Raw genomic sequence first — 133,156 nt, 5'->3', positions numbered from 1 at the left:
GTGTGCTATGTTTTGGTGTGCTATGTATTACAGTCCATTGGTATGCTATGTATTACAGTCCATTGGTGTGCTATGTTTTGGTGTGCTATGAATTACAGTGTATTGGTGTGCTATGTATTACAGTCCATTGGTGTGCTATTTATTACAGTGTATTGGTATGCTATGTATTACAGTCCATTGGTATGCTATGTATTGGTGTGCTATGTATTACAGTGTATTGATATGCTATGAATTACAGTCCATTGGTGTGCTATGTATTGGTGTGTTATGAATTATAGTGTATTGGTGTGCTATGTGTTACAGTCCATTAGTGTGCTATGTATTACAGTCCATTGGTGTGCTATGTATTACAGTCCATTGGTGTGCTATGTTTTGGTGTGCTATGAATTACAGTGTATTGGTGTGCTATGTGTTACAGTCCATTGGTGTGCTATGTATTACAGTCCATTGGTGTGCTATGTTTTGGTGTGCTATGAATTACAGTGTATTGGTGTGCTATGTATTGGTGTGCTATGTATTGCAGCCTGACCTGCTGTGCTTCTCCAGCACCACACTCTCGACTCTGTATCTCCAACATCTGCAGTCCTCACTTTCTCCCATTATAGTCCATTGGTGTACTATGTATAACAATGTATTGGTGTGCTATATATTACAGTCCATTGGTATACTATGTATAACAATGTATTGGTGTGCTATATATTACAGTCCATTGGTATACTATGTATAACAATGTATTGGTGTGCTATATATTACAGTCCATTGGTATACTATGTATAACAATGTATTGGTGTGCTATATATTACAGTCCATTGGTATACTATGTATAACAATGTATTGGTGTGCTATATATTAAAGTCCATTGGTATACTATGTATAACAATGTATTGGTGTGCTATATATTAAAGTCCATTGGTGTACTATGTATAACAATGTATTGGTGTGCTATATATTAAAGTCCATTGGTATACTATGTATAACAATGTATTGGTGTGCTATATATTAAAGTCCATTGGTATACTATGTATAACAATGTATTGGTGTGCTATATATTAAAGTCCATTGGTATACTATGTATAACAATGTATTGGTGTGCTATATATTAAAGTCCATTGGTATACTATGTATAACAATGTATTGGTGTGCTATATATTACAGTCCATTGGTATACTATGTATAACAATGTATTGGTGTGCTATATATTAAAGTCCATTGGTATACTATGTATAACAATGTATTGGTGTGCTATATATTAAAGTCCATTGGTATACTATGTATAACAATGTATTGGTGTGCTATATATTACAGTCCATTGGTGTACTATGTATAACAATGTATTGGTGTGCTATATATTAAAGTCCATTGGTATACTATGTATAACAATGTATTGGTGTGCTATATATTAAAGTCCATTGGTATACTATGTATAACAATGTATTGGTGTGCTATATATTACAGTCCATTGGTATACTATGTATAACAATGTATTGGTGTGCTATATATTAAAGTCCATTGGTATACTATGTATAACAATGTATTGGTGTGCTATATATTAAAGTCCATTGGTATACTATGTATAACAATGTATTGGTGTGCTATATATTAAAGTCCATTGGTGTGCTATGTTCAAAGTTTGTGTGAAGATTTGTAGCTCGGGTGCTCGTTGTTGTGGTTCTGTTCGCCGAGCTGGAAGCTTTTGTTGCAAACGTTTCGTCCCCTGCCTAGGCGACATCATCAGTGCTTGGGAGCCTCCTGCGAAGCGCTTCTTTGATGTTTCCTCCGGTGTTTATAGTGGTCTGTCCCTGCCGCTTCCGGTTGTCAGTTTCAGCGGTCCGCTGTAGTGGTTGGTATATTGGGTCCAGGTCGATGTGTTTGTTGATGGAGTTTGTGGATGAATGCCATGCCTCTAGGAATTCCCTGGCTGTTCTCTGTCTGGCTTGCCCTATGATAGTAGTGTTGTCCCAGTCGATGTATTACAGCCCATTGGTGTGCTATGTAATACAGTGTATGAGTGTGCTATGTATTACTGTCCATTGGTGTGCTATGTATTACAGCATATTGGTGTGCTATGTATTACGGTCCATTGGTATGCTATGTAATACAGTCAATTGGTATGCTATGTAATACAGCCCATTGGTGTGCTCTGTATTACAGTGTATTGGTGCACTATGTAATACAATCCATTGGTGCACTATGTAATGCAATCCATTGGTGCACTATGTATTACAGTGTATTGGTGTGCTATTTATTACAGCCCATCGGTGTGCTATGAATTACAGTGTATTTGTTGTCTATGTAATATAATCCATTGGTGTGCTATGTATTACAGTTTATTAGTGTGCTATGTAATACAGTGTATTGGTATGCTATGTATTACAGTCCATTGGTGTGCTATGTATTACAGTCCATTGGTGTGCTATGTTTTGGTGTGCTATGAATTACAGTGTATTGGTGTGCTATGTATTGGTGTGCTATGTATTGCAGCCTGACCTGCTGTGCTTCTCCAGCACCACACTCTCGACTCTGTATCTCCAACATCTGCAGTCCTCACTTTCTCCCATTATAGTCCATTGGTGTACTATGTATAACAATGTATTGGTGTGCTATATATTACAGTCCATTGGTATACTATGTATAACAATGTATTGGTGTGCTACATATTACAGTCCATTGGTATACTATGTATAACAATGTATTGGTGTGCTATATATTACAGTCCATTGGTATACTATGTATAACAATGTATTGGTGTGCTATATATTACAGTCCATTGGTATACTATGTATAACAATGTATTGGTGTGCTATATATTAAAGTCCATTGGTATACTATGTATAACAATGTATTGGTGTGCTATATATTAAAGTCCATTGGTGTACTATGTATAACAATGTATTGGTGTGCTATATATTAAAGTCCATTGGTATACTATGTATAACAATGTATTGGTGTGCTATATATTAAAGTCCATTGGTGTACTATGTATAACAATGTATTGGTGTGCTATATATTAAAGTCCATTGGTATACTATGTATAACAATGTATTGGTGTGCTATATATTACAGTCCATTGGTATACTATGTATAACAATGTATTGGTGTGCTATATATTAAAGTCCATTGGTATACTATGTATAACAATGTATTGGTGTGCTATATATTAAAGTCCATTGGTATACTATGTATAACAATGTATTGGTGTGCTATATATTAAAGTCCATTGGTATACTATGTATAACAATGTATTGGTGTGCTATATATTAAAGTCCATTGGTGTGCTATGTTCAAAGTTTGTGTGAAGATTTGTAGCTCGGGTGCTCGTTGCTGTGGTTCTGTTCGCCGAGCTGGAAGTTTTTGTTGCAAACGTTTCGTCCCCTGCCTAGGCGACATCATCAGTGCTTGGGAGCCTCCTGCGAAGCGCTTCTTTGATGTTTCCTCCGGTGTTTATAGTGGTCTGTCCCTGCCGCTTCCGGTTGTCAGTTTCAGCGGTCCGCTGTAGTGGTTGGTATATTGGGTCCAGGTCGATGTGTTTGTTGATGGAGTTTGTGGATGAATGCCATGCCTCTAGGAATTCCCTGGCTGTTCTCTGTCTGGCTTGCCCTATGATAGTAGTGTTGTCCCAGTCGATGTATTACAGCCCATTGGTGTGCTATGTAATACAGTGTATTAGTGTGCTATGTATTACAGTCCATTGGTGTGCTATGTATTACAGCATATTGGTGTGCTATGTATTACGGTCCATTGGTATGCTATGTAATACAGTCAATTGGTATGCTATGTAATACAGCCCATTGGTGTGCTCTGTATTACAGTGTATTGGTGCACTATGTAATACAATCCATTGGTGCACTATGTAATGCAATCCATTGGTGCACTATGTATTACAGTGTATTGGTGTGCTATTTATTACAGCCCATCGGTGTGCTATGAATTACAGTGTATTTGTTGTCTATGTAATATAATCCATTGGTGTGCTATGTATTACAGTTTATTAGTGTGCTATGTAATACAGTGGATTGGTATGCTATGTATTACAGTCCATTGGTGTGCTATGTGTTACAGTCCATTTGTGTGTTATGTATCACCATGTATTGGTGTTCTATGTAATACAGTGTATTGGTGTGCTTATGTATTACAGCCCATTGGTGGGTGATGTATTAGAGTCCATTGGTATGCTATGTAATACAGTGCATTGGTGTGCCATGTATTACAGTCATAGAGTCATAGAATCATCGAGATGTACAGCATTGGTGTGCTATATAATACAATGCATTAGTGTAATACAGTGTATTAATGAGCTATGTATTACAATCCATTGGCGTATTACAGGGCAAAAGTGAGGACTGCAGATGCTGGAAACCAGAGTTTAGATTAGAGTGGTGCTGGAAAAACACAGCAGGTCAGGCAGCATCCGAGGAGCAGGAAAATTGCGTTTTGGGCAAAAGCCCTTCATCAGTATTACAGTATTACTACGTATTACAGCCCATTGGTGTGCTATGTATTACAGCCCATTGGTGTGCTATGTAATACAGTGTATTAGTGTGCGATGTATTACAGTCCATTGGTGAGCTTTGTATTACAATGTATTGGTGTGCGATGTATTACAGCCCATTGTGGGCTATGTATTACAATGTATTCGTGTGCTATGTATTACAGTCTATTGGTGTGCTATGTAATACAGTGTATTAGGGTGATATGTATTACAGCCTATTTGGGTGCTATGTATTATAGTGTATTGGTGTGCTATGTATTACAGTCCATTGATGTGCTATGTATTACAATGTATTGATGTGCGATGTATTACAGTCCATTAGTGTGCTATGTATCACAATGTATTGGTGTGTTATGTATTACAGTGTATTGGTGTGCTATGTATTACAGTCCATTGGTGTGCTACATAATACAGTCCATTAGTGTGCTATGTATTACAATATATTAGTGTGCTATGTATTACAGCCCATTGGTGGGCTATGTATTACAATGTATTAGTGTGCTATGTATTACAGTCTATTGATATGATATGTATTACAGCCCATTGGTGTACTACATAATACAGTCCATTAGTGTGCTATGTATCACAATGTATTGGTGTGTTATGTATTACAGTGTATTGGTGTGCTATGTATTACAGTCCATTGGCGTGCTACATAATACAGTCCATTAGTGTGCTATGTATTACAATATATTAGTGTGCTATGTAATGTAGTCTATTGGTGTGCTATGTATTACAGGTATCCTGATTCCTCATGAAGGGCTTCTGCCCGAAATGTTGATTCTCCTGCTCCTCGGATTACAACCCATTGGTGGGCTATTTATTACAGTCCATTGGTGTACTATGTATTACAGTCCATTGGTGTGCAATGTATTGGTGTGCTATGTATTACAGCTTGACCTGCTGTGCTTCTCCAGCACCACACTCTCGACTCTGTATCTCCAACATCTGCAGTCCTCACTTTCTCCCATTACAGTTCATTGGTGTACTATGTATTACAGTCCATTGTTGTACTATGTATTGCAGTGTATTGGTGTACTATGTATTACAGTGTATTGGTATATATTACATGGCCATTAGTGCTATGTCCAACTCCAACTTCAAATCTCTTATCAACCTAAGCTTGGATATTGGCCAGATTTTGTTGCAATTAAACATGGACAGCTTCAGTATCTAAGGAATCGCAAATAATGCCGAACATCATGCAATCATCAGCAAACATCTGACCTTATGAACAAATGAATGATTTTATTATCATGTGTATTTTATGGTGAGATAAACTACAGTGCAATGCTTTTCTATTGAATTGAATTGAATTGAATTTATTGTCACGTGTACCGAGACACAGTGAAAAGCTTTGTCTTGCGAGCAATACAGGCAGATCATAGAGTTAAGTAAATAATAGGTAAACAGCGGCAAAAACAAAAACACAGGTACAGGCAAATGCTAAGAGTTTGTGTGTCCATTCAGTATTCTAACAACAGCACGGTAGAAACTGTCTCGAAACCGGCTGGTGCGTGTGTTCAGGCTTCTGTACCTTCTCCCTGATGGTAGAGGTTGTAGAAAAACATTGCCAGGGTGGGATGGATCTTTGAGAATGCTGGCGGCCTTTCCTTGACAGCGGGCCTGGTAGATGGATTCCATAGATGGGTGGTTGGCCTTTGTGATTGTCCAGGTCGAGTTCACCACTCTCTGTAACCATCTCCGGCCAAATTAAAATGTTTGAATGTTATATTCGGATTGAATTCAGTTTACCTGTATGCAGCAGGACGATGGGATTCTTGCCAATATTGATCCAAATAATACTGTCCACCTGGAATCTTCCTTCAGCTAATTGCTGAAAATTGTGGCCATTGCAAAGGAACTGCTCTGCACTGATTAGAAAACATAATTAAACATGACACAATAACACCCTGAAATCTCCAAGTATTCTTGGAATTAACGTTTTCATTAAAAACAATCAATTGATTGACTTGGTGCTGTGGGAGAGGATCAGTTCCTGTATTGAGCTAAATGGTGGAGTTTTGTGCTGGTTGGGTTTACAATTTGCAAGCTGAATGAACAGGGACCTAAAGCATTGCACCAGTGGGGATATTTGCACTTGGATAGTGTAAAATCCGATAAAGTTACAGGGTAGGAGTTCCACAATTGTCTCAGTGAGTTTACCCAGGCAGCATTCAAACACATGAAACTAGGACAGTCCCATTTTCACACCTTGTTAGTTCTTAAATCGCAATTGCTTGGACATCTGTTGGAGTGGCTTTGAATTTGCCTGCAGGACCTTTGGGATGGATAGAGGAGAACTGGTTAGACTCCACAACATCTGTTGATAGCAAAACCTTTTGGATAAGGAGGTAAAGGCAATAACAGGCTCCCCCAAACTACCGAGAGCTGTAGTATCTTCTGGTTGTCATGAGGAAGTGAAAAGGTTGACTTACTGCAAGTCAAAAAACTAACGGGGATGAAGAATCTTCATTGTCATTGAAGAATGTTGTCTAGTGGATTAGCTTCGGATTGGCTCCAGCAGTGAAAATGTGTGTATGTTAATTGAGGGGAACACAATCAAAAGGTGAAAGGGTTAGGGAGAATAGATAGACTTAAAATGAACAGAAGCTAGCTCAAGCTGCAATATTCCAACGTTAGTGTGTCTGACATATAAATGGATACTGGATTTGTGCAAATGATTCTCATTTATAAGGTCTGCAGAGTGAAATCTGACTAATTTCTCAGGAGGAGTTATTAGCCCCAGTGATTATTATACATACTTATTTAATGACTGATTTGGAGATGCCGGTGTTGGACTGGGGTGTACAAAGTTAAAAAATCACACAACACCAGGTTATAGTCCAACAGGTTTAATTGGAAGCACACTAGCTTTCGGAGCGACACTCCTGATGAAGGAGCATCGCTCCGAAAGCTAGTGTGCTTCCAATTAAACCTGTTGGACTATAACCTGGTGATGTGTGATTTTTAACTATTTAATGACTGATTGTTTCGAAAATGTATTTGCATTTGTGCAAAGTCCATTGTTCCAATGTCACAGAGATGATGGAACTTCTGTTGGTGGTACCTTTTTATTAGCTGGAAGCTGGCTGGTTGCAGAGTCATGGTTGTATAGTGTACTCTAGGGAGTGAACTGACTCCTTTTACACAAAAATTATTATTATTCTCAGATTGATGTCATAGCAATCGCATCCAAAGGTTTATGTTGATATGATGGCAAGCCAGGAGCAGGTTAGCTTTAAGGAAGCATTTTCTCATTCTCCATTGCTGAGTCAGTCTCACAACCAACACGTCTTCATGGAAAATCATGTGCACATGTGATGTGTCCTGGATTAGAATGGCTTCTCAGTCCCTTCCCTCCAACACCATTCTCATTCCCCCTCCCATTTCACAAGCACTTCTCATACTCCCACCCCATTCCCACTTCCCCTATTCCACTACCTACCTGCTTCCCAGTTCTTCTCAACCCATCCAACAGCCTTCTTGCTAACCCCAAACTTCATCCATAATCTGTTTCCACTCCCGCTTCCCAATCCGCAATCTCCACCTGTAATGGACCAGATGAAACCCCTCAAAATATATTAAGATAGTCTAGACCCTAACCTTTTCTTATTTTAAAGATAAGTGTGAGGCTTTGTCTTCCGGGTGAAATTCAATTAGTCCAACAACCAGACTTGAAACAAAATGCACTTTATTCATACACTGTAATTAAAATACAGACAAAACAAAAATAAAACAAAAGAGCTGGCTTAGCTGTGTCTCTAGTGAAAGACTTAACAAAATATATATCTACAAATTATTACTAATTAACTGTTCCAATATAGTAACATCCCATAAACACACCCTTGGCAAAGGCAAAGTCGGTAAAATAGATTGTCTCACATGCAACTCTAGCAGCAGGAAGAGAACCCCAGTGTTTAGCTGTAACAGAGAGAGGAATAAGAGCCTCTACATGCAGCTTCAAGACCCCAGCAACTGCTGAAAGCTAAAACTAAAAATCCTGGTTCTTTGGGAGTTTGGCCCCACTCAGCCAGGCTGCTTCTATTGTTACAATTTTGAAAAACAAAACAAGGCCTCACAGGCTGATTATGTTATTGGCTTTGGAGAAGACTGCTCGCCATCTCCGTCTCAACCTTTCTTCATATCAAAACCAGGACAAAATATAAACCTCTTACAGCCATAGTGTCATCATCATCCTACCCTAAACCCATTCCACACCTACTTCCTACGCCAACTTCCCATGCCCTCGCCCACACACTCACACTTCCCACAGAACTACCCAACTCCTGCCTTCCATGCTCCCCCTTCAATGCATATTTGATCCCCTTATTCCTGCTCTTGTCTTTGTATCAACGATCACCTGAATTCCTAACATGAGAAGAAGATCTTTAACCTCTGGTGTAATAGACATTCTGAACTTTGCATTTTTGTTACCAATTCACTACCCAGGGAGCATGGTATTGGTCAGCACAGAAGACCATTCCATCCATCACATCTGTGCTAGCTCTCTGAAAGAATTGTTCACTGAAGTCTCAATACACTGCCAGTTCCAATAACTTGAAAAAAATCTTTGCTTTCGTATATGTATCAATCTGTGCTGGTTAACCTATCATGTTTTTGCATCCATAACTGTTTAGCATTGGGTTTAGATTGTTGTGATCCCAGTTGATGTTATTACTGGATAAGTCAGACAGCAGAATTAAATCTGGCTTAATATTTTATTCATTTTCATAATTTTGCATCACGATCTTTCACTGAAATATTAGCACGTCAGCTAAGGATTTGGTTTTAATAATAAAGTTTAAGTTTAATATGCAAATAAAGAAAATAAACCAAACCCTCTACATATAATGCAGTTTAAAAAATTTCAAAAACCTGACCAACAAAACCCCATCTACTTTCCAACACTATCACCTTACAGTTCATCTAATCTCCAGACAAATTTCCTTCCTTAGCATATCTGTAGGTTGGCTTCAATGCTTCTTTTCAATGCTGATCCTAAGGGCAGTAAATTGTTGAGGTCTCAGATCTCAGATATGAATAGCCAAAACAGATTTCTAACCAAATATTCCTGGTCTCGCGCTCTCCATGAATTGAACTGTTTACATTGAACAAACTTATTTCTTTAACTGTTCTGAACAAACTCTTTATTTGGGAGAAACTATTCTTACTTCCGTCAGTCTTTCTTGAAGTAAATTCAAAACCTTTAAATAATTCTGAAAAACCTACCCCATTCTACCTTCTGCAAAGCTAATGGTGTTTTTTTTTGTCTTCTGTCATAAAATTCCACAATGTACATAAACATCCATTAACACTCCAGGAGGCCTCCAGTTATCTGATGTCTGATGCATACTGACTTAAAACCATGGTTTTGCAAAGACAGGTCTAGTTAATTATTAAACACCTTCAAATAAAAGATCAATACACCAATGCCACTCATTTGAAAACCAACCTCTAAAACTAAATTATACCTTTCATCACAATATGCCTTACAAATTCTGTATATGTATCAATCTGTGCTGGTTAACCTATCATGGTTAACCTATCATGTTTGCCAAAAGGGGTTTTTCTCATTCAGGTGAAGAGAGTGAATGAGAAAAACCCCTTTTGGCAAACAGTTGTTGGAATATGAGATGTTTTGCCAGAAGGAGCAGTTGTGTCACCTTCTATTAATCAGGTTTAGGATCATGAAAGGTTAGAGCTATGGGGATAGACCAGGTCAATGAGGTTCATCTTTCATGACTGACCAAATAGCTCACAGGGGCACCATAGACTAATAGGCTTCTTTCAGAATGGCAACTCTGTCTGTTTTATAATTCTATCTGTGGTGGATCAATAACATGAAGTAAAAACTTACATGTTACTAATTAACATTAGAAAATTATACCTTATAATTTTGACTACACATGAATCTTAGTAATTAATCCCACTGATTGTAAGAAATAGTGTTTGGTATGTTTCTTGTCTTTCTAAGTGTTAGCAGTTGTGAGAGGGCTCTTGACTCCCAGTGGTCTGATTCCATTTTTTACTGTCATTGTAACCAGTGATCTAAGCACAAATTGTCCCCAAAATTGCGCCTGTTCCAAAAGAAGCCTTTTCTTTCATTAAAACTCATGGCCGAGTGGCACTAAAAATTGACACCTCTTCCTATCATCAAGCCTGTCAGTTCACACATACAAAAATACACATGCACACATATATATGTATTTATACAAACATTCTAGTGTACACATATACATCTACACACAAAAGCACACACACACACTCACATGTTCACATACAAGCATATGCGTATATATAGTCAACATGTGCATGCTCACGATCGCGTTCACACAAACTTGCATTTGCACACAAGCATGCCCTCATACAAAACATGGCACACACACATGCTCACACATGTTCGCACATCCATAGATATTATGAAAACAAGTGTGTAATTTATGTATATTAATAACATTTTTAGAGTGTCAATCATGGCATATGGGTGGACTATTTTTGTGAAGGTTTTTTTAAAAATCAACTTGGTCAGACAGTCCTTCTGGAACAGTGACCTAATTCATTGTGAGTCAGGGACCCCCTGGAGTGTTAATGGAAAATTGTCTTCATTCTGCTGGTTTGCAACAGGTGGGAGAAACATGGAAGGCCACTAGTTTGTTTTTGATTCAGAACAATCAAGGATTGATTTTAGTTTGGGAAAACCAGAGATTGAAAGCTTTTAGGGCCATTTGGTGGAGACCTGACCAAAGTCAGGAGGAAATATAATTTTGCAACTGGAAAGGAGTTCAGATTAGTTCAGGAAGAGTGCAGTCTAAAAGTTTAGTTTGTGAAATTTTCAAACCAGGGAATATTTGGTCAGAAATCTACCAGTTAATAAAAGCTGAGAATTTCTAAATTCTCAATTTTGTTAGTATACATTTAAGAAACCTTCACAGTTCACAGGAAAGGACCGGGAAGAATCATTAAATTGAACAAAAAAAATTGGTGTAGAGGGGTGATCTCTCTGGACTTGAATCTCTGTAATGGATAATGTCCGAAAATGAGATGAGATTTTGTTCGTCTATATGTCTTTCAAACTGTATTCTATATTTAAGTGCTTTATTTTTACCTTTTTATAGAACTCTGTTGTAAAACAAACTCTTCAGCATATATGACTATTTTTCAGTGAATGAACACCACATTAACAGAAATTATAAGAAAGCTCTCTCAAGTCAGATTTTATTCTCGGATCTAACGTTTTCTGTAGTATCATCAGTTGCAATCATAGCAGCATGCATATTCAAATTCACAAATATATGCACACACATCCATTTGCTAACAAATGCACAAATTCCCTCAGATGTGTATCTTTAAGAGATACCCTATTCTTCTCTACACTCAGACTATTTCAAGAGCTAGTACAGGTAAGATGGACCGAATGACCTCTTTCTGCACCACAAGGCTTTGGTGATAATTCAAAACATTTTATTATAATGTGATTTGAATTGATTTATTTTGGTACAGTGAAAAGTGTTGTCATGGGTGCTTTACAGGCAGATCGTACTATACAAGTGCATCAAAGTAACAGAATAGAGAGTGCAGGATACAACATTACAGCTGGAGGAGAAAGTGAGGTCTGCAGATGCTGGAGATCAGAGCTGAAAATGTGTTGCTGGAAAAGCGCAGCAGGTCAGGCAGCATCCAGGGAACAGGAGAATCGACGTTTCGGGCATAAGCCCTTCTTCAGGAATCCTGAAGAAGGGCTCATGCCCGAAACGTCGATTCTCCTGTTCCCTGGATGCTGCCTGACCTGCTGCGCTTTTCCAGCAACACATTTTCAGCCACAATATTACAGCTGCCAAGAAGGGGCAGAGAAAGGGATCAACATTAACGCTAAAGAGGTCCATTCGAAAGTCTGATAACAGTGGGGAAGAAGCAGTTCCTGAATCTGTTTGTATGGGAATATGGGAAATCAAAGTGCCATTGTGTAGTGAGTGCTGTTCTGAAGTTGGAGTTGGGGAGGATAAGCTGTAACCATCCGCAATCTGCCTAATGTGGTTACATACCGTCATCTTGCATTTTGTTGAACAAAGCCGATGGTGGAAGGAGAAGGTGGACCTGATCCCTTGATTTCAGTATTTTCTCAGTTCAGTGATGTCAAGATATGACTGCAAGTATGTTGAAACATTGTGAAATTCATGTTATTGCCAAAAAAAGGAAATGAGGATTCAAAACAAACATTTCTCCCAGATGGGAAAGGCCACAGTCAAAAGGCATTTTTGATGTGCAAATGACTTGAGTGGTCACAAAGCCTGCAGTGTAACAGGAGAGATCCTCCCCAGTGTGGAATCCCCACTGGAATGTGCAATAAACAAGTCTTCTGCAGCAAAATGGATGCTCTTGTGTTTGGCAACGTCTTGGCAAATCTTCCTGGATGTCAACATTCGCTTAGCATGAACAGGGCGGCATTGACTTGAGGGACCAGATCCTGTTGACCAGTGTTTGGAAATGTCCCTATTTAATTCACTAAGTTTAATTGCCGAGCCTTTAACCAGCAGAAATCTTTCAGAGGATTTCTTTTCTCTCTCAGTTCCTCTGCATGCTGTGCAGCCTAATCAGTCACTGCAGAGTGACAGTGTGATTGGATTGCTGATGTAATGCCTCCTGCCATTCTTTATAAGTAGAAGAAGGGACACCTAAGAGGGAGTCACAGGGCTTCACAACAAAGGAAGAACGTGCATTCGTATAGCACCTCCGGACATCCTATAGTGTTGTGCAGCTAATGAAGCCTTTTTGAAGTATCCTGCCATCAATTTTGTGCACTGCAACTAGATAAATACTCGGCTCATCTGTATTGACGATGACAGTGAATACACTTCGAAAGTTGCTTGTTAACCCTCTGAAATGTTGCAAAGCTTTCGTTCTTTAAATAGTAGTGAGGGAAACTCCTCCGCTGCTCAGACAATGCCAAGTTTGGATAATGTCCATTGGACAGGTCCTCAGTTTAGTGTCTCACCTGAAAGAGGGCACTCCTGAGAGTGTAGCAGTCCCTCAGTCCTACCCTGAGCTGTAGGTGTGCATGCTGTGTTTTAATATCCGGACTGGAGCTGACCCAGATGCAAGAGGCTGAAACATGGACCAAGGTGAACTGGAGAGGTCCTCTTTATGAATGCTAAGTGAACACTGAGCTGAAGGTACAGCTTTCTATTGCATTCCGAGTTACAGTTTGCTGAGATTAGTAACGTATGCAACAATAAGCAAAGGAAAATTCTGACACCACATCATGCTGGTTCTCGTTCCTGGTTGGTGTGATTCCCAAATTATGTCACAAATGGAATAGTGTGACTGGCCATTCTGGCTTAACACTGAAGACCTGAGTCACAGACTGTTAGAATTGGAGCTCCACATCTATTACATTGATGGCAGCAGTAACCCACTTGTAAGCGGGTAGTGCCAGGCTGAGGACTGTTCATAGAATCCCTACGGTATAGAAACATGCCCCTTGGCCCAACAAGTCCACACCGACATCCTCCGCAGAGTAGCCTACCCAGACCCATTTCCCTACCATATTACTCTACATTTACCCCTAACCTACACATCCCTGAACACTATGGGTAATTTAGCCAAGTCACCTGACCTGCACACCTTTGGACTGTGGGAGCAAACCCACGCAGACACGGGGAGAATGTGCAAACTCCGCACAGACAGTCGCCTGAGGCTGGGATTGAACCCGGGCCCCTGGCGCTGTGAGGCAGCAGTGCTAACCACTGAGCCACCGTGCCGCCCCGTTACTGAGTGTTGGTCGCCCCTTCGTGTCTTGCCAAAGGCACATTCTTCATTCCTGTATTCCGGCAGTGAGTCTTTAGCGGCTGTTTAACTATGTGAGGCATCATAGTGCTGCCCTCATCTCACGTCGACAGAAAGCAAGGTTTAACTTCAATGGAAATAGATAGATTGAAAGAAAGAAAGAAAGAAAATAAGAAGAAAATAAGGAAGGACAAAAGAAAGAGTGTATTAAAAGATCACAATCGTGACAGGTGCCATTAGTTCTAAATAGATGAGGGGACATCTGGGAGGGAGTCCCAAGGCTCCATCATAAAGAAACCACATGCATTGTTATAGCACCTCTGGACATCCCAAAATGATTTTACGCCCAATGACTAATTGAGAAGCATCATCAGTATTGTGCAATTGTAATTGTGCCAATTTGTGCACTGTAAGATCCCATATCTATAAAAAGACAAATGGTTGGCTCATCTTTATATCCTCTTTGGTCACAGGAGAGATCCCAGAGGACTGGACTATAGTCAATGCTGTTCCTTGGTTCAGAAGGACAACAGGAATACTCTGGGAAATTACAGGCCAGTGAGCCTTACGTTATAGGGAAATTATTGGGGAAAATGCTTAGGGGCAGGACTTACCCACATCTGGAAAAATATGGACCTATTAGCAATAGGTGGCATGGCCTTGTGCAGGGGAGGTATTGTCTCCCAAACTTCACTGAGTTTATAGAGGAAATGTCAAAGATGGTTGGTGAGGGCAAGGCAGTGGATGTTGCCTACATGAACCTCAGCACGGATCTTTGACAAGATCCCTCATGGCCAGCTGATACAGAAGGTGAAGTCACATGGGATCCATGCTGAGCTGGTAAGATGGTTGCAGAACTGACTTGGTCAGAGAAGACAGAGCGGCGATGGAAGGGTGTTTTTCAGATTGGAGATCTGTGACCTGTGGCATTCCATAAGTGCTGGGAATCTTGTTGTTTGTAATATTTATAAATGAGTTAGAGGAGGGTCTAGATGGTCTGATGAGTAAGTTTCTGGATGACATAAAGGTTGGGGGAGCTGCAGATAGTGCGGAGGATTGCCAGAGGATACAGCAGGATATATATCGGCTGGAGACTGGAAGGAGGAAATGTAGATGGAATTTACTCCAAACAAATGCAAGATGATGCATTTGGGAAGGTCCAGTGTAGAAGAGAAATATACAGTAAATGGCAGAACCCTTAGAAGCATTAACATACAGAGGGATCTAGACGTACACATCCTCAGTTTCCTGACAGTGGCAACTCAAGTAGATAAGGTGATCACGAAGGCAAAGGCATGTTTGCCTTCGTCAATCAGGGGTATTGAGTATAGAGATTGGCTAGTCATGTTGCAGCTGAACAGAACTTCAGTTAAGCCACATTTGCAACATTGTCTTCAATTCTGGTCGCCATATTACCAGAGGATGTGGAGGCTTTGGCAAGGGTACAGAAACCGGTTACCAGGATTTTGTGTGGTTTGGAGGGTATTAGTTATGAGGAGAGGTTGGACAAACTTGGTTTGTTTTCACTTGAACATCGACGAATGAGGGGTGACCTGATACAAGTTTGCAAAATTACGAGAAGCAAAAAATAGAATGTATAAGCAAAGGCTTTTCCCAGGATAAAAATGTCAATTACGAGGGAATTAATAGGTAAAAGGAGGAAAGTTTATAGGAAATATGAGAGGCTAGTTTTTTTACACAGAGGGTGATAAGTGCCTGGAATGCAGTGCGATAAGAGGTGTGGAGGTAGATACGACAACACCGTGTCAGCGATATTTTGGCAGATACATGAACTGACATGGAATAGAAAGATAGGGACCACATAGAGATAACAGGTTTTTAGTTTAGAAAGGGGTCATATGACAGCTTAGTGGGCCGAAGGGCCTGTTCCTATGCTACACTGTTGTTTGTTCTGTATCAATTGTAATAATAATACACTTCAAAAGAATTTCATTGGCTGTAAGGACCTTCGGAACTGAATTGAGATGCTGAACAATCACCACAGTGACAGCTGCTAAATTGCACTGATGACACAAATGAAACAAGTAATCCTGATTGATAATATCGGACTGAAGTTTCCCTTTTTGTTGTTTGTTGCTTGCAGCAGACAGTCTGCTCTGGCTCATGTCTACTTTTCCCATATAACAGTCCACTCTTCAACTAGCGATCACCGTGCTGGCTCACACAGTCGATCGGCAGGAGAGATGCAAGTGCTGGTCACTGCCGGGACCTTGTGATGCTCTCGGATCACCGGGGCTGTGTTTAAGTCAAGGCCCAGTTGGTTGGTTGGATGGTTGCTTTGCTGCAGGCTGACGCCGACAGCGCGGGTTCACTTCCTACACTGTCTGAGGTTACTTCAAAGGTCCCACCTTCTCAACCTCAGCCCTTACCTGTGGTGTGATGACCCTCTGGTTAAACCCACCAGCAGTCATCTCTCTCTAGTGAGTGGTCCTCTGAGACAATGGTAACTTTACCTATATCGTACCTACTACATTCTCATGCAAGCCCGTGTTATAAGAAAACCGTGAACCATTTAAACTAATAGGGCCGAAATCGCCACCCCAACACATGCTTTAAAAGTTCATGCTTTAGAAACAGTGTCCCCAATTTGTCAATCCCGTTATAGTGAATTCACATTAACTAAATGCGCCTTATACCAGAACGACCTGTATAGCGTTGCCAGCACACAGGGGCAATCGAAATAGTTGTCATTGAGATGACAGTGATACTAATACCAAATAATTACAAATGTTTCCCTTTCTATCACAGACTCGGTGCCAGATAGACAAAGTCATAGAGTTATATAGCACGGAAATGGACCCTTCACTCTAACTCGCCTGCTACAACTAGATATCCTAAACAGATCTCGTCCTATCTGCCAGCATTTGGCCCATATCCCTGTAAACCTTTCCAATTCATGTACCCAGCCTTTTAAAGGTTGACACCGTCCATCACTTCACTGATGATCAACTGTAGACTGATGGGATGGACCGTACGGGAAAGGCATTGTTGAGCCCACAAACTCTCATTTCTCACGGTCGTGCTCTCTAATCTAGCCTCTTGCACGTGTTAACTGCATCATCAGTGTATAAAGGAATATTTGCTGGAGTTTTTCACCAGCTACAAGCATTGGATCTCTCTCACTGTCTCAGCTACCAGCTCAGTAAGAAGCCATCTGCATTGGCATTGAGTCTAGCTTTTATAAAATTAATGGAGATGTTGTGAATTGCTGGTTTCAAATTACATCCGTGCCAAGTCACAGCTTTTATTGAGCATGAAGCAGACAGTGAACTAAGAGCATGAGGAGAGAGATTCGGAGAGAAAAGGACTCAAATAAAGAGCTGAGAGGCTTAGAGTCTCCATTTCATTGCATCCATTTTCTCCAGCCTGATCCGAGCGGTGGCCTACACAAGGTCAAGAAACCTTCAGGACAAATTATATTCCATGCAAATTCAACTTTCAGATTGCCTTACATTTGGGCGAGACGTAATCCCAGCCCACAGAACTGGGCACATTCTGGCAGCTTGATTGAAAACATTGCTGGGAGAAAGTGAGGTCTGCAGATGCTGGAGATCGGAGCTGAAAATGTGTTGCTGGAAAAGCGCAGCAGGTCAGGCAGCATCCAAGGAACAGGAGAATCGCCCTTTTGAGCATAAGCCCTTCTTCAGGAATGTTTCTGAAGAACGGCTCATGCCCGAAACGTCGATTCTCCTGCTCCTTGGATGCTGCCTGACCTGCTGCGCTTTTCCAGCAACACATTTTCAGCTCTGAAAACATTGCTGCCCAATATTGGGGTAGCATGGTGGTTGAGTGGTTAGCATTGCTGCCTTATCGTATCAGGGGCCTGGGTTCAATCCCAGCCTCAGGTGACTGTCTGTGTGCAATTTGCACATTCATCCTGAGTTTGCTCTGGATTATTTTTCCCACAATGCAAAGATGTGCGGGCCAGATGAATTGTCCACGCTAAATTGCCCATAGTGCTAGGTGCAATAGTCAGAGGGAAATGGGTCTGGGTAGGATACTCTTCGGAGGGCCGGTGTGGACTTGTTGGGCAGAAGGGCCTGTTTCCACACTGTAGGGAATCTAATGGGCAGCATGGTGGCACAGTAGTTAGCACTGCTGCCTCTCAGCGCCAGAGACCCGGGTTCAATTCCCGCCTCAGGCGACTAACTGTGTGGAGTTTGCACGTTCTCCCCGTGTCTGCGTGGGTTTCCTCCGGGTGCTCCGGTTTCCTCCCACCATCCAAAGATGTGCAGGTCAGGTGAATTGGCCATGCTAAATTGCCCGTAGTGTTAGGTAAGGGGTAAATGTAGGGTTATGGGTGGGTTGCGCTTCGGCGGGGCGGTGTGGACTTGTTGGGCCGAAGGGCCTGTTTCCACACTGTAAGTAATCTAATATAATCTAATCCAACCTAGATTAATGTCGTAATTGACAAGTAGTGAGATTATATTGCGTGACTAGCCATTTTATTGTTACGCACAATTCCTTTAATCTGAAAAGAAGGAACTTGGTTTTCCTAAAGCCCTGTGTAATGTTTTTTTTTAAAAACCAGAAAGTGGAGATTCTAAACTGAGATACCGATCAGCAATTTCAATAAAACTATTCCATCCTAACCAGGTTTCTATTTTCTTCAGACAGATCTGTTGTCTCCAATCTTAGAGTGTTTGTAATCCTGGAACTATCACCAGGCACAATGTGTAGTTATTTACTTCAGAATGGCACAGAAAGCATTGTGAAAATCATGTTTTCCCAACATAATGAACACTGAGAAGGCTACGTTTGCAGGAACTATCACCTCAGATTTCATTCAATCGCTCCTGGTTTCCTCAAATCAGTTTCTTTAATTTGTTCCTGATTGTCTTTAGAATTAGATTCCAGGGTCTGAATTCGAGACTTCCCCTGATGAAGGGGCAGCGCTCAGAAAGCTTGTGATTCCAAATAAACCTGTCGGGTTATAACCTGGTGTCTTGTGACTTCTGACTAAATCCTAGATAGGTATTAAGACGTCTTCACAGGGTTAGGATGTTGGCCAGGAGAACACCATCTCAAAGCAATGAGAGTACAAGACTAATTCAGTACCTGCTGACGAACGTTCCAACTACCCTGGAGGCCAGCATGATAAACAAGATAGAAGCGCTGGAAAAGTTGGGAGGAAAATTGAAAATGACAGCGCCTACATCCTAATCTGGGATTAGAAGCAGTGGAAAAACCTGGAACATTGAGGGTTTGCATTGAGTCTAAATAGAACTCTGATGCGATCTCTTAACACCGTGCCAACCATTGAAGCAATTTTACCAACATGAGAGGCAAGAGTCTTCACCATTCTAAATGCAAAAGAAGCTCTATTTAGCTGTCATTACATGGAGTTAACAGGGAGAGAATTAATTACAAACTGATTGGAATCGCCTAGGCGTTATCTCAAACTGTGAACATAATGGAGAAAAGACAGCAGTCTGGGTGAGAGACATGCTTTACATCTTCCTCTTTTAGGAATATACAAGAGCAGGGTTCAACCCTCATGGAGAGGGTGTGCTAGTGGGTTGGGGGATTCATACACAGTGGTCTGGTTTGAGGAGGTAAAAACAATGACTGCAGATGCTGGAAACCAGATTCTGGATCAGTGGTGCTGGAAGAGCACAGCAATTCAGGCAGCATCCGAGGACAGGCAAAATCGACGTTTCGGGCAAAAGCCCTTCATCAGGAATAAATCAGGTTTGAGGACCACTGTGGTCTCAAGCTCACAGTCAAAGAACCATCCACTGGTCACCCACGTATTGCACGTAAGCATGCATTGCAATCTCACTCTCTGAGTGACAAATACCAGCCATCAAGAGGAGATGGGCTGTGAAGGAGGCCTCTCTCACTCCAAGTACTGTCAGCTAACCACCGTCAGAAGGAACTAAGAGAAAAGCATTTTTAATTAACAAGAATCCCAAAATAAATTGCTTATGTATCAATGTTCCACCACCAATACATCATACATGACTTGTAAAATTAACTTCTGTCTTATTTTCCTGGCTTGCTGTTTCTAATTTGTGCTTTTGATTGTCACATTTAGTAAGAATAAACTCAAGGAAGCCTAGTTAAATGGACTCTTTTAAAGTAACCCAAATTCAATTGGTCTGGGAAATAGATCATTGATGCCCTTTCAGGAAGGAAACTGCCCATCCTTACCTGCTCTGGCCTACATGTGACTCCTGACCCACAGCAATGTGGTTGACTCTTAGCTGCCCTCTGGGCAATTAGGGATGGGCAATAAATGCTGCCTGGCCAGCGATGCCCTCATCACGTGAATTAATAAAAACAAAATTTAAAAAGATGTATCCACAAGAGAGGAGATCATTTCTAAAGTAACCTTGCTGCGGCCAATAAAGGGGATGGGTGACCAAAGAGGAATTTGACAAGTTGAAGTATCCCAAATGGAGCTGTAATAGTTTGAGGAACCGCATTCAGTGTTTTGAAGAACAACCTTCCGTTATTCTCTCCTGAAGACACCTTGTAACTCAGTGTTATAGTTGACAGCTGCCAGGTCCCTTTGGAGCCTCAACTAAATTACTATCCTTCATATGGGACAGAACAGTAAGTGTCAGAAAGATATTTCACAATCCTGGTGAATGCCACTTGTCTCAGCCATCAGTCAGAATAAACCCCCTTTATGCACATTCTCTCTCTTCTCCCTTTCAACCAATTTGCATCTAATGTCACTATTGATATGTTCTTGCAGAGATTCCAGATGAGAGTTCCTTGAGACAGTTATGTAATATCATGGCCAAACCTTTACTTCACCTTTAGCCATTTTCCCAGTGCAATGGAGTTAGTGTAATGTATTTACTTAGTCAATTATATATATGTAATGTATAGTAACGCTCAGGTATTATGCAGGTTTGTGGAACTAGTGTTGTTAATAAACTTGAAGACATTTGACTCAGTGAAAATCCATTCTTTGTGGTATGGAAGCTAACATATGTGATAATGCTCAGATTATTACATATTGGCAGTGGTATTTGACCTAAACTTCAACCATGGTGCTTCTAATTCAGTTAACTTTCATTTTTGTATAGAATCCCTATGATACAGGTCATTTGGTCCATCAAGTCTGCACTGTCTCTCCAAAGAGCGATCCACCCACCATCCTGTCCCCACACCCTGCATTTATCATGAATAATCCACCCGGCCTACTTATCCTTGAAGGCTACAGAGTATGTTAGCATGGCCAATCCACCTAATCTGCACATTGTTGAACTGCTTTATTACATAGCTGTTAATATTGTAATAAAGCACCTCTTATTTAAGAATCCAAAAAGTGCAGGAAGAGTCCATTTGGCCCAACAAATCTGCACCAACCCTCTGAAGTACATCCCTCTCAGATCCATACCTTCCCAGCCCCTATCCCCGCATTTCCCATGGCTAACACACCCAGCAGACCACAGGGCATGCTAATCCACCTAACCTGCACATCTATGGACTGTGGGAGGAAACCAGAGCACGCAGTAGAAACACACACCGTCAGCCAAAGCTGGAATTGAACCCGAGTCTCTGACGCTGTAAGGCAGCAGTGCTAACCACTGAGCCACCATGGGTGTGCAAATCTGTTGACGCTCTTTTACCCACTATATTAGTGTTTGCCTCTAAAACTGAAACACAGGATGGAAATTGAGAGGACATTTCCCCTGGAGGGAGACTGAAGCCAACGCATGTAGTTTAAAATTAAGAAGTCTCTCAGTTAAGACGCAGAAGAGGAGTAAAATTTCCATTCACAGGGTCTTTAGTCTGTGGCTCCCTCTTCCCCTGAGGCCAGTGGAGGCTGAATAGTTGAATAGTTTCGAATTCAATGGATTCTTGATCGACAAGGGAGTCAAAGGGAATCGTGGGTAGACAAGGAGGCAGAGGCCACTGGCAGATCAGACATGGTTTTATCAAATTGCAGAGCAGGTGCGAGGGGCCGAATGGTCTACTAACTTATACTTTAATGTGTAAACACTCAGTCAGGTTCACATCTTTTCATTCATCCTTTGCGTTCATAAAGGTCCACAGTTTATTATTTTCTCTACCCTTCGAGGTGTTTTTCTATATTAGTGCGAGCTACCCAAAAAGAAGTTGTCCCTTTCATTTCAGAGTGAGGCGCTGGAATAGCGCAGCAGGTTGGCTAGCATCTGAGGATCAGGAGAATTGACATTTCGGGTATAAACCCTTCCTAATTGAAGGGCTTACGCCCGAAATGTCGATTTTCCTGCTCCTCGGATGCTGCCTGACCTGCTGTGCTTTCCCAGCACCCCACTCTAATCTAGACTCTGATGTGCGGCATCTGCAGTCGCCACTTTCTCCTATGACTCTCAGTAGCATGTGAGTGACTGGGCTGGGACGAATTGGAGGCTAAATAGTTACGACCTATCCCAACAGTTGAGTTTTTAAAACTTCCAATTGAACAATTCGTCGTGAAACTAAATGAAGTACTTACTGAAATTTGCATTGTTCAAAACCGTTGGAAAACATTCTTATAAATCAAAGTTGAATTTCATTTTAATTGAATAGACTCTCCCTGAGTCTAATTTCTCTTGGGAACTGCTGCTTGAAAGATATTTTAATGATTATTCTACTTTGAAGTAATTCCCTTATTCCATCCTTTCTCTGTCCAAGAAATTGGGAATACAGTAGTAATGTGAAATCTGGATTAAAGCTCAGAATTAAAATGTTGACCCGGCTGAAATTCCTTTGCATTAATTTGATGCAAAATGTTTGAATTCTTCTGAAGCAAGTGATGCTCCATAACAAGAACATTAATATTGGTGCTTTTATTAAGATCTTTGACTCTTTTAAATGATCTTTGATCAATATTATGGTCACACTGTTGATTGTAAATGCAGTTCCTGAGTTCATTTTAACCACAACATGTGATATTAGTATGCGCAAGAGGTTTTTACAGGGACTGGTTTTAAATAAAGGGAATGCACAATTTTAGTGGCAATTCTAGTAACAAAACACTATTGTTCAGTACAACCAGTGATGTAATACTCTATCTGTATATACAGCATTAATAGAGAAGCTACAAAAATGTCTATAATGTTACTCATTGCCTAATATATCCCTTTTCCGACTGTCAAAGGTAGCAATAACAGACTGTGTCTAGTGTACTCTGCAAATCTGTTCCTTCATTGAGTTAAAATTGATGCAAATTTTCTTCCTCCTCCAAATGTAATTCATTTGACACTAATTAAAACATAAATGCCCACTGTCTGGCAAGCTGGGAACTAAGGACTGGGAAAGAGGTGCCAAATATAAGTCGACACTGCTGACATTTGGTTGGCTGCAGCATTTCAAAGGCACCCAAAACAAAGCTGCCATCTTCACTGTGCAGTCCCAGATGTCTTGACAGCTTGCAAAGGGAACTGATACACTCAGCTACTGGGTTTGCTGGCAGGAAGAATGCTGAGAGCAGTTCAAGACAGCGAGGCTGATCTTGTTTCAAGTGGATTTTCCGCATAAGGGAGTGTGTGCATGTATTTTAAGTGGCAAAACCTGTGACCTGATCGGTTTGTGTGTGTACATTATGTATCCCTTGCCATGGTAGGTAGCACTAGCAAAGAGGAATTAAGACAGTGCAGTCATATCATAACAATGACTCTATTACTGTAGTGAGCCCTTGGTTTCCATTGCTTTTGCGGCTAATGAGGACAAAACAAGAATGTGACTAATAAAACTACAATTACTGGAGCAGCCATGCATGTATTTGTGATTAGACATGATAATTTGCAAGGCTGGGCATTTCACTTAGGTTTGCAAACAGTTTAAGGATTGTGCCTGTCCTTATCCCACTAATCTAATTTTAATGACTGCAGTCCAGACAAAAGAGGAAACATATTTATTGTCATCTTCTTCATTTTTTGTTGTTAACACAGCTATTATCAAAGGAAGGCTATAATTTTGCAATATTAGGAACATAAATCTGCTGTTGCGTGCAATAATGGGCTAACATTTTCAGCTTCAGCTTCATTTGTTTATCAATGGCTTTTCTGGTGTTGTAAATCAGTTCCATAAATATACAATTTGTCAGCCATCAATCTTGGCGTACTTGGGCTGATTTAGAAGCAAAGCAATCACTAACCTGATTGATTAGCGTGCAATCTTTCTGCAAGGAGCAGAAACACACCAGGATGAGCTGAATACACACACACACACACACACACACACACAGCGGCGCAGAGAACAATGGCCCTTGTGTTATGACCACCGCAGCAACATGACCAATGTGATGGCAGCACGAAACAATGTGCCAATTTTATTTTTAAAATTCATTCATGAGATGTTGGTGTCCTGGGCAAACTCACATTTAATGTTGGCCTTTAAAGTTGTAGTCATCAGCCACCTTCACATGCGGTGTTCTCGTATCTAGGTCAGAGGATTCCATGTTCAAATTCCCACTCTCCATATGTTGGGAGAATGTCGCCCACCTACTTCCCCCACTCCAGCTGGTTCCAATGCTGGCCATTTTTTGCCAAGGTGGGTTTGATGACACCAGGGCTGCCCACTCCCAGGATCAGCTAAGCTTGGGGTGGCACAATGGCTCAGTGGTTAGCACTGCTGCCTCACAGCATCAGGGACCCTGATTTGATCCCAGCCTTGGGTGACTGTCTGTGTGGAGTTTGCATGTTCTCCCTGTCACTGCATGGGTGTGCTCCAGTTTCCTCCCACAATCCAAAGATGTGCAGGTTAGGTGAATTGGCTGTGTTAAATTGCCCACAGTGTTCAGGGATGTATAAGTTAGGTGCATTAGTCAGGGGTAAATACAAGGTAGGGGAATGGGTATGGGTGGGTTACTCTTTGGAGGGATGGTGTGGACTTGTTGGGCTGAAGAGGCTGGACCTATTGTGTCAGCCTCCAGCTTCTCCAATACAATGCAGGGTGTTTGACTGCCTGGAGGCAGGTACCTAGCAACAGACCAGGCCAGGGTCAGAGCTATGGGCAAGCCAGGGCCCTCCATGTGGAGATAGCCAAGAAGACATCCATTAGACAGACTTCCCATAATACCCTGCGTCGTGCCCCCCCCCCCCACCCTCCCCCACCATCGCCTATCAACCCACCACAAGATTTTTTATTTAATGTTTCCAACAGGTTGCCGAGGAAGGCAACTCCATGTTGAATTGTCCTCTTGGTCACTTGGCATCCATTGGAGTTTAGGCCTCTGGTTTGAGAGCCAGCCCTCTGCTCTTGATTAGACAGGGACCCCCTCTCCACGCACCAACAATTAAAACCCTAAAGATTGACTATTTCAGTTGATGGCCAGCTCAGGAGCCAGGCACAGTCTCGGGTTCCTGGCCGCGGTGCAAAGTCCACCCCAGCTGGACTTTCAGCGGGATGAGGGAATGCTGCATGTGTCAATTCAACAGGCCTCCCTCCCCCGACAGCCTCCCTCCCCTGTCAGCCTCCCTCCCCCGTCAGCCTCCCTTCCCCCATCGCCCCCCCTTCCTCCATCATCTTCCTTTCCCTATCAGCCTCCCTTCCCCATCAACCTCCCTTCCCCCATCAGCCTCCCTTTCCCATCAACTCCCTTCCCCATCAACTCCCTTCCCTAGTATCCTCCTTCCCCCATCAGCATCCCTTCCTCATCATCCTCCCTTCCCCCATCAACTCCCTTCCCCCATCAGCCTCCCTTCCCCCATCATCCTCCCTTCCCCATCAACTCCCTTCCCCCATCATCCTCCCTTCCCCATCAACTCCCTTCCCCATCAACCTCTCTTTCCCCATCGTCCTCCTTTCCCATCAGCCTCCCTTCCCCCATCAGCCTCTCTTCCTCATCATCCTCCCTTCCCCATCAACTCCCTTCCCTAGCATCCTCGTCCCCCATCGTCCTCCTTCCCCACCAACTACCTTCCCCCATTGTCCTCCCTTCCCCCATCGTCCTCCCTTCCCCCATCAGCCTCCCTTCCCCATCAACTCCCTTCCCCCATCAACTCCCTTCCCCCATCAGCCTCGCTTCCCCATCAACCTCTCTTCCCCCATCAGCCTCCCTTCCCCATCAACTCCCTTCCCTAGCATCATCCCTTCCCCATCAACTCCCTTCCCCATCAACGTCTCTTCCCTAGCATCCTCCCTTCCCCCATTGCCCTCCCTTCCCCATCAACTTCTCTTCCCTAGCATCCTCCCTTCCCCCATTGCCCTCCCTCCCCATCAACTTCTCTTCCCTAGCATCCTCCCTTCCCCCATTGCCCTCCCTTCCCCATCAACTTCTCTTCCCTAGCATCCTCCCTTCCCCCATTGCCCTCCCTTCCCCATCAACTCCCTTCCCCCATCAGCCTCCCTTCCCCCATCGTCCTCCCTTCCCCATCAACTCCCTTCCCCCATCAGCCTCCCTTCCCCATCAAACACCCTTCTCCATCAACTCCCTTCCCCCATCAGCCTCCCTTCCCCCATCGTCCTCCCTTCCCCATCAACTCCCTTCCCCCATCAGCCTCCCTTCCCCCATCAGCCTCCCTTCCCCATCAACTCCCTTCCCTAGCATCCTCCTTCCCCCATCAGCCTCCCTTCCCCATCAACCTCTCTTCCCCCATCGTCCTCCCTTCCCTAGCATCCTCCCTTCACCCAACATCCTCCCTTCACCCCACAGCCTTCCTCCCTTCCTATTATGGGATATGGGTAAAGCAGTGTTACTTCTGCAATCATAATTACTTATGCAAGGTAAATGAACTCACAGCAGTGTACAATTGTTTCAGTCAAGAGCTGAGTTAACAAGAATGAAAACTATGTGAAGGAAATATATAATTGTTTTTGTATTAGCTAAAATATGCATACAAGAATGAAATGTGCCTCCAAACAATGGCAGATATTACAGACAAATAGATAAGGTGCTATAAGGGGAGGGGGTGTAGGTTAAGCTAGATACGCTTGTACAAACAGGAGTTATAAGCATCTGTTTCCCGCTTCTGCAAAAACAAAAAAGACCACAATCAAGACGTCATAAGGCTCAGTATGGGCAAAGAATGGAAGGAAATATTGCTTTAGCAAGCAAGGAAGCAGATGGCAGTGGAGGAGGATATATAACAATGGACCACAGCAGGATGTGGTGAAATGGCCAAGCAGGACATACATTTTGTTATGCACAAGGCCGGATGAGGCCAGAGATAAACAGCCGGGTTTAGAGTAGTGGGCAATGTAAACAGGGGAGGAGCAATAGGAGGAGGGAAAGAGAAATGAATTGTATATAAGATATGTACTTGCTAAACTCTGCGTGTCTATTTTAGACACCACGCTTGCAAGTGTATAATAAGTGATATTGCTGCTTCAGACCTTGTCTCGGACTGAAATTATTGAAGTCAGTGGGTTCTATTTCTCACACTATCTTTGTCAGCCCTTGCCCACTCTAAGCCAGGCAGCCTTTGAGCCTTGGCCAATCTGTTTGACCTGTGCCACTTAAACCTCAGCCTCCCTCCTGCCCTCGGACATGGTCTGTGCCCCATGCCAATAAGACCATCATCAGTTGATGCCAGCCATTGAATGGTTGAGATGAACCACGTCTGGAACCTGCAACCCATCCCTCCATGACCAATGAGCACCTCACTTGCTGCGTGCCTATCTAAATGTTCAGGAATCCAAAGACACATATTGCTCACTCGTAGAGAATGGCATTGGGATGGTGTGCTTAACCCTGGTGAGCTCGCACGTTAATGAGTACTCCGTAGCTGCTAAAGGACTTCCCGATGTTTTTCTGAGAACTCAATCGCTGAAGTTCATCCTCCCATTAGAATTCGGAATCCTGGCCCCTCCAGTACCACTACGTTCTGCTGCCCAGCTCTCACCTTGCTCCTGGGAGTAACAGAAAAGTCATAAAAAACATTGAAACAGAAAATAGGAATTGTAGTAGGCCACCCAGCCCTTCAAGCCTATACTACCACTCAATCTGACCATACTTGATGCTTTCTGCCTGCTTTCCCCACTAGGGGAAGCTGTGACCTAGTGGTATTGTTACTAGACTATTCACTCGGCTAGGGATCCTGGGTTCAAGGCCTGTTAGGGTGATTGGTGGAATTTGAATTCAACAAAAAAATCTGGATTGAAGAGCCTAACAATGACTGTAAATTAATTGTTGGGGAAAAGCCCATCTGGTTCATTCATGTCTTCCAGGGAAGGAAACCACCAGCGTTGAAGAAGGGCTGCACCTGAAATGTTGAGTTCTCTATCCCCTGATGCTTTCTGTGTTCTTGCTTCTTATAAAACACAAGTTTCTGTCTTAGCAGGACTTTGGGTGGTTGGAGATGGTTTGGTAGTTCCTTTGACATTTTTCTTTCCCCACACAAATTACATTGAAAGGGACTTTAGGATTTTATGGGAGCTGCCACTGAAAAAAGAATTGAACTGTTAGGAACAAAAAGGGAATGCACTGAAACTACTCTCGGGACATAACAATTTGTAAAATCATGCACATTGGCATATTTCTTCCAGTCCAATAACATTAGATATAAAAAAATGATGAAAAGTTTGTGAACTGGATAAGTGCTAGATAAGGCAATGGACTATGAACATTCTCTAAGCAGGGACAGTGTCATCATTGCACTGTCATGCAGCCTTTAAGAGGGCAAACACTAAGACTTTAGGTTCCCTGAATTTTAAACTTCATATTGATATCTGAAAGAAGTGAGCAGATTGAGGCCGATCCCATGGTTGGGATGTACAGTACAGGCCCTTTGGCTATCGATGTTCTGCTGACCTTTTATCCTACTCTAAGATCAGACTAACCAACATGCCCTTCATTCTACTATCATCCATGTGCCTATCCAAGAGTCGCTTAAATGTCCCTAATGCATCAGACTCTACTACCATCGCTGGCAGTGCATTATTTAATTGTTTCTTCGTTCATGGGATGTGGATGTCACTGACAAGGCAAACATTTGATGCCCATCCCTAAATGCTCTTAAACTGAGTGGCTCTTTCATCAGCTCAGAGTCAACGCCATTTCTGTGGGTCATGTAGATAAGGGTAAGGATGGAAGATCTGAGGCAGAGGTTGCTGGAAAGGCTCAGCAGGTTTCGCAGCATCTGTGAAGAGAAAACAGAGTTAGCATTTCGGGTCTGGTGACCCTTCCTCAGAACGGTTAGCACTGTTTTCTCTTCACAGATACTGCCAGACCTGCTGAGCTTTTCCAGCAACTTTAATTTTGTTCCTGATTTACAGCCACAGCAGTTCTTTCGGGTTTTTATTAAGGATGGAAGATCGCTCCCTCAAAGGGCTTTCCTGAACTCACTGACTCATTAAGCAACAATCAATGACAGTTCCACGCTCACAGATACTCAGACTAGTTCTCAACTCCAAATTTTACAGATTAAAGTTAAATTCCTACAGTTGTTGTGGTGAGATCTGAACCCATGACCCCACAGCATCAGTCTGGGCCTCAGTTTAACTACAGCTCCACGAAGCCACCATCTTCCTTAATGAACGAGGAGAATATAGAGGGAGGCTTGAGGAGATTTTGTCAAAAGGAACAAGAACTTGACTAGTACCAGAAGCTACAGCACTGATGATTTCTGTTGAAGCATTTAGCTCTGAGGATGGCACGGTGGCTCAGTGGTTAGCACTGCTGCCTCACAGAGGCAGGGACTCAACTTCATTCCACCCTCGGGGTGACTGTCTGGGTGGAGTTTGCACATTCTCCCCGTGTCTGCGTTGGTTCCCTCTGGTTTCCTCCCACAGTCCAAACATGTGCACGTCAGGTGGGCTGGCCATGATAAATCACCCCACAGTGTCCAGCTGGAGGGGGGAGGGGTGGGGTTAATCATGGTAAATGTGCCCTTATGCGGATAGAGTAGGGGATGGTTCTGGAGGGTTGGCACAGACTCAATGGACTGGAGGGATTCTATGATAGTGCTGGGGTTTAGCAAGCAGCAGTTTTCCAGTAGTGCACCTGATTTAGCCAGTTTTCACATCCCAGTTTGAGAGAGTGCACTAATGGTCTCTATGAGGAATATCTGCCAGCATTCACGCTTTGCTGTGTTTCAATCCAGTTGCTGAATAATGATCGCAAGTGTGGAGCCTCAGTGATCTTGTTTCCCCTTCACCGGCCTGGAAAATTGAGGCCATTTCTCTACACCTTCCCCCCCAATCCCCCCTCCCCCCCATCCTGTCTGAAACCAGCCAATAGAGAACAGACCGGTCATCAAGCTTGGGTTGTTCCTCGAATGGATGGCCCATTTGTGCGTTCCAACATGGCAGCTCTCACAGTCTATTCACTTACTTTTAAATCAGGCTGTTGTCATTCCCTTCTCTTTTAGGATGCTCTGAATCACCCCATGACCTTTGAGTCTACGAGTTGGGACGTCATGTTGAGGGTGTACAGGATATTGGTGAGGCCTCTTCTGGAGATCAATGCCCAGCTCTGGTCACCCTGTTCTAGAAAGGATATTATTAAACTGGAGAGGGTTCAAAGAGATTTGCCACAATGTTGCTGGAAGTGGAGGGTTTGGGTTAGAAGGAGAGGCTGGGTTGGCTGGAACGTTTTTTCATTAGAGCGTGGGAGGTTGAGAGGTGACCTTTTCGAGATTCATAAAATAATGAGGGGTATAGATAAGGTGAACGTCAAGTGTCTTTTCCCTAGGATGGAGCGTTTTCAGACCAGGGGACACATTTTTAAGGTGAGAGGAGAAAGATTTAAAAAAGATATGAGGGGTAATTGTTTTACACAGAGGGGTCATTCGTGTGTGGAATGAATATTCAGAGGAAGTGGTGGATGCAGGTACAGTTGCAACATTTAAAAAGTTTACAACATGTCTGATCCTATGACTCCATGACTCTATAGAGTCATCGTCATGGAGTCCTAGAGTATTACAGGACGAAAACAGACCATACCAACCATGTTCCCAAACTAAACTAGTCCCAGCTGCCTGCGCTTGGCCCATATCCCTCCAAACATTTCTTATTCATGTTTCTATGCAAATGTCTTTTAAACATTGTAATTATCCCACATCCATCACGATCTCATGAAGTTCATTCTACCCTCTGTGTAAAATATTTGCTTCTTATGGCTTTTTTTAAAATCTGTCTCCTCTCACCTTAAAACATGTGTCCCCTAGTCTTGACATTCCCCCATCCTAGGGAAAAGGTAACTCTATCTATACCCCTCATGATGTTATAAACTTCTACCAGGTCGCCTCTCAACCTCCTATGCTCCAGAAAAGAAATGTCCCAGCCTTTCTTTATAACTCAAACCTTCTATACCCGGCAACATCCTGGTAAATCTCTTCTGAATCCTCTCCAGCATGACAATATCCTTCCTATAACTGGGCGGCCAGAACTGGAAGCAATATTCCAGAAGAGCCCTCACCAAAGTCCTGTACAACCTCAATCCGACTTCCCAATTCCTTTACTCAAAGGACTGAGTGATGAAGGCAAGCATTCCAAATGCCTTTTCAACCACCATCCATATGTCTTGCAAATTTCAAAGAATTATGTCGCTGAGCTCCTAGGTCCCTTCACTAATTGTATATGCCCTATCCTTGTTTGTTAGACCAAAATGCAATACCTCGCATTCATTCAGATTGAACTCCATTCCATATAGACTCATAGAGCCATAGAGATGTACAGCATGGAAACAGACCCTTTGGTCCAACCCGTCCACGCCGACCAGAAATCCCAACCCAATCTAGTCTCACCTGCCAGCACCTGGCCCATATCCCTCCAAATCCTTCCTATTCATATACCCATCCAAATGCCTCTTAAATGTTGCAATTGTACCAGCCTCCACCACATCCTCTGGCAGCTCATTCCATATACGTACCACCCTCTGCGTGAAAAGATTGCCCCTTAAGTCTCTTATACCTTTCCCCTCTCACCCTAAACCTATGATCTCTAGTTCTGGACTCCCCGACCCTAGGGAAAAGACTTGCCTATTTATCCTATCCATGTCCCTCATAATTTTGTAAACCTCTATAAGGTCACCCCTCTGTCTCCAACGCTCCAGGGAAAACAGCCCCAGCCTGTTCAGCCTCTCCATTTAGCTCAAATCCTCCAACTCTGGCAACATCCTTGTAAATCTTTTCCGAACCCTTTCAAGTTTCCCAATATCTTTGCGATAGGAAGGAGACCAGAATTGCACGCAGTATTCCAACAGTGGCCAACCAATGTCCTGTACAGCCACAACATGACCTCCCATGACCAACTGAATTGCCATTTGAAGGGTTTACAGCAGCAAGTTGTAGTGATACACTGCTTTGTCAATGTAGCATTATGTCCCAAGAGCATGATCAAAAAGATGTTTGACATCAAGGCCTGACAAAGAGATATTATGACAGATGGCCAAAAGTATGGCCAAAGAGGTCGTGTTCAGGGAACATCTTAAAGGAGGAGAGATAGATGAAGAGAAGTAGGAAGGGTATTCAGAGAGCAGAGATTCAGCAACTGAAAATACAGAAATGAAGACCACAGAGGCTGAAGAGCTTTGGAGAGATCTGGATGGGAAGAATGCAAAAGATCTAAAGTTGAATGTAAAATCTGTACATGCTTTAAATTGAACTATAAACTGCTGCTCCATTCTTCTGGATTACTTGATGCAAAATAATTAACTTATATGTACCTATTAATATTACATTTCGAATTTGTATTTCAAACTTTGGCATATGGGAATTGGTTATTTTTTGTGAAGAATTTTTGTTTTAGAAATGTCAGCGTGTCCTTCCGGAAACTTCCGGATATCAATCGCCTCAGTATCTGAGAGCAGGAGACTGTGAACATCTGGTGTGTTAATGGAATAAGATGTTCAAACTGTGGGGTTTACAATAGGTAGAGTCAACATGTACTCAGTTTGGAAGTGAGTTTTCTTTTAATTCTGTTCAGCAGACTCCAGTAAGAAATAGAGAATGCTGGAAAAACTCAGCTGGTCTGGAGGCATCTGTGGAGTTAATATTTCGAGTCTGGTATAACTCATCATCAGAACAGAGATAGGATTGTTGAGGTCACAATTACATCAAAGCATACCTCAGGACCATTGCTATCTAGTGACCCCTGCTGGACAACACCAGTGTGCCTGGTTATCACATGCTTTGCCTTGAAGGTAGCCAAGGTAGTTACAACAATGATCATGGCTGTAACGCGCCATCTGCTCCTGGAGATACCATCCTGTAAGATAAACAGCGCAGTCTCTACAATATCTCATTAATAGCCAGTTCCGGGGTTGGGCACACCCAATCTGGTAAATTCACCACCCTCACATTCCCAGCAGGGAACCTCAGGAAAGGCCAGCTTCTGGGCTACAACAACACAGCATGCATTTCTCTGACCTGCTATCCTTTTGGGAACAGCTCCCCAAATAGTCAAGTCCAGAGAAATATTGCTTCTATCTCAACCCTTTACATTCTTGCTTCATTGTTCCTGCCTAGTTTCTTTGCCCTGAGCTGCTGAGGCACTTGTGCAATTCATTTCCAAGTCTGTTAACATAAAATTTATACAGATCTGATGGTCTAAACTTTCTTCAGTTCTAACAGCTTGAAGACTTCAGTACGAACTCCCCTGGCTTGGAACTAAAAACACGTGGACGATTACGACTGGTCCCTGTAAAGAGAAAACGTGATTCTCTATCAGTGAGAAAACTATTCTCTCTTTTGAACTGACCTCTTGACTCTTCTGAATAGAACAGAAGTGAAATGCTAAACTAAATGCTTTTCCTATTTGTAAACAGTTGTAGAAACATGAAGTCCATTAGCATCATAAACCCTTCATTGAAGTCATAGATTCCTGACAGTGCAGAAGAAGGTCAATTGGCCCATTGAGTCTGTACTGACTATCCAAACAGCAGACCACCCACACCCATAAGCCCACATTTCCCAATGGTTGACCCACCTAACCTACATATCTCTGGACACTATGGGCAATGTAGCATAGCCCAATCCATGGATGGTCTTCACCTGAAATAGAGGGGTACCAATATCCTTGGGGGGGATATTTTTCTAATGCTCTTCAGCTGGGTTTAAACTAATTCGGCAGGGGGGTGGGAACCTAAATTGTAGTTCGGGTGTAGAGGAGGTTGAGAGTAGAAAGGCCCGAAATAAGATTTCTGGGTCGCAAGAGCCCACCAGAAAGCAAAGGTTGGTTTGAAATGTGTCTACTTCGACGCCAGGAGCATCTGGAATAAGGTGGGTGAACTTGCAGCATGGGTTGGTACCTGTGATTTTGATACTGTGGCAAGTTTGGAGACATGGATAGAGCAGGGACAGGAATGGTTGTTGCAGGTTCTGGGATTTAGATGTTTCAGTAAGAGCAGAGAAGATGGTAAAAGAGGGGGAGGTGTGGCATTGTTAGTCAAGGCCAGTGGCAGAAAGGACGTTTGAGGACCCATCTACTCAGATAGTATGGGTTGAGATTAGAAACAGGAAAGGAGAGGTCACCCTGTTGGGAGCTTTCTATAGACCTCCAAGTAGTCCCAAAGATGTAGAGGAAAGGATAGCAAAGATGATCCTCAATAGGAGGGAGAGTGACAGGGTAGTTGTTATGGGGGACTTCGTCTTTTCAAATATTGAACTAGGAATACTATAGTTCAAGTAGTTTGGTCAGTTTTTGTCCAATGTGTGCAGGAGGGCTTTCTAACACAGTATATAGACAGGTCAACAAGGGGCGAGGCCACATTAGATTTGGTACTGGGTAGTGAACCCGGCCAGGTGTTAGATTTAGAGATAGGTGAGCACTTTGGTGATAGTGACCATAATTCAATTATGTTTACTTTAGTGATAGAAAGGAATAGATATACACTGGAAAGCAAAAGTTACAGCTGGGCGAAAGGCAATGATGAGGCAATTAGACCAGATTAAGGATTCATTGGATGGGGAAGGAAACTGCAGTGGATGGGCCCAATAGAAATGTAGAGCTTATTCAAGGAACTGCTAGGGTGTGTTTTTGATAAGTATGTGCCTGTCAGGCAGGGAGGAAGTTGTCAAGCGCAGGAGCCGTGGTTTACTAAGGAAGTTGAGTCTCTTGCCAATTGGAAGAAGAAGGCTCATGTTAGGATGAGACCCGAAGGCTCAGTTAGGGGACTTGAGAGTTACAAGTTAGCCAGGAAAGACCTAAAGAAAGAGCAAAGACGAGCCAGGAGGGGACATGAGAAGCTGTTAGGGGATCGGATCAAGGAAAACCCTAAAGCTTTCCATAGGTATACTGCATAAGGAGTAAAAGAATGACGAGAGTAAGATTAGGGCCAGTCAAGGATAGTCGTGGGAAGTTGTGTGTGGAGTCCGAGGAGATAAGGGAAGAGCTAAATGAATATTTTTCATCAGTATTCACACAGGAAAAAGACAATGTTGTCGAGGAGAATACTGAGATACAGGCTACTAGACTAGACGGGCTTGAGGTTCACAAGGAGGAGGTGTCAGCAATGCTGGAAAGTGTGAAAATAGGTAAGTCCCCTGGGCCAGATGGGATTTATCCTAGGATTCTGTGGGAAACCAGGGAGGAAATTGCTGTGCCTTTGGCTTTGATTTTTATGTTGTCATTGTCTACAGGAATAGTACCAGAAGACTGGAGGATAGCAAATGTTGTTCCCTTGATCAAGAAGGGGAGTAGAGACAATGCTGGTGAAAATAGACCAGTGAGCCTTACCTCGGTTGTGGGTAAGATGTTGGAAAAGATGATAAGAGGTAGGATTTATAATCATCTAGAAAGGAATAAGTTGATTAGGGTTAGTCAACACTGTTTTGTGAAGAGTAGGTTGTGCCTCACAAAGTTTATTGAGTTCTTTGAGATGGTGACCAAACAGGTGGATGAGGGTAAAGTGGTTGATGTGGTGCATATGGATTTCAGTAAGGCATTTGATAAGGTTCCCCATGGTAGTCTACTGCATAAAATACAGAGGCATGAGGTTGAGGAATATTTAGCGGTTTGGATCAGAAATTGGCTAGCTGAAAGAAGACAGAGGGTGGTGGTTGATGGGAAAGATTCATCTGGAGTTCAGTTACTAGTGGTGTAGCGCAAGGATCTGTTTTGGGTCCACTGCTGTTCGTCATTTTTATAAATGACTGAAATGAGAAGGGTGTAGAAGGGTGGGTTAGTAAATTTGCGGACGGTAGAGTTGTGGATAGTGACGAAGGATGTTGTAGGTTACAGAGAGACATAGATAAGCTGCAGAGCTGGGCTGAGGTGGCAAATGGAGTTTAATGTGGACAAGTGTGAGATGATTCACTTTGGTCAGAGTAATAGGAATGCAGAGTACTGGGCTAATAATAGGATTCTTGGGAGTGCAGATGAGCAGAGAGATCCCGATGTCCATGTCCACAGATCCCTGAATGTTGCTACCCAGGTTTATAGGGTTGTTAAGAAAACATACAGTGTGTTAGCTTTTATTGGTAGAGGGATCGAGTTTTGGAACCATGAGGTCATGCTGCAGCTGTACCAAACTCTGGTGCGGTCACACTTGGAGTATTGCGTGCAGTTCTGGTCACCACATTATAGGAAGGATGTGGAAGCTTGGGAAGGGTTCAGAGGAGGTTTACTAGGATGTTGCCTGGTATGGAGGGAAGGTCTTAGGAGGAAAGGCTGAGGGATTTGAGGCTGTCTTTATTAGAGAGAAGGAGGTTGAGAGGTGACTTAATTGAGACATATAAGATAATCAGAGGGTTAGATAGGGTGAACAGGGAGATCCTTTTTCCTCAGACAGTGATGGCGAGCACGAGGGGACATAGCTTTAAATTGAGGGGTGACAGATATAGGACAGATGTCAGAGGTAGTTTCTTTACTCAGAGAGTAGTCGGGGCGTGGAATGCCCTGCCTACAGTAGTCACTAACTTTAAGGGCATTTAAATGGCCATTGGATAAACATGTGGATGAAAATGGAATAGTGTAGGATAAAGATTGGTTCCACAGGTAGGTGCAACAGCAAAGGCCGAAGGGCCTGTACTGCGCTTTAATGTTCTATGTTCTAATCCAGCACATCTTTGGACTGTGGGAGGAAACCAGAGCACCCAAAGGAAATTCACACAGACACAGGGAGAATGTCCAAGCTCCACACAATTTTGAACCTGGGTCCCTGGTGCTGCAAGGCAGCAGTGCCAACCACTGTGCCACCATGTAAGCCTCTGCTTTCTTGGAAATGATGTGTTGACATTATTGTTCCAAATGACTTTCTGACCTTTCTAAAGAAACACTCCCTTCACAGAACTGACCAAAGTCTATTTGCATCAATTTGAAAGGCAACTGTAATAATGGTAAGGAAACAATAGTTCACGAAGGAAACAATACTAGATAGCTCTGTTCATTAGAGAAAGTGAATTGGTTCTGTTTAGTTGGAGCTAACTGCTCCACAAGCATGGGGTGAGGCAAGGAACTGGCTTTCTTTGATAACAACACTCTGATCACGCAACAGGCTGGCCGAACCAACCTCCTGACACAATATTAATCCGAACATCACACAACTTTTACAGCATTACATTATACTTCGGATAACTCGATGCCGAATATTGTGGTGTGGAAAAGACTTATAAGAAGGTCTTCTTTTGGATGAGCTGCTAAACTGTTTTGCCAGTGGTTAACTATGCAATGGGCTGCTCAGACAAGAGCATGCCTGTAGTTCCCTGCACAACACTGACTTGATGTGAAAAGTAAATTCCTGGTTTGAATGTGCTTTAACATTCAGAACAAACTGCTATACAAATACAATTTTGCATGCCACTTTGCTTCAGGTAGCATTAGCACCATCGCTGTCTCCAAAAAGAACGGATGTTTATAGAGTTTTGCTGAAGAAAGACACTTATTTTCCCAAAGTTATTCACCCAGCGCTCCCCAACTCAAGGGGAAAACTAACGTTTTCACTGCATGGGAGGTGAGTGCTGATTGGCTGTTCATGGAATCATGCAGTGCAGAAGAGGCCCTTCAGCCAGTCAAGTCTGTACTGCCAAACATATACTATGACCCACACTTATCCCACTTTCCTAGGCTAGGCCCAGAGCCTTGAATGTCATGACTTTTCAAGTGCTCGTCCAAGTTCTTCTTAAAGGTTTTGAGGTTTCCTCCTCAACTACTGTAAGGATTGGAACCAGGTGGACTTTGTTGACGATGGGGTGGTTGATTGGGATCATTAACCTGAGCCAGTCAGAAAAGCCCTGCCTGACCAATTTTACCAGCAGATACCAACACCATTGAGGTGTTCAGGGAGAGCTGGGCACTACAGGGAGCAGAGTGTATTACTTCCCCCTCCAACCCTTCACTGTTTGATCACACAGCATTGCCCTTTGATGTGAAGGGCACTGCTTGTCACTGGACACTTGGGTGTTTCCTTTCTTCCTGGTGATGGGAATTGAATAAAGATTCGTGTACCTTGTGTCTTTCACTGTGTCTCTCACACCTGCACACACACAACATGGGTGCTGGGGAAAATATAAGCACTACCGCTGTTATGCAGTAGCGTAGGGGAAATTTTTTTAAAACCCAGGAGATTTAGAGAAACATTTTTTCAAAAAATTAACCAGCAGAATACCAATGCCATCAAGCTGTTCAGGGAGAGGTGGGCACCCCAGGGAGTGGAGGGTTTTATTTCACCCTCCGAGTCTGTTTTGATTGAATCCCTCCCCTCCCCTTCACTTTGATCACTTAGTCTTTGCCCTTCGATGAGCAGGGCACTGCTGGTCACTGGTCACTCGGGTATTTTTATCTTCCTGGTGGTGGAATACAAATAAAGATTTGTGCACTCCATGCCTCTTCACTGTGTCCTGCACCTACACACACACACGACATGGGTGCTGGGGAGAAATAAGCATTACTGCTGTTTGGAGTAGTGGGAAAAAGATAAGGGAAAAAGTATAACCAGGAGATGAGAATCTCCTCAGTTGAGGACTGACTTGGAGCTGACAATAGTCTGAAAAAAAGATTTAAAACAAAATAACCCAGAGATTGATCCCTACCCTCCCCTTCACTTTTTCCTTCACGTGAGCATTACCCCCTCTCAGGGCTGTGCCTGACACTGCTTCCCTAGCTTCCCTGTTTTCCCTGCTGGTGGTATATTGAATAAAATTATTTGCACAGCAGGCGTTTTCATTCAGTCCCTGAACAACACACACAACACAGCTGCTGCAGTATGGGGGAAGTAAGCACTAGTGTTGTATGGCAGGAGTGTGGGGATGGGAAAGATAGATATAACCAGGAGATACATCTCAACAGCACCCACTCCCAATGGCACCCACTCTCAATGGCACCCACTCTCAACAGCACCCACTCCCAATGGCACCCACTCTCGACAGCATCTACTCACAACAGCTCAGTCTCAACAAAACCCATTCCGGACAGCACCCACTCATGACCGCACCCACTCATGACCTCACCCACTCCCGACAGCACCCATTCAGGAGTTGCTGGTCATTGCTAAAAGGACACTTGGGATCATAAAGTGACCAGGACACACGTGATAAGCAGTACTTCAGGGGTGGGGGTGTCATGGAGAAGTAGGGTTGAGGTCAAAGGCAAGAGACAAAGGGCTTGCTTTAATTGGAAACAACCCCCCCCCCCCCCCCCCCTTGCCTTATGTCCAATTCCTCAACCCTGCACAGAGTGCCTTGGATTGAGGGATCTCTCCTAATGTGACTGGCTGACTCCAAGGCTGATGTGTTGTGCACATCTCGTGGCAATATGCAGCTGGGTTAATCACCACTGCTGGTGGAGTGAGACCTTTAATTGGTCAATTACAGCCTGAAATGTTGGCAGGCCAAGAGATGAGCTTTACTGTCCCAAACTTAATTCCAGCCAAGGTGGGAAGGTGATGGAATTTGAGTACCTCCCCACCTAAGTATTTGTCCTTCCCACCAGACCAACCACCTTCAGGAGCAAAGAACCCTTCGTTTCTGTTTCACATAGCTCAATGCTGAAATAATTACAGAAAGTGGCCTTCATGCTTCAATTAGTAATGTGATCGTGTTCCCAGGAATAGAGTGGTCATTTATGACATCTTGTGATCCATAACTCTATAGCTGGCAACAATTGTAAGCACTAGCCTGTTTATATAGATTTTTCATTTATCCCCTTGTATTTTTAATTATGTGCTCGCAGATTACATTCAACACCTTGTCAGTAGGGCTGGGTTTACACAGTCACCACAGGCTACATACAAAGCAACCTCAAACAGCAGATAACAAAATGTCAACAGCAAGATTTAATTAAAACTCAGTGAACATTTGGCATTTGGTGCTGGAGGAGGAGACTTTGCACAGAGGCTGAGAATACAGAGCATCAGTCTGGCTGCTGTACAGTATTCTATCTGTTACAATTTAATGGATGACAGGCCCCCAGATTTATCACTGCCTCTCTCATTCAAAACTTCATGTGAAGCTGTGATTCAGAGCATTGATCTACATCCACTTTTTCTTCTGCTGTAACAGTTCCGTTCCGTCCCTCTGTTCGTCAAATGTGGGTCTAATTGCCACTTTGATAACAATGGTCAGAAGACAGATTTAATACAAGGGTCTTGGCCAAAAACAAAGTGAATCATTGAAAGTACAGATCACAATGAAGACAATTTTCTAAATGTTACTCAGATGATACCTGTTGACTGCTGTCCTAGAATGTGCCCAGGGTAATTATACAAACACATGGCGGCTCAGTGGTTAGCACTGCTGTCTCACAGCGCTAGGGACCCAGGTTCGATTCTGTCTGTGTGGAGTTTGCACATTCTCCCCGTGTCTGTGTGGGTTTCCTCTGGATGCTCCAGTTTCCTCCCACAATCCACAGATGTGCAGGTTAGGGTAAATTGGCCGTGCTAATTGCCCGGAGGTTAGATTACTTACAGTGTGGAAACAGGCCCTTCGGCCCAACAAGTCCACACCGACCCGCCGAAGCGCAACCCACCCAGACCCATTCCCCTACACCGAGCACTGCGGGCAATTTAGCATGGCCAATTCACCTGACCTGCGCATTTTTGGACTGTGGGAGGAAACCGGAGCACCCGGAGGAAACCCACGCAGACACGGGGAGAATGTGCAAACTCCACACGGACAGTTACCTGAGGCGGGAATTGAACCCGGGTCTCTGGCGCTGTGAGGCAGCAGTGCTAACCACTGTGCCACCGTGCCAGGCTAGCCATGGGAAATGCACTGCTACCATAGTGGGGGGGGGTGTCTGGGTAGGATGCTCTTCATGAGGAGTGGCATGGGCTGAATGGCCTGCTTCCGCATTGTAGGGGTGCTCTTCTATGAAACAGGAACGTGTCAAAAGAATTCCTACTTTGTGTACAAAGTCAGAAATTTTTCCTGAGTCCGGTGATCCTGCTGATTTTTCCAGCAATTTCTGATTTGGGGTCAGATTCCCAGCATCTGCAGCTCTTTGCTTTTCTTGTTTCCTTCATTGTGTCACTGATTTGAGCAGGTGGTCTATAAAATGCAAGTTTCTTCATTGCTTTCATTTGTAAATAGACAGGAACAGCAATTCTCACTAAATACATCGTCAGCACTCTACCAGTGATGATCGAACTATCTTATGACACTTAATGGATCTACTACTCACTATAAGGTGGAGAGAACCACGTGTTACAATGGATGGGACTTGAATGAAAACAGGAAGTGCTGGAGAGACACGACATGTCTAGCAGCATCTATGGAGAGAGAAACAGGATTAACGTTTAATTCAGATCGCCAGCGTTCATCCGCAGATTTGATTGGATTATTAGGGCTTATTCTGCTGGCAAGATCAAATTTCAGGTCTTGTCCCTTTAAGGCCACAAAGGACTATGTGGTCAGTCTGAAGTTAAATACTGTTGGGCTTAAGGAGGTTGGCAACTTAGAGGTGCCTGTCGAATTCAGAAGGAACATAAAGTCTGTTCTTTCAGGTTCTTATTGGAGTTGTGCCCGACAAAGGGCAGCTACTTTGATCAACCATTGATAAGGTCACATGTCAAGTATGTACTTGACAAGTGGATTTTCTTTGATGAGTTTAATTTCCTTTCATTATTTCCTGCAAATATTGACAGTGTGGACAGAGGCTGCAGGCAAGTATAGCCCTGGTTTAAGGCATGAACTTCAAATGTGACCACAAGTGTGCTATTTAACTGGGGTGCAGCATCACATTACTGTCTTCACTTGGCTTTGGATACTGGACAACAATATACTCAGGTTCTCTTGCTCCAAAGACTGATGTGATAAGCCTTTTGTTGTGACTGCAGTGAAATGAACAGAGATCAGGCTCGTACGTTGACCAATCCCTGATCAGCACCGATTGTCCAATTCCGCAGTAAGCTACCAAAGTGAGATGGAGGGTGAAAGGGGGATGATCACTGATGCCCTGATGTGCAGTCTGCCTGGCAGAGTCCCTGTGTATGGACTGTCTGCTATATCACCTCAGTGACTGAAAAGTTCAGAGCCCAGGTCACAGTCTAAGGAGGATTGGCCATTCAGGACTGAGAGGAGGAGAAATTTCTTCACCCAGAGAGTAGTGAGCCTGTGGAATTCTCTGGAACAGAGAATGGTCAAGGCCCATACATTAAATGTTTTCCAAAAGGGGTTAAGTGTAGTTGCTAGTGCTAAAAGGTATAGGGAGAGCATGGTCTGGAGTTGGTTGATCTGTCATGATCATAATGAATTGTATAGCAGACCCAATGGGCCCCTTTATTTATTCACTCACAGGATGTGGACATCACCGTGCCAGGCTATATTTTCTTTTAAAGCTATTTTTCCTAAACACACCTCTGGAGTTGAACCTGAGTCTCTCAGTCGAGGGGTAGGGACATTGCAACTGTACCACAAGAGGGCCCCAGTAGGCTACTGTTTAGTGACCATCCCAAATTTGCCCAGAGGGCTGTTAAGAGTCACCCACATTAGTGTGGGTCTGGAGCCACATGTAGGTCAGACCACGTAAGGCTGGTTGATTTTCTTCACTAAATGACATTAGTGAACCAGATGGGTTTTCCTGACAATTGACAACGGGTTCATGGTCATTATTAGACCCTAAATTCCAAACTTTTTACATTTAAAATTCAAAGTCGCCCAAATTCAGGTCCCCAGAACATTCCTTGGGTCTCTGGATTAATAGTGTAGTAATGATACCACTGGGCCACCACCTGCTGTTTTGTCTATATAGGCTTGTGATGCATCTTAAAAGCAATTCATTAAATGTGTTGCACTTTGGACTCAGAGAATTATCCTTTCCAACCCGACACTAATCATGTAACATTTGATGACATTTTTGTTACTGAAAGCAATAGGGCAGACATGGATGACATAGACTGTGGTGTGTATATGGGATTCAGTGGATTTTGCTAGCTGCAAGAAACAACAGGAAATAATTAAAACAGCAGGATGCAACTTTGTACCCAGACTGCTGGGTGAACTATTATGGCTTTGAATATTCCAGAACCTTCTCCCCTGGAGACAAAAAGGGGTTTGAGACTGATTTGGAAATTCTCCCAGTCCTAAATGCAGAATTATGAGATTGTCACAGAGTTGAATAAGAAACAAATCAAGTTAATAATTGCAAATGATAGAGCTCGTGATTTTTTAAGAATGAGAATGAGTAAGTTTGGTGAAATACCTTTGACGTCGTTTTTATAATTTAAGGTGTAGAGCAGCAAACATTTTACAGACTGGCTGGAGCACAATGCAACTTCCAAAGAGAAGGGAATGGTCTGATAGAGTCATAGAGATGTACAGCACAGAAACAGACCCTTCGGTCCAACCCGTCCATGCCAACCCGATATCCCAACCCAATCTAGTCCCACCTACCAGCACCCGGCCCATATCCCTCTAAACCCTTCCTATTCATATACCCATCCAGATGCCTTTTAAATGTTGTAATTGTACCAGCCTCCACCACTTCCTCTGGCAGCTCATTCCATACATGCACCACCCTCTGTGTGAAAAAATTGCCCCTTCGGTCTCTTTTTTATCTTTCTCCTCTCACCCTAAACCTATGCCCTCTAGTTCTGGACTCCCCGACCCCAGGGAACAGACTTTGTCTAATCTTTCCTATCCATGCCCCTTATGTTTTTCTAAACCTCTATACCATTCCAATATGACTGATTGCTGCAAAATTGTCCTGACCTGCAAAACCAGTCATGCATTGACTTGAATCAAATTTGTCCCATGTGTGAGGAGTTTGTACAAATTCAATGAAGTTTATGCTCTGGCTGTGAGGAAGGCTGCAAGGCCTGGTCAGCTGATGAAGGACCAAAGTGAGCCCCCCCCCCCCCCTCTGTTATTTTGACTTTGGCCTTGCCAGAGCACCATCACCTCTGAGTCGTGAGGTCAAGTGTTCCCTCTCCATCCCAGTGAGCATAAAATACACTGACGTGGCGGTGTGTGACCAAGGGGGGAGCTGCACAGTCAGAGATGCAAGGCTTTGGGTCAAACCTCAAACCAAAACTCTGTCTCTTCTCAGAGGGAAAAGATCCCACAAGAGGCAGGCAAAGGGGACAGTCATCCCTGGTCTCCTGGTCCACAGTGATCCTTTAATTGACCAGTCATGATTTGGAGATGCCGCTGTTGGACTGGGGTGTACAAAGTTAAAAATCACACAACACCAGGTTATAGTCCAACAGGTGTATTTGGAAGCACTAGCTGCTCCTTCATTAGGTGGTTGCTTCCAAATAAACCTGTTGGACTATACCCTGGCGTTGTGAGATTTTTAACTTAATTGACCAGATAATGTAGGAAATTGCTTTGCTGGTTGTTGATATTTTGTGAGATCTTGCTGTGCACAAACTGGAGTCTGCCATTCTTTACATTAGTGCCAATCATATCACTGGGAGGTGTGAGGTTGTCTTGCCCCTCTGAACTTGTGAAATTAGGTGATATATAAATGAAAGTTCTTTCTTACTTCTGTTTGGTGAAATGTTGTTGCTGGCCTGTATTCATCCAGGCTTATGGGGATGACACACACTGTCTTCGAAAGGATCCTTTCCTCAGCCTCTACTACGAAATGATCCATGTGTTTCTAAATGATCCATGCAGAGAGCCAGACACAATGAAACAGAGGGTAGACAGTACCTTCCACTTGAGGGGATTCACTGGCTGATACAGGTAGCCCCCACTATCTGAAACTAGACATTCCCAGGAAATCTTTCATAAGCCGGAAATGGTGTAAAGCGAGGTGGATGGTTTCTATGGGGAAAACGTATCGCCATTTTTCGTGAAAGCGAAAATCCTCTTCGAAAACAGATACTAGTGAAGGTCTTTCGTAAAAGCCAAGTTGTGTAAAGCAAACTTTCGAAAAGCACAGGCTACCTGTCTTGTCAGCTATGAGGTCCAGCTGATGACAATGACTCCAGGCAGTTAGATTGGGCGGAAAGGTCAGTACCTCATCTCCTCCCTCCCCCCCCCCCCCCCACTTGGAATTCCACAACTCAACAGGAACTACCACCAACAGGGCTTCACTGAAGCCCCATTCCCCCACATCACAGCGAGACAACAATCCAGCAGGAGCTGCTCACTTGGCTGATTAGATTAGATTAGATTACTTACAGTGTGGAAACAGGCCCTTCGGCCCAACAAGTCCACACCGACCCGCCGAAGCGCAACCCACCCATACCCCTACATTTACCCCTTTGACCTAACACTACGGGCAATTTAGCATGGCCAATTCACCTGACCCGCACATTTTTGGATTGTGGGAGGAAACCGGAGCACCCGGAGGAAACCCACGCAGACACGGGGAGAACGTGCAAACTCCACACAGTCAGTCGCCTGAGTCGGGAATTGAACCCGGGTCTCTGGCGCTGTGAGGTAGCAGTGCTAACCACTGTCCCACCGTGCCACCCACTGGATGGCCAGTTCCTGATACAGAGTGATGCCAACAGCGTGGGTTCAATTCCCACACTGGAAGGACTCCCCTTCTCAAACTCTCCCTTCACCTGAGGCATGGTGACCCTCAGGTTAACCACCACCAGTCAGAGACATATACAGCACGGAAACAGACCCTTCAGTTCATGCCAACTAGATATCCTAAATTAATTCAGTCCCACCTGCCAACAGTTGGCCCATATCCCTTTAAACCCTTCCTATTCATATACCCATCCAGATGCCTTTTACATGTTATAACTGTACCAGCCTCCACCACTTCCTCTGGCAGCTCATTCCATACATGCACCACCCTCTGCGTGAAAAAGTTGCCCTCTAGGTCCCATTTAAAGTTTTTCCCCCCTCACCTAAAACGTATGCCCTCTAGTTCTGGACTCGCCCACCCTAGGGAGAAGACTTTGTCCTATTCATGCCCCTCATGATCTTATCAACCTTTATAAAGTCTCCCCTCAGTCTCCGACACTCCAGGGAAAACAGTCCCAGCCTATTCAACCTCTCCCTATAGCTCAAACCCTCTAACCCTGGCAACATTGTTGTAAATCTTTTCTGAACCCTTTTAAGTTTCACAGCATTCTTCCGATAGGAGGGAGACCGTCTCTCTAATGAGTAACTTTACCTTTAATCAACTTTCAGGGTCCAAGTAGTCATATCAGACTCAAGACATAAGGGTTTCCCCTTATGGGATATGAAATAACTGCTGAGAGGCCAGCCTCCCATCACCATTTATCCTTTATCTACAATAGCCTTGGACAATAGCACTGCCTCTCATTAGGTCAGACTTCAGGAGATCAATATCCCTGACATTCACCTGTCTATGTCAGCCAGGGCTCCCTGATTGACCCAGATTAACAGCCCCAATCAGGGAGTTTATATTCTATGAGGTCCAGCTGATGACAATGACTCCAGGCAGTTAGATTGGGCGGGAAGGTCAGTACCACATCTCCCCCACCTCCCCGCCACTTGGAATTCCACAACTCAACAGCAACAACAAATTCCTGATGAAGGGCTTTTGCCCGAAGTGTCGATTTTCCTGCTCCTCGGATGCTGCCTGACCTGCTGTGCTTTTCCAGCACCACTCTAATCTTGACTCTGATTTCCAGCATCTGCAGTCCTCACTTTTTGCCGAGCTTCAACAAAGTTATACTTCCGTAGCACCCTTTAATGATTGCAAGACACATTGTAGGTGCACAATCAAATAATTCGAGTCACAATAGGGGACTTTGAGACTGGCAACCAAATGCTTAGAAAGTAAAAGGAAACATCTTAAAAGAGACAGGGAGGCAGTGAGGTTGAAGGAGGGAATTTTGGAACTTAAGGCCCATACCAACCAAAAGCATGGCAGATAATGAAGCGATGGGAGACAGTGGTCTGATGGTGATGCCACATGACTAGTAATCCAGAAACATCCCCCCCTCCCCCCCCACCCCCCCACCAGGCTAATGTTCTGGGAATGTGGGTTCAAATCCTGCCACAGTAGATGACGAAATTAAAATTCAATAAACAATTTTGAATCAAATCATGATGGGTATAAAAATCCATCTGATTCATTAAATACCAGCAAGGAAATCTCCAGACCCACAGCAATGTGCTTTACACTTAACAATCCTTTTGGTAATGAGGGAGGTGCAATAAACACGGGCCTAGCCAGCGATCCTGACATCCCACAAATGATTCTGCTTTAAATATAGACAGGGAAGGTGCAAGTTGCCAGAACTGGAGGAATGCAGAAGGTCATTGAGCAGTTGCATGTCAGAGAGACAGGGAGGCGTGAGTGAGACCAGTGAGAGGCTTGTAAACAAGGAGGGGAAATGTAATATCAAGACCACTTTCTAATGTTGTTAGGGTTTTAATGTTTGTTCCCAGCTGTGTCACTTTGTGGTACAATATATTCCAAACAGCAATATGCCATTTTCTTGTCACTCCAGTGTTTGCGTCAAGAACGGCAGTATTAGCTGCCAAAGTGGTGCTCACACCTCTTACGTTTTCATTGGAACCTCATTCCCCTTTGTCTAAGGGACACTACAGCTTACTGCGGCAAAAAACGGTGTTGTCAATTCATGATTTAAATTGATAGCATGTGGAGACTCCAGTTCATGTCATTGTCTTCATGTTCAGTCCACTCAGCTCTCACACTGCCACAGGAAAGAAGGTTCCTCCTGCAAAATGCTCTCCCGGTTACCTTTTCCTTACACTTAATATTTATAGGTTTTTTTTTTCTTTTGCGGCTGGGTTACAGAGACCCAGCAGTGGCGTTTAGTATTCCCGCATTGTTCACTAAACTCTACTGATCAGCAGATTGCATCCTTGAAGAGAACAGAAGGAGATGTCATTAGTCATGAGTGGTGAGGGTGCCACTGTGTACTCCCATTGATTTAATTTCTAAGTGTGTTAAGATCTCCCAACAGCTTACAGGAGCAAAAATGAATACGTGGCATTTATGGAGCGCCATTTCACAATCTCGGGACATCGCAAAGCACTTTGCAGCCAATTAAATACTATTTTGTGATGCAGTCACCAGTGCAATGTGACAAACATTGGAGCCATTTGTATTCAATACGATCCCAAAACCAGCAAAGTGCTAATGAGCAGGGAATACGTTTTGATGACGTCACGTTTGGGAAAAATATCGGCCTAAACAATATGGAGAGATCCCCTGTTCTTCTTCGAAACGCTGCTATGGGAATGTTTATAGCCACCTGAGAGGGTACACAGGCCTCAGTATAACGTCTTGCCTATAGGTCAGCTGTGCAAATCCCGATTCGGAGATGCCCCCGTGTTGGACTGGGGTGTACAAAGTTAAAAATCACACAACACCAGGTTACAGTCCAACAGGTTTAATTGGAAGCACTAGCTTTCGGAGCGCTGCTCCTTCATCAGGTGGTTGTAGAGAACAAGATTGTAAGACACAGAATTTATAGCAAAAGTTTACAGTGATGTAACTGAAATTATATATTGAAAAAGACCTGGATTGTTTGTTAAGTCTCTCATCTTTTGGAATGACTATGTTGATTTCAGTTCTTTCATATGTAAATCGCAAAACGTTTTTTAGAAGTTACATTACATTAGATTAGATTACTTACAGTGTGGAAACAGGCCCTTCGGCCCAACAAGTCCACACCGATCCTCCGAAGAGCAACCCACCCAGACCCATTCCCCTACACCTAACACTCGGGGCAATTTAGCATGGCCAATTCACCTAACCTGCACATCTTTTGGACTTTAACTTTAAGTGAACTTTAACAATAGGTGTCATGTCCACCCAGATAATGTATTGAAGGTGTTAGTTCCCTGTGTGAGGCTGACTGTGCCACAACGGTCAGACTGATTCTAATCTAAAAAATGGATTTACAGAATCTCACATGGATTCATGCAGTTTTTGAGCAAAGTAAAATGTGATTCTGCAAGCCCCCTCAGTACCGCATTGAGGTGTCCATCTGGATTGTGCACTCTCAAATCACTGGTGTGGATCTTGAACAAATACATCTTGACCTCATACATGCCCATGCCACCACCCAGCCATGGCACATATTCAACATGGAGGTCAGGGATTCCACATTACAGTACAGGAGGGGTGTGACAACACTGGAGGGAGTGCAGAGGAGATCTACCAGGATCTAGTGAGTTTCAGCTATGAAGAGAGATGGACTGACTGAGGTTATTTTCCTTAGAGCAGGGATGACACGATTAAGATGGCATAGAGTCACAGAGATTTAAAGCATGGAAACAGGCTCTTTGGCCCAACCTGTCCATGTCACCCAGTTTTCACAATTAATCTAGTCCCGTTTGCCTGCATTCAGTCTACAATCCTCCATACCTATCCCATCCATGTTCCTGGTGGCATAGATTTAAAGCAAGGAGCAGGAGGATTAGACGGATGTTAGGGAAACCTTTTTCACCCAGAGGGTGGTAGGAGCCAGCAACTCCGCTGCGTGCAAGGGTGGTAGAGGCAGAAACTATCATAACATTTAAAAACAATTTAGATGGACATTTGCAATGCCAAGGTATTGAAGGCTATGAGACAAGTGGTGGACAATGGGACTGGAATAGTTAGGTATTGGTTTTGACTGTATAGACTCAATGGGCCAAAGGGCCTGTTTCTGTGCTCTGGGGCTATGTGACTATTTGGAGTTTGTGGTGATCTCAGAAATTAGCCCCAATCGTACTAACGCTGAGTGAAAATGCTGGAACTCCCTCCCTGACAGCACTGTGGGTGCAACTCCACACAAAGGACTATCACAGTTCAAGACAGCAATTAGGGATAGGCAGTAAAGGTTGGCTTTGCCATCAATGCTCACATCCCGTGTACTAATAAAACACAACATTGCCAAGGGTCAAGATTCCAAACGTGGAGAAAGAACCCTTCTGAGTGGGTGTTAGAGAAAGACCACAGAAGATTTGAAGACACCGTCAACATTCAGGGTGACTTGGACTGGGGTGGACAAAGTTAAAAATCACAACAACACCAGGTTATCGTCCAACTGGTTTATTTGGAAGCACTAGGTTTTGGAGTGTCGCTCCATCATCACCTGATGAACCACCTGACGAAGGAGCGGCGCTCCGAAAGCTAGTGTGCTTCCAATTAAACCTGCTGGACTATAACCTGATGTTGTGTGGTTTTCAACATTCAGAGTGTGGGAGCGGGGCCTTTGTTGTGACCTGTCCGCCCTTGGCCTGCTGCAGTGTCCCAGTAATTCCAAGTATGAAGGAGAGGAACAGCCCCTCCCCTTCCCAATGAGCCCTGCTGCCTGTTCCTCAGCTCCCTCCTTTCCCTCTTATTGAGTTTACCTTGTGTTTAGATGATAACTCTTCAGGACCCTGCCATTCACACTTCCTCAGGACACATTGTTTGTTTTGCTAATTATCCCAATCCCACTCCCTTTAGTTTTGCAACCTTTTGTAATTTAATCTCTCGCATTCTCCACACTATCCTTTCCTTATACTCCCCACTCTCCCACTTGCTTAATTCTAATTGATCCTGGTTCTGATCAATGATAATAAAGCCACAATATTAACTCTCAGAGGAACTTACTGCCATCTTCTGTAGCAGGGGAGGGTACATAATTAAGTGAGAGTGTTGTGAGTGGTGACTACACTAGCTTCTTATCTTTACCCAACTGAGGTGAGCTGAGAGTGACTGCGCTTGATATCAAGGCCATATTTGACCAAGTGTGGCATCATAGACCCCTGGCTAAACTGGGCAGAATGGGAATCGGGGGACAACTAGTTGGAATCATACTTGGCACATAGGGAGATGATGGTGGTTGTTGGAGATCAATCATCTCTGCCCCAGAACATCCCTGCAGGGTTCCTCACAGTAATGTCCCAGGGCCAGCCATCTTCAGCCTCTTCATCAATGACCTTCCCTTCATCATAATGTTCGCTGATGATTGTGCAATGTCCAGCACCTCACAATAACACAGATCCTACAACAATCCATGTCGAAATGCAGCGAGACCCGGATTATATTCAGGCTTTGGCTGATCAGTGGCAAGTAGCATTCATGCTCCGCAACCAAACTTGCAGGTGTAGTGGACAGCAAAGAAGGTCCCCTCCGATTACAACGGGATCTTGATCAGATGGGCCAACGGGCTGAGGTGTGGCAGATGGAGTTTAATGCAGATAAATGTGAGGTGCTGCATTTTGGAAAGGCAAATGAGAGCCAGACTTATACACTTAATGGTAAGGTCCTGGGGAGTATTGCTGAACAAAGAGACCTTGGAGTGCAGGTTCATAGCTCCTTGAAAGTGGAGTCGCAGGTAGATGGGATAGTGAAGAAGGCATTTGGTCTGCTTTCCTTTATTGGTCAGAGTATTGAGTACAGGAGTTGGGAGGTCATGTTGCGGCTGTACAGGACATTGGTTAGGCCACTGTTGGAATATTGCGTGCAATTCTGGTCTCCTTCCTATCGGAAAGATGTTGTGAAATTTGAAAGGGTTCAGAAAAGATTTATCAGGATGTTGCCAGGGTTGGAGGATTTGAGCTTTTGGGTGAAGCTGAATAAGCTGAGGCAGTTTTCCCTGGAGGTCGGAGGCTGAGGGGTGACCTTATAGAGGTTTATAAAATCATAAGGGGCATGGATAGGATAAATAGATAAGATCTTTTCCTTTTGGTGGGGGAGTCCAGAGCTAGAGGGCATAGGTTTAGGATGAGAGGGGAAAGATATAAAACGTACCTAAGGGGCAACTTTTTCACACAGAGGGTGGTACGGGTATGGAATGAGTTACCACAGGAAGTGGTGGAGGCTGGTACAATTATAGCATTTAAAAGGCATCTGGGCATATGAATAGAAAGGGTTTAGAGGGATATGGGCCAACTGCTGGCAAATGAGACTAGATTAGGTTAGGATATCTGGTCAGTATGGATGAGTTGGACCGAAGGGCCTGTGTCCATGCTGTACATCGCAATTACTCTATAACACTATAAGTGCCAGGAAAAGGACATCTCCAACAGGAGATAATCTATCAATTACTCCTTTACATCACTGACCTTTCACTATCAATATCTTGGCAGTTATCTTTGACCAAAAACTGAACTGGACTAGCTATGTAATGCTGTAGCCATGAAAGCAAGTCAGAGGCTAGGAATCCTTCAGCAAGTTACTCACCTTTTGACTCCCAAAAGTCTATCACCTCGAAGGCACAAGTCAGTGATGGAACACTACTTGCCAGGGCACATGCAGCTCCAAAAATTCTGAAAAAAGCTCAGCACCATCCAGGATGCTTGATTGGAACCACATCCACAAACCCCACCACCAACATTCAGTAACTGTAATGTGTGCCACCCACAAGGTGCACTGCAGCAATTCACTAAGTCTCTTCACAAAATACCTTCCAAGCCCATGTCCGCCACCATCTAAAAGGCAGCAGTTGCATGGGGACACTATCACCTGAAATTTCTCCTCCAAGCCTCACATTACCTGACTTAGGGGGATTTAAGGAGAAAGTGAGGTCTGCAGATGCTGGAGATCAGAGCTGAAAATGTGTTGCTGGAAAAGCGCAGCAGGTCAGGCAGCATCCAGGAGAATCGACGTTTCGGGCATAAGCCCTTCTTAGGGGGATTTAATTCTATGCCCTCAGTTACATGGGATATACAGGACTGTGAGCCCATGGATACCAACACTACGTCGCCTAACTGTCTCCTAAACAGGAAGTGGATGTACAAGCGTTAAAGTTACAATTTCAAGCCAGACGTTACTGACCATGAGAAGGTTAAAACAATGGAGAAACATCAAAGCAAAAAGTATCAGCCACAGTACAATTTTACACAGAGTGCGGTAGGAGTGTAGAACACATTGCCAAGGTAATGCTGGAGGTAGATACAATAGGGGCATTTAAGAGACTTGTTGATAAGCACATCAATAAATGGAGAGATACGGGCAAGTGGAAGAGATTAGTTTAATTTGGCATCATGTTTGGCACAACATCATGGGCCGAAGAGCCCATTCCTGTGCTGTACTGTCAAACGTTCGACATTCTAATTGTAGACACATGGCAAGAGCTCTTTAAAAGCAGGGTAGAAAGTTTGGTGAAGAGATAGGAAGTTAGAGACTCACATCACCTGAGCTCTTACATTGTCATAACACTGAGGGGACATTCAAAAGAAACAGGAAGTATTGATCTTACTTGAGGTCACCGTGATCGAGCCGTGGGACTGAGATAGTGTACTTTAGATTAGATTAGATTCTCTACAGTGTGGAAACAGGCCTTTTGGCCCAACCAGTCCACACCGACACTCCGAAGAGTAACCCACCCAGACCCATTCCCCTACCCTATACTTTTACCCCAACTAACACACCTAACACTACGGGCAATTTAGCCTGGCCAATTCACCTAACCTGCACATCTTTGGACTGTGGGAGGAAACCGGAGCACCCGGAGGAAACCCACGCAGACACGGGGAGAATGTGCAAACTCCACACAGTCAGTCGCCCGAGGCTGGAATTGAACCCGGGTCCGTGGCGCTGTGAGGCAGCAGTGCTAACCACTGAGCCACCGTGCTGAAGAATGCAGCAATTTCAGACAGGGCATGTAAGAGAGAAAGTTGGAGAAAATGGAGCAGCATAGGACATGCAAATAATGATGAGGAAACTAATGGTGTAACTCCAAGAGATGTAGAAGGGTTTGAGAGAAAATAAAGTGTAGAAGAAGCACACAAAAGAGACAAGTTTCAGATATTACACAAGAGAGCTATGTTTAATTAACTCTTATATACGGTTATTAATAAAAGAATACATCAGGAGTGCAAGTACCTTAATCAAGGATAAGGAGTCAACAGCTTCACTGAGTGTACTGGTAGACAGACAGAACTCAGAGCACTCAATAAGTGTCCAGCTGTGATAGTAGCATTAGCCTAAAGCACAGAATAAAGCAACGTGGTCTATCCACAATTGCTGATGTGTGCTTCCAATTTCACTGTCATAAAATCTCCACTTGCTGAATGAGGTTACCAATTGTTACTACTTACATTCAACTGACTCATTTCAAACTGGTTGGGACCTTCAGTCACAGAGGAGATGTTGGATCAGATGACCAAAAGCGTGGTCAAAGAGGTCCGTCCTAGAGAGTGTCTCAAACAGGGAATGTGAAGCAGAAACGTTTAGGGAGGGTATTTCAGAGCTTGGCAACCAGGCAACAGAAAGCACAGCCACCAAGGATGGACCCACTGAAATTGTGAATGTGCAAGGCGTGAGGAGCACCGATATCTCAGAGGGCTTTGGGATTACAGGAGATTACACAAGTACAGAAGACCAAAGATTCCAAAGTATTATGTCCAAAGACACTGACCACGGAGAGGGTAAAATTGGAATTAGACTGAGATGCTAAACAGGCTGAATCACATTTGTTGATGACGACATAGCGCACTTAATTTTCAGTTGTGGTGAAGTTTATGAAAGTGAAGAATTTATTAGAGAGTCTAACAGATGACGGATGGGATTCTTTCTGTTTCCTATCATTCTGTGCCACTTCCTCTGGCAACTCATTCCATACACACACCACTTTCTGCTGAAAAAGTTGCCTCTTAGGTCCGTTTTTAATTGTCCCCCTCTCACCATAAAGCTATGTCCTCTAGTTTTGGATTCTACTAATCTGGGGAAAAGACCTTGGCTATTCACCTTATTTATGCTCCTCATGATTTACAAACTTTTGTAAGATCACCCCTCAACATCTGATGCTCCAGGGAAAACAGCCCCGGCCTATTCAGCCTCTCCCTATAGCTCAAACCCTCCAACATCAGTAATGTCCTTTTAAATCGTTTCTGAACCCTTTCAAATTGTAAGGCCTATACTCTTCAGTGAGGGAAGGGTTAAACAACATTCAAGCCTGGGATGCTAATGAAATATTTAGCAATCTGCAGACTGTTGAGGATGTAATATGGAAGAGAAAATTGGTTGCTCATTAGTGGAGAGTGACCCAAGCTCATTAAAAGCGATTTGTTAAAGAGATTATTAACATGTTTAAGATAGCTGGTCAGGAATAAATGAGGAAGATATAGCTCTCAGTTTCTAACTTTCAATTACATTCTACCACCAGTATCTGATTTCTTCACTCTTTTCTGCAGCCAGTGCAGTCTGCCTTTGATATCATTTGCTTTTGAAATCCCAAGTGCATTAATTCTAAACGGTTACTTGATATTCCAGTCTGCATAAGGCACTTGGTTCCACCTCTCCATTGCAAAAGCGACAGAAAATCCATATTGTTTCCCAGAGTAGGAATGCCATTATGTAATAAATTTGAAATCCATTTCTGTTGTGCTTCTTTTGGTTTAAAGAATTTTTTTTTTTCAAAAAAAAAATCAATTACAAAGCTTTTTCTGTACCTGTTAGAGTTATACTTAGGAAGGTGGCAGATTAAAGTACCACTGATGGATAATGTGACAGTGCCAGCACTTGGTGTCATTATTGATATGCTGGAGGATGTTAAATATGTGTCAGGTATCAAAGATGTCAGTGTGTGGGAAAAAATATCAATATTATTTGAGGTTTTCCTCTTGGTCTGGGCTTACTTAAAACATAAAATGGACTAGCCTGGTTCTGTTTAAGTACTTGCTGTCAGGTGTATCACATGTATAACATTCAGTCACACTCTGTACTAGAATTCTCGTCATTTTGGGCTGTTCCCCAGTGTATAAAGGCCAACAGTACACAAAATGGATAGAAATTGGAAGCTGGAATTAGAAAAATCTCATTTCTAGACCTGTTTACAGAGATGTGGTTCATTCAGTTTGAGTCTGAAAGAGCTGTCAGTGATCTAGTCATTTGAACTGTGAAAGTTGGACGAGAGAGAGAGCCAAGGGATGGAAGAAGCCAGATTCAACTTGTTTATTTTATATTTTCAGCTTTGTATTGTTTTTGCTGAGTCCTTTGTTTCTCGATCAGTTTTGTTGGTCATGCTGAAGAATTCATTGAATAAAATGATAGTTTTGTTAAAATGTTCATTCCCTGTGGGCCACAGCGTGTGGAGATACTTTCCAATTAACTTGTTTGGAGATGTTGCGACGCACCTCTGGAGCAGGTTGGACTTGAATCCAGACCTCCCAGCCCAGAGGGAGGGATACTGTGCCGCTAGAGTCCCTCCACAGTGTGGGGAGATGTGGGATCATCATTGCAAACAGTTGTGTTAGGAAATATTCCATTTATGAGCCCAGCAGAGTGATTCTTGAGTAACCATTAATTGGGAATGGTAGCCATGATGTGGATAAAAGGGCTGTCATCCAAGGGGCAGTTGAATCGCTTGCGCTTGTACCCTCTGGAATTCAGAAGATTGAGGGGGGAGGGGATCTGATTGAGGAATATAAAATACTAAAGAGGATTGATAAGATGGATGTTGAACAGATCTTCCCTCTTGTGGAACAGTCTCGAACTAGAGGTCATAGACATAGAGTGAGAGAAGTTAGGTTCAAAACTACGAATGAGGAGAAACTTCTCCTCCTAGATGGTTGTGAATTTGTGCAATTCACTGACCCCAGAGTGCAGTGGAGGCAGAATCAATCAACAGGTTCAAGAAAGAAAGAGATATGTTTCTAATGAAAAGCAGGAAAAGGGGGTTGGGGAACAGGCAGGAGAGTGGAGTTGAGACAAGGAATACGATCAGCCATGATCATGTTAAATGGCAGAGCAGTCTCAAAGGCCTCCCATTCCTAACTCCTATGTTCCCCTGTCTCTAATTTTACAACACAACACAATCCCCACACCAACACCAGTAGCTCATCTGCCCTTGGAGAACTGAATAACCCAACCTACAGCCAGCTGCATCAATATGGGAAATAAAAACAGAAATTGCTGGAAAAACTCAGCAGGTCTGGCAGCACCCGCGGAGAGAAGTCAGAGTTAATGTTTCAGGCCCAGTGACTCTTCCTCAGATACTCAGAACAGATGGTTCTGAGGAAGGGTCTCCAGACCCAAAACATTAACTCTGATTTCTCTCCACAGATGCTGACAAACCTACTGAGTTTTTCCAGCAATTTCTGTTTTTATTTCTGATTTCCAGCATTCACAGTTCTTTCGGTTTTTATTTTACATCAGTGTAGGAATGTATTTGCTTCTTGTAGTCTGATGTAAAATTGTTAGAAGGAGGGACAATACACATGGTTAATTCAATTGAAAAGATAAAAATAAAATATTCCATTAAATCATTGTAAGCAGGTTAAAATCATTTGTCCAAATTAATCATGCAAGTAAAATTTATACAGAGCAGGCGCATATAACTCAATACAAAAGTTAAATCTGCATTAATATCAGAAAATCACAACTGCAAATGTGGAAAATAAAAATGGGAAATGCCAAAAACATGAAAACTTGCAGGTCAGCCAAAGAATGACAGGTTGCAATGAAATGTTTCTGCATCCTTGAGGACTATATTAGCCCTAACACAGCAAAAAAAATTCAAATGCCAGTCTCAGTTCCTCAGTTTCCTTTATAGAAACTGCAGGTTTAAGAAAAAGAACAAAATGTGAATGAATCATTACCAACGTTTATTTAGTATTTGATCAATATACTTTACAGTCCTTGGTCTAACTTACATTACAACTGGCATTTCAGATATGACCACAGGAGGCAGCATGTCTTAAACAGTCCCCAGCATTAATGGTGCATTCATCTTAAAAATAAATCCTCAATATGTCTTCTGGTTTTCAGATCTGTTTAGATTTGATTAATGTTTACAGCTTTAAGCTGTTACACAATAATGTCTTACAGTTCCTCAGTGTATCACTCCACCATGTCCTTGACTGTGCGTCTCTGTTGCAAACCACTTTAATGACTCAGAGGTGACCTTTCCCTCCCACAATAGTCTAAGAAGCGAGAGTTAGAAAATCCCGCTTTCCCAGCAAGGTATGTGCGCTGTCAATATTGTGCTTGACTCTTGACCTAAATTGGGAGGGTGTGGTTCAGAATTCTGAACCTGTATTGGAAACAAGTTTTTTTTTGAGTTTTGTGCATTTATTAACACATCAGCACTGAATCTTGTCACCTTTCACCAATATTATTGCTTGTGAGTTTGAAGATAAGCTGCATAGATTGCTGGAGGGCTCCAGCCATCTCTGCCAATTCTTCCAGCACAGAAAATGTGACCAAAATAACTGATGGACCTTAACGCATTGGAGATGACTTGTACCTCAGAAATGCATTTTAAAGTTGCACAATATTGCAGCTTGATTTTGTGTGAGTTTTAGAAATTGCGTAAGCTTCCTTTCCAACTCACTTCGCTCCTCCTGTGAATTAGTTATCTCCGTTGCATTTCAAGCCGTTCTGCAGGCATTTACATGTGTTAACCCCTGGCCCTCGCCGTCCTAATTAATGCTTCAGACATCAGTCTTCTCCAAGGTGAGAACAAATGCTTTCACCCTTTCAGTGTCCTTTCCAGTCTTCACAAATGCAAGGCAATTTTGTCCTGCCCTGCGTTACACCAAAGCGTTTCTCTCTCACTGATATTACAAAACCAAACACTGGACTGAGTGGAAAGAAAGCCCAGTAAAACACTCTATGATATCGTTTGAGATGAAGTGAGTTATATGGATGATTAGATTCCCTACAGTGTGGAAACAGGCCAACCAGTCCACACCGACCCTCGAAGAGTAACCCACCCAGACCCATTCCCCTCTGACTAATGCACCTAACACTATGGGCAATTTAGCATGGCCAATTCACCTAACCTGCACATCTTTGGAGTGTGGGAGGAAACCAGAACAAACCCACGCAGAGATGGGGAAAACGTACAAACTCCACACAGACAGTCGCCCGAGGCTGGAATCGAACCTGGGACCCTGGTGCTGTGAGGCAGCAGTGCTAACCACTGAGCCACTGCGCATTCACGTCAGTTCTGAGGAAGGGTCACTGGACCCGACACATTAACTCTGATTTCTTTCCACAGATGCTGCCAGACCTGCTGAGATTTTTCCAGCAATCTCTGTTTTTGTTTCTGATCTACGTAGGCAAACCTGTCTGCGATTTTACACACCAACACTGTCCCCAGCCAGGAGTTCCATGTATGTGGTACATTTAATAACTTCAGACTGTTCTCAAGCAAAAGTTGACATTGGACCACCTAGGTAGGAAGAAGAACAGATGATCAAAGGTTTGACCAAAGATATATGTTTGAAGATTATTTTAAAGAGGTGAAGAAGGTTAGGGAGAGAATTCCAGAGCTGAAGACATAAGCATACTTTGTTTGGCAACACTCCCCAGGATCTCAGTATTAAGTGTTTAAGTCCTGCCCTGGCTTGCCTTCCCAAAATGCAGAAATTGCAACAGCAAGAGACTAGTGGTGAAAGAGTGCAAAGATCTTGGAGGGCTGTCGATGTTGAAGAGGAAAGAGAGATTGCAAGAACAAAGTCAGGGAGGGATATGAGAAATGGACGAGATTTTAAAATATAGGCAGTGGGATTATTTGAAGAAGGAATTTTCCCCAGGATATTCTGGGGAAGATGTTCTGGTTTTTATTTGGGGGGTATCCTGGGGCCGTCAACATGGGGCTGGACAGTAAGACAGGGCATGGCCTCAGTGAAAGCCCAGAGAACAGAGCTCTGACACTGAGGCACTCCATGGTCCACACTGCCTTACAGCATCAACTGAGCAACTGAGTCTCTCCGTTAATCCAAACTGCTGATGAGATCAGAAACAGAGATCGAATTATTAAAAATGATAAATGGCTACAAGGCTGGTGTTTTTGAATTTTGGAAGATTGAAAGGAACGCTGAGGAGAAAGTAAGCCTGTCACTGTCTTGAGGGGATATGTGATATGTTTGTGGAGCCAAGCACTGGCAGTGTGGGGCTGAGTGCAGTATCGCCACTAATCCTCCTTTCAAAACTGCACTGAACAGTCTGTTTGGTTAACGGTGATAGAGGATGAACCACTAACCAGTCTTAACAAGAAAAGGCACTCATCTTAACAACAAGCTTTAGTTTATAACTTCTAATAATAATTAGATATTATTATTAGAAGCAACATAGACTCATAGAGATGTACAGCATGGAAACAGACCCTTCAGTCCAACTCATCCATGTTGACCAGATATCCCAACCCAATCTAGTCCCACCTGCCAGCACACAGCCCATATCCCTCCAAACCCTTCCTATTCATATACCCATCCAGATGCCTTTTAAATGTTGCAGTTGTACCAGCCTCCACCACTTCCTCTGGCAGCTCATTCCATACACGCACCACCCTCTGCATGAAAAAGTTGCCCCTTAGGTCTCTTTTATATCTTTCCCCTCTCACCATAAACCTATGCCCTCTAGTCCTGGACTCCCCCACCCAAGGGAAAAGACCTTGTCTATTTACCCTATGATTTTATAAACCACTATAAGGTCACCCCTCAGTCTCCGACACTGCAGGGAAAACAGCCCCAGCCTTTTCAGCCTCTCTCTATAGCTCAAACCCTCCAACCCTGGCAACATCCTTGTAAATCTTTTCTGAACCAATTCTGAGTACTCCAGGAAAGATATATCTGAGCCAATTATGGTTGAGAGCTAGATTCTTTTATTAAATCCCAAGACTATGTGGACATTCAACTATAGACATGCGACACAATCTCTGACGGTATATATCTCATAACTTCATAACTTCTCGCTGTAACTCTGCTACACCATCCCGGGCTCTGGCAGATTCATTATACACCAGTGTTTACTCTAATTTATGACCTGCTGTATGATACCAGATGCTGTGTGGTATCATGTACTGTCTGGTAATCATGACTGTGTAAGTGTGAAACCAATTTCCTCAGCAGGATAGGGAGCTGAGTCTTTGTGTTTCTGTTCAGCAGTAGCTCTGAATGTGTTTCTAAGCCTCTTTCCTCTCGGCCAATCCAGAATGCAGTGAAGATTCGGCTACATTTTTGCACATCTGTAGGCCAGACTGGTTTCTTCTGCTGAGGATATCAGTGAATTAGATGAGTTTTTGCAACTACTGATGATGGTTACTTGGTCACTATTATGATAGTTTTTTTAGGCCTGAATTTTATTGGGATTCAACTTGCCAGGGTGGGATTTTTGAACCGACATCCCAGAATATTTGCCTTGAGCTCAGGATTACTATCCACTGACATTATCGGTCTGCCTTCCCTAAACCATAATGGAGTGGGCTGGACCCAACCTTTAGCAGTGCAGTGTAGACGTGGGAATTCTTTAAGAGCAACATAACCGTTCTGACTCTGTGTTTGAACCCTGTGGGGTTGTTGGTACCCATGGTGAATATCTGACATGCTCATTACCAGAGCTGGATGTAAGAGGCTGGAGCTGTCATTTGTGAATAACACCCTGCTGTCCCAAACAACCACAGCAGGGTTCCATACATTGCAAAAATCTCATTTTCTGGATTAGTGGTGCTGGAAGAGCACAGCAGTTCAGGAAGCATCCGAGGAGCAGTAAAATCGACGTTTCGGGCAAAAGCCCTTCATCAGGAATAAAGGCAGAGAGCCTGAAGCGTGGAGAGATAAGCTAGAGGAGGGTGGGGGTGGGGTGAAAGTAGCATAGAGTACAATAGGTGAGTGGGGGAGGGGATGAAGGTGATAGGTCAGGGAGGAGAGGGTGGAGTGGATAGGTGGAAAAGGAGATAGGCAGGTAGGACAAGTCCGGACAAGTCATGGGGACAGTGCTGAGCTGGAAGCAAATGTGGCTGTGGTAGCGAGTTTGTTTCACGACATGGTTGAAGAGCTTCGGGGCAGAGGAAATGACCTGGGAGTTGCAGTGGGAGAGGGACTCCCTGAGATTCTTGTAGAGAGAGGAGGAAAACCTCTTCAAGGCAGGCATCCTTGCAAGAGGATTCGCAGTCGGGTTAAAATCAACGAGGTAAAAACAATGACTGCAGCAAAAATCTCATGTCAGCCTCAAGTAACAGTTTCCATGGTAATCGTACACAAGATCTTAACCTCGATGCATCAGGAGAAATAATCAATGACCATGAAGTTAGTCATCCTGTTGAAAATGAACAAATCCATTCCTGTGTGTTCTCCAGGTATTGTGGGGAATTAGGTGGGTATTATAGGCTCTCTTTGTTCTGGTGTGTGGATGGCACATGTCTTACAATTGGCAATGAGTTGCTCAAGGTCTCTGGACATCCCAATGGCCCACCTCTGCATGACAATTCCCAAACGTCTTTGTTGCAATTTCCATTAGCTAGTCCTCTGGAAGTAAAACTGGGATGGCAGGTTATTCAGCCGACAGTAGTATGCCATCAACAATGGCAAAATTCTTCCTGTGTTCCAACTATGTTTCAGTGGCCACACTGCTGGGCTTTGGCTGCAGCCAGCCCTCAGTGTAATACCACTGAGCAGCAAGACATCCCTGGTCTCTCATCTCTTGTTCTTACATCTGGCTAAGCTGATTGTGACTTGCTGGTCGCTGTGCCACCATAGACCAGACGGATGAGCGGATTTCTTCAACAAAGTCTACATCGTGTAATCTTCTGAAATGCTTTCTCTTGATGAAGATTCACGCACCATGCTCGAGTCTTCCTGAGGAGCTATTTCATGGGCTCTGAAACGGTTACATGGTTAACAAAAAAATCTTTGAAAGAATCTGTGAACACCCTGGAGTGGAGTTGAGAATTCTGTGATGGCTTTAGTCTCCTGAAGGTCCACCATCACATCTTCACTGTTGACAAAGTGTGAGAATTTCCATTTAAATATAGTGACACTCTCTGAGCTTGTCTTCCACTCTTTCAGCATGGATCGGTACATTATCCATGTGACATACATCTCCACAAAGACTTTATAAGATGGTTAACATTGTTATGTTGCATTAGGTTTCACAGTTAGGTTGTCTTTAAGAGACAAATTTGTGATATCATCACTGTATTGGAGCATGTGACCTCCATGTTAAAGGAATTCATATTTCATCTAACCCTGGGATCACTTTAAACATGACATGGACCACAGAGATGTCAGTCAAAGAACCTGCTTCTCACCTTTCAGTGGCATCAGTTTCTGTAAGGACAGAGAGTTGTACAGGTCTTTATTGACAAGCAAGAAGGCAGTACACTTTATTTGTTAGAATGCAAATTATTTCAAGATGCAATACGAGTGCCTTGCTTAAAAAAAAGGCTTAAGTTTCAAATAAAAGCAAAACTACAGACCTATCCTGAAGCACAGTAAGTATTCTCAAATTTTGAGAAGATTTGTAGCTCATGTTGAGGCTCTGGATGTAGGTTTGCTCGCTGAGCTGGAAGGATTGTTTTCAGACGTTTCGTCACCATACTAGGTAACCTCTTCAGTGAGCCTCCAGGCGGAGTTTTCATCCAGAGGCCCACTGAAGATGTTACCTAGTATGGTGACGAAACATCTGAAAATGAACCTTCCTGCTCAGCGAGCCAACCCACATCCAGTAAGCATTCTATCTCTCCTTCCCTTTTAAATAAACAAAAACGAGACTGGTGATCTGATGTAAAAGCTGTTAAACATTCGAGAAAGCAAAGCGCAAAAGGTGCCCTAGAAAAAAATACTTCTTAAAGACCCTGCAAAAGTGATGCTATACATTAATAAAGCTTGCTTGTGTCCAGATCTGGAGTCAACAGCAATTCAGATTTGGGACCACATCCACAGACCCACCCCCTCACACTACAGGCTCTACCTTGCAGTTGAAGGGTTTTCTGTTCCTGAGCATCTTGTCCAGGTCTGAAATGCATTCTGTCTCTTTCTCTGAAGTACTCTTCGGTGTTGAATGTTGCCACAAGGCTCCTCAGGTTGGCTGGCATCAGCAATCAGCAGAATTTGATTTTTCTTGACGCCCTCTCGGTCACCAGTGCGTTTTTCCACTATCTTTTTTTTCTGGAGATGCTAAACTCGATCTTGTCTCAGTTGACAGTGTTCAAAAGGCTGTGGAGGTTCATCACTGAGCCGTTTCAACACGCAAATCAAACGATACATAAACGAGGGGCCCCCCCCGCCTCGCACCCTCAGACCCATAGTCTCGCTTCCTGACACACCGACAAATAGTGTTTAGATTAGAGGGGAGCTGGAAAAGCACAGCATCCGAGGAGCAGGAAAATCGACATTTCGGGCAAAAGCCCTTCATCAGGAACCGGCAATAGGCTATCAAAGGGATTGCAACGCGACTCAAACACCTAGGAGAAACACAACCCACTCCATCCACACAACCCAGGAATCCCTCAACATTATCAAAGACTAGAGGACAACGAGGTCATGGTTTCCTTCGATGTGATGGCCCTATCGAATAAGGGCCATCACCCTTATTCGATAGGGTGAATAAGCATCACCCTAGCCAAAGAAACACTGACCTCACTGTCAGATAGACCAAGGACACAAAACACCTGACAGCACCAACTCCATCAGCAAGGACAGCATCCTCAAACTAGTAGACCTCTGCCCCACAACACACTTCACCTTCAACGACAAGATCTACAAACAAATCAATGGGATGATATCAGGACTCTTACCAGAAGCATTTACGTCGAGGTTAGAATGAACAGCCTTTCCCACAATCCAGCCCAACCTTTGGGCCCACTATGTGGATGACACCTTTGCCATCATGAAACGCAACAAATTAGAAAACACCCGCAAACACATAAACAACATCTTTACTGGTATAAAGTTCACCAAAGAGAAAAAGACAAACAACAGCCTCCCCTTCCTAGACATCACGGCCGAGCCAATGGCGAGCTGCAGACCAGCCTTTCCAGGAAAGCCCCACACACTGACCAGATACTCAACTACAGGAGCAATTATCCCAACACCCACAACCAGAGCTGCATCAGGACATTATTTAGACGAGCCACGAAACACTGCAGTACCCAGGAACTACGAGAGGCCAAGGAAAGACACCTGCACAACGTATTCAGGAACAACGGGTGCCCGATAAGCGCAGTCTGCCTAAACAAGAAGACACAACATGCCCACAGACTCTAGCCACCCTGCCATACACTAAAAACATCCCAGAGATGATGTCCAGACTACTCCGGCCCCTAGCCCCTAGCCCACAAACCTGCCACCACACTGAAACAGCTCCTGATGAATTTAAAGGACCCCATACCAACAACCAGCTGAACAAACGACATATAGAAAATACTCTGCAAGGACTGCAACAAATATTACATTGGACAGACGGGCAGGAAGCTAGCCACCACGATACATGAGCACCAACTAGCCACCAAAAGACACGACCAACTATCACTAGTATCCTTACACACAGACAATGAGGGACACCAGTTCGACTGGGACAATACATCCATCCTGGGACAGGCTAAACAAAGACACACACGGGAATCCCTAGAGGCCTGGCATTCAAACCGGAACTCCATTAACAAACATATCGATTAGTACTCCACTTACCAACCTCTCAGAAACAGAACTGCAAGTGATATCACCCATCACAACAGACCAAGACACATAAATAGCAAGTGGGACAGAACTCCAACACTTCACCCGATGATGTTACTGAGCATGGTGATGAAACATCTGAGAACAAATCTACCAGCTCAGTGAGCAAACTTTACAACCTGACGTAAACCGAAAGGTTTCTGGAGGCTAATGATATTAAAGGATATGAAGATAATGTGGGAAATTGGCATTGATGTGATGGGGTCAGCCATAGTCTGGAAAGGTGAGGTAAACGTGACAGCTAAATAACCCATTCCGGTCCCTATGTGCCTGTTCATTGGAGGCTCCAGAGAAAATCACAAGCGAGTGCTGCTGACCACACAATTTAATGCCCCTGCCAGGGACATTAGGAAACCTCGCAGGGAAAGTCCTGCCGCAGGTCGTTCATATAGTGCAGCCATTGGGAAAAGAACTGCACGTTAGTTTTTATGTATTTTTCACTAAAATATTAGAGAGACTGGGAAAGGAGAACGCGCAACAAGATCTGCGTGTCCTTGTCCTTGTAAGCACGCGTGTGCAGCAGGCATTGAAGAAGGCAAATGGTATGTTGGCCTTCATAGTGAGAGGATTCGAGTGCAGGAGTAGGAATGTCTTGATGTAATTGTACAAGGCCGTGGTGAGACCGCACCTGGAGTATTGCATGCAGTTTCGGTCTCCTTATCTCAGGGAGGATGTTCTGGCAGTGCAGAAAGTGCAGTGAAGGTTTACCAGGCTGATGCCTGGGACAGTAGGCCCGATATAAGAAGAGAGACTGGATTAGTTAGGACCACAGTCACTGGGGTTTAGAAGAACAAGAGGGGTCTCATAGAAACCTACAAATTTCCAACAGGATTAAGGCAGGTTGTTCCCAATGACCAGGAAACCAAGGGCCAGGGGTCACAGTCTCAGGATAAAAGGGTAGGACTGAAGTGAGGAGAATGTTCTTCAACCAGACAGCAATGAGCTTGTGAAATTCCCAGCCACAGACAGGAGTTGAGGCCAAAATGCAAATTGTGTTCAAGAAGGAGGTGGAGATAGCTCTTTGAGCTAAAGGGATCATAGACTATGGGGAGAAAGCAGGAAAGTGGGCGGGTGGGGGGAATGGGGTGGCTTGAATGATCATTCTGAATGGCAGAGCAGGCTCGAAGGGCAAAACAGCCTCCTCCCATTCCTAATTTCTAAGTTTCAATTTAAACTTAGAGTCCGTCATTGCTCAATCACACACTTACCTTCTGCTGAACCATCAATAACGGGTTCTCTCCCTTTAATATGGCTGTTTCCCCCTGGGAAAAAGCAGCAGCCAGCTACTCAGTCATTGTCAGCTTCATACCCGGATATTGTCAGGTTCATACCCGGATATTGTCAGGATCATACCCGGATATTGTCAGCTTCATACCCGGATATTGTCAGGATCATACCCGGATATTGTCAGCTTCAAACCCGGATATTGTCAGGATCATACCCGGATATTGTCAGCATCATACCCGGATATTGTCAGGATCATACCCGGATATTGTCAGCATCATACCCGGATATTGTCAGCTTCATACCCGGATATTGTCAGCATCATACCCGGATATTGTCAGGTTCATACCCGGATATTGTCAGGATCATACCCGGATATTGTCAGCTTCATACCCGGATATTGTCAGGATCATACCCGGATATTGTCAGCTTCATACCCGGATATTGTCAGGATCATACCCGGATATTGTCAGCTTCATACCCGGATATTGTCAGGATCATACCCAGATATTGTCAGGATCATACCCGGATTTTGTCAGCATCATACCCGGATATTGTCAGGATCATACCCGGATTTTGTCAGGATCATACCCGGATATTGTCAGCTTCATACCCGGATATTGTCAGGATCATACCCGGATATTGTCAGCTTCATACCCGGATATTGTCAGGATCATACCCAGATATTGTCAGGATCATACCCGGATTTTGTCAGCATCATACCCGGATATTGTCAGGATCATACCCGGATTTTGTCAGGATCATACCCGGATATTGTCAGCTTCATACCCGGATATTGTCAGGATCATACCCAGATATTGTCAGGATCATACCCGGATTTTGTCAGCTTCATACCCGGATATTGTCAGGATCATACCCGGATATTGTCAGCTTCATACCCGGATATTGTCAGGATCATACCCGGATATTGTCAGCTTCATACCCGGATATTGTCAGGATCATACCCAGATATTGTCAGGATCATACCCGGATTTTGTCAGCATCATACCCAGATATTGTCAGGATCATACCCGGATTTTGTCAGCATCATACCCGGATATTGTCAGGATCATACCCGGATTTTGTCAGGATCATACCCGGATATTGTCAGCTTCATACCCGGATATTGTCAGGATCATACCAGGATATTGTCAGGTTCATACCCGGATATTGTCAGGTTCATACCCGGATATTGTCAGGATCATACCCGGATATTGTCAGCTTCATACCCGGATATTGTCAGGATCATACCCAGATATTGTCAGGATCATACCCGGATTTTGTCAGCATCATACCCGGATATTGTCAGGATCATACCCGGATTTTGTCAGGATCATACCCGGATATTGTCAGCTTCATACCCGGATATTGTCAGGATCATACCAGGATATTGTCAGGTTCATACCCGGATATTGTCAGGATCATACCCAGATATTGTCAGGATCATACCCAGATATTGTCAGGATCATACCCGGATTTTGTCAGCATCATACCCGGATATTGTCAGGTTCATACCCAGATATTGTCAGGATCATACCCGGATTTTGTCAGCATCATACCCGGATATTGTCAGGTTCATACCCAGATATTGTCAGGATCATACCCGGATTTTGTCAGCATCATACCCGGATATTGTCAGGTTCATACCCGGATATTGTCAGGTTCATACCCGGATATTGTCAGCTTCATACCCAGATATTGTCAGGTTCATACCCGGATATTGTCAGGATCATACCCGGATATTGTCAGCTTCATACACGGATATTGTCAGGATCATACCCGGATATTGTCAGCTTCATACCCGGATATTGTCAGGATCATACCCGGATATTGTCAGGTTCATACCCGGATATTGTCAGGATCATACCCGGATAATGTCAGCATCATACCCGGATATTGTCAGCATCATACCCGGATATTGTCAGGTTCATACCCGGATATTGTCAGGATCATACCCGGATATTGTCAGGTTCATACCTGGATATTGTCAGGATCATACCCGGATATTGTCAGCTTCATACCCGGATATTGTCAGATTCATACCCGGATATTGTCAGGATCATACCCGGATATTGTCAGCTTCATACACGGATATTGTCAGGATCATACCCGGATATTGTCAGCTTCATACCCGGATATTGTCAGGTTCATACCCGGATATTGTCAGGTTCATACCTGGATATTGTCAGCTTCATACACGGATATTGTCAGGATCATACCCGGATATTGTCAGCTTCATTCCCGGATATTGTCAGGTTCATACCCGGATATTGTCAGCATCATACCCGGATATTGTCAGGTTCATACCCGGATATTGTCAGGATCATTCCCGGATATTGTCAGCTTCAAACCCGGATATTGTCAGGTTCATACCCGGATATTGTCAGGTTCATACCCGGATATTGTCAGGATCATTCCCGGATATTGTCAGCTTCATACCCGGATATTGTTAGGTTCATACCCGGATATTGTCAGGATCATACCCGGATATTGTCAGCTTCATAACCGGATATTGTCAGGTTCATACCCGGATATTGTCAGGATCATACCCGGATATTGTCAGGATCATACCCGGATATTGTCAGCTTCATACCCGGATATTGTCAGGATCATACCCGGATATTGTCAGGTTCATACCCGGATATTGTCAGGATCATACCCGGATATTGTCAGCTTCATAACCGGATATTGTCAGGTTCATACCCGGATATTGTCAGGATCATACCCGGATATTGTCAGGATCATACCCGGATATTGTCAGCTTCATACCCGGATATTGTCAGGATCATACCCGGATAATGTCAGCATCATACTCGGATATTGTCAGCATCATACCCGGATATTGTCAGGTTCATACCCGGATATTGTCAGGATCATACCCGGATATTGTCAGGTTCATACCCGGATATTGTCAGGATCATACCCGGATAATGTCAGCATCATACTCGGATATTGTCAGCATCATACCCGGATATTGTCAGGTTCATACCCGGATATTGTCAGGAACATACCCGGATATTGTCAGGTTCATACCCGGATATTGTCAGGTTCATACCCGGATATTGTCAGGATCATACCCGGATAATGTCAGCATCATACTCGGATATTGTCAGCATCATACGCGGATATTGTCAGGTTCATACCCGGATATTGTCAGGAACATACCTGGATATTGTCAGGATCATACCTGGATATTGTCAGGTTCATACCCGGATATTGTCAGGAACATACCCGGATATTGTCAGGTTCATACTCGGATATTGTCAGGATCATACCCGGATATTGTCAGGGTCATACCCGGATATTGTCAGGTTCATACCTGGATATTGTCAGGTTCATACCCGGATATTGTCAGAATCATACCCGGATATTGTCAGGATCATACCCGGATATTGTCAGCTTCATTCCCGGATATTGTCAGGTTCATACCCGGATATTGTCAGGTTCATACCTGGATATTGTCAGCTTCATACACGGATATTGTCAGGATCATACCCGGATATTGTCAGCTTCATTCCCGGATATTGTCAGGTTCATACCCGGATATTGTCAGGATCATACCCAGATATTGTCAGGTTCGTACCTGATATTGTCAGGATCATACCCGGATATTGTCAGCTTCATACCCGGATATTGTCAGGATCATACCCGGATATTGTCAGCTTCATACCTGGATATTGTCAGCTTCATTCCCGGATATTGTCAGGATCATACCCGGATAATGTCAGCTTCATTCCCGGATATTGTCAGGTTCATACCCGGATATTGTCAGGATCATACCCAGATATTGTCAGGTTCATACCCGGATATTGTCAGGATCATACCCGGATATTGTCAGGTTCATACCCGGATATTGTCAGGTTCATACCCGGATAATGTCAGCTTCATTCCCGGATATTGTCAGGATCATACCCGGATATTGTCAGGATCATACCCGGATATTGTCAGGATCATTCCCGGATATTGTCAGCTTCCACCCGGATATTGTCAGGTTCATACCCGGATATTGTCAGGATCATTCCCGGATATTGTCAGCTTCATACCCGGATATTGTCAGGTTCATACCCGGATATTGTCAGGATCATACCCAGATATTGTCAGCTTCATACCCGGATATTGTCAGGTTCATACCCGGATATTGTCAGCTTCATACCCGGATATTGTCAGGTTCATACCCGGATATTGTCAGGATCATTCCCGGATATTGTCAGCTTCATACCCGGATATTGTCAGGTTCATACCCGGATATTGTCAGGATCATTCCCGGATATTGTCAGCTTCATACCCGGATATTGTCAGCTTCATACCCAGATATTGTCAGGATCATACCCGGATATTGTCAGGATCATTCCCGGATATTGTCAGCTTCATACCCGGATATTGTCAGGTTCATACCCGGATATTGTCAGGATCATTCCCGGATATTGTCAGTTTCATACCCGGATATTGTCAGGATCATTCCCGGATATTGTCAGCTTCATACCCGGATATTGTCAGGTTCATACCCAGATATTGTCAGCTTCATACCCGGATATTGTCAGGATCATTCCCGGATATTGTCAGCTTCATACCCGGATATTGTCAGGTTCATACCCGGATATTGTCAGGATCATTCCCGGATATTGTCAGCTTCATACCCGGATACTGTCAGGATCATTCCCGGATATTGTCAGCTTCATACCCGGATATTGTCAGGTTCATACCCAGATATTGTCAGCTTCATACCCGGATATTGTCAGGATCATTCCCGGATATTGTCAGCTTCATACCCGGATATTGTCAGGTTCATACCCGGATATTGTCAGGATCATACCCAGATATTGTCAGGTTCATACCCGGATATTGTCAGGTTCATACCCGGATATTGTCAGGATCATACCCGGATATTGTCAGCTTCATAACCGGATATTGTCAGGTTCATACCCGGATATTGTCAGGATCATACCCGGATATTGTCAGGATCATACCCGGATATTGTCAGGTTCATACCCGGATATTGCCAGGTTCATACCCGGATATTGTCAGGATCATACCCGGATATTGCCAGGTTCATACCCGGATATTGTCAGGTTCATACCCGGACATTGTCAGGATCATACCCGGATATTGTCAGGTTCATACCCGGATATTGTCAGGATCATTCCCGGATATTGTCAGCTTCATACCCGGATATTGTCAGGTTCATACCCGGATATTGTCAGGTTCATACCCGGATATTGTCAGGATCATACCCGGATATTGTCAGGTTCATACCCGGATATTGTCAGGATCATACCCGGATATTGTCAGGTTCATACCCGGATATTGTAAGGATCATACCCAGATATTGTCAGCTTCATACCCGGATATTGTCAGGTTCATACCCGGATATTGTCGGGATCATACCCGGATATTGTCAGGATCATACCCAGATATTGTCAGCTTCATACCCGGATATTGTCAGGTTCATACCCGGATATTGTCGGGATCATACCCGGATTTTGTCAGCTTCATACCCGGATATTGTCAGCATCATACCCGGATATTGTCAGCTTCATACCCGGATATTGTCAGGATCATACCCGGATTTTGTCAGCTTCATACCCCGGATATTGTCAGCTTCATACCCGGATATTGTCAGGGTCATACCCGGATATTGTCAGGATCATACCCCGATATTGTCAGCTTCATACCCGGATATTGTCAGGATCATACCCGGATATTGTCAGGTTCATACCCGGATGTTGTCGGGTTCATACCCGGATATTGTCAGGATCATACCCGGATATTGTCAGGTTCGTACCCGGATATTGTCAGGTTCATACCCGGATATTGTCAGGTTCGTACCCGGATATTGTCAGGTTCATACCCGGATATTGTCAGGACCATACCCGGATATTGTCAGGATCATACCCGGATATTGTCAGGATCATACCCAGATATTGTCAGGTTCATACCCGGATATTGTCAGGTTCATACCCGGATATTGTCAGGATCATACCCGGATATTGTCAGGTTCATACCCGGATATTGTCAGGATCATACCCGGATATTGTCAGCTTCATACCCGGATATTGTCAGGATCATACCCGGATATTGACAGCTTCATTCCCGGATATTGTCAGGTTCATACCCGGATATTGTCAGGATCATTCCCGGATATTGTCAGCTTCATACCCGGATATTGTCAGATTCATACCCAAATATTGTCAGGATCATACCCGGATATTGTCAGGATCATACCCGGATATTGTCAGGTTCATACCCGGATATTGTCAGCTTCATACCCGGATATTGTCAGGATCATACCCGGATATTGACAGCTTCATTCCCGGATATTGTCAGGTTCATACCCGGATATTGTCAGGATCATTCCCGGATATTGTCAGCTTCATACCCGGATATTGTCAGATTCATACCCAAATATTGTCAGGATCATACCCGGATATTGTCAGGATCATACCCGGATATTGTCAGGTTCATACCCGGATATTGTCAGCCTCATACCCGGATATTGTCAGGATCATACCCGGATATTGTCAGGTTCATACCCGGATATTGTCAGGATCATACCCAGATATTGTCAGGATCATACCCGGATATTGTCAGGTTCATACCCGGATATTGTCAGCTTCATACCCGGATATTGTCAGATTCATACCCAAATATTGTCAGGATCATACCCGGATATTGTCAGGATCATACCCAGATATTGTCAGGTTCATACCCGGATATTGTCAGGATCATACCCAGATATTGTCAGCTTCATACCCGGATATTGTCAGGATCATACCCAGATATTGTCAGCTTCATACCCGGATATTGTCAGGTTCATACCCGGATATTGTCAGGTTCATACCCGGATATTGTCAGGGTCATACCCGGATATTGTCAGGTTCATACCCGGATATTGTCAGGATCATACCCGGATATTGTCAGGTTCATACCCGGATATTGTCAGGATCATACCCAGATATTGTCAGCTTCATACCCGGATATTGTCAGGGTCATACCCGGATATTGTCAGGTTCATACCCGGATATTGTCAGGATCATACCCAGATATTGTCAGCTTCATACCCGGATATTGTCAGGTTCATACCCGGATATTGTCAGCTTCATACCCGGATATTGTCAGGTTCGTACCCGGATATTGTCAGGATCATACCTGGATATTGTCAGGACCATACCCGGATTTTTTCAGGATCATACCCGGATATTGTCAGCATCATACCTGGATATTATCAGCTTCATACCCGGATATTGTCAGGTTCATCCCCGGATATTGTCAGGATCATACCCGGATTTTGTCAGGATCATACCCAGATATTGTCAGGATTATACCTGGATATTGTCAGGATCATACCTGGATATTATCAGCTTCATACCTGGATATTGTCAGGTTCATACCCCGGATATTGTCAGGTTTATACCCGGATATTGTCAGGATCATACCCGGATTTTGTCAGGTTCATACCCGGATATTGTCAGGTTCATACCCAGATATTGTCAGCTTCATACCCGGATGTTGTCAAGATCATACCCGGAGATTGTCAGCTTCATACCCGGATATTGTCAGGTTCATACCCGGGTATTGTCAGCTTCATACCCGGATATTGTCAGGGTCATACCCGGATATTGTCAGGTTCATACCCGGATATTGTCAGGTTCATACCCAGATATTGTCAGCTTCATACCCGGATATTGTCAGGATCATACCCGGATATTGTCAGCTTCATAACCGGATATTGTCAGGTTCATACCCGGATATTGTCAAGATCATACCCGGAGATTGTCAGCTTCATACCCGGATATTGTCAGGTTCATACCCGGATATTGTCAGCTTCATACCCGGATATTGTCAGGATCATACCCAGATATTGTCAGGATCATACCCAGATATTGTCAGCTTCATACCCGGATATTGTCAGGTTCATACCCAGATATTGTCAGCTTCATACCCGGATATTGTCAGGTTCATACCCGGATATTGTCAGGATCATACCCGGATATTCTCAGGATCGTACCCCGATATTGTCTGCTTCATACCCGGATATTGTCAGGTTCATACCCGGATATTGTCAGCTTCATACCCGGATATTGTCAGGTTCATACCCGGATATTGTCAGCTTCATACCCGGATATTGTCAGGTTCGTACCCGGATATTGTCAGGTTCATACCCGGATATTGTCAGCTTCATACCCGGATATTGTCAGGTTCGTACCCGGATATTGTCAGGATCATACCCGGATATTGTCAGGTTCGTACCCGGGTATTGTCAGGACCATACCCGGATTCTTTCAGGTTCATACCCGGATATTGTCAGGTTCATACCTGGATATTGTCAGGATCATACCCGGATATTGTCAGGACCATACCGGGATTTTTTCAGGTTCATACCCGGATATTGTCAGGTTCATACCCGGATATTGTCAGGATCATACCCGGATATTGTCAGGATCATACCCAGATATTGTCAGGTTCATACCCGGATATTGTCAGGTTCATACCCGGATATTGTCAGGATCATACCCGGATATTGTCAGCTTCATAACCGGATATTGTCAGGTTCATACCCGGATATTGTCAGGATCATACCCGGATATTGTCAGCTTCATACCCGGATATTGTCAGCTTCATACCCGGATATTGTCAGGATCATACCCGGATATTGTCAGCTTCATAACCGGATATTGTCAGCTTCATACCCGGATATTGTCAGGATTATACCCGGATATTGACAGCTTCATTCCCGGATATTGTCAGGTTCATACCCGGATATTGTCAGGATCATTCCCGGATATTGTCAGCTTCATACCCGGATATTGTCAGATTCATACCCAAATATTGTCAGGATCATACCCGGATATTGTCAGGATCATTCCCGGATATTGTCAGCTTCATACCCGGATATTGTCAGATTCATACCCAAATATTGTCAGGATCATACCCGGATATTGTCAGGATCATACCCGGATATTGTCAGCTTCATACCCGGATATTGTCAGATTCATACCCAAATATTGTCAGGTTCTTACCCGGATATTGTCAGGTTCATACCCGGATATTGTCAGGATCATACCCGGATATTGTCAGGTTCATACCCGGATATTGTCAGGATCATACCCAGATATTGTCAGGATCATACCCAGATATTGTCAGCTTCATACCCGGATATTGTCGGGTTCATACCCGGGTATTGTCAGGTTCGTACCCGGATATTGTCAGGATCATACCCGGATATTGTCAGGATCATACCCAGATATTGTCAGGTTCATACCCGGATATTGTCAGGATCATACCCAGATATTGTCAGGATCATACCCAGATATTGTCAGGATCATACCCGGATATTGTCAGGTTCATACCCGGATATTGTCAGGATCATACCCGGATATTGTCAGGTTCATACCCGGATATTGTCAGGTTCGTACCCGGATATTGTCAGGTTCATACCCCGATATTGTCAGGTTCGTACCCGGATATTGTCAGGTCCATACCCGGATATTGTCAGGTTCGTACCCGGATATTGTCAGGTTCGTACCCGGATATTGTCAGGACCATACCCGGATATTGTCAGGATCATACCCAGATATTGTCAGCTTCATACCCGGATATTGTCAGGTTCGTACCCGGATATTGTCAGGTTCGTACCCGGATATTGTCAGGACCATACCCGGATATTGTCAGGATCATACCCAGATATTGTCAGCTTCATACCCGGATATTGTCAGGTTCGTACCCGGATATTGTCAGGATCATACCCGGATATTGTCAGGATCATACCCAGATATTGTCAGGTTCATACCCGGATATTGTCAGGATCATACCCAGATATTGTCAGGATCATACCCAGATATTGTCAGGATCATACCCGGATATTGTCAGGTTCATACCCGGATATTGTCAGGATCATACCCGGATATTGTCAGGTTCATACCCGGATATTGTCAGGTTCGTACCCGGATATTGTCAGGTTCATACCCGGATATTGTCAGGACCATACCCGGATTTTTTCAGGATCATACCCGGATATTGTCAGGATCATACCCAGATATTGTCAGGTTCATACCCGGATATTGTCAGGATCATACCCAGATATTGTCAGGTTCATACCCGGATATTGTCAGGATCATTCCCGGATATTGTCAGCTTCATACCCGGATATTGTCAGATTCATACCCAAATATTGTCAGGATCATACCCGGATATTGTCAGGGTCATACCTGGATATTGTCAGGATCATACCCGGATATTGTCAGGATCATACCCAGATATTGTCAGGATCATACCCGGATATTGTCAGGGTCATACCTGGATATTGTCAGGATCATACCCGGATATTGTCAGATTCATACCCGGATATTGTCAGGTTCATACCTGGATATTGTCAGGTTCATAACCGGATATTGTCAGGATCATACCCGGATATTGTCAGGATCATACCCAGATATTGTCAGCTTCATACCCGGATATTGTCAGGTTCATACCCGGATATTGTCAGGTTCATACCCGGATATTGTCAGGATCATACCCGGATATTGTCAGGTTCATACCCGGATATTGTCAGGATCATACCCAGATATTGTCAGCTTCATACCCGGATATTGTCAGGTTCATACCCGGATATTGTCAGGTTCATACCCGGATATTGTCAGGATCATACCCGGATATTGTCAGGTTCATAACCGGATATTGTCAGCTTCATACCCGGATATTGTCAGGGTCATACCCGGATATTGTCAGGTTCATACCCGGATATTGTCGGGATCATACCCAGATATTGTCAGCTTCATACCCGGATATTGTCAGGATCATACCCAGATATTGTCAGGTTCGTACCCGGATATTGTCAGGATCATACCTGGATATTGTCAGGACCATACCCGGATTTTTTCAGGATCATACCCGGATATTGTCAGCATCATACCTGGATATTATCAGCTTCATACCCGGATATTGTCAGGTTCATCCCCGGATATTGTCAGGAACCTACCCGGATTTTGTCAGGATCATACCCAGATATTGTCAGGATTATACCCGGATATTGTCAGGATCATACCTGGATATTATCAGCTTCATACCTGGATATTGTCAGGTTCATACCCCGGATATTGTCAGGTTTATACCCGGATATTGTCAGGATCATACCCGGATTTTGTCACCTTCATACCCGGATATTGTCAGGTTCATACCCGGATATTGTCAGCTTCATACCCGGATGTTGTCAAGATCATACCCGGAGATTGTCAGCTTCATACCTGGATATTGTCAGGTTCATACCCGGATATTGTCAGGATCATACCCGGATATTGTCAGCTTCATACCCCGGATATTGTCAAGATCATACCCCGGATATTGTCAGGTTCATACCCGGATATTGTCAGGTTCATACCCGGATATTGTCAGCTTCATACCTGGATATTGTCAGGATCATCCCCGGATATTGTCAGGTTCATACCCGGATATTGTCAGGATCATACCCGGATTTCTCAGGATCATACCCGGATATTGTCAGGTTCATACCCGGATATTGTCAGGATCATACCCGGATATTGTCAGGATCATACCCGGATATTGTCAAGATCATACCCGGATATTGTCAGGATCATATCCGGATATTGTCAGGATCATACCCGGATATTGACAGCTTCATTCCCGGATATTGTCAGGTAAATACCCGGATATTGTCAGGATCATACCCAGATATTGTCAGGTTCATACCCGGATATTGTCAGCATCATACCCGGATATTGTCAGGATCATACCCGGATATTGTCAGGATCATACCCGGATATTGACAGCTTCATTCCCGGATATTGTCAGGATCATACCCGGATATTGTCAGGATCATACCCGGATATTGTCAGCTTCATACACGGATATTGTCAGGATCATACCCGGATATTGTCAGGATCATACCCGGATATTGACAGCTTCATTCCCGGATATTGTCAGGATCATACCCGGATATTGTCAGGATCATACCCGGATATTGACAGCTTCATTCCCGGATATTGTCAGGTAAATACCCGGATATTGTCAGGATCATACCCAGATATTGTCAGGTTCATACCCGGATATTGTCAGGATCATAACCGGATATTGTCAGGATCATACCCAGATATTGTCAGGATCATACCCGGATATTGTCAGCTTCATAACCGGACATTGTCAGGTTCGTACCCGGATATTGTCAGGATCATACCCGGATATTGTCAGGTTCATACCCCGGATATTGTCAGCTTCATACCCGGATATTGTCAGCTTCATACCCGGATATTGTCAGGTTCATACCCGGATATTGTCAGCTTCATACCTGGATATTGTCAGGATCATACCCGGATATTGTCAGGACCATACCCGGATTTTTTCAGGATCATACCCGGATATTGTCAGGATCATACCCAGATATTGTCAGGTTCATACCCGGATATTGTCAGGATCATACCCAGATATTGTCAGGTTCATACCCGGATATTGTCAGGATCATTCCCGGATATTGTCAGCTTCATACCCGGATATTGTCAGATTCATACCCAAATATTGTCAGGATCATACCCGGATATTGTCAGGGTCATACCTGGATATTGTCAGGATCATACCCGGATATTGTCAGGATCATACCCAGATATTGTCAGGATCATACCCGGATATTGTCAGGGTCACACCTGGATATTGTCAGGATCATACCCGGATATTGTCAGATTCATACCCGGATATTGTCAGGTTCATACCTGGATATTGTCAGGTTCATAACCGGATATTGTCAGGATCATACCCAGATATTGTCAGGATCATACCCAGATATTGTCAGCTTCATACCCGGATATTGTCAGGTTCATACCCGGATATTGTCAGGTTCATACCCGGATATTGTCAGGATCATACCCGGATATTGTCAGGTTCATACCCGGATATTGTCAGGATCATACCCAGATATTGTCAGCTTCATACCCGGATATTGTCAGGTTCATACCCGGATATTGTCAGGTTCATACCCGGATATTGTCAGGATCATACCCGGATATTGTCAGGTTCATAACCGGATATTGTCAGCTTCATACCCGGATATTGTCAGGGTCATACCCGGATATTGTCAGGTTCATACCCGGATATTGTCGGGATCATACCCAGATATTGTCAGCTTCATACCCGGATATTGTCAGGATCATACCCAGATATTGTCAGGTTCGTACCCGGATATTGTCAGGATCATACCTGGATATTGTCAGGACCATACCCGGATTTTTTCAGGATCATACCCGGATATTGTCAGCATCATACCTGGATATTATCAGCTTCATACCCGGATATTGTCAGGTTCATCCCCGGATATTGTCAGGAACCTACCCGGATTTTGTCAGGATCATACCCAGATATTGTCAGGATTATACCCGGATATTGTCAGGATCATACCTGGATATTATCAGCTTCATACCTGGATATTGTCAGGTTCATACCCCGGATATTGTCAGGTTTATACCCGGATATTGTCAGGATCATACCCGGATTTTGTCACCTTCATACCCGGATATTGTCAGGTTCATACCCGGATATTGTCAGCTTCATACCCGGATGTTGTCAAGATCATACCCGGAGATTGTCAGCTTCATACCCGGATATTGTCAGCTTCATACCCGGATGTTGTGAGGATCATACCTGGATATTGTCAGGATCATACCCGGATATTGTCAGGTTCATACCCGGATATTGTCAGGATCATACCCGGATATTGTCAGCTTCATACCCCGGATATTGTCAAGATCATACCCCGAATATTGTCAGGATCTTACCCGGATATTGTCAGGTTCATACCCGGATATTGTCAGGTTCATACCCGGATATTGTCAGCTTCATACCTGGATATTGTCAGGATCATCCCCGGATATTGTCAGGTTCATACCCGGATATTGTCAGGATCATACCCGGATTTCTCAGGATCATACCCGGATATTGTCAGGTTCATACCCGGATATTGTCAGGATCATACCCGGATATTGTCAGGATCATACCCGGATATTGTCAAGATCATACCCGGATATTGTCAGGATCATACCCGGATATTGACAGCTTCATTCCCGGATATTGTCAGGTAAATACCCGGATATTGTCAGGATCATACCCAGATATTGTCAGGTTCATACCCGGATATTGTCAGCATCATACCCGGATATTGTCAGGATCATACCCGGATATTGACAGCTTCATTCCCGGATATTGTCAGGATCATACCCGGATATTGTCAGGATCATACCCGGATATTGTCAGCTTCATACACGGATATTGTCAGGATCATACCCGGATATTGTCAGGATCATACCCGGATATTGACAGCTTCATTCCCGGATATTGTCAGGATCATACCCGGATATTGTCAGGATCATACCCGGATATTGACAGCTTCATTCCCGGATATTGTCAGGTAAATACCCGGATATTGTCAGGATCATACCCAGATATTGTCAGGTTCATACCCGGATATTGTCAGGATCATACCCGGGTATTGTCAGGATCATACCCAGATATTGTCAGCTTCATAACCGGACATTGTCAGGTTCGTACCCGGATATTGTCAGGATCATACCCGGATATTGCCGGGTTCGTTCCCGGATATTGTCAGCTTCATACCCGGATATTGTCAGCTTCATACCCGGATATTGTCAGGTTCATACCCGGATATTGTCAGCTTCATACCTGGATATTGTCAGGATCATACCCGGATATTGTCAGGATCATACCCGGATATTCTCAGGATCATACCCGAATATTGTCAGCTTCATACCCGGATATTGTCAGCTTCATACCCGGATATTGTCAGGTTCATACCCGGATATTGTCAGGATCATACCCGGATATTGACAGCTTCATTCCCGGATATTGTCAGGTAAATACCCGGATATTGTCGGGATCATACCCAGATATTGTCAGGTTCATACCCGGATATTGTCAGGTTCATACCCAGATATTGTCAGCTTCATACCCGGATATTGTCAGGTTCATACCCGGATATTGTCAGGATCATACCCGGATATTGACAGCTTCATTCCCGGATATTGTCAGGTAAATACCCGGATATTGTCAGGATCATACCCAGATATTGTCAGGTTCATACCCGGATATTGTCAGGATCATACCCGGGTATTGTCAGGATCATACCCAGATATTGTCAGCTTCATAACCGGACATTGTCAGGTTCGTACCCGGATATTGTCAGGATCATACCCGGATATTGCCGGGTTCGTTCCCGGATATTGTCAGCTTCATACCCGGATATTGTCAGCTTCATACCCGGATATTGTCAGGTTCATACCCGGATATTGTCAGCTTCATACCTGGATATTGTCAGGATCATACCCGGATATTGTCAGGATCATACCCGGATATTCTCAGGATCATACCCGAATATTGTCAGCTTCATACCCGGATATTGTCAGCTTCATACCCGGATATTGTCAGGTTCATACCCGGATATTGTCAGGATCATACCCGGATATTGACAGCTTCATTCCCGGATATTGTCAGGTAAATACCCGGATATTGTCGGGATCATACCCAGATATTGTCAGGTTCATACCCGGATATTGTCAGGTTCATACCCAGATATTGTCAGGTTCATACCCGGATATTGTCAGGTTCGTACCCGGATATTGTCAGGATCATACCCGGATATCTCCGGGTTCGTTCCCGGATATTGTCAGCTTCATACCCGGATATTGTCAGCTTCATACCCGGATATTGTCAGGTTCATACCCGGATATTGTCAGGATCATTCCCGGATATTGTCCGCTTCATACCCGGATATTGTCAGGTTCATACCCGGATATTGTCAGGATCATTCCCGGATATTGTCAGCTTCATACCCGGATATTGTCAGGTTCATACCCGGATATTGTCAGGATCATACCCGGATATTGTCAGCTTCATACCCGGATATTGTCAGGTTCATACCCGGATATTGTCAGGATCATTCCCGGATATTGTCAGCTTCATACCCGGATATTGTCAGGTTCATACCCGGATATTGTCAGGATCATACCCGGATATTGTCAGGTTCATACCCGGATATTCTCAGGATCCTACCCGGATATTGTCAGGTTCATACCCGGATATTGTCAGGATCATACCCGGATATTGTCAGGTTCATACCCAGATATTGTCATGTTCATACCCGGATATTGTCAGGTTCATACCCGGATATTGTCAGGATCATACCCGGATATTGTCAGGATCATACCTGGATATTGTCAGCTTCATACCCGGATATTGTCAGGTTCATACCCGGATATTGTCAGGTTCGTACCCGGATATTGTCAGGTTCATACCCGGATATTGTCAGGATCATACCCGGATATTGTCAGGTTCATACCCGGATATTGTCAGGTTCGTACCCGGATATTGTCAGGATCATACCCGGATATTGCCGGGTTCGTTCCCGGATATTGTCAGCTTCATACCCGGATATTGTCAGCTTCATACCCGGATATTGTCAGGTTCATACCCGGATATTGTCAGAATCAATCCCAGATATTGTCAGAATCATTCCGGGATATTGTCCGCTTCATACCCGGATATTGTCAGGTTCATACCCAGATATTGTCAGGATCATTCCCGGATATTGTCAGCTTCATACCCGGATATTGTCAGGTTCATACCCGGATATTGTCAGGATCATACCCGGATATTGTCAGCTTCATACCCCGGATATTGTCAGCTTCATACCCGGATATTGTCAGGTTCATACCCGGATATTGTCAGCTGCATACCCGGATATTGTTAGGATCATTCCCGGATATTGTCCGCTTCATACCCGGATATTGTCAGGTTCATACCCGGATATTGTCAGGATCATACCCCGATATTGTCAGGATCATACCCGGATATTGTCAGGTTCATACCCGGATATTGTCAGGATCATACCCGGATATTGTCAGCTTCATACCCGGATATTGTCATGATCATACCCGGATATTGTCAGGATCATACCCGGATATTGTCAGCTTCATACCCGGATATTGTCATGATCATACCCGGATATTGTCAGGATCATACCCGGATATTGTCAGGTTCACACCCGGATATTGTCAGGATCATACCCCGATATTGTCAGGTTCATACCCGGATATTGTCAGCATCATACCCGGATATTGTCAGGATCATACCCGGATATTGTCAGCTTCATACCCGGATATTGTCAGGTTCATACCCGGATATTGTCAGCATCATACCCGGATATTGTCAGGTTCATACCCGGATATTGTCAGGACCATACCCGGATATTGTCAGGATCATTCCCGGATATTGTCCGCTTCATACCCGGATATTGTCAGGATCATACCCGGATATTGTCAGGTTCATACCCGGATATTGTCAGGATCATACCCGGATATTGTCAGCTTCATACCGGGATATTGTCAGGATTATACCCGGATATTAACACGTTCGTACCCGGATATTGTCAGCTTCATACACCGGATATTGTCAGGATCATACCCGGATATTCTCAGGATCCTACCCGGACATTGTCAGCTTCATACCCGGATATTGTCAGGATCAGACCCGGATTTTGTCAGGATTATACCCGGATATTGTCAGGTTCATACCCCGGATATTGTCAGGATCATACCCGGATATTGTCAGGATCATACCCGGATATTGTCAGCTTCATACCCGGATATTGTCACGATCATACCCGGATATTGTCAGGTTCATACCTGGATATTGTCAGGATCATACCTGGATATTGTCAGCTTCATACCCCGGATATTGTCAGGATCATACCCGATATTGTCAGCTTCATACCCGGATGTTGTCAGCTTCATACGCGGATATGGTCAGCTTCATACGCGGATAATATCAGGATCATACCCGGATATTGTCAGGATTATACCCGGATATTGTCAGCTTCATACCCGGATATAGTCGGGTTCGTGCCCGGATATTGTCAGGATCATACCCGGATATTGTCAGGTTCATACCCGGATATTGTCGGGTTCGTACCCGGATATTGTCAGGATCAGACCCGGATATTGTCAGCTTCATACCCGGATATTGTCAGCTTCATACCCGGATATTGTTGGGTTTGTACCCGGATATTGTCAGGATCATTCCTGGGTATTGTCAGGATGATTCCCAGATATTGTCAGGTTCATACCAGGATATTGTCAGCTTCATACCCGGATATTGTCAGGATCTTACCCGGATATTGTCAGGATGATTCCCGGATATTGTCAGGATCTTACCCGGATATTGTCAGCTTCATAACCGGATATTGTCAGGTTCATTCTCGGATATTGTCAGGATCATACCCGGATATTGTCAGCATCATACCCGGATATTGTCAGGTTCATACCCGGATATTGTCAGGATCGTTCCCGGATATTGTCAGCTTCGTACCTGGATATTGTCAGGATCATACCCGGATATTGTCAGGATCATTCCCGGACATTGTCAGGTTCATACCCGGATATTGTCAGCTTCGTACCTGGATATTGTCAGGATCATACCCGGATATTGTCAGGATCGTTCCCGGATATTGTCAGCTTCATACCCGGATATTGTCAGGTTCATACCCGGATATTGTCAGGATCGTTCCCGGATATTGTCAGCTTCGTACCCGGATATTGTCAGGATCATTCCCGGACATTGTCAGGTTCATACCCGGATATTGTCAGGTTCATACCCGGATATTGTCAGGTTCATACCCGGATATTGTCAGGATCATACCCGGATATTGTCAGGATCGTTCCCGGATATTGTCAGGTTCATACCCGGATATTGTCAGCTTCTACCTGGATATTGCCAAGCCTATACCCAGCCCCTGTGCTGTTCTGCAAGACTCAAGTCCTGGTGCCCGTATATCATCGGTTTTGCTTGAAAGAGGATAATCATTAACATGAGGTGCCACTGCCTTCGGCATCCCATCTGCCTTTGCTACATTATTGGCAGCAGACAAAAGAACTGCAGATGCTGAAATCCAAGGTAGACAAGCAGGAGGCTGTGTTCTCCCAGCCTCCTGCCTGTCCCTCCTGATGCTGCCTGCCTTGCTGTGTTCCCCCAGCCTCCTGCCTGTCCCTCCTGATGCTGCCTGCCTTGCTGTGTTCCCCCAGCCTCCTGCCTGTCCCTCCTGATACTGCCTGCCTTGCTGTGTTCCCCCAGCCTCCTGCCTGTCCCTCCTGATGCTGCCTGCCTTGCTGTGTTCTCACAGCCTCCTGCCTGTCCCTCCTGATACTGCCTGCCTTGCTGTGTTCCCCCAGCCTCCTGCCTGTCCCTCCTGATGCTGCCTGCCTTGCTGTGTTCCCCCAGCCTCCTGCCTGTCCCTCCTGATGCTGCCTGCCTTGCTGTGTTCCCCCAGCCTCCTGCCTGTCCCTCCTGATACTGCCTGCCTTGCTGTGTTCCCCCAGCCTCCTGCCTGTCCCTCCTGATGCTGCCTGCCTTGCTGTGTTCCCCCAGCCTCCTGCCTGTCCCTCCTGATGCTGCCTGCCTTGCTGTGTTCCTACAGCCTCCTGCCTGTCCCTCCTGATGCTGCCTGGCTTGCTGTGTTCTCACAGCCTCCTGCCTGTCCCTCCTGATGCTGCCTGCCTTGCTGTGTTCCTACAGCCTCCTGCCTGTCCCTCCTGATGCTGCCTGGCTTGCTGTGTTCTCACAGCCTCCTGCCTGTCCCTCCTGATGCTGCCTGCCTTGCTGTGTTCCCCCAGCCTCCTGCCTGTCCCTCCTGACGCTGCCTGCCTTGCTGTGTTCCCCCAGCCTCCTGCCTGTCCCTCCTGACGCTGCCTGCCTTGCTGTGTTCCCCCAGCCTCCTGCCTGTCCCTCCTGACACTGCCTGCCTTGCTGTGTACTCCCAGCCTCCTGCCTGTCCCTCCTGACGCTGCCTGCCTTGCTGTGTACTCCCAGCCTCCTGCCTATCCCTCCTGATGCTGCCTGCCTTGCTGTGTTCCCCCAGCCTCCTGCCTGTCCCTCCTGATGCTGCCTGCCTTGCTGTGTTCTCCCAGCCTCCTGCCTGTCCCTCCTGATGCTGCCTGCCTTGCTGTGTTCCCCCAGCCTCCTGCCTGTCCCTCCTGACGCTGCCTGCCTTGCTGTGTTCCCCCAGCCTCCTGCCTGTCCCTCCTGACGCTGCCTGCCTTGCTGTGTTCCCCCAGCCTCCTGCCTGTCCCTCCTGACACTGCCTGCCTTGCTGTGTACTCCCAGCCTCCTGCCTGTCCCTCCTGACGCTGCCTGCCTTGCTGTGTACTCCCAGCCTCCTGCCTATCCCTCCTGATGCTGCCTGCCTTGCTGTGTTCCCCCAGCCTCCTGCCTGTCCCTCCTGATGCTGCCTGCCTTGCTGTGTTCCCCCAGCCTCCTGCCTGTCCCTTCTGATGCTGCCTGCCTTGCTGTGTTCTCCCAGCCTCCTGCCTGTCCCTCCTGATGCTGCCTGCCTTGCTGTGTTCCCCCAGCCTCCTGCCTGTCCCGCCTGATGCTGCCTGCCTTGCTGTGAACCCTCAGCCTCCTGCCTGTCCCTCCTGATGCTGCCTGGCTTGCTGTGTTCCCCCAGCCTCCTGCCTGTCCCTCCTGACACTGCCTGCCTTGCTGTGTTCCCCCAGCCTCCTGCCTGTCCCGCCTGATGCTGCCTGCCTTGCTGTGAACCCTCAGCCTCCTGCCTGTCCCTCCTGATGCTGCCTGCCTTGCTGTGTTCCCCCAGCCTCCTGCCTGTCCCTCCTGATGCTGCCTGCCTTGCTGTGTTCCCCCAGCCTCCTGCCTGTCCCTCCTGACGCTGCCTGCCTTGCTGTGTTCTCCCAGCCTCCTGCCTGTCCCTCCTGATGCTGCCTGCCTTGCTGTGTTCTCCCAGCCTCCTGCCTGTCCCTCCTGACGCTGCCTGCCTTGCTGTGTTCCCCCAGCCTCCTGCCTGTCCCTCCTGTCGCTGCCTGCCTTGCTGTGTTCCCCCAGCCTCCTGCCTGTCCCTCCTGATGCTGCCTGCCTTGCTGTGTTCCCCCAGCCTCCTGCCTGTCCCTCCTGACGCTGCCTGCCTTGCTGTGTTCTCCCAGCCTCCTGCCTGTCCCTCCTGATGCTGCCTGCCTTGCTGTGTTCCCCCAGCCTCCTGCCTGTCCCTCCTGATGCTGCCTGCCTTGCTGTGTTCTCCCAGCCTCCTGCCTGTCCCTCCTGATGCTGCCTGCCTTGCTGTGTTCCCCCAGCCTCCTGCCTGTCCCTCCTGACACTGCCTGCCTTGCTGTGTTCTCCCAGCCTCCTGTCTGTCCGTCCTGACGCTGCCTGCCTTGCTGTGTCCTAGCAGCCTCCTGCCTGTCCCTCCTGACGCTGCCTGCCTTGCTGTGTCCTTGCAGCCTCCTGCCTGTCCCTCCTGACGCTGCCTGGCTTGCTGTGTTCTCCCAGCCTCCTGCCTGTCCCTCCTGACGCTGCCTGCCTTGCTGTGTTCTCCCAGCCTCCTGTCTGTCCGTCCTGACGCTGCCTGCCTTGCTGTGTCCTTGCAGCCTCCTGCCTGTCCCTCCTGACGCTGCCTGGCTTGCTGTGTACTCCCAGCCTCCTGCCTGTATACCTTGAATGTAAAAGAGCAGGTATTGTGGACTGACTGGGTCAACTAAGAGCTAATTTCTATTTATAAACAAAGTTTCCAAAATGAAGATGAGAAGTGTTACCCACAAGAATAGCACATGAACATTTCACTGTCACGCTGCAATGATGTCGGTGGAAAGGGAAGAGCCAGCCTTTCAACAATGCGCTTTTATTGAGCTCAGACATGGGCTGGCAATCAAAAGGGTTTTTATTTGCAAAAGTAATTTTGTTGTGGTGAACAGACACGAGAGAGACAGAACAGAGACCTAGTGTCTGTCTGTTAGCTCCTTACAGTACTCGCCGTTTGAGGTCTTGTCAATAACCCAGAGAGTGACACATATCCAGAACTCCCTGAGAACAACAGTTCATTTCATTGAAGCTCCAGTTCACTTCAGGAATAAACCAGAGGGAAGGGGTGAACGGGGTCAAAAAGCAGGTGATTGAGCCCTGCTCTCTCCCAGTCAGAGACTTGTAAGTACAAGTGTGGGTTGTAGTGTTCTTGGTGTGTGTGTGTGTTTGTGTGTGTCTGTGTGTGTGTCTCTGTATGTCAGTGTGTCTATTGAGTGCGTGTGTGTTTGTGAGTGTATGTGTGTATGTGTGTGCGTCAGTGTGTATGTGTGTATGTGTATGTATGTCAGTGTGTCTATGTGAGAGTGTGCTTGTATGTGTGTGTGCATGTGTATGTGTGTATGTGTGTATGTGTGTGTATGTCTGTGTTTGTGTGTGTGTGTGCATGTGTATGTGTGTGTATGTCTGTGTTTGTGTGTGTGTGTGTCTATGTGTGTTTGCGTGAGTGAGTCAATCTTTAAACTCTTCATGTGACTAGTTTCCTGTTTGTGACAGTATGGTTTGTTCAGCCTGTTGCTTGGTGACTTGCCCAAACAGTGGAACAGTGCAGAGGGCAGTGAAGGTGTGGTGTTAGGATGCAGAGGCTGCTGCTGCTGTCCTCCCTGGGGCTACTTACACTGCTTCAGTATACTCTTAGGACACAGCTTTCCTGCTTTTATATTTCACTGCATCTGGAACATAGGGAGACACAGATTCTCACTTCAGGCTGCCACCCCCTTGGGGCAACAATTCCAAGTCTTAGGCAAACAAAAATGGAAAGTTATGTCTTGGTATGGGTTTGTTTTTGCAAACCAGCTCAGCCCCGCATGGAGTCACGGAGATGTACAGCATGGACACAGACCCTTTTGATATCCTAAATTAATCTAGTCCCACCTGCCAGCACCCGGCCCACATCCCTCCAAACCCTTCCTATTCATATACCCATCCAGATGCCTTTTAAATGCTGTAATTGTACCAGCCTCCACCACTTCATTCCATACACACACCAGCCTGTGCGTGAAAAAGTTGCCCTTTAGGTTCCTTTTTAAATCTTTCCCCTCTCACCCGAAACCAATGCCCTCTAGTTTTGGACTCTGCTAACCTCGGGAAAAGACCTTGGCTACTCACCCTATCCATGCCCCTCATGATTCTCAAAGTGTTTCTTGAAACAGTGTGTATTGAAACACGCTGTACATGATGGCAATGCTACAGTCAGCTCGGATGCTTGGGACTCTCATTCCAAACTTCGAACATTTCGCATCACTCTGCTGCCCCTTTGAGATCATGGAGGCTCACCTGTACATTCCTTAAACCCCAGAGACAGAAGCTGCAAAAAAAAAACCCACACCAAGAAGAGTTTGTCTTTTATGACAATGGAATCAAAAGACTTTAATGGGTTGCACCTCTCGGTTGGATGCGGAAACCCTTTCACCTTCCATGAGCTGCTGTGAGGGATGGCGACCGTCATTAGGAGAGCAGAACCATTTTGTGTTGGTCAATATGTCTTGGCTGGTCTTGGTGGAACGTTGGCTAGAGCCCAGGAAAAAAAACTCTGTAAATATTGCTTCAGAAGCTTACACATCACCTTTTCTACAAAGACATGCTAAGCGTTTGTTTGCTGCTACCTAACAGAATGTTCACTGTGCCCTTCACTGTATCCAGGGTATAGAAGAAAGCTGCTTAATACACAAAGCGACAGGTATGAAGTCGTCCTGTAATTAAGTTGAAGTACATTTGGAGGTGGCATGAGGTGACAGGGTGGGGAGCGTGGCGCGCTGCATGTTACATTTGGTGGGCTGGTCTTACAATGCCTGGCACCCAGTCGATCTTAGACCTGGGTCCTCATTCAGATACAAGCTAAGAAAAACGTGCTCCTGACAGCTGGCCAGGAGGGAGCATATCTGGCGGAGGATCGAAACTCGAGGGCAGTACAGTGGCATTTTAAAGATTGGTGGGGGGGGGGGGGGGGCTGCTGCTAGTAGTTATTATCATGACTAAAAGGAGCCAAGCACTGTAGAGCAGCCAACAACATGAGGTCCAACCTCACATTCATTTTGAGTGCCTTTGAAGAGCAACAGAGGTGACTGTTATTGAAATGTCTCATAAAGGTTCGTCCAATCTCTCTCTGAACTTCAGCAGAGGATCACTTTAATTGTTGCTGGAGAAGTCCCAGCTCCTGAGGTAATCATTGACGGTTGATGGGCAGGGCAAGGATGGCAAGGGTTAAATGGCCAGAGGAACATGCCATTACAATTCTACTTGTGTTGCTTATATTTCAAGGCAACGTTTCTGATAATAGTAAGGCCATAAGAAACAGAAATGGGGGAGGCCATTCGGCCCCTCGAGTTTGCTCCACCTTTCAATCGGATCATGGCTGATCCAACATTCTTCATGCCCACTTTCCTACCCATTAACACTTGATACAAGACCATTAAAACAGTCCACTTAGTCCGTTGGAGTGAATGGCAGTATATCAACACTTCATCAGCTTTTAAACTGAGGTCTCCATCCTTCAGGGTTAGTATTGCCCCCACTGTGTAGCTGTGCTTTTAATAATTAGTAGCCCATAAGACACAAAATCAAGGACAGAAAATATCAAAGAGTCGCAGGTAGATAGGATGGTGAAGAAGGCGTTTGGTATGCTTTCCTTTATTGGTCAGAGTATTGAGTACAGGAGTTGGGAGGTCACGTTGCGACTGTACAGGACATTGGTTAGGCCACTGTTGGAATAATGCGTGCAATTCTGGTCTCCTTCCTATCGGAAAGATGTTGTGAAACTTGAAAGGGTTCAGAAAAGATTTACAAGGATGTTGCCAGGGTTGGAGGATTTGAGCTACAGGGAGAGGCTGAACAGGCTGGGGCTGTTTTCCCTGGAGCGTCGGAGGCTGAGGGGTGACCTTATAGTGGTTTACAAAATTATGAGGGGCATGGATAGGGTAAATAGGCAAAGTCTTTTCCCTGGGGTCAGGGAGTCCAGAACTAGAGGGCATAGGTTTAGGGTGAGAGGGGAAAGATATTAAAGAGACTTAAGGGGCAAATCTTCACACAGAGGATGGTATGTGTGTGGAATGAGCTGCCAGAGGATGTGGTGGAAGCTGGTACAATTACAACATTTAAGCGGCATTTGGATGAGTATATGAATAGGAAGGGTTTGGAGGGACATGGGCTGGGTGCTGGCAGGTGGGACTAGATTGGGTTGGGATATCTGGTCAGCATGGACGGGTTGGACCGAAGGGCCTGTTTCCGTGCTGCACATCTCTATGACTCTAAATTGGCCAACTCAGTATCCTACTGTTACCCCACAGACAGTTCAAATCCCACCCGCTCCTGGGGTGTGTAATAACATCCCTGAATAGGTTGATTAGAAGCATCTGTGAACACTTTCTGAGGCACTTGTGGTGTGTTGGTAGTGACCCTACCTCATAGGCTGAAGGTCTGGGTGCAAGTCCCACCAGACGTGTGTCATCACACATCTAAACAGCTGGATTTAAAAATAGGGAGGGTATAAAGGGCACTTATGGTATAGTGGAAAGGTGTCTGCCTCAGAGCCAGGTGATCTGAGTTCAAGTCCCACCTGCTCCAGAGGTGTGTTGAATTTAAAAATAAAGATAGAATGCTTTCTTACTTGAAAGAGCTATGCATTGATCCCCATTTCACAGCTCCCTGTTAAATAATTATCCTTCCATTGTACCTGGAAGCTATGATGGTCACTTTCAAACTGGTGACGCTGTGGTTCTGCCACAGAACTGCTGACTGTCCTCTTATCAGAACATAAGTGCCACTGTTTTGTAAAGTAACAGCCAATAGATTTACTCCAGGAATTTGGTGAGGTTGCCATTCTATTCATTACAATGAATTTATTGAGGTTATGAAATATAATCTTAGCATTAAAGCGCAGCACAATAGCCAACATCAAGATAGATTTGGGAAGCTTCCAGAAATCTCTGATACTCACACCCTGATTATTTTTCTCACAAGCTGCAGTTTTGTTTTTGGCTTCCAAGTGGAAAATCTCAGCACACCAAAGTCCTGCGAGCACTTGACTGAAAGGAGAATGAGAAAGATTAAACTCGCCCTTGCTTACTGATGTGACGTTTAGCAGAGTTGAGTAGCATTTAGAGGAGGTGCGTGTCATTCACCACAGACAGACATCATTCCTGCACCCAGCCGCGCTCTGAAATACAAAGCCAGCAAACCTCAGAGAATGGCTTGGCTTTTGACAGAGTTCCGCGTGAGAGACTTCTAATTAAACTGAAAGCCATGGGAATTGAACGTAGAGTACAGGACTGGGAATTAATCTGGCTAAAGTTTCGGCAGGCATCATGGGTGGATAGAAGGACTGGGGGGGGAGGTGTTGGGATTTTTGCAGGGATCAGTGTTTGTCTGGCCAATGTGCCCTGAGATTGCCATGTAGGTGGGGAAAGCAGGACAGACTGAGAGGGTAGCTGGGAATCGGGGGGAAGACTTCTGAATATAGCCATGCGGGTCACCGATGAAAGTATAAACATAGACCAGCACTTAAACAGAAAATGCTGTTTACCAGATCAGGCAGCATCAATGCAGAGAGTAACCTTAAGATTTCAGGTTGACAGGGAAATGGTGATGTATTGGTAAAGCCAGTAATCCAGAATGTGGAGATCAGGGTTCAAACCCCATCATTGGAGACAGTGCGATTTGAATTTTAAAAAAGCTGGAGTGGTGAATTAAAAGCCCATCTATTTCACTCATGTCCTTCAGAGCAGAAAATGTGCCATCTTTAGCAGGTCTGACCTCTGATTCCAGGCCAACTCCTCCTAACTGTCCTCTACCAGTGGCACAGTGGTTAGCACTGCTGCCTCACAGCGCCAGAGACCCGGGTTCAATTCCCGCCTCAGGCGACTCTCTATGTGGAGTCTGCACATTCTCCCTGTGTCTGCGTGGGTTTCCTCCGGGTGCTCCGGTTTCCTCCCACAGTCCAAAAATGTGCAGGTCAGGTGAATTGGCCATGCTCAACTGCCCACGGTGTTCAGGGATGTGTAGGTTAGGTGCATTAGCCAGGGGTAAATGTAAAGTAATAGGGTAGGGGAATGGGTCTGGGTGGGATACTCTTCAGAGGGCCAGTGTGGACCTGTTGGGCTGAATGGCCTGTTTCCACACTGTAAGGATTCTATGATTCTTAGCGAGCCACTCAGTTGATCCAGGGCAAGCAGGCAGTGATGCCCACTCTTGTGAATGAATTAAACAATAAATCCCTTTTCTCTGAAGTGGACCAAGTTACAGTCTAGCCTAGAGCAAGGAGTTGGAGAAAGGAATGAATGCGCAGGCCTACAGCAGGGTGAAAGATGAGGGACTCTTTCTAACCCCACCCCGATACTTCATCATACAAATTTCCACTTGCTCTAAATTCTTCCACTTTTAATAATGGGTCACAGAGATGTACAGCATGGAAACAGACCCTTCGGTCCAACCCATTCATGCTGACCAGATATCCTAACCTAATCTAGTCCCATTTGCCAGCACTTGGCCCACACCCCTCTAAACCCTTCCTATTCACATACCCTTCCAGATGCCTTTTAACAGAAACATTAACTCTGACTGGGATCTCGAAAGCCTGAGGGAGCAGGCCGGGAAGAATCAAGAGGATGGCAAGCTGTTAACTCTCACCACCCACTGGCACAGGGAGACTGGCAGACAGCTCAGCCACTGATTGAAGCCCTTCAGGGTACCTGCCACCACCTCTGGTACTTTTCCTGCAGCTGCTTGGGCACTCTGTCATGGGAGGGAACATCCAGATTGCCCCAGCAACCTCCCTCAGAATGAGGGGAGCTAGGTGGGTGAATGGGGTGCTCCTAATGGGACATCTCATGGCCCACAACAAGGCCCCTGCCCATCTCTGTGGATCCGTCACCCAGCTCCCAAATCCCCTCTCCTGCCCTTAGGACTGACCCCATTCCCCACCCCCACCCGCACATACTGCCTCCCCTCAACCCCCACCAGCACCCACTCCATTACTATCTCACTGCGTCTTGCCTGAATGGCCATTGCCACAATGTGATTTGTGGAATCTCACGGTGCGCCCAAGTTGGCAGCTTTGATTCCCAGAATGCAATGATTACTGCACCTTACCGGGCCGCGCGATGGCTCAGTGGTTAGCACTGCTGCCTCACAGCGCTAGGGACCCGGGTTCGAATCCAGCTTTGGGGGACTGTCTGTGTGGAGTTTGCACGTTCTCCCCGTGTCTGCATGGGTTTCCTACGCACGCTCTGGTTTCCTCCCACAGTCCAAAGATGTGCAGGGTTGGTGAATTGGCCACGCTAAATTGCCCGTGGTGCCCAAGGATGTGCAGCTTAGGTGGGTTAGCCATGGGGAATACATGGATAGAGTAAGGAGGTGGGTCTGGGTAGGATGCTCTTTGGAGGGGTGCTGTGGATTCAGTGGGCTGAATGGCCTTCTTTCACACTCTAGAGATTCCACGTTGGCTGCCACACACTTTGAGTCATCCTATAAGTCTGTAATCTCGTGTATTAGTACAAGCTCCTCTTTCTGTCATCTGAGTAACCCTGCCCCCCCCCCCCTCAGAGAGGTGCACGAAGAGATTGACCATGCTGCTAAATGGACAATGCTTCATACTGGCAAGGTCTTGTGAGTGGTTATTGGTGGGCACTGCTGTGATCCCTCCACATGGGCTTCGCCTGGCAGTGCCACAAAATGAAGAATGGACAATGAACTCACTTTGTGACAGTCACCTCAGATCATTATCGAGAGGAAACATTACAAGCATTTCCCCCTGACTTTTGAAAACTGATGTCGGTGGACATTTTAGCTTGGCTGGCCTCTTAGAAAGCATCACTGCAAGCCTTAGGGAGTTGGATAGATTTGTGTAAACGCACCATTAAATGTCAGAACATGTTATGTAGCGCCCTGTTATCACATGTAGACATCTGTGTTACAACTGATTCTCTTTGTGGAAGGAAAAAAAAAGGGAAAAATAGTTTCCGTTCATTTTCTAACCAGCGTAACGGTTGTAGTGACACACGAGGCTGGTCCAAGATATTTCTTCTGGTGTGTTTCATGTTGAACATCCCCCCTCTCTACAAAATGTTTACTGGGTATTGATCTACTCAAACCTATTTTATCCCAGAAAATTCAGAACTTTATCTGGCTGCATCTGCAACTTTTTAACATATTGTTCAAATTGATACACACTTCAGCACAGGCGTGGTTCTAACAGTCAGCAGGGAGAAAAGGGATTTCGGTTGCAGCAGAAAGAGGGCCATTCACTGGGGGCAGTTGAGGACTGCAGATGCTGGAGGTCAGAGTCAAAAGATGCAGCGCTGGAAAAGCGCAGCCGCTCAGGCAGCGTCCGAGGAGCAGGAGAACCGACGTTTCAGGCCTGCTGAAGGGTTTATGCCTGAAATGTTGACTCACCTGTTCCTCAGATGCTGCCTGACCTGCTGTGCTTTTCCAACGCCACACGTTTTGACCCACATTCACTGGGGCAACGAGCTTCACAGTACAGTTCAGAGTTTGCACATGGCACACCTATAGAGGTGTCAGTCACAGAAGATTTTCTGTTCTCAGTAAACTGGACCCATTATTACACCTTTCTGATTTGGTTTTCCACAGTTATTTTCCCTCGTCTCTTTATGCTGGTGATTCCAGTCGAACTTCCTCCAGCTGCTGAGTGTAGGACACAGTGGCTCATCCCGTTCCTGCATCCTCCCATTCCCACACGCACCCTGTCCTCGGAATTTTGTTTGGTTTCCTGCTCTTGACACTGAGGTCAGTGGAAGTGCCTCCAAACGCCAGCCCAGCGAACTAAACACTGAACAAGGGTCAAAGCCGAGAATTCCTTCTCTCTTTACTTTCACGTGCCACCATCCTCTGCAGCTTGGGAGAACTGAACACGTTGTACAAAAATCGTGGACCATTTTGAACAGTTTTCTCACCTCGCGCCCCATGTCCTGATGGCACAGATTTCACTCAGCCTTCCTTGGCCTTTATTCACTCGTGGGTGTGTCCGACAATGCCAGCATTTATTGCCCATCCCTAGTTGCCCTTGAGAAGGTGGTGATGAGCTGTCATAGAGTCATAGAGATGTACAGCATGGAAACAGACCCGTCTTTCCAACCCGTCCATGCCGACCAGATATCCCAACCCAATCTAGTCCCAGCTACCAGCACCCGGCCCATATCCCTCCAAACCCTTCCTATTCATATACCCATCCAAATGCCTCTTAAATGTTGCAATTGTACCAGCCTCCACCACATCCTCTGGCAGGGTGAAAGTGAGGACTGCAGATGCTGGAGATTAGAGTCAAGATTAGAGTGGTGCTGGAAAAGCACAGCAGGTCAGGCAGCATCCGAGGAGCAGGGAAATCGATGTTTCGGGCAGGAGCCCTTCATTAGGACTGAGGCTGGAAGCCTCGGGGGGGGGGGGGGGGGGGGGTGGAGAGGTGATCTCTCAGGTCACCCCTGAGCCTCAGACGCTCCAGGGAAAACAGCCCCAGCCTGTTCAGCCTTTCCCTGTCGCTCAGATCCTCCAACCCTGGTAACATCCTTGTAAATCTTTTCCGAACATTTTCAAATTTCACAACATCTTTCCGATAGGAAGGAGACTAGAATTGCTCGCAATATTCCAACAGTGGCCTCACCAATGTCCTGTACAGCCACAACGTGACCTCCCAACTCCTGTACTCAATACTCTGACCAATAAAGGAAAGCATACCAAACACCTTCTTCACTATCCTATCTACCTGCGACTCCACTTTCAAGGAGCTTTCAATGAGTCTTCTTGAACTGCTGCAGTCCACATGCTGTGGGTCGACCCAAAATGACTGGAAGGGTGGGAATTCCATGAGTTTGACCCAGTGGCAGTGCAGGAACGGCGATGTATCTCCAAGTCAGGATGGTGAGTAGGTTGAAGGGGAACTTACAATTAGTGGTGCTGTCATGCATCTGTTGTATCTCGATGGTAGAGGTCATGGGCTTTGAAGGAGGTGTCCAAAGGATTTGATGAGTTTCTGCAGTGCATCTTATAGTACACATTGCTGTTGATGAGGCTCATTGGCAGGGAGTGGAGTTTATGGATATTGTCCCAATCAAGTGGGCTGGCTAGTGTTGAGCTTCTTGAGCTTTGTTGGTTCTCTACTAGAACCATAGATAGTTCTGGGATTGGGATTAAGTAAGGACATGTGTGTATTGTACTTGCCTGCTTAACTATTATCAAAGTTTCACCACATGATCAGCACACAACGTGTGGGACTCGGGTCTTCAATGGTAAGGTCAGGGAACTGGTGAAAAGCTTGGAATTGGCACCTGCAGTTTTGATGAATCGGGCATGGAGTTATGCTGTTCCCAAGCTCAGTGCAGAAAGAAGCCATTCGGTCCATTCAGTCCGCTCCAACCCACCAAACAGCATCCCACCCAGACCCAGTCCCAGTCCCAATCCCTGCAACCCTGCATTTGCCATGGCTAAGCCACCTGGCCTGCGCATCCCTGGACACTATGGGCAATTTAGCACGGCCAATCCACCTAACCTGCACATCTTTAGATTGTGGGAGGAAACCCACGCGGATACGGGGAGAATGTGCAAACTCCACACAGACAGTTGCCTGAGGCGGGAATTGAACCCAGGACTTTGGCGCTGTGAGGCAGCAGTGCTAACCACTGAGCCACCATACCACACATCTTTGGATTGTGGGAGGAAACTCACAGAGACATGGGAAGAATGTGCAAACTCCACATAGTCAGTTGCTAGAGGCCGGAATCAAACCCGGGTCCTGGCACTGTGAGGCAGCAGCGCTAACCACTGAGCCACCATGCCACGCCCTTGAACCTAGGCCTCCTGGTCCAGAGGTAGGGACATTATCACAGTGCCACAAGAGCCTCTTGATAACCCTGAAAGTTCACAGCAGTTACTGATATCCAGGTGTGGAAGGTGGGACCAGCTAAAGCTTCATCTGTTGTCATGTTGTGGAACGCATGGGGATCCTAGCCAGTTACACTGCGTGTGATTGCATTCACATAGTTCAGTTGTATCATTAACTAGGCCCTAACCTTCACTGAGATAAGGAGGCACTGATCTGAGGTGAAACAGGGCTGGGCACGCTTTGTTAAGGGATTTTAGTTGAGCCATGCTATTGAGAATGTCGAGAGCAAAACACATCCAGGCAGAAATGGGCCAAGCTCCAGCATGCATTCCAGAACAGTGCGAACATTCTACGCCAAGAAGGCTACACTATTTCCAAAACTGGCAAGACTCCAGGAGCAGAAACCACACTGGACATGGTACAAAACAGACGAGACAAGAAGGGGAGGTCATTCACCCAGGCGGGTAGTGGGATTAATGCTACATTTTGTACGCAAGCTGATTTTCCATGGCCATCAATGTTTGCTTACCCACCACTTGGAGATGAGGGCTGATGTTATGAACAGTCCCAACCAGTGGAAAAGCTCACCCATCAGCCGTGCATGATGGGATAGCCTGGGCTCACTGCCCAATACTTTCCATCTCATAGCTGCAGTGGACAGAAAATAGTTGGCAGCCCTAGCTGTGATTTTCACGCTGATGAAGGCCAATGTCAGTTCTTTTGACTCCCAGATTTGATCACCGGCCCATGCGGCGCAGTGGTAGTGTCCCTACTGTTAGACCGGGAGGCCCAAGTTCAGGTCCACCTTGCCCCCAGAGGTGCGTAATAACCAATTCAGACAAATTGGCATCAAGATCATTGCAATCCTCTTTTGTCAATTCAGTCATGGGATGAAGGATGTCCAGCATTTATTGTCCCTCCCAGAGGACAGTTAAGAGTCAACCAGTGGGTCTGGAGTCACATGTAGTCCAGAGCAGGTGAGGACACCAGTTTCCTTCCCTAAAGGACATCAGTGAACCAGATGGATTTTTTAAAACACTCAACAATGGATTCATGATCATCAATAGATTCTTAATTCCTGACTTTTTTTATTGAATTCCAGTTGCACCAACTGTCATGGTGGGATTTAAACCTGGGACCCTGGAACATTCCCTTGGTCTCTGGATTGAGAGTTCAGTGATAACACCACCGGGGCGTCATGTCTACATTCTTCTTAGAGCTTGTGAATTGAGGATGGGAAACGGGAGAATGTAGGGAGGGGATCTGATGGGGAGTTGGTGGTGAATGGAGTACCATTGCTACCCAACAATCTATATCCTTGCCAAGTGGGTGTGGGCAAGATCAGGACCAGGGGCCCAGTGTGGCAAGGGGCCCGTTCAGTTCACCTGCTGTCACCTTCTGCCCTGGCTCACACATGACGAATGGCCATTGGCGTTGAGGGTAGCAGGCGCATAATCCGGCCTCTTCAGGAGGGAGCAGGATGGTTGTGGGGTGGAGGGGCTGTTAGCAGAAAACCTGGAACCGTAAAAGGCACAACACAGAAAGGAAAACAGTCCTGAACATGATTTGGAGACGCCGGTGTGGGACTGGGGTGGACAAAGTTAACAATCACACAACACCAGGTTATAGCCCAACAGGTTTAATTGGAAGCACTAGCTCCTTCAGCGACGCTCCGAAAGCTAGTGTGCTTCCAATTAAACCTGTTGGACTATAACCTGGTGTTGTGTGATTTTTTTTTAACTTAGTCCTGAACATAGTTGTCTCAATTCTGCTGAGGAATGAGAAAGCAAGTGAACTCTGGCAGCTTCTCAAGTTACAGGCTGCTGAATAATGAACTGGTTCCTGTCGATAGTGACATACCAGGGTGTGTGTTTTTTTTAACCTCACCCAGTATGAGGGACAGAGAGTGCCCAGCAGCTGTTTAACCATTGGGTCCATTCCTGCCTCTGACTCTCTGGCCATAATGAAAGAACGGTGACCGGGAGCAAGGGGAGCAGGGTCGGGTTTAACCCATTTGCCTCGGCGCCCACCAACGCTGAAGCCAGTGGCAATGTTTCACCGGGAGCTTTGGATCTACTCATGCAGTGAGGAATTGTGAAACAAATCACGGGGAGAACGACAAAAAGGAGTTGTACTTCCTAACCATGACAGAAAAGTGGGCACAATCCCAAAATCATGCCACCCAAAACAGTCGTAAAAATCCCACAATCTCTGGCCATAAAATCAGGATTTGTCTTCTGTCTACAGCTGTTCACTCTAAAGCTGTGCCTTTTAATTGTGAAGTGGATTTCTCACATTGTTGGTAAATCACCTGCACCAACCCCCAAAATGTTTTACAATAAAAATTAAATCAGTGACCTTCATCGTGAAGACTTTCTTCAGTCTCCAACAATGCTGACTGTGATTCCTTCCTGTGGTTGTTTTAGTGACATATGCCACTGGAATGGTTTTTCAGAAAAACGCCTGCAAATTTCCCAGAAGTAACATTGCTAGAAGACAGCAGCTTGTTTGTCATGTGCCAGTCCCCACCCGTTGGTGGGTCACACACTCCTGACGTCTCTGCTGTCCTCTGCTTCCTTGTTTTTCTCTCATTATTCATCCTGTTGACTCATGTTTCGAGCACTTCTGTCAATTAACCCTTGAAGCGCGCCTGTCTTCTTCTTGCCGGCACCTTCTGTGAAATGTTACCCTGTTATTCTCTCCTGACCTGCTCAGCATTTCCACAAATTTCTGGTTTTTCTTATCTTCCAAAAAAAAACCTTTGCTACGTATTCCTTCAGCTATTCAGTCAAGCACAATTCTGATTCCGAAAAGCGTTTGAACAATTTACCTTTCAAATGTGCCACATTTTTTTTTGTTGTTTAGAGTCAGTTAGCATGGAATCAGACCCTTCGGTCCAACCAGTCCATGTGAACCATGTTCCCAATCTAAACTCATTCCACCTGCCTGCTACTGGCCCCTACCCCTCCATGCTCCAGTGGAAATAGTTGTAGCCTATCCTGACTCTTCCCCATCACTCAAACCCTCCATCTGTTGTTGAGGTGTAGACACTACTGCTAAGGCCAGCATTTAATTCTCCCCTCTAACTGCCTTTGAACTTGGCCGCACAGGTCAACCACGTTGCTGTGGCTCTGGAGTCACATATAGGCCAGACCAGGTAAGAATGGCAGATTTCCTCTCCTGAAAGACATTAATAAGCCAAATGTTTTTTTTACAACAACTGAGTTGTTTCATGACCATTATTATGAATTATTTTACTCAGGTATTATGAGTTAATTGAATTTAAATTACCCTTAACTCCCATGGTAGGATTTGAACTGATGCCTTGCCTCCATTATTCATCTACGCTTTTGGATTGCTAGTCCAGTATCATGACCATTATGTTGCAATCCCCCATTGGCAGCACGGTGGCTCAGTGGTTAGAGACCTGGGTTCAACTCCCACCTCACAGCGCCAGAGACCTGGGTTCAACTCCCACCTCAGGCAACTGTCTGTGTGGAGTTTGCACATTCTCTGCGTGGGTTTCCTCCCACAGTCCAAAAATGTACCGGTTAGGTGAATTGGCCATGCTAAATGGCCCGTAGTGTTAGGGGAATGGGTCTGGGTGGGTTGCTCTTCGGAGGGTCGGTGTGGACTTGTTGGGCCGAAGGGCCTGTTTCCACACTGTAAGTAAGTAATCTAAAAATTGTTTAATAGCCAAATCTAGATTTGTGCAGCATTAACAACTTCTGGTGCTCTCAACTGGATCTGTGCCTTTTTGAGATTGCCTTCAACCCCCGACAAACTAATTGACAACATTTGTTAAAATGAGCCCAGTACTGCCTTTCTCCATGGCAACAGGAATTGGACGGTCATGTTGCGGCTGTACAGGCCATTGGTTAGCTCACTTTTGGAATACTGCATTTAATTCTGGTCTCCCTGCTATGGGAAGGATGTTGTGAAACTTGAAAGGATTCAGAAAAGATTGACAAGGATTGGAGGCCATGAGCAAAAGGGAAAGGCTGAATGGGCTGAATGGGCTGGGGCTGTGAGAGCTATGGTGGCTGAGGTTGTAACGGTTTATAAAATCATGAGGGGCATGGATAAGTCAAAGTCTTTTCCCCAGGGTAGGGGAGTCCAAAACAAGAGGGCATAGGTTTAAAGTGAGAGGGGAAAGATTTAAAAGGGACATAAGGAGTAACAGTTTCACGCAGAGGGTAATGAGTGTATGGAATGAGCTGCCAGAGGAAGTGGTGGAGGCTGGTACAATCAGAGCATTCAAAAGGCATTTGGATGTGTATATGAATAGGAAGGGTTTGAGAGGGATATGAGCCAAATGCTGGCAAATGGGACTGGATTTATTTAGGCTATCTGGGTGGCATGGACAATTTGAACCAAAGGGTCTGTTTCCATGCTATGCAGCTCTATAACTCTACAAGTGGCTGTACAGAAGTTAAAATTGGATTCATTTATTCCAAATTAATGGGAATCTGATTATATTGGAAGAGTTCTCACAAGTGAACAAAATAAACAGTGTTGTGTATGTGGCTTAAATGAGAAGGATCCAGAATTGTTTATCAGCTTAAAAGAAGGAGCTACAGCTTGAATAAAGCCCTCTTACCATAACCTTTGCAGAAGTCATGGTTGAAGCTAAAGACATTAAGTGCTTTAGAAGTGTTAAGAAAAAGGTTACCTCAGTATAAGGAATTTCAAATTTCCAGATCATAAGTCTATGGTTAAAACCATGAAGAGAATATTTGAAGCTGAGAAAATCTGAGCTCAGTTGTAGGGAGAATCAAGGAGGGTACTGTCAGAATCTCAAGACCAAGAATTGATGCATCAATCAAATTAATCCCTGAGGTTGGACAGAGAAGAGAATTCTCTCCGGGGTGTTTGATTACCGTAAAGGAGTGTGTTTGGAGTTAATGTGTTTTGGAATCTACAAACTGTGTTATACATAAATTGTTTTGTTTATTCAATTTTATCTTCATTTCTTTTGTGCCATAGATTCTTATTTGATTGTTAAAACCAAATCTGCTGCATTGTGAGTTTAAGTTTCATTTAAAGATCATCTTAAAACCAAAAACAAGCCTGATGTCAGTCTGGAACTAACGTGCCCAGTAATAACATCAGCTGGGATTATAGGACTGGCCCAAGCTTGCTAATGCAGCTTTGAGCTCAGAACAGTGATTGTATCTCCAACTCAGCTCTTTCTACAGTCGACTGCAAGTTCACCGGGGTAAATGCATGTCATTTGGCCCATCGAGCCTATACTGCCATTCAATACGATCATGGCTGTCTGACATTCCTGCACTCCAAAGTCTCTTTGTTCAGCAACACTCCCAAGACCTTACCATTAAGTGTAGAAGTCCTGCTAAGATTTGCTTTCCCAAAATGTAACAACTCACATTTATCTGAATTAAACTCCATCTGCCACTTCTCAGCCCATTGGCCCATCTGGTCACGATCCTGTTGTAATCTGAGGTAACCCTCTTCACTACATCTCCAATTTTGGTGTCATCTGCAAACTTACTAACTGTACCTCTTATGCTTGCATCCAAATCATTTATATAAATGATAAAAAGTAGAGGACCCAGTACCAATCCTTGTGACACTCCACTGGTCACAGGCCTCCAGTCTGAAAAACAACCCTCCACGACCACCCTCTGTTTTCTACCTTTGAGCCAGTTCTGTATTCCCTGTTCTTCCTGTATTCCATGAGATCTAACCTTGCTAATTAGTCTCCCATGGGGAACCTTGTCGAATGCCTTACTGAAGTCCATATAGGTCACATCTATTGCTCTGCCCTCATCAATCCTCTTTGTTACTTCTTCAAAAAACTCAATCAAGTTTGTGAGACACGATTTCCCATGCACAAAGCCATGTTGACTATCCCTAATCAGTCCTTGGCATTTCAAATACATGTAAATTCTGTCCCTCAGGATTCCCTCCAACAACTTGCCCACCACCGAGGTCAGGCTCACCGGTCTATAGTTCCTTACCACCTTTCTTAAACAGGTTGTTAAAGATAATTCTGAAATATAGGATTTACGTGCATTTGGAGAGCAAATGACTCATTAGAGTTAGTTAGCATGGCTTTGTGTGAAGGAAAATGTGTTTCACAAACTTGATTGAGTTGTTTGAAGAAGTAACTAAGAAGATTGATGAGGGTAGAGCAGTAGATGTTGTTTACTTGGACTTTAGTAAAACCTTTGTTAAGGTTCCAAATGGTAGGCTATTTAATAAAGTTAGATTACATGGGTTTCAGGGTGAGCTTGCCAATTGGATACAAACTTATGGTAGGAGACAGAGGGTGGTGGTGGAGGGTTGTTTTTCGGACTGGAGGCCAGTGACCAGTGGTGTTCCACAGGGATCAGTAGTGGCTACATTTTTGTTTGTCAATTATATGAACAATTTGAATGAGCATGTAGGAGGCATGGTTAGTATGTTGGCAGATGACACCAAAATAGGTGGTACAGTGGGCAGTGAAGAAGGTTATCTAAGATTACAATGAGATTTTCACCATTGGGTTAATGGGCTGAGGAGTGGCAGATGGAATTTAAATTGAATAAATAGAAGCAAAGGCAGGAGTCATACAAGCTGGGTTTTAGGTATTCATAGAGTCATAGAGATGGACAGCATGGAACAGACACTTTGGTTCAACCCGTCCATGCCAACCGGATATCCCAACCCAATCTAGTCCCATTTGTCAGCACCCTGCCCATATCCCTCCAAACTCTTCCTATTGATATGCCCATCCAGATGCCTTTTAAATGTTGTCATTGTACCAGCCTCCATCACTTCCTCTGGCAGCTCAATCCATACACGTACCACCCTCTGTGTGAAAAAGTTGCCCCTTAGGTCCCTTTTTAATCTTCCCCCTCTCACCCTAAACCTATGCCCTCTAGTTCTTTACTCCCCCACCCCAGAGAAAAGACTTTGTCTATTTATCCTATCCATGCCCCTCATGATTTTATAAACCTATAAGGTCACCCCTCAGCCTCCGACACTCCAGGGGAAAACAGCCCCAGCCTGTTCAGCCTCTCCCTATAGCTCAAATCCTCCAACCTGGCAACATCCTTGTAAATCTTTTCTGAACCCTTTCAAGTTTGACAACACCCCTCAGATGGACGGATACCAGAATTGCACATAATATTCCAAAAATGGCCTAACCAATGTCCTGTACAACCACAAAATGAACTTCCAACTTGTTTACGCAATACTCTGACCAATAAAAGAAAGCATACCAAACGCCTTCTTCACTATCGTATCTACCTGTGACTCCACTTTCAAGGAGTTATAACCCTACACTCCAAGGTCTCTCTCTCTCTGTTTAGCAACACTTCCCAGGACCTTACCATTAAGTGTGTATGTTGTAGAACAGAGAGATCTCGAGGTCCGGGCACATAATTCTTTGAAATTTGCATCACAGGTAGTCAGGGTGACGAAGAAGGGATTTAGCATGCTTGCGTTCATTGCTCACACCATTTGGTATTGCAATTGGGAAGCCATGTTGGGGTTGTGCAGGACATTGGTGAGGCCTCTTCTGGAGGTCCGAGTGCAGTTCTGGACTCCCTGTTATAAGGAGGATATCATTGAACTGGAGAAGGTTCAGATAAGATTTACCAGGGAGATGCCGGGAATGGAGGGTTTGAGTTATAAAAATAGGTTGAATAGAGTGGGATGTTTTTCACTGGAGTGTAGGAAATTGAGGGGTGGCTTCATTGAGGTTTATAAAATAATAAGGGGCATGAATAAGGTGAATAGCAAAGGTGGGGGAGTTCAAAACTAGGGGGCATATTTTAAAGGTGAGAGGAGAAAGATTTTAAAAAGACCTGAAGGGGCAATGTTTTTACACAGCGAGTGGTTCATGTGTGGAATGAACTGCCAGAGAAAGTGGTGGATGCAAGTACAGTTACAACGTTTAAAAGACATCTGGATAAATACATGAATAAAATATGTTTGGAGAGATATGGGCCAAATGCAAGCAGGTGGGACTAGTTGAGTTTGGGAACATGGTTGGTGTGGACTGGTTGGACCAAAGGGTTTATTTTCATACTGTATGACTGTATAATTCTAAGTATTTAATTGGCTGCGAAGTGCTTTAGAATTTCCTAAAATGCTATACAAATGCAAGTATTTCCTTCCTTTCTTTAAACACTGATGTCGCAGCCTCAGCTGGATTGAACTGACCTTGCAGCCTCCTGGTTTTTAAAAGTAACTGAATGATTTGAAGTGTTTTTCTAACTTGTTTTAATCTCCCACCATCACGTCAGAAAGACAAGCCAACCACTGTCCCCTGCGAAGTTGCTGGAACCAGAGAGTTTGCAGGACAGCGGGTGTGGGCGATTTATCAATCACTGAGTGAGGGCTGTGAATGATTTACTGTTGATCTTGGAGAAGTCTTCATTAGCGTTTGACCAGCATGGGCAGAGGGTTTTTCTGCATCCAAACTGAGATGAATGCACATTGTATATTGTAAGAAAAACACATGTTTTTTTCCAGATCCTTTCGGTTGGAAAATGGTCAAACAGTTCCAAAACACAGCAGTCTACTTTACAAGCATCTGTGGATAAGAAGACAAAATTAAATAGCTTTATACAGAACCCTAGAGCGTCCAAACCAAAGCTGAATTGCTGTAAATAGGAACCTTTTGGTTAGAAAATTGCCATCAGCAAAAAGGAACTTAGCAGCAAAAAATATAATTGAGGGAGAAACAGGAACACGATCGTGATTATAGGTTACAGCACAGTTTCTGATTACTGACTGTTGCAATGCACACTTTTGGCATTAAGCGATAGAATTAAGGTGCAGTTGCAGATCATGCTGGTATGTAATCAAGGCCACTTTAAACTGTTGTGGAGAGAACGAAGGAGCAGTGGGCTCTCCCATGGTTTGTGTCATATGTCCTTTCTACAACTCCACGATACACGGTCTCGTCCACCTGAAAAAGCCCTGGCTAGCTCAATAACTTTAATATGAGTTGTGACCATTTTGATATGACCATTGGGGCACAGACAGCCTCACACAGGGCACCTCACACCCTCAATACATTATCTGGGCCAACATGACATCAATTGTTAAAGTTCACTTGGGAATGCAACTTTTAAAAAAGTTCTGATATATACATATGAAAGAACTGAAACCAACATGGTCATTCTAAAAGACGAGAGGCTTAACAAACAATCCAGGTCTTTTTTAATAGGTAATTTCAGTTACATCACTTTGTAATCTTTTGCTTTAATTCTGGGTCTTATGATCTTAAAAATCACACACCACCAGGTCAGAGTCTATGTAATCCTTGTCAGAACTCAGTTCTGAGGAAGGATCACTTTAGAGGAAAGATCATTCATTTTGAAATGTTAACTCTGATTTCTCTCCACAGATGCTTCCAGACCTGCTGAGCTTCTCCTGCAATTTCTATTTTTGAGACTGATCCTTATATCATTTAACATTACTTTTGTTTCGGACTCACATTTCATTTCAGGTATGTGCGTTGCGTTTTTTTTTTCTCATCTTTTAACAATTAATAAAATCGCTCTTCTGTTAACTCAAGAAAGCCTGTTTAAATTGATTCATAGAGTCATAGAGATGTACAGCATGGAAACAGACCCTTCGGTCCAACCCATCCATGCCGATCAGATATCCCAACTCAATCTAGTCCCACCTGCCAGCACCCGGCCCATATCCCTCCAAACCCTTCCTATTCATATACCCATCCAAATGCCTCTTAAGTGTTGTCATTGTACCAGTCTCCACCACTTCCTCTGGCAGCTCATTCCATACACGTACCACCCTCTGTGTGAAAACGTTGCCCCTTAAGTCTCTTTTATATCTTTCCCCTCTCACCCTAAACCCAAGCCCTCTAGTTCTGGACTCCCCGACCCCAGGGAAAAGACTTTGTCTATTTATCCTATCCATGTCCCTCATAATTTTGTAAACCTCTATAAGGTCACCCCTCAGCCTCCGATGCTACAGGGAAAACAGCCCCAGCCTGTTCAGCCTCTCCCTGTAGCTCAAATCCTCCAACCCTGGCAACATCCTTATAAATCTTTTCTGAATCCTTTCACGTTTCACAACATCTTTCCGATAGGAAGGAGACCAGAATTGCACGCAATATTCCAATAGTGGCCTAACCAATGTCCTGTACAGCTGCAACATGACCTCCCAACTCCTATATTCAATACTCTGACCAATAAAGGAAAGCATACCAAACACCTTCTTCACTATCCTATCTACCTGCGACTCCACTTTCAAGGAGCTATGAACCTGCACTCCAAGGTCTCTTTGTTCAGCAACACTCCCTAGGACCTTACCATTAAGGTGTATAAGTCCTGCTAAGATTTGATTTCCCAAAATGCAGCATCTCGCATTTATCTGAATTAAACTCCATCTGCCGCTTCTCAGCCCATTGGCCCATCTGGTCCAGATCCTGTTGTAATCTGAGGTAACCCTCTTCGCTGTCCACTACACCTCCAATTTTGGTGTCATCTGCAATAGTGTATGTTGATAGTTGAACAGTCAATTTCAGGATTCTTGTTTTTGCAGGTTAGTTGAAATCCTTTCTTTCTGTTTCCATTTGAGGGGCCTGCTAGTGAGCTAGTTTCTACCACTCAGGGTCATAAAGTCCTTCCCCTCCAATGTAGAGGTGACTAGTGAATGGTTCTTTGAGTCTGATCTTCACAGCAAAACTATACAAACCCAGGCTGCTACACCTCAGCTTACTAGCACCCCGTCTTCCAATAGCACACCCAGACCATGGGCGAATGGCTCCAGTTTGAAGGATATTCTTATATATCCTTCAAACTGGAAGGTACAGCATCCATCTCTCCTCCATTGCTGTCATTTCTCCCATCACCTTCACAGACTGAGATAACTCCCTGGAGATTACAAGATAGTTTATCATACATCTCTCCCCTTTTAAGTTCCTCCTTTTGATGTTTCCTTGACAAAACATTCGGTGTGACATTCCAGGCTGCCTCTCCCTAGGCAACTGTGGAATTTACACCCACGGTTATCTGCTTTGGCTGTAGCAATTTTCTTTTAAAAAGCACACATTAGGATTATGAAATTGATACACTGGTGGTGAGCTAAAGGTATGTTCCATTGTCATGACAGACCTCATTGAGACTGCTCGCTCTTTGAAATAATTCGCTAACTAGTTTCTGCTCCTTGCTGATAGCTGTGATACGCCCTCCACCAGCTTTGCAAATATTTATTCAATTTCCCTTCGCGGAGGTGTACAACTGAAACTGTTTCCTCCATCATTTCAGGCACATCGTAAAATATCATTGTAGAGAAATGATTTGGAGGTGCCGCTGTTGGACTGGGGTGTACAAAGTTAAAAGTCACACAACACCAGGTTATAGTCCAACAGGTTTAATTGGAAGCACTAGCTTTCAGAGCAACGCTCCCTATCACCTGATGAAGGAGCGTCGCTCCGAAAGCTCGTGCTTCCAATTAAACCTGTTGGACTATAACCTGATGTTGTGTGATTTTTAACTTTGTAGAGAAAAGTGTTGTCTTACCTCTCCTCCTGCTCTCCCTGCCAAACCCTTTCCCCTCTTCGTTTGCCAGTTAAATTAAGAATGTGTCCTCTGATTACTGGCTGTCACAGCAGTGGACCTGACTGAGTGGACTGTTTAAAAAAGGAGGTAGAGAAGAGGCAGGTAACTATAGACCAGTTAGCTTAGTGGGGAAAATGCGTGAATCTATAGTCAAGGGAGAAATAGTGAGATATTCTCCCATTGGGCACGTGTTCATGAAAACCAGGTCATGTTTAACTAATTTACTGGAATTCTTTGAGGACGTTATGAACACAGTGGACAACAGGGAAACGTGGATGTGGTGTTTCTGGATTTTTCAGAAGGCATTCAACAAGTTGCCACACAAAAGGCTGCTGCTTAAGGTACAGGTGCATGGCATTATGGGTAATGGATTAGCATGGCTAGAAGATGGGTTCTCTAACAAAGGTAAAGCCTGGGGATAAATGGGTGTTTTTTTTGGTTGGCAATGAGTAGCTGGTGGTGTGCCTCAGGGATCAGTGCTGGGGTCACAATTGCTCAGAATTTACATAGATGATTTAGAGTTGGGGACTAAATGCGGTGCGCCAATGTTCGCAGATGACGTTAACACGAGTGGTAGAGCAAAGTGTGCAGAGGACACTAAAAGACGGCAGAAGGATAGATTAGGTAAATAGGCAAACGTCTAGCAGATGGAGTACAATGTTGGAAAATGTGAGCTCATCTATTTTGATATGAATAACAGCAAAAGGGACTATCATTTAAGATGGTGAAAAATTGCAGCATGCTGCTGCGCAGAGGGACCTGGGCATCTTTGTGCATGAATCACAAAAAGTTGGTTTGCAGGTGCAGCAGGTAATTAAGAAAGTAAATGGAATATTGTCCTTCCTTGCTAGAACGATGGAATTTAAAACCAGGGAGGTTATGCTGCAGCTGTATAGGGTGTTGGTGAGGGCACACCTGAAGTAGTATGTATAGTTTGGGTCTCCTTACTTGAGAAAGGATGTACTGGCACTGGAGTAGGTGCAGAGGAGCGTCACTAGGTTGACTCCAGATTTGAGATGATTAGCTTATGAGATTTTCACTTAGCAATGTGCCAATTTGTTGAGTTATCATGTACCATTCAGTCAGTCCACCAAGTGGGTTTCCTCCGGGTGCTCCGGTTTCCTCCCACAATCCAAAGATGTGCAGGTCGGGTGAATTGGCCATGCTAAATTGCCCCATAGTGTTAGGTGCATTAGTCAGAGGGAAGTGGGTCTGGGTGGGTTACTCTTCAGAGGGCTGGTATGGACTGGTTGGGCTGAAGGGCCTGTTTCCACACTGTGGGGAATCTAATCTAATCCTATCAGATCCTGTTTGCAGTTATTCAATGTGTTGAAGACCTGATGCTGCTCTTTGTCTTCACTGTTAAACCACCAACTACAAGGCACAAGTCAGGAGTGTGTCGGAGTATTCCCCTCGTGCCTGGATAGGTGCAGCTCCAACAACATTCAGAACCTCAACACCTTTGTTCAGGACAAAGCAGCCCAGCCACACGCCCCACTTTCAAACCTCACTCCCTTCAGCACTGACAGACAGTGGCAGCAGTGTGTGCCATCTATAAAATGCACTGCACCAACTAACCAACAATAGCAGTTTCCAGACCCACATCCTCTCCCCACCTAAAAGGACAAAGGAAGCAGATGGCACATTACTGCAATTTCCCATCTTAACCACACACACACCATTCTGACTTGATTCGGAGATGCCGCTGTTGGACTGGGGTGTACAAAGTTAAAAATCACGCAACACCAGGTTATAGTCCAACAGGTTTAATTAGAATTACTAGCTTTCAGAGCGACGCTCCTTCATCAGGTAGTTGTGGAAACAACCACAATGATGAAGGAGCAGCGCTCCGAAAGCTAGTAATTCTAATTAAACCTGTTGGACTATAACCTGGTGATGTGTGATTTTTAACCATTCTGACTTGGAATTCTGGCTGGTAACAAATGTTATTTTTGCTTAGCAATGCTTCATATCCCATAAGCAATGTTTTTAAATAAAGTACTCATCAGCTCTCCTGAAAACAGCCAGTGACCTAGAGATAGCCCATGATTAACATGTGGTCAATAATCCCCAAGCTGTTCCCCTTTGAAGACCATTCACAAGACAATGTCAAATGGGAAAAGCAAATGATGCTTTATGTAACCCGCACTGTCGCACTAATTTGTGACATTCCTCTGTCTGCTATCTTCCTGATACCACTTAAACAAAACATGTCAACATCTGCATTAAAATAACAGACATAAAAAGGTTATGTCAACTCCCTCAGAAACTGTCCACTTGTTTCTAGTCTGATTAGTAAAGGTGGCACTTTCAAAGTCACGGATTGATGTCAATGCCAATTATTATTCGCAGTAACTAGGTATCTGAATTAATCTTTTACAATATGGTTAGTGCCCTCGAAATGCCCTTGGCTGTCCAACCTTCAACACTGTGTGTGTAGATAAGGACCCGAATTCTCTAACACACCATGATTGTAACAGAAATGCAAGACCGATAAATGAAAGGGTGGAAGTTTAAAAACATCAGGGTTCTGGGGTGGCTCAGTGGTTAGATCTACTTTCTCACAGTGCCAGGGACCTGGGTTCGATTCCACTCTCGGGCAACTGTCTGTGTGGAGTTAGCACGCTCTCCCTGTATCTGCATGGATTTCCTCCAAGTGCTCTGGTCTCCTCCCACAGTCCAAAGATGTGGAAGTTAGCTGGATTGGCTGTGCTAAACTGCCCAGGGATGTGCAGGATAGGTGGGTCAGCCAATGAGAAATGGAGAGTGACTGTGAGGGTGGGATGCTCTCGGAGGATCGGTGTGGGCTGAACAATGTGCTTCCATGATTCTGAAGTTTGGAACCGATAAGGAAATGGTAAGAAGAGCAAAGTTCCTTATTTCGGTAACTGGACCCAGAAGGGATTTGCACTTGCCTAAAGCTGACTATGACCAGTCAAAGTTAAAAATCACACAACACCAGGTTACAGTCCAACAGGTTTATTTGGAAGCACTAGCTTTCGGAGCGCTGCTCCTTCATCAGGTGGTTGTGGAGCAGGATTATAAGATACAAAGATCAAGATTGAGTCCACACTCTCAGCTTGCGCTCAAGATATAGCAATACAGCTACGAGATACTGCCAAATGGACAAGGCGACAGGACTACACCACGTACATGCACACCAAGAACTTGGAGAAACTTGGCATCACCACCAGGTGTATCCAAGCCTGACCTGGCATCCCGGTTGAAAGCGTTATCACCACGGGGAAATTGATCGTCAACTTATCGGACCACACCCTTCAACTAGAAGAGATTGAAGTTCTCCGCTGAGGGCTCAATTTCTGGCCCACCAACAAAACTGTGTGTTGTGATCCTGCTCCGCAGCTACCCGATGAAGGAGCGGCGCTCCGAAAGCTAAGTGCTTCCAAATAAACCTGTTGGACTATAACCTGGTGCTGGGTGATTTTGAACTTTGTCCACCCCAGTCCAACACTGGCTTCTCCACATCATGACTAGTCAGTAAGAGGTCCATTTTAAAATAATCTGCTGCTGCAGTAAAATATACTCATTGAATTGAAATTTTTAAATTGAATTTATTGTCACGTGTACCGAGACACAGTGAAAAGTTTTGTCTTGCGAGCAATACAGGCAGATCACAGAGTTAAATAGCATAGATAAGTAAACAACAGGTAAACAGCGGTAAAAACAAAACGCAGGTACAGGCGAATGCTCAGGGTTTGTGAGTCCATTCAGTATTCTAACAACAGCACGGTCGAAACTGTTGCAAAACCGGCTGGTGGGTGTGTTCAGGCTTCTGACTAAACAATAAAATTTAGCATATTGTACAATCATTCCCTTGGCATATACTGTCGCAGAGCAAATGGAAAAGGCTTGCATTTCTGAATTATCATCACATTTCTCAAACACCCCAAAGTGATGTACCCCGATCAAAGTGCCTCAGAAGGGTAGCAACTGTAACTATGTGGACAAACATTCTGAGCTCAGGCAAAACAGGCACGTTGGAGATGATTGAGCTCTAAATCTATTTTTAATGGTGTTGGTTGAAGGAAAAATGTTGGCTTGGATATCAGAAAAAAAATCTCTGCTCTTATTCAAATAGTGCCTTGGGATCTCTTAATGCCTGTCTCACTGGCAAGCATAGCCTCTGTTTGAAAAAGCACTGAAGTGTGAACCGAGATTACACACGTCAGTTTTGGAACGGGCTTGAACTTACAGCCTCAGAAGTAAGATTGCAACCAACTGAACCGAGCTGACTAATGTTGGGCACGTGACGTTAACACCAAGAGGCAATATCGCCAAGATTATCGAGCCGATCATTCATCTCTCACTGCCGTTTGCCCGGTTGCCAACAAATGGGTGGCATCGTTTTCTCTTCCTTCATTGCCAATATCGCTGGCACATCTAGTGTCTACTGCCCATCTATAATTGCCCAGGAACAGGTGGCAGTGAGGCTTCACCCTGACTGTACGGTGTCAGACGCCCCCAGTCTCCAGAAAACGTGACCCAGCAGAGATTAAACAAAATCGCGCTACAATCCCAGGTCGGGATGGGCTGGGGGCAATCCTGCAGCTAATGGTCTGTGTACCCACCACCATCACCCAACGAAGGAGCAGCGCACTGAAAGCTTGTGATTTAAAATAAATCCATTTGCTATTCCCTGGTGTCACGTGATTTTTGACTCATCCATCCAGCTGGTGGGTGTTGCAGGATTGCAAGATGCTAGCTAGGGGAACTTAGATGATACAGTCTGGGACCACCGTCACTGATGCAGGCAGTGGGTATTTGGGGAATGCTTGAGGAAGCTCAGAGGATGGAAAAGGGGCGGTGTAAGTATAATTACAAAGCATTTCAAGACACAAACTTCATTAATGTGCCCAGATTTCAACATCACAACACCATAAGGAGGTGTAACATAGACTTCAAAACAGGACAAGGGGAATGGATCAAGATCTTAAATCAACAAGATACGAGGGAGCGGAAAGGGGTCTCATCGACTCAAACACGACGGAACAATAAAGGGAGAAACTGTGACACTGCCCCACCCTGACACACTGCCCCCTGACACACTGCCCCCTGACACACTACACCCTGACACACTGCCCCCTGACACACTACACCCTGACACACTGCACACTGACACACTACACCCTGACACACTGCCCCCTGACACACTGCCCCCTGACACACTGCCCCCTGACACACTACACCCTGACACACTGCCCCCTGACACACTACACCCTGACACACTGCACACTGACACAATGCCCCCTGACACACTACACCCCTGACACACTGCACCCTGACACACTGCCCCCTGACACACTGCCCCCTGACACACTACACCCTGACACACTGCACACTGACACACTGCCCCCTGACACACTACACCCCTGACACACTACACCCCTGACACACTGCACCCTGACACACTACACCCTGACACACTGCCCCCTGACACACTACACCCTGACACACTGCCCCCTGACACACTGCACCCTGACACACTACACCCCTGACACACTGCACCCTGACACACTGTCCCCTGACACACTGCACCCTGACACACTACACCCCTGACACACTGCACCCTGACACACTGTCCCCTGACACACTGACCCCTGACACACTGTCCCCTGACACACTACCCCCTGACACACTGCACCCTGACACACTACACCCTGACACACTACCCCCTGACACACTGCACCCTGACACACTGTCCCCTGACACACTGCACCCTGACACACTGCCCCCTGACACACTGCCCCCCTGACACACTGCCCCCTGACACACTGCACCCTGACACACTGCACCCTGACACACTGCCCCCTGACACACTGCACCCTGACACACTACACCCCTGAACACTGCACCCTGACACACTGTCCCCTGACACACTGCCCCCTGACACACTGTCCCCTGACACACTACCCCCTGACACACTGCACCCTGACACACTACACCCTGACACACTACCCCCTAACACACTGCACCCTGACACACTGTCCCCTGACACACTGCACCCTGACACACTGCACCCTGACACACTGCCCCCCTGACACACTGCCCCCTGAGACACTGCACCCTGACTCACTGCACCCTGACACACTGCAGCCTGACACACTGCACTCTGATACACTGCCCCCTGACACACTGCAGCCTGATACACTGTCCCCTGACACACTACCCCCTGACACACTGCACCCTGACACACTGCACCCTGACACACTGCACCCTGACACACTGCAGCCTGACACACTGCACTCTGATACACTGCCCCCTGACACACTGCAGCCTGATACACTGCCCCTGACACACTACCCCCTGACACACTGCACCCTGACACACTGCACCCTGACACACTGCCCCCTGACATACTACCCCCTGACACACTGCACCCTGACACACTGTCCCCTGACACACTATCCCCTGACACACTGCACCCTGACATTGTCCCCTGACACACTGTTCCCTGACACACAGCACCCTGACACACTGTCCCCTGACACACTACCCCCTGACACACTGCACCCTGAAACACTGTCCCCTGACACACTACCCCCTGACACACTGCACCCTGACAAACTGCACCGTGACACACTACCCCCTGACACACTACCCCCAACACACTGCACCCTGACACACTGCCCTCTGATACACTGCACCCTGACACACTGCACCCTGACACACTGCCCCCTGACACACTACCCCCTGACACACTGCACCCTGACACACTGTCCCCTGACACACTACCCCCGACACACTGCCCCCTGACAAACTGCACCCTGACACACTACCCCCTGACACACTGCACCCTGACACACTGCAAACTGACACACTGTCCCCTGACACACTACCCCCTGACAAACAACCCCATGACACACTGCACCCTGACACACTGTCCCCGACACACTACCCCTGACACACTGCACCCTGACACACTGTCCCCTGACACACTACCCCCAACACACTGCACCCTAACACACTGTCCCCTGACACACTACCCCCGACACACTGCACCCTGACACACTGCACCCTGACACACTACCCCCTGACACACTGCACTCTGACACACTATCCCCTGACACACTGCACCCTGACACACTGCACCCTGACACACTACCCCCTGACACACTGCACCCTGACACATTGTCCACTGACACACTACCCCCTGACACACTGCACACTGACATACTGTCCCCTGACACACTACCCCCTGACACACTGCACCCTGACACACTACCCCCTGACACACTGCCTCCGACACACTACCCCCTGACACACTGCACCCTGACACACTGCACCCTGACACACTGCACCCTGACACACTACCCCCGACACACTGCACCCTGACACACTGCCCCCTGACACACTGCCTCCCTGACACACTGCCCCCTGTCACACTGCCCCCTTACACACTGCCCTCTGACACACTCCCCACGACACACTGCCCCCTGACACACTGCCCCCGACACACTGCCCCCTTACACAGTGCCCCCTGACACACTGCCACCAGACACACTGACCCCCGACACACAGCCCCCTTACAAACTCCCCACTGACACACTGCCCCCCTGACACAATGACCCCCGACACACTGCCCCTGACACACTGCCCCCTGACACACTGCACCCTGACACACTCCCTCCTTACACACTGCCGCCCGACCCACTGCCCCCTTACACACTGCACCCTGACACACTGCCCCCCTGACACACTGCCCCCTGACACACTGCCCCCTGACACACTGCCCCCCGACACACTGCCCCCTGACACACTCCCCTCTGACACGCTGCCCCCTGACACACTGCCCCCTTACACACTGCACCATGACACACTGCCCCCTGACACACTGCCCCCTGACACACTGACCCCTGACACACTGCCCCCGACACACTGCCCCCCGACACACTGCACCCTGACACACTCCCCCCTGACACACTGCCCCCTGACACACTCCCTTCTTACACACTTCCCCCGACACACTGCCCCCTTATACACTGCCCCCTGACAGACTGCCCCCTGACACACTGCCCCCCGACACACTCCCCCCCGACACACTGCCCCCTGACACACTGCCCCGCTGACACACTGACCCCCGACACACTGCCCCCTGACACACTGCCCCTGACACACAGCACCCCGACACACTGCCCTCTTACACACTGCCCCCTGACACACTGCCACCTGACACACTGCCCCCTGACACACTGCCCCCGACACACTGCACCCTGACACACTCTCCACGACACACTGCCCCCTGACACACTGCACCCTGACACACTGCGCCCTGACACACTGCCCCTGACACACTGCACACTGACACACTGCCCCCCGCGACGCACTGCCCCCTGACACCCTGCCCTCTGACATACTGCCCCCTGACACACTGCACCCTGACACACTGCACCCTGACACACAGCACCCTGACACACTGCCCCCCGACACACTGCCCCCTGACACACTGCACCCTGACACACTGCCACCTGACCAACTGTGCCCGACACACTGCCCCTGACACACTGCCCTCCTGATACACTGCACCCTGACACACTGCCCCCGACACACTCCCTCCTTACACACTGCCGCCCGACACACTGCCCCCTTACACACTGCACCCTGACACACTGCCCCCCTGACACACTGCCCCCTGACACACTCTCCTCTGACACACTGCCCCCTGACACACTGCCCCCTTACACACTGCACCATGACACACTGCCCCTTGACACACCGCCCCCTGACACACTGACCCCTGACACACTGCTCACTTACACACTCCCCCCTGACACACTGCCCCCCTGACACACTGACCCACGACACACTGCCCCCTGACACACTGCCCCCTGACACACTGCACCCTGACACACTCCCCCCTGACACACTGCCCCCGACACACTCCCTTCTTACACACTGCCCCCTTATACACTGCCCCTTGACACACTGCCCCCTGACACACTTACCCCCTGACACTGCCCCCTGACACACTGCCCCCTGACACACTGCCCCCTGACACACTATCCGGCTGACACACTGACCCCCGACACACTGCCTCTGACACACTGCCCCTGACACACTGCCTCCCGACACACTGCCCTCTTACACACTGCCCCACGACACACTGCCCCCGATACACTGCCCCCGACACACTGCCCCCGACACACTGCACCCTGACACACTCCCCCGACACACTGCCCCCTGACACACTGCACCCTGACACACTGACCCACGACACACTGCCCCCTGACACACTGCACCCTGACACACTCCCCCCTGACACACTGCCCCCTGACACACTCCCTTCTTACACACTGCCCCCTTATACACTGCCCCTTGAAACACTGCCCCCTGACACACTTCCCCCCTGACACACTCCCCCCCTGACACACTGCCCCCTGACACACTGCCCCCTGACACACTGTCCGGCTGACACACTGACCCCCGACACACTGCCTCTGACACACTGCCCCACGACACACTGCCTCCCGACACACTGCCCTCTTACACACTGCCCCACGACACACTGCCCCCGACACACTGCCCCCTGACACACTGCCCCGACACACTGCACCCTGACACACTCCCCCCGACACCATGCCCCCTGACACACTGCACCCTGACACACTGACCCCCTGACACACTGCCCGCTGACACACTGCACACTGACACACTGCCCCCCCGACACACTGCCCCTGACACACTGCCCTCCTGATACACGGCACCCTGACACACTGCCCCCGACACACTCCCTCCTTACACACTGCCACCCGACACACTGTCCCCTTACACACTGCACCCTGACACACTGCCCCCCTGACACACTGCCCCCTGACACACTCCCCTCTGACACACTGCCCCCTGACACACTGCCCCCTTACACACTGCACCATGACACACTGCCCCTTGACACACCGCCCCCTGACACACTGACCCCCGACACACTGCTCACTTACACACTCCCCCCTGACACACTGCCCCCCTGACACACTGACCAACGACACACTGCCCCCTGACACACTGCCCCCTGACACACTGCACCCTGACACACTCCCCCCTGACACACTGCCCCCTGACACACTCCCTTCTTACACACTGCCCCCTTATACACTGCCCCTTGACACACTGCCCCCTGACACACTTACCCCCTGACACACTCCCCCCTGACACACTGCCCCCTGACACACTGCCCCCTGACACACTATCCGGCTGACACACTGACCCCCGACACACTGCCTCTGACACACTGCCCCTGACACACTGCCTCCCGACACACTGCCCTCTTACACACTGCCCCACGACACACTGCCCCCGATACACTGCCCCCGACACACTGCCCCCGACACACTGCACCCTGACACACTCCCCCGACACACTGCCCCCTGACACACTGCACCCTGACACACTGACCCACGACACACTGCCCCCTGACACACTGCCCCCTGACACACTGCACCCTGACACACTCCCCCCTGACACACTGCCCCCTGACACACTGCCCCCTGACACACTATCCGGCTGACACACTGACCCCCGACACACTGCCTCTGACACACTGCCCCTGACACACTGCCTCCCGACACACTGCCCTCTTACACACTGCCCCACGACACACTGCCCCCGATACACTGCCCCCGACACACTGCCCCCGACACACTGCACCCTGACACACTCCCCCGTCACACTGCCCCCTGACACACTGCACCCTGACACACTGACCCACGACACACTGCCCCCTGACACACTGCCCCCTGACACACTGCACCCTGACACACTCCCCCCTGACACACTGCCCCCTGACACACTCCCTTCTTACACACTGCCCCCTTATACACTGCCCCTTGAAACACTGCCCCCTGACACACTTCCCCCCTGACACACTCCCCCCCTGACACACTGCCCCCTGACACACTGCCCCCTGACACACTGTCCGGCTGACACACTGACCCCCGACACACTGCCTCTGACACACTGCCCCTGACACACTGCCTCCCGACACACTGCCCTCTTACACACTGCCCCACGACACACTGCCCCCGACACACTGCCCCCTGACACACTGCCCCGACACACTGCACCCTGACACACTCCCCCCGACACCATGCCCCCTGACACACTGCACCCTGACACACTGACCCCCTGACACACTGCCCCCTGACACACTGCACACTGACACATTGCCCCCCCGACACACTGCCCCCGGACACCCTGCCCGCTGACACATTCCCCCGACACACTGCACCCTGACACACTTCCCCCAACACACTGCCCCCTGACACACTGACCCCTGACACACTACCCCCTGACACACTGTCCCCTGACACACTCCCCCCTGACACACTGCCCCTGACACACACCCTCCTTACACACTGCCCCGCTGACACACTTCCCCCGACACACTGCCCCCTTACACACTGCCCCGCTGACACACTTCCCCCGACACACTGCCACCTGACACACTGCCCCCTGACACTCTGCACCCTGACACACAGCACCCTGACACACTGCCCCCTGACACACTGCCCCCTGACACACTGCACCCTGACACACTGCACCCAGACACACTGCCACCTGACCAACTGTACCTGACACACTGCCGCGACACACTGCCCTCCTGACACACTGCACCCTGATACACTGCCCCATGACACACTGCCCCCCAACACACTCTCCCCCGACACACTGCCCCCTCACACACTGTCCCCTGACACACTCCCTTCTTACACACTGCCCCCGACACACTGCCCCCTTATACACTGCCCCCTGACACACTGCCTCCTGACACACTGCCCCCCGACACACACCCCCTGACACACTGCCCCTTGACACACTGCACCCTGACACACTCCCCCCGACACACTCCCTCCTGACACACTGCCCCCGACACACTGCACCCTGACACACTCCCCCTGACACACTGTCCCTTGACACACTGCACCCTGACACACTCTCCCCGACACACTCCCTCCTGACACACTGCACCCAGACACACTGCCCCCTGACACATTGTCCCCGACACACTGCCCCCGACACACTGCCCACTGACACATTTCACCCTGACACACTGCTGCCTGACACACTACACCCTGACACACTCTCCCGGGCACACTGCATCCCGACACACTGCACCTTGACACACTCCCCCAACACATTTCACCCTGACACACTGACCCCTGACACACTGCCCCATGACACACTGCCCCCTGACACACTGCCCCCTTACACACTGCACCCTGACACACTGCCCACTGACACACTGCCCCCTGACACACTGCCCACTGACACACTGCACCCTGACACACTGCACCCTGACACACTACCCCCTGACACACTGCACCCTGACACATTGTCCACTGACACACTACCCCCTGACACACTGCACACTGACATACTGTCCCCTGACACACTACCCCCTGACACACTGCACCCTGACACACTACAACCCTAACACACTGACCTCTGACACACTGCCCCTGACACACTGCTCCCTGACACACTGACTCCTGACACGCTACACCCTGACACACTGCACTCTGACACACTTCCCCGAACACACTTCACCCTGACACACTTCAACCTGCCACACTACACACTGCCACACCACACCCTGACACACTACACCCTGACACACTGCACCCTGATACACTGACCCCTGACACTCTGCACCCTGACACACTCCCACATGCACACTGAACCCTGATACACTGCCCCTGACACACTGCACCCTAAAACACTGCACCCTGACACACTACACCCTGATACACTGTCCCCGACTCATTGCCCCTTGACCCAATGCCCTTGACACACTGCACCCTGATACACTGCCCCCTGACACACTGACCCCTGACACACTGCCTCCGGACACACTGCTCCCCTGACACACTGCCCCTCTGACACACTGGCCCCAAACATACTGCCCCCGGCACATTGCCCCCTGACTCACTGCCCCCTGACACGCTACACCCTGACACACTTCCCCGGACACACTTCACCCTGACACACTTCAACCTGCCACACTACACCCTGCCACACCACACCCTGACACACTGCACCCTGACACACTGCACCTTGACACACTTCCCCTGACACACTGCACCCTGACACACTGCATCCCTGACATACTTCCGCTAACACACTGCCCCGACACACTGCCCCCTGATTCACTGACCCCTGACACACTGCCCCCTGACACACTGACCCCGACACAGTGCACCCTGATACACTGACCCCTGACACACTGCCCCATGACACACTGCCCCCTGACACACTGCCCCCTTACACACTGCACCCTGACACACTGCCCACTGACACACTGCCCCCTGACACACTGCCCACTGACACACTGCCCCCTGACGCACTGACCCCTGACACACTGCCCCCTACACACTCCCCCCTGACACATTGCCCCCCTGACACACTGACCCACGACACCCTGCCCCCTGACACACTGCCCCCTGACACACTGCCTTCTGACACACTGCCCCCCAACACACTCTCCCCCGACACACTGCCCCCTCACACACTGTCCCCTGACACACTCCCTTCTTACACACTGCCCCCGACACACTGCCCCCTTATACACAGCCCCCTGACACACTGCCTCCTGACACACTGCCCCCCGACACTCTCCCCCTGACACACTGCCCCTTGACACACTGCACCCTGACACACTCCCCCCGACACACTCCCTCCTGACACACTGCCCCCGACACACTGCACCCTGACACACTCCCCCTGACACACTGTCCCTTGACACACTGCACCCTGACACACTCTCCCCGACACACTCCCTCCTGACACACTGCACCCAGACACACTCCCCCCTGACACATTGCCCCCCTGACACACTGACCCACGACACCCTGCCCCCTGACACACTGCCCCCTGACACACTGCCTCCTGACACACTGCCCCCCAACACACTCTCCCCCGACACACTGCCCCCTCACACACTGTCCCCTGACACACTCCCTTCTTACACACTGCCCCCGACACACTGCCCCCTTATACACTGCCCCCTGACACACTGCCTCCTGACATACTGCCCCCCGACACACTCCCCCTGACACACTGCCCCTTGACACACTGCACCCTGACACACTCCCCCCGACACACTCCCTCCTGACACACTGCCCCCGACACACTGCACCCTGACACACTCTCCCTGACACACTGTCCCTTGACACACTGCACCCTGACACACTCTCCCCGACACACTCCCTCCTGACACACTGCACCCAGACACACTGCCCCCTGACACATTGCCCCCCTGACACACTGACCCACGACACCCTGCCCCCTGACACACTGCCCCCTGACACACTGCCTCCTGACACACTGCCCCCCAACACACTCTCCCCCGACACACTGCCCCCTCACACACTGTCCCCTGACACACTCCCTTCTTACACACTGCCCCCGACACACTGCCCCCTTATACACTGCCCCCTGACACACTGCCTCCTGACACACTGCCCCCCGACACACTCCCCCTGACACACTGCCCCTTGACACACTGCACCCTGACACACTCCCCCCGACACACTCCCTCCTGACACACTGCCCCCGACACACTGCACCCTGACACACTCCCCCTGACACACTGTCCCTTGACACACTGCACCCTGACACACTCTCCCCGACACACTCCCTCCTGACACACTGCACCCAGACACACTGCCCCCTGACACATTGTCCCCGACACACTCCCCCCGACACACTGCCCACTGACACATTTCACGCTGACACACTGCTGCCTGACACACTACACCCTGACACACTCTCCCGGGCACACTGCATCCCGACAACTGCACCTTGACACACTCCCCCAACACATTTCACCCTGACACACTGCCCCCGACACACTACAACCCTAACACACTGACCTCTGACACACTGCCCCTGACACACTGCCCCCCGACACACTGCCCCCCGACACACTGCCCCCTGACACACTGTCCCCTGACACACTGCACCCTAAAACACTGCACCCTGACACACTGCACCCTGATACACTGCCCCCTGACACACTGACCCCTGACACACTGCCTCCGGACACACTGCTCCCCTGACACACTGCCCCTCTGACACACTGGCCCCAAACATACTGCCCCCGGCACATTGCCCCCTGACTCACTGCCCCCTGACACGCTACACCCTGACACACTTCCCCGGACACACTTCACCCTGACACACTTCAACCTGCCACACTACACCCTGCCACACCACACCCTGACACACTGCACCCAGACACACTGCACCTTGACACACTTCCCCTGACACACTGCACCCTGACACACTGCATCCCTGACATACTTCCGCTAACACACTGCCCCGACACACTGCCCCCTGATTCACTGACCCCTGACACACTGCCCCCTGACACACTGACCCCGACACAGTGCACCCTGATACACTGACCCCTGACACACTGCCCCATGACACACTGCCCCCTGACACACTGCCCCCTTACACACTGCACCCTGACACACTGCCCACTGACACACTGCCCCCTGACACACTGCCCACTGACACACTGCCCCCTGACGCACTGACCCCTGACACACTGCCCCCTACACACTCCCCCCTGACACATTGCCCCCCTGACACACTGACCCACGACACCCTGCCCCCTGACACACTGCCCCCTGACACACTGCCTTCTGACACACTGCCCCCCAACACACTCTCCCCCGACACACTGCCCCCTCACACACTGTCCCCTGACACACTCCCTTCTTACACACTGCCCCCGACACACTGCCCCCTTATACACTGCCCCCTGACACACTGCCTCCTGACACACTGCCCCCCGACACACTCCCCCTGACACACTGCCCCTTGACACACTGCACCCTGACACACTCCCCCCGACACACTCCCTCCTGACACACTGCCCCCGACACACTGCACCCTGACACACTCCCCCTGACACACTGTCCCTTGACACACTGCACCCTGACACACTCTCCCCGACACACTCCCTCCTGACACACTGCACCCAGACACACTCCCCCCTGACACATTGCCCCCCTGACACACTGACCCACGACACCCTGCCCCCTGACACACTGCCCCCTGACACACTGCCTCCTGACACACTGCCCCCCAACACACTCTCCCCCGACACACTGCCCCCTCACACACTGTCCCCTGACACACTCCCTTCTTACACACTGCCCCCGACACACTGCCCCCTTATACACTGCCCCCTGACACACTGCCTCCTGACACACTGCCCCCCGACACACTCCCCCTGACACACTGCCCCTTGACACACTGCACCCTGACACACTCCCCCCGACACACTCCCTCCTGACACACTGCCCCCGACACACTGCACCCTGACACACTCTCCCTGACACACTGTCCCTTGACACACTGCACCCTGACACACTCTCCCCGACACACTCCCTCCTGACACACTGCACCCAGACACACTGCCCCCTGACACATTGCCCCCCTGACACACTGACCCACGACACCCTGCCCCCTGACACACTGCCCCCTGACACACTGCCTCCTGACACACTGCCCCCCAACACACTCTCCCCCGACACACTGCCCCCTCACACACTGTCCCCTGACACACTCCCTTCTTACACACTGCCCCCGACACACTGCCCCCTTATACACTGCCCCCTGACACACTGCCTCCTGACACACTGCCCCCCGACACACTCCCCCTGACACACTGCCCCTTGACACACTGCACCCTGACACACTCCCCCCGACACACTCCCTCCTGACACACTGCCCCCGACACACTGCACCCTGACACACTCCCCCTGACACACTGTCCCTTGACACACTGCACCCTGACACACTCTCCCCGACACACTCCCTCCTGACACACTGCACCCAGACACACTGCCCCCTGACACATTGTCCCCGACACACTCCCCCCGACACACTGCCCACTGACACATTTCACGCTGACACACTGCTGCCTGACACACTACACCCTGACACACTCTCCCGGGCACACTGCATCCCGACACACTGCACCTTGACACACTCCCCCAACACATTTCACCCTGACACACTGCCCCCGACACACTACAACCCTAACACACTGACCTCTGACACACTGCCCCTGACACACTGCCCCCCGACACACTGCCCCCCGACACACTGCCCCCTGACACACTGTCCCCTGACACACTCCCTTCTTACACACTGCCCCCGACACACTGCCCCCTTATACACTTGCCCCTTGACACACTGCACCCTGACACACTCCCCCCGACACACTCCCTCCTGACACACTGCACCCAGACACACTGCCCACTGACACATTTCACCCTGACACACTGCCCCCTGACACACTGCAACCCTAACACACTGACCTCTGACACACTGCCCCTGACACACTGCCCCCCGACACACTGCCCCCCGACACACTGCCCCCTGACACACTGTCCCCTGACACACTCCCTTCTTACACACTGCCCCCGACACACTGTCCCCTTATACACTTGCCCCTTGACACACTGCACCCTGACACACTCCCCCCGACACACTCCCTCCTGACACACTGCACCCAGACACACTGCCCCCTGACACATTTCACCCTGACACACTGCCCCCTGACACACTACAACCCTAACACATGACCTCTGACACACTGTCCCGACACACTGCCCCTGACACACTGCTCCCTGACACACTGACTCCTGACACGCTACACCCTGACACACTGCACTCTGACACACTTCCCCGAACACACTTCACCCTGACACACTTCAACCTGCCACACTACACACTGCCACACCACACCCTGACACACTACACCCTGACACACTGCACCCTGATACACTGACCCCTGACACACTGCACCCGACACACTCCCACTTGCACACTGAACCCTGATACATTGCCCCTTGACACACTGCACCCTGATACACTGCCCCCTGACACACTGCACCCTGACACACTACACCCCTGAACACTGCATCCCTGACACACTTCCGCTAACACACTGCCCCGACTCACTGCCTCCTGACACACTGCCCCCTGATTCACTGACCCCTGACACACTGCCCCCTGATTCACTGACCCCTGACACACTGCCCCCTGACATACTGACCCCGACACAGTGCACCCTGATACACTGACCCCTGACACACTGCCCCATGACACACTGCCCCCTGACACACTGCCCCCTTACACACTGCACCCTGACACACTGCCCACTGACACACTACCCCCTGACACACTGCCCACTGACACACTGCACCCTGACACACTGCACCCTGACACACTACCCCCTGACACACTGCACCCTGACACATTGTCCACTGACACACTACCCCCTGACACACTGCACACTGACATACTGTCCCCTGACACACTACCCCCTGACACACTGCACCCTGACACACTACCCCCTGACACACTGCCTCCGACACACTACCCCCTGACACACTGCACCCTGACACACTGCACCCTGACACACTGCACCCTGACACACTGCCCCCGACACACTGCACCCTGACACACTGCCCCCTGACACACTGCCTCCCTGACACACTGCCCCCTGTCACACTGCCCCCTTACACACTGCCCTCTGACACACTCCCCACGACACACTGCCCCCTGACACACTGCCCCCGACACACTGCCCCCTTACACAGTGCCCCCTGACACACTGCCACCAGACACACTGACCCCCGACACACTGCCCCCTTACAAACTCCCCCCTGACACACTGCCCCCCTGACACAATGACCCCCGACACACTGCCCCTGACACACTGCCCCCTGACACACTGCACCCTGACACACTCCCTCCTTACACACTGCCGCCCGACCCACTGCTCCCTTACACACTGCACCCTGACACACTGCCCCCCTGACACACTGCCCCCCGACACACTGCCCCCCGACACACTGCCCCCCGACACACTGCCCCCTGACACACTCCCCTCTGACACGCTGCCCCCTGACACACTGCCCTCTTACACACTGCACCATGACACACTGCCCCCTGACACACTGCCCCCTGACACACTGACCCCCGACACACTGTCCACTTACACACTCCCCTCTGACACACTGCCCCCCTGACACACTGACCCCTGACACACTGCCCCCGACACACTGCCCCCGACACACTGCACCCTGACACACTCCCCCCTGACACACTGCCCCCTGACACACTCCCTTCTTACACACTTCCCCCGACACACTGCCCCCTTATACACTGCCCCCTGACAGACTGCCCCCTGACACACTGCCCCCGACACACTGCCCCCCGACACACTGCACCCTGACACACTCCCCCCTGACACACTGCCCCCTGACACACTCCCTTCTTACACACTTCCCCCGACACACTGCCCCCTTATACACTGCCCCCTGACACACTGCCCCCTGACACACAGCCCCCCGACACACTGCCCTCTTACACACTGCCCCCTGACACACAGCCGCCCGACACACTGCCCTCTTACACACTGCCCCCTGACACACTGCCCCTGACACACTGCTCCCTGACACACTGCCCCCGACACACTGCACCCTGACACACTCTCCACGACACACTGCCCCCTGACACACTGCACCCTGACACACTGCGCCCTGACACACTGCCCCTGACACACTGCACACTGACACACTGCCCCCCCCGACGCACTGCCCCCTGACACCCTGCCCTCTGACATACTGCCCCCTGACACACTGCACCCTGACACACTGCACCCTGACACACAGCACCCTGACACACTGCACCCCGACACACTGCCCCCTGACACACTGCACCCTGACACACTGCCACCTGACCAACTGTGCCCGACACACTGCCCCTGACACACTGCCCTCCTGATACACTGCACCCTGACACACTGCCCCCGACACACTCCCTCCTTACACACTGCCGCCCGACACACTGCCCCCTTACAAACTGCACCCTGACACACTGCCCCCCTGACACACTGCCCCCTGACACACTCCCCTCTGACACACTGCCCCCTGGCACACTGCCCCCTTACACACTGCACCATGACACACTGCCCCTTGACACACCGCCCCCTGACACACTGACCCCCGACACACTGCTCACTTACACACTCCCCCCTGACACACTGCCCCCCTGACACACTGACCCCTGACACACTCCCCCCTGACACACTGCACCCTGACACACTGCCCCCTGACACACTATCCGGCTGACACACTGACCCCCGACACACTGCCTCTGACACACTGCCCCTGACACACTGCCTCCTGACACACTGCCCTCTTACACACTGCCCCACGACACACTGCCCCCGATACACTGCCCCCGACACACTGCCCCCGACACACTGCACCCTGACACACTCCCCGACACACTGCCCCCTGACACACTGCACCCTGACACACTGACCCACGACACACTGCCCCCTGACACACTGCCCCCTGACACACTGCACCCTGACACACTCCCCCCTGACACACTGCCCCCTGACACACTCCCTTCTTACACACTGCCCCCTTATACACTGCCCCTTGAAACACTGCCCCCTGACACACTTCCCCCCTGACACACTCCCCCCCTGACACACTGCCCCCTGACACACTGCCCCCTGACACACTGTCCGGCTGACACACTGACCCCCGACACACTGCCTCTGACACACTGCCCCTGACACACTGCCTCCCGACACACTGCCCTCTTACACACTGCCCCACGACACACTGCCCCCGACACACTGCCCCCTGACACACTGCCCCGACACACTGCACCCTGACACACTCCCCCCGACACCATGCCCCCTGACACACTGCACCCTGACACACTGACCCCCTGACACACTGCCCGCTGACACACTGCACACTGACACACTGCCCCCCCGACACACTGCCCCTGACACACTGCCCTCCTGATACACGGCACCCTGACACACTGCCCCCGACACACTCCCTCCTTACACACTGCCGCCCGACACACTGCCCCCTTACACACTGCACCCTGACACACTGCCCCCCTGACACATTGCCCCCTGACACACTCCCCTCTGACACACTGCCCCCTGACACACTGCCCCCTTACACACTGCACCATGACACACTGCCCCTTGACACACCGCCCCCTGACACACTGACCCCCGACACACTGCTCACTTACACACTCCCCCCTGACACACTGCCCCCTGACACACTACACCCTGACACACTGCACCCTGTTACACTGACCCCTGACACACTGCACCCGACACACTCCCACTTGCACACTGAACCCTGATACATTGCCCCTTGACACACTGCACCCTGATACACTGCCCCCTGACACACTGCACCCTGACACACTACACCCCTGAACACTGCATCCCTGACACACTTCCGCTAACACACTGCCCCGACTCACTGCCTCCTGACACACTGCCCCCTGATTCACTGACCCCTGACACACTGCCCCCTGACATACTGACCCCGACACAGTGCACCCTGATACACTGACCCCTGACACACTGCCCCATGACACACTGCCCCCTGACACACTGCCCCCTTACACACTGCACCCTGACACACTGCCCACTGACACACTGCCCCCTGACACACTGCCCACTGACACACTGCACCCTGACACACTGCACCCTGACACACTACCCCCTGACACACTGCACCCTGACACATTGTCCACTGACACACTACCCCCTGACACACTGCACACTGACATACTGTCCCCTGACACACTACCCCCTGACACACTGCACCCTGACACACTACCCCCTGACACACTGCCCCCGACACACTGCACCCTGACACACTGCCCCCTGACACACTGCCTCCCTGACACACTGCCCCCTGTCACACTGCCCCCTTACACACTGCCCTCTGACACACTCCCCACGACACACTGCCCCCTGACACACTGCCCCCGACACACTGCCCCCTTACACAGTGCCCCCTGACACACTGCCACCAGACACACTGACCCCCGACACACTGCCCCCTTACAAACTCCCCCCTGACACACTGCCCCCCTGACACAATGACCCCCGACACACTGCCCCTGACACACTGCCCCCTGACACACTGCACCCTGACACACTCCCTCCTTACACACTGCCGCCCGACCCACTGCCCCCTTACACACTGCACCCTGACACACTGCCCCCCTGACACACTGCCCCCCGACACACTGCCCCCCGACACACTGCCCCCCGACACACTGCCCCCTGACACACTCCCCTCTGACACGCTGCCCCCTGACACACTGCCCCCTTACACACTGCACCATGACACACTGCCCCCTGACACACTGCCCCCTGACACACTGTCCACTTACACACTCCCCTCTGACACACTGCCCCCCTGACACACTGACCCCTGACACACTGCCCCCGACACACTGCCCCCCGACACACTGCACCCTGACACACTCCCCCCTGACACACTGCCCCCTGACACACTCCCTTCTTACACACTTCCCCCGACACACTGCCCCCTTATACACTGCCCCCTGACAGACTGCCCCCTGACACACTGCCCCCCGACACACTCCCCCCCGACACACTGCCCCCTGACACACTGCCCCTGACACACAGCCCCCCGACACACTGCCCTCTTACACACTGCCCCCTGACACACAGCCCCCCGACACACTGCCCTCTTACACACTGCCCCCTAACACACTGCCCCTGACACACTGCTCCCTGACACACTGCCCCCGACACACTGCACCCTGACACACTCTCCACGACACACTGCCCCCTGACACACTGCACCCTGACACACTGCGCCCTGACACACTGCCCCTGACACACTGCACACTGACACACTGCCCCCCCCGACGCACTGCCCCCTGACACCCTGCCCTCTGACATACTGCCCCCTGACACACTGCACCCTGACACACTGCACCCTGACACACAGCA

At 47.0% G+C, this 133,156-nt stretch overlaps 1 long non-coding RNA gene across 2 annotated transcripts; it reads left to right on the top strand.

Moving 5' to 3' along the window:
* The first annotated feature begins 12,880 nt into the window (after positions 1-12,880).
* Positions 12,881-114,948, top strand: LOC148137436 (uncharacterized). Of its 2 annotated transcripts, none has more exons than XR_015754299.1 (3): positions 12,881-13,662; positions 108,117-108,218; positions 114,398-114,948. It is a non-coding gene; the product is annotated as an uncharacterized LOC148137436 (long non-coding RNA). The 2 variants fall into 2 exon arrangements; XR_015754298.1 differs by lacking the exon at positions 12,881-13,662 and adding an exon at positions 88,702-89,046.
* The last annotated feature ends 18,208 nt before the right edge of the window (positions 114,949-133,156 follow it).

The sequence above is a fragment of the Chiloscyllium plagiosum genome, unplaced genomic scaffold (genome assembly GCF_037043375.1).
Source record: "Chiloscyllium plagiosum isolate Xiang-an unplaced genomic scaffold, Cpla_swu_hap1 HiC_scaffold_43, whole genome shotgun sequence".
In the NCBI taxonomy this organism is placed as follows: Eukaryota; Metazoa; Chordata; class Chondrichthyes; order Orectolobiformes; family Hemiscylliidae; genus Chiloscyllium; species Chiloscyllium plagiosum.
The sequence above is the reverse complement of the archived record's forward strand: the minus strand, read 5'-3'. Positions and strand labels throughout refer to the sequence as shown.